Source organism: Oncorhynchus gorbuscha, linkage group LG21, assembly GCF_021184085.1.
Source record: "Oncorhynchus gorbuscha isolate QuinsamMale2020 ecotype Even-year linkage group LG21, OgorEven_v1.0, whole genome shotgun sequence".
Classification (NCBI taxonomy): domain Eukaryota; kingdom Metazoa; phylum Chordata; class Actinopteri; order Salmoniformes; family Salmonidae; genus Oncorhynchus; species Oncorhynchus gorbuscha.
In genome coordinates this window covers 35,573,325-35,712,223 of record NC_060193.1, presented here as the reverse complement: position 1 = coordinate 35,712,223, position 138,899 = coordinate 35,573,325, and the positions used below count along the sequence as shown (strand labels likewise).

The 138,899-nt window shown below is 43.0% G+C and overlaps 2 protein-coding genes across 3 annotated transcripts; one reads left to right on the top strand and one right to left on the bottom strand.

The window, feature by feature from the left end:
- Nucleotides 1–7,040: 7,040 nt before the first annotated feature.
- si:dkey-43k4.5 (potassium voltage-gated channel subfamily S member 2) lies at nt 7,041–9,102 on the top strand. The gene is made up of 2 exons (XM_046318928.1): nt 7,041–8,006; nt 8,536–9,102. Exons 1-2 carry the CDS (start codon nt 7,041–7,043, stop codon nt 9,100–9,102), a joined length of 1,533 nt encoding a protein of 510 aa, XP_046174884.1.
- A 36,440-nt stretch (nt 9,103–45,542) lies between these two features.
- LOC124007736 (serine/threonine-protein kinase 4-like) lies at nt 45,543–114,221 on the bottom strand. 2 transcript variants are annotated; one of them, XM_046318468.1, is made up of 12 exons: nt 113,885–113,903; nt 98,757–98,837; nt 95,850–95,985; nt 85,542–85,670; nt 85,234–85,348; nt 84,749–84,913; nt 83,637–83,804; nt 83,292–83,429; nt 82,455–82,583; nt 72,291–72,489; nt 55,801–55,952; nt 45,543–47,260 (listed from the first exon to the last, which is right to left on the bottom strand). In XM_046318468.1, exons 3-12 carry the CDS (start codon nt 95,852–95,854, stop codon nt 47,102–47,104), a joined length of 1,359 nt encoding a protein of 452 aa, XP_046174424.1. In that variant the 5' UTR covers nt 95,855–95,985; nt 98,757–98,837; nt 113,885–113,903; the 3' UTR covers nt 45,543–47,101. The 2 variants fall into 2 exon arrangements, with proteins under 2 accessions (XP_046174424.1, XP_046174423.1); XM_046318467.1 differs by lacking the exon at nt 95,850–95,985 and having other exon boundaries at nt 113,885–114,221.
- Nucleotides 114,222–138,899: the final 24,678 nt, after the last annotated feature.

Sequence of the window (138,899 nt, the reverse complement as noted above, 5' to 3'; positions counted from 1 at the left end):
ACAAGGCAAGGGTTGCTCACGTCAACATTTGTCATTGGAACCACTCGATATGATTGGTCATAAAAAAACATTGTGACTCAAATGCATAATGAGTTCACTAACTCCCCCTTGTGGTGGTCTGGAGCAATGAAGCCGTGACGCTGGGTACCTCTAAGTCCAGTGGCGCAAACTCGCAACTTTTAAAGGAGGAACCACTGTAGGTGTTCCTCTTGTCCACATAGGAGAGGGCAGTGTGGAGTGTAATAGAGATTGTGTCATCTGTGCATCTGTTGGGGCGGTATGCGAATTGGAGTGGGTCCAGGGTGTCTGGGATGATGGTGTTGATGTGAGTCATGACCAGCCTTTCAAAGGAGTTCATGGCTACAGATGTGAGTGGTGTGGGTGTAACGGATGCGAAACAGCTAGCTAGTTAGCGGTGGTGCGCACTAAATAGCGTTTCAATCGGTGACGTCACTTGCTCTGAGACCGTGAAGTAGTGGTTCTCCTTGCTCTGCAAGGGCCGTGGCTTTTGTGGAGCGATGGGTAACGATGCTTCGTGGGTGACTGTTGTTGATGTGTGCAGTGGGTCCCTGGTTCGCGCTCGGGTATGGGCGAGGGGACGGTCTAAAGTTATATTGATGCTGTTGACCCGGATCACTGGTTGCTGCGGAAAAGGAGGAGGTCAAAAGGGGGGGTGAGTGTAACGGATGTGAAACGGCTAGCTAGTTAGCGGTGGTGCGCACTAAATAGCGTTTCAATCGGTGACGTCACTTGCTCTGAGACCTTGTAGTAGTGGTTCTCCTTGCTCTGCAAGGGCCGTGGCTTTTGTGGAGCGATGGGTAACGATGCTTCGTGGGTGACTGTTGTTGATGAGGGTCCCTGGTTTGCGCCCTGGTATGGGCGAGGGGACGGTTTAAAGTTATACTGTTACAATCGGCGACAATAATTTAGACTTGTTACATTGGTGTTCTTGGGCACAGGGACTAAGGTGGTCTGTTTGTAGATATTACAGACTGGGTCAGGGAGAGGTTGAAAATGTCAGGGAATTAACTTAGTTTGGTAAAAAATGATTTTATTTATCTAAGGAAGGTTTAAAGTTTGGTTTAACAAGATGAATAGATCAACCTTGATTTAAACCACTTTAAGATTTAATCCATGTTAATATAATAATAATATATGCCATTTAGCAGACGCTTTTATCCAAAGCGACTTACAGTCATGTGTGCATACATTCTACGTATTGGTGGTCCCGGGGATCGAACCCACTACCCTGGCGTTACAAGCGCCATGCTCTACCAACTGGTGCAACTCACCCCTAATCTTCTCAGGTTTAGCAGCTGAGCCAATTCAACTGAATAAAACATAATTTACTGTACAGTGCAAGAGGGCGGCAGGTAGCCCAGTGTATGGAGCGTTGGACTAGTAACCGAAAGGTTGCAAGATCAAATCCCCAAGGTAAAAATATGTTGTTCTGCCCCTGAACATGTCAATTAACCCACTGTTCCTAGGCTGTCATTGAAAATGTTCTTAACTGACTTGCCTAGTTAAATAAAGATTATATGGATGGAACTAGCTGGTTTTGCACCAATAATTTTTGTCATCTAAAGGCTGAATTCAGTGTTGAAATAAACTATTCTGTACAGCTATTGTCTTTAGGAAATAAGCCCCTTGACGTTTGGACTGTGGAATAAGCCCCTTGACTTTTTCCAGGCTTTGTTGTGTTACAGCCTGAATGACAGCCTGAATTAAAAAAATAACCTATGTACACACAATACCCCATAATGACAAAGTGAAAACATGTTTTTAGAAATGTTTGCAAATGTTGTGAAAATGAAATACAGCAATATCTCATTTGCATACAGTAAGTATTCACACCCCCGAGTTAAAACATGTTAGAATCACCTTTGGCAGTGATTACAGCTGTGAGTCTTTCTGGATAAGTCTACAAGAGTTTTGCACACCTGGATTGTACAATATTTGCCCATTATTCTTTTCAATATTATTGAAACTGTCAAGCTCTTGTTGTTGATCATTTCTAGACAGCCATTTTCAAGTATTGTCTTAGATTTTCAAGCCAATTTAAGTCTAAACTGTAACTAGGCCACTCAGGAACATTCAATGTCATCTTCATAAGCAACTCCAATGTATAAGCAAGGGCCAGTTTGGATTTGGCATCAAACCAATCAGATCACATCAACAGCAAAATGTCGTTGTCAGAAAAAATTACTTAGCGAGATGGTTCATTGTTGCCCATGCAAGTTAGGCTTGAAAGCATTTTAGCCAGGTAGCCTAGTTTAGGACATCAAAAATGACTGTTTTATCCAACATGAAAAGATGGCATTGCCATTCATCTAGTCTACAAGTAGAGTCAACATGTTTTTTCTACTTTTGTGCTTGTGCATAAATCAGTACAATGGACAGCCACATGATATTTAGCAATGTTGACATGGCTAAATCATTTTTGGTATCTTTAAGTTTGTTTTCACTGTATGAGACTAATCATATATAGCCTAGTTGATTTGATATTTAAGTTGAAATGGTGCCAGAATAGCGGAGGCAGTGCCCCTGTTGTGACTTGCTGTAACTCTCGGTGATTCTAAATCAGTAGTTGTTTATTAAACTGTCGGAAACATTAACTTGCTTTAACTTGTAGGGCATGTAACTGTTTGTTACATGCAATATTTGTTTTGTGGACTTCACCGGACCGATGTTGCTCTCCGGTTTTGAAGTTAAACAAAATGTATGTGTGGTTGAATTTATTCCACCACTGTGTGACTGTTGTCTTTTTGTTGTTTCGGCCTTATTTTATGTCATGGTGGCGTATGAACAAATAGGTTACAGAGGCAACAACGCAATTATCACAACATAGGTTGTAAAATTGATTTTCTTCCTGGCTAAGCTTCCCCAAGTCTAGGTCCAAAATGCTTCTTAACAGCTTTTACCCCCAAGCCATAAGACTGCTGAACAGCTAATCAAATGGCTACCCAGACTATTTGCATTGTTCACCCCCCTTTTTTTACGCTGCTGGTACTCGCTGTTTATTATCTATTATCTATGCATAGTCACTTTACCCCTACCTACATGCACATATTACCTAAATTACCTCAACTAACCTGTACCCCCGCACATTGACCCTGTACCGGTACCCCCTGTATATAGCCTCATTATTGTTATTTTATTGTTGCTCTTTCATTTTTTACTTTAGTTTATTTAGTCAATATTTTTCTTTACTCTTATTTGTCTTAAAACTGCATTGTTGATTAAGTTATTGTAAGCATTTTGTCACCTTTATTTAACCAGGTAGGCTAGTTGAGAACAAATTCTCATTTGCAACTGCGACCAGGCAAAGATAAAGCAAAGCAGTTTGACACATACAACAACACAGAGCTACACATGGAATAAACAGACATACAATCAATAATACAGTAGAAAAATCTATATACAGCATGTGCAAATGAGGTAGGATAAGAGAGGTAAGGCAATACATAGGCCATGGGGGCAAAGTAATTACAATATAGCAATTGAACACTGGAATGGTAGGATGTGCAGAAGATGAATGTGCAAGTTGAGATACTGCGGTACAAAGGAGCAAGATAAATAAATAAATAAATACAGTATGGGAATGAGGTAGAGGTAGATTGGATGGGCTATTTACAGATGAGCTATGTATAGGTGCAGTGATCTGTGAGCTGCTCTGACAGCTGGTGCTTAAAGCTAGTGAGGGAGGTCAGAGTCTCCAGCTTCAGAGATTTTTGCAGTTCGTTCCAGTCATTGGCAGCAGAGAACTGGAAGGAGAGTCGGCCAAAGGAAGAATTGGCTTTGGGGGTGACCAGTGAGATATACCTGCAGGAGTGCGTGCTACGGGTGGATGTTGCTATGGTGACCAGTGAGCTGAGATAAGGCGGAGCTTTACCTAGCAGAGGCTTGTAGATGACATGGAGCCAGTGGGTTTGGCGACTAGAATGAAGCGAGGGTCAGCCAACGAGATCCTACAGGGTTCAATTCTCGGGCCGACTCTCTTCTCTGTATACATCAATGATCTCGCTCTCACTGCTGGTGATTATTTGATCCACCTCTACGCAGACGACACCATTATGTATACTTCTGGCCCTTTGTTGGACACTGTGTTAACTAACCTCCAGATGAGCTTCAATGCCATACAACTCTCCTTCCTTGGCCTCCAACTGCTCTTAAATGCAAGTAAAACTAAATGCATGCTCTTCAACCAATCGCTGCCCTCACCTCACGTCCAGCATCACTACTCTGAACGGTTCTGACTTAGAATATGTGGACAATTGGGTTCCAATTTGGGAACACCCCCCCCCCCCACGTTCAGCTGGAAGGTGGCGCATGGAACGCAAAAATATTCCTAAAAATATTTAACCTCCACACATTAACAAGTCCAATGGCTCAAATGAAAGATAAACACCTTGTTTATCTACCCAGCAAGTCAGATTTCTAAAATGTTTCACGGCGAAAACATAGCACATATTTATGTCAAACCACCACCGAAGACACAGCTAATTTGCATAGCCAAGTTGAAAAAAATATGCAATCATCAAACGCAGGATTAAAAGAAAAATAATGCACTAACCTTTTGAAATCTTCATCAGATGACAGTAATATAACATGTTACACAGTACATTTATGTTTTTTTCAATAATATGCTATATATATCCATAAATCTCTGTTTACAATGATGCATCGTTCAAAAAATGCTACTCAAATGTCCTGAGAAATGACGATAGCTCCGGCAGATAACGTCAACTAACAAGGAATACACATCATAAACTTTGACTAAATATGCATGTTCTACATATATATAGTTAGATACACTTCTTCTGAATGCAATCGCTGTGTAACATTTATTTTTAACGTTACAGGTTTCGTTCACTAGGCTATACTATGAGTCGGCGCTCAAAAAGTAGCATTATGGCTCCTCTATCTTGGAGTCCACAAAACCCAAATTTACCACATAAATATTCCCTTACCTTTGCTATTCTTCCATCAGAAGACCTGGAAGGAATTATACTTACCAAAAACAGCGTTTAGTTTTGCAGTCTGTGTCTTTCGGTTCTCAAACACGACACATTTCGGTTGAAATGTAGCCAAAAGTCAAGTGGATGCGCACCAAAACGTTAAACTTACATATTATATGTCGACTAAACTTATCAAACTAAGTTCATAATCAAGCTTTAACATGTTATAAAGGTGTACAGCAATCGTGAGGACGAACAGAAACGCATGCATTGTATAATCGATCTTGGAAAAAAGACAGGACCGGAGCAGAGCACGCATAAAAGTGACCTGTTTTTTCACGTGACCGAAAGGTGAGCGCGCGATTCTCACAATGAGAAGCCCCATTGAAAGCTGAGATCGCGCTGAAGACAGAGAGACTGTTCCCAGACCTGTAAGTGCTTGGGAAGGGGGGGGCGATGATGTCAAAGTTGGGCCAACTTTTCTGATGACAAGAGAGAGTTTGGGAGAATGACTGCCCTGAGAGTTCTGCTTTACATACAGACATAATTTAAACGGTTTTAGAAGCTTTGGAGTGTTTTCTATTCAATAAAAATTTTATTTGCATATATTAGCAACTTTTGACAAAAAAAAAAGTATGTTTACTATGGGCACACAATTACTCCAGCGGGGGCAGTATACAGCCCTATCCCCAACAGGTTATTAACCAGCAAACAGCGGGACAGGATTGAGGGCGGTGCGCATCATACACTCTATAAAAAAAGGTGCTTTCTAGAACCTAAAAGGGTTCTTCGTTAGCACTGACGGTTATTTATTATTTAACTAGGCAAGCCAGCTAAGGACAAATTCTTATTTACAATGACAGCCTAGGAACAGTGGGTTAACTGCCTTGCTCAGGGGCAAAACGACAGATTTTTACCTTGTCAGCTCAGGGATTTGATCTAGCAACCTTTGTGGTTACTGGCCCAACACTCTAACCACTAGGCTACTTGCAGTCCAAGAAGATATGTATGTTAAAGTTTTTCTAGTTTTTATTGCATTGATGATTTTCTTGTGCAAAGTGTATTTGTGTGAATTGTGTCAAATAATTCCGTATCGGCTGCCATTGATACTGTACTTTGTCATGTCGAATTTGAAATAAACCATTCTATAAGAACACATTTATAGTTACAGTAATCTCAAAATTTTGCAATGGATGTGTTACTCATTTTAATGTTACATTAGTTTGTTAGATAGACTTAGCTTTAGACTATTTATTGTATTTCAAAAGTAAAATTGAATTATTTTAAACTGATATAAGTATGGTTACATTTTAATTGATCTGTCTCTGTTAATTACTTAAATAGCAACAGTGAATCTATTTAGCTTTTAAGTGATCACTCAACAGTCAATCTCATGATAGCACTTTGGTAATAATCAGTGACAAATATCAAAGCTAAACAGGGTTCGGCTTGTTTAAAACCCTGGATGGGCAACCAAAGGGTAGCTGAAGATAGATCAATTCTCACGTAAGAGGTGCTGTCCAGCCTTATAGTTTTTTTTCTGATAGTGGAAAGAAAGTTGAAGATCTGACATAATTTTAATGGCAGATATTGAACATATTTTTATAGAAGGTGTGTCTATGTTTAAATTTGATTACCATGATGACAATCCTGTGGTTGGATTTTCACCCTCAAAAGAACCGTTTAACTTTTTTCAAATTCAATGTATTTTTCATGTAGATTCCTTGTCACAATACACATTGACAAATTACATTGAAACAATGTCGATTCAACCAGTTTTTTCCCAGTGGGATGCTCGATATGAGAATTATTTGAACCAGATTCTTCTGGTCTTTGAGCAAAATATTATCATTTATGGTATTGAAATGGCATTATCGTAATGTTCTGCCACAAACCTCATGTTTTAGTATGGTCTTTGTTATGTAGGTGTTGAAATGTAATTGCAAACCTTTCATAGTCACCACTCTAGTGAACATATATTTTATTGGTAGATGTCAATGTTGTTGATAGTTTAGTAAATAGCCTTCTATTATTTATGGTGAATCTTCATAATGACCTTTTATCTTTTAGTGAGGGGGCAACATGGTAAAAGAGAGTCTCCGAGCCTGGATCCAGGACGCTGAGGATATCCTGGTGCACATCAATGTTGGAGGCCTGAAGCGCAGCCTGTTCTCGAGCACTCTAAGTAATTTCCCCGATACACGTCTGGGACGCCTGCTGGCCTGCGAGTCCGAGGAGGCCATATTGCAAGTTTGCGACGATTACGACGCTCAACAAAAGGAGTTTTACTTTGACCGCAACCCGGGACTCTTCCCTTACGTGCTGCAATTCTATCAGACCGGCAAACTCCACATCATGGATGAACTGTGCATCTTCTCTTTCTGCCAGGAAATTGAATACTGGGGAATCAATGAGTTCTTCCTGGACAGCTGCTGTAGCTACCGTTACCACGATCGCAAACTAGAGAGCCGCCACAAGAGCTGGGATGAGGAGAGTGATGTTAGCAGTGTGGACACTTCTGTGGATGAGATCTCAGACCTGAACAAGGACATCCAGCACTTCCAGGAAATGTGCTGTGGAAACGCCCGGAAGTACCTGTGGCTGACTCTGGAGAACCCGGGCTACTCCATTCCCAGTAAGCTTTTCAGCTTTCTCTCCATAGCTGTGGTTCTGACCTCCATATCCATCATGTGCATTAACAGCCTTCCGGAGTACCAGCACTTTGACGAGGATGGCAAACAAGTGGAGGAGCCGACCCTGCAAGCGCTGGAGTTCTTCTGCATCTGCTGGTTCACCTTTGAGGTAGTGACGCGGATGCTTTTGGCGCCCAACAGGAGAAAGTTCTTCCGCCACCCGCTTAACATAATCGACATTGTGTCTGTGTTGCCCATCTATATCACGCTGCCTATTGACCTGGCGTTGGGCAGTGAATCAGAGCTGGGGAACCTGGGCAAATTGGTGCAGGTGTTCCGCCTCATGAGGATATTCAGGGTTCTGAAGCTGGCCAGACATTCAACAGGCCTCAGGTCTTTGGGAGCAACGCTAAGGGTGAGCCATACCACTACAACTACACTACCCTATTATATGTGAAAGTATCATATCACATTTATCATACATTTTCATACAGAACATGACGTTATAATTGTGAGTCATTCTGTGTTGATAGTGTCAAATTCATAATCACATCGTATCTTTATAAGCAGTTTATCCTACGGTGAAATTTAGAGACTGAAATGTAGCACTCATGCTGTCAATTACATCTGTTTAAGCTGTTGGTTCAGGTTTTTTAGACCTATTTTGTATCACAAATTGCATAATTCAAACTAGAAACTGAACAGGGGTAATCTTGGAAGGCACTGCCTTTATCTCTGATCCATTTGGAGAAGTGTATTACAGGGCATTCAATTCCCAAATCATTCACCACCCAATCCTCACCTGTATTGTCTTACAAAATAAAGTAATAATCTAATATAACATGCAAATGATCACAAATAGAAGAATTTCTGAATTTAATGGAATTTATATCACATACCCACTCTGACATATTGTGTTTATCTGCCACTGTGTGTCTCTGTAGCACAGTTACAGGGAGGTTGGCATCCTGCTGCTGTACCTGGGCGTGGGTGTGTGCGTGTTCTCTGGCTTTGCCTATACTGCAGAGTATGAGGAGGACGTGGGGCTGGATACCATTCCTGCCTGCTGGTGGTGGGGCACCGTCAGCATGACCACCGTGGGCTACGGCGATGTGGTGCCCGTCACGGTGGCCGGCAAGCTGGCGGCCAGTGGCTGCATCCTGGGTGGGACCCTGGTGGTGGCCCTGCCCATCACTATCATCTTCAACAAGTTCTCTCACTTCTACCGCAAGCAGAAGGCCCTGGAAGCCTCGGTGAGAAACAGCAACAAGAAGAAGGTCAAAGTGTGCAGTGACAATGTGCAGGAGGAAGAGGATGAGGATGGGGGTTTGGATAGGGATAGCCAGTGTCTGGAGGAGCTGGATGAGGATGAAGATGATGGAGGAGTGGTAAATTATAGCTATGTGGATCATCCACCGCTGCCTATGGAGAGGTCCAGCCCGTTGGCGAGGAGGAAAGAGTTCTTCAACTCTGAGTGCTTCACCATAAACACAGGACAGATGACAGAATAATTATTACAGGGAAAGTAAACACAGTATATACATGAACTGAAATTAATTATAAGCACCCCATGTTCTCTGTTCTGTTTTGGTGTTACCATAAGGTATTGATTCAGCACTGTGCTGTCTCTGGGTTTGAAGGAACTCTTCCTGAATCCAAAATTGTGACACTAGTTCCTATGGTGTCTTCTGCTTGCCCTGTACAGAACAGAGATTAATTTTGATATGCTCCATAAACACCCCATTCTGAAGTTGTGCAGTGTTCTGTTACTGTATACTTTTAATCACAACTCAATACCAAATTATACCAATGTATTCCTTGTTGGAATGTCTACTTCCTCTTCATATTTGTGAGGGTCTCCTATTACAAAATAGAAAAGAGGGTACACAGAAGCATTGTTAGTGCCCACAGCCACTTAGGAAGTTAGCTGTACATGTATGATTGACAAAAGCAGCTATATTGCAACACTGCACTACGATTTCAGACTGTAGACTGTTGAATGAAGCATATCAGGACAGTCTCATGCCAGTGTTTCCTCGAGCTTGACAAATGTCTTTCTTTACTTTCCATCTTCTCTTATAGTGCTTTGCTTGCATCAGCCCTCCATCCACTCCATGAATCCTAAATCTTAGCCCCATATGTATGTACGGTAACTCCTCCACTGTGCATCAATGCTAACAGGGAGCAAGGCTGTGTGCTTGATGAGTGGAGAATATCCCGATGGTATTGTATACACTTAAACTGTGGCAATGCATGTGTAGGTCCACAGTACTGATGGGTGGGTTTCTTTCCTTTGCAAAGCAATACAGTTGAAATCCTCGCCTCGGTCTATATTCTACCCTATAGGTTGGAACTTGGAAGAGTTAAGCAGTTGTGCACTGACATCACCTAACTGACAGTAGCCAGTGCTGCATTTAGATGAAAGAGGAAAATTATACAACTAAATTGTCTTGCTCAAAACAAATTAATGTATGACACAGCAAACACTTATTATAACATGCAGCTTTAGACAATCCTAACAATTTCCCCTTTTTTAGAGAATGCATACAGTATTGCCACAGCTAGAGCAAGTTTTGAGTGTATAAAGTGTGTAAAAATGTCTGGACACTGCATGTTCTCAAAATCAACATTGTGGGAGGCATTCTCCGCAAGGTCGGCAGAACGCAGATGTTTCCAGGGATCAGGCGTCTTTTTATGCCTGTTATGTTAGGTAAGGTGGGAAGTAATGGCCCTGCTGTACGGTTGAGTGTTGCAATCCACATACAGTGCTGTACCTCCACTAATGCTTTTAGACTGGCCTGCTGGAGTACCCATCTTTCCGGAAAGTTTGTCCTGTGTCGGAATCCATTAAATGTAACACAAGCTTAGCTCCTGGAACATTAAGGGAATCATTCACCTGATTGAAAACAGATCCTTCCCCCACAGCAACCTTGTCGACTCTACTTAAAGACCAACATCTTGTAAGGCAAAGTAGTAGTCTACAGTACTTGTCATTTTGTTTTGCATTATTTTCAATCATTTTGGCAACTATAATTTACCATGTTAAATTTCTATCTTATGATAATGTAATACTTTCAGACATGGCCAGTGACTCTGCTGGAAATATTCATCAATCATTTTGTGAGCTTGACTCCTCATCCAAATTTCTTGCACAACAATGTGCCATAGGACACTATTTGTTGCGTATGTTAATCAATGTCATGCTTCAAGTGTGGCTGCTTCTCCCAGCAGTCAAAATTGGGCACATGACATAATTTTCTTGTTTGGTTGAGATGTCAAAATGACAGAAACATTAACTTGCTTGACCATGCTGAATTTATTCTACCACTGTGTCTTCTTATTGTCTCGGCCTTTAGGCCTATACTGTATATCACGGTCACAAGGCATATGAATTAACAGGTTATAGAACAAACAACGCAATTATCACAAAACATAGGTTGCTGCCAGACAGTCCTGAGTAAATTATTGCTTGAGAAATTGCTCTTTTTAAGAAGCTATTTTTGTTTCTTTTGGACCATTTTAATTGAAAACAATCACAGTAAGGTACTTCATTAATTGAAATGATTTGATATTGAGATAAAACCATATGTATTTTATCTGGTTGCTGAAATGACTTTAACAAAACTTCCTTTTTAAACTAATATACAACATTTCCTGTTGCTTGTCATCTTCTACTGCTCTGTTCATGGTGCAATGCAAGTCATCTATGAGTGGTCATAAGAAAGTGAAGATACTGAAAGCTTTGAAAGTCAATGCATTTCAAATGAATAAATGCAATATAAAACCTGCTGTTGAGCATTGCTCATAAAGGTCGAAATAGTTTTGTACGTAGTTATGTAACTGCAAAAGCATATTAGGAGTAACTTCTACAAACACAGACACACAGACACAGGCTGAAATAGACACCAATGCTCCAGACAGCTTGGAGGAGACAAGGCTCAAATTCAGAGTGACCCTATTAAAAATGCATCTCTGCTATTTTGGCATGTAAAACACAGGACGAAATTACAAGAAATAAAGGATAGGAAACAACCTTCACCTTTTATGTTTATGAAGGATTTTAGGATTCTATTTAAGTACCAGTATTTTTCTCTTAACAAGAAAATTAAATTGGTAGTGTGTACATGAAATCTAAATCAATATTATCAATATATGACATCCCAAACACTCATAAAAGTGCACTGGTTCCAACATTTATTTCACCTTTATTTAACCAGGTAGGCAAGTTGAGAACAAGTTCTCATTTAAATTGCGACCTGGCCAAGATAAAGCAAAGCAGTTCGACACATACAGTAACACAGAGTTACACATGGAGTAAAACAAACATACAGTCAATAATACAGTAGAAAAATAAGTCTATATACAATGTGAGCAAGTGAGGTGAGATAAGGGAGGTAAAGGCAAAAAAAGGCCACGGTGGCAAAGTAAATACAATATAGCAAATATAAACACTTGAATGGTTGATTTGCAGTGGAAGAATGTGCAAAGTAGAAATAGAAATAATGGGGTGCAAAGGAGCAAAATAAATAAATACAGTAGGGAAAGAGGTAGTTGTTTGGGCTACACTATAGATGGGCTATGTACAGGTGCAGTGATCTGTGTGCTGCTCTGATAGCTGGTGCTTAAAGCTAGTGAGGGAGATACGTTTTTCCAGTTTCAGATATTTTTGTAGTTCGTTTCAGTCATTGGCAGCAGAGAACTGGAAGGAGAGGCGGCCAAAGAAAGAATTGGTTTTGGGGGTGACCAGAGAGCTATACCTGCTGGAGCGCGTGCTACAGGTGGGTGCTGCTATGGTGACCAGCGAGCTGAGATAAGGGGGGACTTTACCTAGCAGGGTCTTGTAGATGACCTGGAGCCAGTGGGTTTGGTGACGAGTATGAAGCGAGGGCCAGCCAACGAGATCATACAGGTCGCAGTGGTGGGTAGTATATGAGGCTTTGGTGACAAAACGGATGGCACTGTGATAAACTGCATCCAATTTATTGAGTAGGGTATTGCAGGCTATTTTGTAAATGATCGAGTATCGAGGATTACATTTACATTTACATTTAAGTCATTTAGCAGACGCTCTTATCCAGAGCGACTTACAAATTGGTGCATTCACCTTATGACATCCAGTGGAACAGTCACTTTACAATAGTGCATCTAAATCTTAAAGGGGGGGGTGAGAGGGAATACTTATCCTATCCTAGGTATTCCTTAAAGAGGTGGGGTTTCAGGTGTCTCCGGAAGGTGGTGATTGACTCCGCTGTCCTGGCGTCGTGAGGGAGTTTGTTCCACCATTGGGGGGCCAGAGCAGCGAACAGTTTTGACTGGGCTGAGCAGGAGCTGTACTTCCTCAGTGGTAGGGAGGCGAGCAGGCCAGAGGTGGATGAACGCAGTGCCCTTGTTTGGGTGTAGGGCCTGATCAGAGCCTGGAGGTACTGAGGTGCCGTTCCCCTCACAGCTCCGTAGGCAAGCACCATGTTCTTGTAGCGGATGCGAGCTTCAACTGGAAGCCAGTGGAGAGAACGGAGGAGAGGGGTGACGTGAGAGAACTTGGAAAGGTTGAACACCAGACGGGCTGCGGCGTTCTGGATGAGTTGAAGGGGTTTAATGGCACAGGCATGGAGCCCAGCCAGCAGCGAGTTGCAGTAATCCAGACGGGAGATGACAAGTGCCTGGATTAGGACCTGCGCCGCTTCCTGTGTGAGGCAGGGTCGTACTCTGCGGATGTTGTAGAGCATGAACCTACAGGAACGGGCCACCGCCTTGATGTTGGTTGAGAACGACAGGGTGTTGTCCAGGATCACACCAAGGTTCTTAGCGCTCTGGGAGGAGGACACAATGGAGTTGTCAACCGTGATGGCGAGATCATGGAACGGGCAGTCCTTCCCCGGGAGGAAGAGCAGCTCCGTCTTGCCGAGATTCAGCTTGAGGTGGTGATCCGTCATCCACACTGATATGTCTGCCAGACATGCAGAGATGTGATTCGCCACCTGGTCATCAGAAGGGGGAAAGGAGAAGATTAGTTGTGTGTCGTCTGCATAGCAATGATAGGAGAGACCATGTGAGGTTATGACAGAGCCAAGTGACTTGGTGTATAGCGAGAATAGGAGAGGGCCTAGAACAGAGCCCTGGGGGACACCAGTGGTGAGAGCGCGTGGTGAGGAGACAGATTCTCGCCACGCCACCTGGTAGGCGCGACCTGTCAGGTAGGACGCAATCCAAGCGTGGGCCGCGCCGGAGAGATGCCCAACTCGGAGAGGGTGGAGAGGAGGATCTGATGGTTCACAGTATCGAAGGCAGCCGATAGATCTAGAAGGATGAGAGCAGAGGAGAGAGAGTTAGCTTTAGCAGTGCGGAGCGCCTCCGTGATACAGAGGAGAGCAGTCTCAGTTGAATGACTAGTCTTGAAACCTGACTGATTTGGATCAAGAAGGTCATTCAGAGAGAGATAGCGGGAGAGCTGGCCAAGGACGGCACGTTCAAGAGTTTTGGAGAGAAAAGAAAGAAGGGATACTGGTCTGTAATTGTTGACATCGGAGGGATCGAGTGTAGGTTTTTTCAGAAGGGGTGCAACTCTCGCTCTCTTGAAGACGGAAGGGACGTAGCCAGCGGTCAGGGATGAGTTGATGAGCGAGGTGAGGTAAGGGAGAAGGTCTCCGGAAATGGTCTGGAGAAGAGGGGAGGGGATAGGGTCAAGCGGGCAGGTTGTTGGGCGGCCGGCCGTCACAAGACGCGAGATTTCATCTGGAGAGAGAGGGGAGAAAGAGGTCAGAGCACAGGGTAGGGCAGTGTGAGCAGAACCAGCGGTGTCGTTTGACTTAGCAAACGAGGATCGGATGTCGTCGACCTTCTTTTCAAAATGGTTGACGAAGTCGTCTGCAGAGAGGGAGGGGGGGGAGGAGGATTCAGGAGGGAGGAGAAGGTGGCAAAGAGCTTCCTAGGGTTAGAGGCAGATGCTTGGAATTTAGCGTGGTAGAAAGTGGCTTTAGCAGCAGAGACAGAGGAGGAAAATGTAGAGAGGAGGGAGTGAAAGGATGCCAGGTCCGCAGGGAGGCGAGTTTTCCTCCATTTCCGCTCGGCTGCCCGGAGCCCTGTTCTGTGAGGATTGATAGGATGGTCAGTTTTACAAGGGTATGTTTGGCAGCATGAGTGAAGGATGCTTTGTTGTCAAATAGGAAGTCAATTCTAGATTTAACTTTGGATTGGAGATGTTTGATGTGAGTCTGTAAGGAGAGTTTACAATCTAACCAGACACCTAGGTATTTGTAGTTGTCCACATATTCTAAGTCAGAGCCATCCAGAGTAGTGATGTTGGACAGGTGGGCAGGTGCAGGCAGCGATCGGTTGAAGAGCATGAATTTAGTTTTACTTGTATTTAAGAGCAATTGTAGACCACGGAAGTAGAGTTGTATGACATTGAAGCTCGCCTGGAGGGTTGTTAACACAGTATCCAAAGAAGGGCCAGAAGTATACAGAATGGTGTCGTCTGCGTAGAGGTGGATCAGAGACTCACCAGCAGCAAGAGCGACATCATTGATGTATACAGAGAAGACAGTCGGTCCAAGAATTTGACCCTGTGGCACCCCCATAGAGACTGCAAGAGGCCCGGATAACAGACCTTCCGATTTGACACACTGAACTCTATCAGAGAAGTAGTTGGTGAACCAGGCGAGGCAATCATTTGAGAAACAATACACAAATCAAACACTAATATTTAACACTTCCACTGCATGATTTAAGGAATGAACATTTCAAAACAATTTTCTTGGAATGAATACTAAATTTAAGGACCCGTGGAGACTTTAGAGTACACACCAGTTCTTAATTCATATTACAGTGCTGGAATGCTTTCCAGAGATTACAACTTCAAAGAATGCGTTTCAATATAAGAGACAAAAAAATAGCCTGCCTATAGAACGTTACTTACAAAGAAATGGCTGTAACAATGTGATAAATCTCAAATAAACATAATCATAATAACATAATAGCAGAGCAGGTTTAGACTGAGTTTGATATTTTAAAGGTTTGAAGAGTTGTAGCGGTGTGAAAAAATATTTGCCCCCACTGATTTCTCTATTTTGACACTGAATGTTTTTAGATCTTCAACCAAAACCTAATATTAGATAAAGGGAACCTGAGCAAACAAATAACACAACATTCTGATGGTTATTTCATTTATTTGATAAACAAAGTTATGCAAAACCCAACGCCCCTGTGTGAAAAAGTAATTGCCCCATTTCCAATCAATAACTGGTTTTGCCACGTTTAGCTGCAATGACTCCAACCAAATTTTCAATTTTCTGTAGTTGTTTATCAGTCTCTCACATCACAGTGGAGGAAGTTTTCATTCAGAAATGCTTTAACTCAGAGACATTTTAGGGTTTGTGAGCATGAACTGCTCATTTCAGGTCCTGCCACAACATCTCAAATAGGGTTTAGGTCTGAACTTTGACTAGGCCATTCCAAAACTTTAAATGTGTTGCTTTTCAGACATTCTGTTCTAAACTTGCTTGTGTGTTTTGGATCATTGTTTTGCTGCATGACCCAGTTGTGCTCCAGCTTTTGAATGGATGGCCTGACATTCTCGCTCAGAATTATTGGATACAGGCGAAGAATAGTGCCGGAGGGGATAGCTGCCGTTTTACGGTCTCCTAACCAACTGTGCTATTTTGTTCATTTTTCTGCATTGTTTATAACTTATTTCTTTACTTATTTTGTACATAATGTTGCTGCTACTGTCTCTTATGACCAAAAATAGCTTCTGGACAACAGAACAGCAATTACTCACCTCGAACTGGACCCACATTTTTTTTGACAAGTCCGACACAAAGGATATACTGCTTTTTGAGAACAAGCCCCGTCATTTGCGTGAAGAAAAAACTGAGAAAAGGGGGCAGAGGTCAGCCTGCCTTCTGAGAATTCGTAGATGAGTGAGTAAACCTCCACTATCATCTGTTCTATTGACCAACGTGCAATCATTGGAAAATAAAATGAAATCCTGCAACGGCCTCAGACAAACCATCAAATAGGCAAAGCGTCAATACAGGATTAAGATTTAATCCTACTACACCGGCTCCAATGCTCGTCGGATGTGGCAGGGCTTGAAAACCAATTACGAACTACAAAGGGGAAAAAGCCGCAGGGATCCGGGGATCCGAGCCTACCAGACGACCTAAATGCAGCACCAGCTGTTCCGGACGACTCTGTGACCACGCTCTACGTAGCCGATGCGAGCAAGACCTTTAAACAGATCAACATTCACAAAGCCGCTGGGCCAGATGGATTACCAGGATGTGTACTCAAAGCATGCGCGGACAAACTGGCAAGTGTCTTCATTGACATTACAACCTCTCCCTGACCGAGTCTGTAATACCTACATGTTTCAAGCAGACCACCATAGTCCCTGTGCCCAAGGAAGCGAAGGTAACTTGCCTCAATTATTACCGCCCTGTAGCACTCAAGTCGGTAGACATGAAGTGCTTTGAAAGGCTGGTCATGGCTCACATCCACACCAACATCCTGGAAGCCCTAGACCCACTCCAATTCGCATACCGCCCCAACAGATCTGCAAATCTCAATCGTAACACACACTGCCCTTTCCCACCTGGACAAAAGGAACACCTATGTGAGAATGCCGTTCATTCTCTCTGTATTTAGTGTGGTATACAGCTTATCATTAGATACTCTACCTCAGGCAAGCAAAACCTCAAGAATTACTTAGATATTGTGCACCAGCTGTTGTTTACAAATAAACATAGTCCACCACTTACCAGATGCTGCTGTTCTATCCTGCCGATACAGCATATAACCAGCCAGCTGTATGTTGATAATGTTGTCGTTCAGTCACGACTCCGTGAAGCATAAGATATTACAGTTTTTAATGTCCCATTGGTAGTGTAATCTTACCTCGTAGGTCGTCAATTATTTTTTTGTTGCAATGATTGCATGTTAGCTAGTAGAACGGAAAGCAGTGGGGGTTTATTCGATCCCCTATGAATTCTCAGAAGGCAGCCCGACTTCCGTCCTCTTTTCCCCTGTCTTCTCTTACGCAAAAGACAGGGATTTGGGCCTGTTCCCGGAAAGCAGAATGGCCTTCATGTCAGGCTCGTCGGACTCGTTAAAACCTCCCTGGTATAGGCGGCACGCTTGCGTCCCACCTGGCCAAAAGCCAGGGAAAATGCAGAGCGCCAAATTCAAATAAATTACTATAAAAATCAAACTTTCATTAAATAACACATGCAAGACAGCAACTTAAAGCTACACTTGTTGTGAATCCAGCCAACATGTCAGATTTCAAAAAGGCTTTTCGGCAAAAGCATAAGATGCTATTATCTGATGATAGTACAACAGTAAACAATGAGAGAGTAGCATATTTCAACACTGCAGGCGCGTAACAAAACGCAGAAATAAAAATATAATTTATGCCTTACCTTTGACAAACTTCTTTTGTTGGCACTCCAATATGTCCCATAAACATCACAAATGGTCCTTTTGTTCGATTAATTCCGTCGATATATAACCAAAATGTCAATTTATTTGGCGTGTTTGATCCAAAAAAACATCGCTTCCAAATTGCGCAACGTCACTACAAAATATCTCAAAAGTTACCTGAAACTTTGCCAAAACATTTCAAACTACTTTTTTAATACAACTTTAGGTATTTTTAAACGTTAATAATCGATCAAATTGAAGACGGAATGATCTGTGTTCAATATAGGTGTCACGAGTCCGACCGAGGGTGGTTCCCCTTCCTGGGTGGGTGGCGCTCGGCGGTCGTCATCACCGGCCTATTAGCTGCCAATGATTGTTTTTCCTCCCCCTCCTTGTATGTTTAGTGGTAGCACCTGTTTATGTTTAATTAGTTTGTCTTTATTAGACAGCCGGCCCGCCTGGTTGTTGTGCGGGATTATTTCATTGTAAACCTTCGGCTCTGTTGTAGAGGTACGTGCTTAGTCGTGATTTTTTCTATTTGTACTGTTTCCCCTGTGTTTGGGAACGTTACTTTTGTGTGCACCCTGTGGTGCGTTGGTGCTAGTAAAGACGCACAGCATTGAACTCTGTCTCCTGCATTTGACTCCACACCCACGACACCCGGAGCATTACAGAATCCCGCACCTATCAGATTGATCGAGTCAGCAGGAGCAGCAGCCAACCCTCTCCCATCGATGGAGGAACGGGTTCTCCACCACACCACCGTCCTCCATCGGATCGGATCCGCGATGGATCAGGTGATGGAGAGAATGGAAAGATGGGAGAGGAGTGGTCTCCTCTCTCCACCTTCGGCACCCACGGTTCCGGACTCCCCATCTCCCGACTCCAGCACCCTCCGTCTGACGCTACCGAGGGCTTATGATGGAGCGGTGGCGGGTTGCCAGGGGTTTCTGCTTCAGCTGGAGCTATACCTGGCCACCATCAGACCCACTCCCTCAGGAGCAGAGAGGGTGAGTGTCCTCATCTCCTGCCTCACGGGTCGTGCTCTGGAGTGGGCGAACGCAGTCTGGAATGGCCCAGACTCACCGCGGGAGCACTACACAGAGTTTTCCTGCCGCTTCCGTGCCGTGTTTGATCACCCTCTAGACGGCCGAGCGGTGGGAGAACGACTATTTCATCTCAGGCAGGAGAAGAGGAGCGCCCAGGATTACGCGCTGGAGTTCCGGACCTTGGCAGCCGGATCTGGGTGGAACGACAGGGCCCTTATGGACCACTACAGGTGTAGTCTCCGAGAGGACGTCCGCCGGGAGTTAGCGTGTCGGGACACCACTCTGTCACTGGATCAGCTGATCGACATGTCCATTCGACTGGATAATCTGCTGGCTGCCCGCGGGCGTTCAGAGAGGGTTCTGTGCGTTCCACCACCCAGCCCCTCCGCTCCCATTCCCATGGAGTTGGGAGGGGCTACGCCGAGGGGTACCGGAGGAGGTGGCCTTCCCTGCACCAACTGTGGTCGGAGAGGGCACACGTCTGATCGGTGCTGGGGGGGGTCCGTCTGGGAGTAGAGATGGCAGGCGGAGCGCTTCTCGGTCACCCCAGGTGAGTCAGCATCAAACTCACCCAGAACCCCTTGTTGGCCATATGTTTGTCTTAATCTCTTTCCTTCACTTTTTTCCCTCTTCCCAGCATAGGGCGCTAGTCGATTCAGGCGCAGCTGGGAACTTTATGGATCGCGGACTCGCCCTTAGGTTAGGGGTTCCGCTGGTGCCGATAGATTCTCCTTTCCCCGTGCACTCCCTAGATAGCCAGCCATTAGGGTCAGGGATGATCAGGGAGACCACGGTCCCACTGGACATGGTGACGCAGGGGAATCATAGGGAGCGTATCAGTTTTTTTATTATTGATTCGCCTGCGTTTCCAGTGGTGCTGGGGACTCCCTGGTTGGCCCGGCACAATCCTAAAATTTCATGGAGACAGGGGGTTCTCCAGGGGTGGTCAGAGGAGTGTTCTGGAAGGTGTTTGGGAGTTTCCATCGGTGCCACATTGGTGGAGAGTCCAGACCAGGGTTCCACGGTGTGCATTCCCCCCGAGTATGCCGATTTGGCAATCGCTTTCAGTAAAGTGAAAGCGACTAAATTACCACCTTATCGACCGGGAAGGGATTGTACGATAGATCTCCAGGTGGACGCTGCGCTTCCCAAGAGTCACGTGTACCCGCTGTCCCAGGAGGAAACGTTGGCAATGGAGACATATGTCACGGAGTCGCTGGGACAGGGGTACATTCGGCCCTCCATTTCACCCGTCTCCTCGAGTTTCTTTTTTGTGAGGAAAAAGGAGGGAGGTTTGCGTCCGTGTATCGATTATAGAGGTCTAAACGCCATCACAGTGGGGTATAGTTACCCTCTACCTCTCATCGCTACGGCGGTGGAATCGTTCCACGGAGCGCAGTTCTTCACAAAACTGGACCTCAGGAGCGCGTATAGTCTGGTGCGTATTCGGAAGGGAGACGAGTGGAAAACCGCATTTAGTACTACATCCGGCCACTATGAGTACCTCGTCATGCCGTATGGGTTAAAGAATGCTCCAGCCGTTTTCCAATCCTTTGTAGACGAGATTCTCAGGGACCTGTGCGGGCAGGGAGTGGTTGTTTATATCGATGACATTCTAATCTACTCGGCCACTCACACCGCGCATGTGTCTCTGGTGCGCAAAGTGCTTGGTAGACTGCTGGAGCATGACCTATACGTCAAGGCTGAGAAATGCGTGTTCTCTAAACGAGCCGTCTCTTTTCTGGGATATCGCATTTCCACCTCGGGGGTGGTGATAGAGGGTGACCGCATTAGGGCCGTGCGTAATTGGCCGACTCCAACCACGGTAAAGGAGGTGCAGCGGTTTTTGGGTTTTGCCAACTACTACCGGAGGTTTATCCGGGGTTTTGGCCAGGTAGCGGCTCCCATTACCTCACTGCTGAAGGGGGGCCCAGTGCGGTTGCAGTGGTCAGCAGAGGCGGACAGAGCATTCAACAGGTTGAAGGCGCTGTTCACTGATGCGCCCGTGTTGGCGCATCCGGACCCCTCTCTAGCATTCATAGTGGAGGTGGACGCGTCCGAGGCTGGGGTGGGTGCTGTGCTATCACAGCGCTCGGGTACGCAACCAAAACTCCGCCCCTGCGCTTTCTTCTCAAGGAAGCTCAGCCCAGCGGAGCGTAACTATGATGTGGGGGACCGGGAGTTGCTAGCGGTGGTTAGAGCTCTGAAGGTGTGGAGACACTGGCTTGAGGGGGCTAAGCACCCTTTTCTCATCTGGACCGACCACCAGAATCTGGAGTATATTCGGGCAGCTAGGAGACTTAACCCACGTCAGGCAAGGTGGGCCATGTTCTTCACCCGGTTCCGGTTTACTTTGTCTTATAGACCGGGCTCCCAGAACGTGAAGGCAGACGCACTGTCCCGCCTTTATGACACCGAGGAGGGGTCCACCGAACCTACTCCCATCCTTCCCGCCTCTAAGCTGGTAGCCCCAGTGGTATGGGAGGTGGACTCAGACATCGAGCGGGCGTTACGGGCTGAACCCGCGCCTCCTCAGTGTCCAGCGGGGCGAAGGTACATGCCGCTTGGTGTTCGGGACAAACTGATTCGCTGGGCTCACGTCCTACCCTCCTCGGGTCACCCTGGGGTGACGAGGACAGTGGGGAGCCTTCAGGGGAGGTATTGGTGGCCTACGTTGGTTAAGGATGTTAAGGGTTATGTGTCCTCTTGCTCAGTGTGCGCTCAGAGTAAGGCTCCTAGGCACCTTCCTAGAGGGAAGCTACAACCCCTCCCCGTTCCACAGCGGCCATGGTCACATCTGTCCATAGATTTCCTGACCGATCTCCCGCCGTCACAGGGGAACACCGCGGTTCTAGTGATTGTGGATCGGTTTTCTAAGTCCTGCCGTCTCCTCCCGTTGCCCGGTATCCCTACAGCCCTGCAGACTGCGGAGGCATTATTTACCCATGTCTTTCGGCACTACGGGGTGCCGGAGGACATCGTTTCTGATCGGGGCCCCCAATTCACGTCTCGGGTATGGAGAGCGTTCATGGAACGCTTGGGGGTCTCTGTCAGCCTGACGTCCGGTTATCACCCCGAGAGTAATGGGCAGGTGGAGAGATTGAACCAGGAGGTGGGTAGGTTTCTGCGGTCGTATTGCCAGGATCGGCCAGGGGAGTGGGCACGATACATTCCCTGGGCTGAAATGGCTCAGAACTCACTACGCCACTCCTCTACTAACGTGTCCCCTTTTCAGTGTGTGTTGGGGTACCAGCCGGTCCTGGCACCATGGCATCCGAGCCAGACCGAGGCTCCTGCGGTGGAGGAATGGGTACAGCGCTCCAATGAGACCTGGAGGGCCGTCCAGGAATCTCTACGACAAGCGAGTGGACGGCAGAAGAGGAGTGCTGACCGCCACCGCAGTGAGGCCCCCGTGTTTGTACCGGGGGACAGGGTCTGGCTCTCGACCCGAAACCTACCTCTCCGCTTGCCCTGCCGGAAGCTGGGTCCGCAGTGTGTAGGGCCCTTTAAAGTCCTGAGGAGAATAAACGAGGTATGTTATCGATTACAACTCCCTTCCTATTATCATATTAACCCCTCGTTTCATGTGTCTCTCCTCAGGCCGGTGGTAGCTGGTCCCCTGCAGGACAGTGAGGTACCGGAGGTCCCTCCCCCCTGGACATCGAGGGGACCCCGGCATACACGATCCGGGCCATTCTGGACTCAAGACGCCGGGTGAGGGGCCTGCAGTACCTCGTGGACTGGGAGGGGTAGGGTCCGGAGGAGAGGTGCTGGGTACCGGTGGGGGACATCTTGGATCCATCCATGTTGAGGGATTTCCATCGCCTCCATCCGGATCGCCCTGCACCTCGTCCTCCGGGGCCACCTCGAGGCCGGTGTCGGCGCGCTGCGGGAGCCGCGCGTCAGAGGGGGGGTACTGTCACGAGTCCGACCGAGGGTGATTCCCCTTCCCGGGCGGTTGGCGCTCAGCGGTCGTCATCACCGGCCTATTAGCTGCCACTGATTGTTTTTCCTCCCCCTCCTTTTATGTTTAGTGGTAGCACCTGTTTATGTTTAATTAGTTTGTCTTTATTAGACAGCCGGCCCGCCTGGTTGTTGTGCGGGATTATTTCATTGTAAACCTTCGGCTCTGTTGTAGAGGTACGTGATTAGTCGTGATTTTTTCTATTTGTACTTTTTCCCCTGTGTTTGGGAACGTTACTTTTGTGTGCACCCTGTGGTGCGTTGGTGCTAGTAAAGACGCACAGCATTGAACTCTGTCTCCTGCATTTGACTCCACACCCACGACACCCGGAGCATTACAATAGGAGAAATACAAACTGACGCTACTTTTCTGGTCACGCGCCTCTATCAAAAAGTACACATGAAGTGACTCTCGTTCTGAGCTGTGCTACTTCTTTATTACACAAAGGAAAAACCTCAACCAATTTTTTACAGACTGGTGACATCCAGTGGAAGCGGTAGGAACTGCAGGAAAGTCGATTAGAAATCAGGATTCCCCATGAAATCTCATTGAAAAGACAGTGACCTCAATTTGTTTTAATCTGAATGGTTTGTCATCGGGGTTTCGCCTGCTAAATAAGTTATGTTATACTCACAGACATGATTCAAACATTTTTCGAAACTTCAGATTGTTTTCTTTCCAAATCTACGAATAATATGCATATCTTATATTCTGAGGATGAGAAGCAGGCAGTTGAATTTGGGCACACAATATTATCCTGAAGAAGTTAAAGGAAAAAAAAGCTTATTTCAGTTCATGGTGAGAAATCGCTGTTCTGATGTCCAGAAGTTAGTTTTTGGTTATAAAAGACAGTAGCAACAACATTATGTACAGAATAAGTTTTTTTTAAAGTTACAAACAACGCAAATAAATAATCAAAAAAACACATTTGGTTAGGAGCATGTAAAACGTCAGCCATCTTCTCTGGCGCCATGATATGCCATGATGGTTCCTTCTATTATTAAGGCAAGTCGTCCAGGTCATGGGGCAGCAAAGCATCCCCAAACCATCGCACTACCACCACCATGCTTGACCATTGGTATGAGGTTGTTTCTGTGAAATGCAGTGTTTGGTTTTTGCCAGACATAACGGGACCCTTGTCTTCCAAAAAGTTTCACGTTTGACTCATCTGTCCATAGAACATTCTTCCAAGAGTCTTGACGATCATCCAGGTGCTTCCATGTGCTTTTTTGCAAACTTGAGTCTACTTTTTGGATCTTGTTATGGCATGGGTCGCACAATGTGATAAATCTCAAATAAACATCATCAGATAAATAGAGCAGGGTTAGGTTGGGTCATATATTAAAGGTTTGAGGACTTATACATCTACAGTAATTAAATCATTTGAATTCATTAAAAAACAATTGACATAGATCATTATTATAATTGGAATAATGGTCTATGTAATAATACGTTTGGGCTCCCGAGTAGCGCAGCGATCTAAGGCACTGCTTCTCAGTGCAAGAGGCGTCAGTACAGTCCCTGGTCCGAATCCAGGCTGTATCACATCCGGCTGTGATTGGGAGTCCCATAGGGTGGCGCACAATTGGTTGGGTTTTGGCTGAGGTAGGCCGTCATTGAAAATATGAATTTGTTCTTAACTGACTTGTCTAGTTAAATAAAGGTCACATTTTTGTTTAAGTTGGCAGGATAAGGCAATATTTGCTTTTTGTTGGAACAAGTAATATTTTCAGAGAACTCAATTGTGCTTTTCGGTCATCAAACTGGGTTATTTCGATGAATTTGTTAATTAATGTCCTTATATGGCGGACCATTATTGATGCACATGGGAAAATGTTGGGCATTGTCGTGTCTGGACTATCATTAAATGTGAAGACTGTATGTTATATTATATTATATACTCTCTAGATTGAAATATTACGAGATTAAACTAATCATGTAAACATTAATTAACTAGGAAGTCGGGGCACCATGGGAAAATGCTTAGAGTTACAGTTATAATTTCTTAAATATAACTCTTCAGAAATGTTAATATCTGATCGTTTAGGTCTTATATTAATGAATTATTATTATTACCTCATCAGTTCTGATTACTGAATGTCGCAAACCCTTGGATATCTGCACAAACCCTAGTTTACATAATGAATCAGGAATATACAAATTGGCTTAATTATTTATTTACTAACTAACTAATCACAGAAATACATAACAAACAAACAGTAGATATTGGTTTCTAAAAAATGAAAGAAAAGTCCTTAGTGGGCTAAGCTGATATGACGGCTTGGTAGACAAAGGAAAGGGGTGGTGGTATTTTCATTCTAGATTTACGTAATATCGAAATGCAGACTAGTAATTATACGTCTAAGATTTGCTCTTATTCTGTTGTGATTGATAGTCTCAGAGTTTAACTTCTCTAGGGTAGGGGGCAGCATTCTGGAATTTTGGATGAAAAGCATGCCCTATTTAAACGGCCTGCTTCTCGGGGCCAGAAGATATGATATGCATATAACTAGTAGATTTGGATAGAAAACACGCTAAAGTTTCCAAAGCTGTTAAAACAGTGTCTGAGTATAGCAGAACTGATTTGGCAGGCGAAAACCTGAGAAAAATCCATTCAGGAAGTATTTTGTTTTTGTAGTTTTCTAATCAATGCGATTACCGTATCCATTGACTTTGGACTCAATTTGCAGGTCCTATGCCTTCCACTAGAAGTCAACAGTCTTTAGAAATTGTTTCAGGCTTGTAATTCTTATAAATGAGAGTGTTTTCTATCTAAATCTACAAATTGTATGCATATCCTAGATTCTGGGCCTGAGCAACAGGTTAGTTTACTTTGGGCACGCTTTTCATCCAGAGGTGAAATAGTGCCCCCTACCCTAGTGAGGTTAACCATTTCCAGCCGTGCAGCCAAAACTACAGCTGTATGGCCTCCGATGGCCTATAGAATTGTAACCATTCCAACGTGGGAACTCCGTCCCAGCATTCTCTGACTTAATATATATTTTGTAGGATGGTGTTTTATACTCTGTGGAAGAACAGGCAGTTCTATGACACCTAAATGTGATGTCTGGGCTTACAGAGGTGTGGCCACTGACTAGTTAGTCTTTATATCAAAATCCGTACTCTCATTTAGAAGGTTAACATCACATCACATCTTTTCACAAATATTTTCATGTTTAATCAAATACGTTTCACAATATTTAGATGTAAACCTGACAGCTGGGAAATGTCCACTTTAAGAGATACAGTTATGTGTGTTTCCTATCCCTCACGAGAGCATTAAATGAAACACACTAGTCATAACTGTCCCTTAAGTGTCCAGGGACCATTCTCACATTCTCAAAAGTAGAAATATTGATTAATTCTCCCATTTTGGAGATTAGGAGTTTGGCCAAATCTCTCTTTGTTCTCTCTCCCTCAATACTGCATTTCAAAAGGGGGAGTGGGTCCCTTACAGGAATGTATGACCTGTCATTAAGTCATAAAACTGTGGAGAGCGAGAGGGGGGGCGCCAATGAGACTCCCCCAGAGACAGTCATGACAGAGTGAAAAACCCAGCAGCTTTGCGTGTGGCCCAGTATGTGCACACGAGTGTGTGTCTACACTGTGTGTGTGTGTGACACTATATTCAGAAGGGAAAGCTATTTGAATTTGTCTACCAGTATCTGTTGGAAAGCAGAGTGAAACAGATTTTTCTCTAGGACATTGCCTGTGCTTAGCTCTATTTCGTTTATTTTTTATCCCCCCCCAAAAAAGTCCTAGCCGATGACAAGTATACCCATGTAACGGTTCTCTTGTGGTGAAGGAGAGTCGGACAAAAATGCAGCGTGTAGATTGCATCCATGTTTAATAAACAAACGTAAAACACAAATCAATTACAAACCAAAGAACGTAACAAAAACCAAAACAGCCTATACTTGTGTAAACTAACACAGAGACAGGAACAAGGACACTAAGGACAATCACCCACGAAACACTCAAAGAATATGGCTGCCTAAATATGGTTCCCAATCAGAGACAACGATAAACACCTGCCTCTGATTGAGAACCACTTCAGACAGCCATAGACTTAACTAGAACACCCCACTAAGCTACAATCCCAATACCAACACACCACATACAAAAACCCCATGCCACACCCTGGCCTGACCAAATAAATGAAGATAAACACAAAATACCTCGACCAGGGCGTGACAACCCATAACATGAAGATAACATGAACATGCAGCTACCACCATCCTCTATGATGTGTTGTGTTGGATTTGTCCCAATCATAACGCTTTGTATTCAGGTCACAAAATGTATTTCTTTGCCACATTTTACCTTATTGAAAACAGGATCCATGTACTTTAATAGTTTTACTCTGTAGAGGCTTCCTTCTTTTCACTCTGTCATTTATGTTAGTATTGTGGGGTAACTCAAATGTTGTTGTTCCATTCCCATTTGTCTCCTATCACAGCCATTAAACTCTGTAACTGTTTTAAAGTCACCATTGGCATAGTGAAATCCCTGAGTGGTTTCGTTCCTCTGTATCTTTGTAATCACTTGGTGTATTGATACACCATCCAGAGTGTAATTAAGAACTTCACCATGCTCAATGACATATTAAATGTCTGCTTCTTTCAATTTTACCCATCTACCAATAGGTGAGCTTCTTTGCGAGGCATTGGAAAACCTCCTTGGTCTCTCTGCTTGAATTTGTGCTTGAAATTCACTGCTCGACTGAGGTACCTTACAGATGATTGAATATGTGGGGTACAGATATGAGGTAGTCATTCAAAAATAGTGTTAAACACTATTATTGCACACAGTGAATCCATGCAACTTATTATGTGACTTGTTAAGCACAATTTTACTCCTGAACTTATTTAGACTTGCCTTCGCAAAGAGGTTGAATAGTTATTGACTCAAGACATTTCAGCTATACATTTTTATAATGTGTACCATAAAAAAAAACATAACTCCACTTTGACATTATGGGATATTGTGTGTAAAACAGTGACAAAAAATCTACATTTTACGCATTTTCAATTTAGGCTGTAATACAACAAAATGTGGAAAAAGTCAAGGGTTGTGAATACTTATAAAGGCAATGTATAACAAATAACTGTCACGTATGTATACTAAAAATGTGAATGTAAAAAAAACAAGTACAAGCTGCTCTATGGAATGTTGACGATGAGTTATGAACAAAAATAGAGAAGTAACTGTACAGTGAATAACAACAAACAAAGTGCACCGTAGTTTCCCTTACATTTTTCAAACATATTTTAACCGATTATGCATTGTACCTTTTTGTCCATTTTCTGATATAATAATTCAGGACCAAATCCCAGATATATGCATGCAATTTGACGTTTTGTTGAAATCAGCTAATCATGTATCTGAAGTTAGAATTTGGCCGTTAGTGAGGCACAAAAGTACATTTAACAAAGACTGAGGTACTATTTCTTTAATCACATTTTAATGAAATGAAGGTTCTACTGGGGCATATAAAATTATACAGTGTATGGTATAAAAGTGAGTACCAACAGTGGAAGATAATAAAATTGTACCACATGAGTGAAGAAATAGGTAGCGCTGGCAGATCTCCTTGATCTCCTGCTCCATCTGGGGGTCCAGGGAGGCCAGCTCCTCCACGCTCTATGTTCGCATAAAAGGGGTCCCCTTTATTACCGCATGCTATTTACCCTGAAATTTGACACTGGTTCAAGCATAGCATGGAATGTTCACGCAAAGTCATCAATTATATTAAGTTTGTACTTGAGCTGAAAGATTTATAAGAATCCCAGGTTCAAGCCATGCACAAAAACCACCAATACTATTACAACAAAAAAAAAACATTTAGATCCTTACAAAATCCTCAAATACAGGCTCTCGGTAACAATTGATAAGAGATTGACAAGATGGGTGAGCATTAAGGCTCATACACATTGCACCGAATGTGGATGTAGCGTCCGTCTGCCATCTGACTGACAATATTTTCACGATTCCACATGTAAAATCAGTGCGCATTCGCATTGGACATTAAAGCCAGCACTCAAATCAAATCAAATGTTATTTGTCACATACTTCGGAAAAACAACAGGTGTGGACTAACATTGAAATGCTTACTTACAGGCACTTCCCAACAATGCAGAGAGAAAGAAAATTGAGAAAGTGGCGCTAAGTGCTCTCGGCCAGCAAATGCTATTGGTGTGTGTGAATCTTTATAATAATATAATAATAATATATATGCCATTTAGCAGACGCTTTTATCCAAAGTGACTTACAGTCATGTGTGCATACATTCTACGTATGGGTGGTCCCGGGGATCGAACCCACTACCCTGGCGTTACAAGCGCCATGCTCTACCAACTGAGCTACAGAAGGACCACACCAGTGGTTAGGCTATATACCAGATTATGATCTCATGTCTGGCTATGTTTCCCCTTGGGATTCCCCCTGAGCTTTTACGAGCAATCTAAAGCTAATTATATCCCCCACCACCACCTCCACCAATCAATAGAGTAAAAATAACAGTGGTGTCTTCATCATAGGCAGAGAGCCTTGAGAAGCCCCTGACAGTAGGTGAACAAGTTAACTCTAGGTTCTTCTCGCCGGCTCAGCTGTTGTTGCAGGAGTTATATGGTTGTCTGCTGTGCCGTGATCAATTGTTGCAGTAGGGCGTTGTCCATTGGTCTTGAATGGTTCCTTCGGGTCTACTGGAAGAATCTTGATTTACTCACTTATCCTTGTGTTACTCGTCCACCTAATGCCCGCATTCTCCACCAATGTGAGCGGACCAAGTAATTGGGCGTCACTCTAAAGCGGAAAGGTAGAATAAACTAAGTCGCTCTGGATAAGAGCGTCTGCTAAATGACTTAAATTAAATGTAAATGTAAACGAGTCAGGAGTAGGTTTTCTTGATTGAAAACAGTTCTCTATTGAGGGCATTTGGTCAACACAAACATATTCAATGAAAATCTCCCAAGGAAAAAGATACATCTTCTTCTCCAGATGAAACAGGAACACAATACGATTATCTTTAAACTACAACAAAAGTCACAAGATTGTCACGTCTTAGTGGTTCTTCATGGATAGCTCCTCTGTCTCGGTGGCCATCTTCGAGAGATAGTTTCCCCTCCTCTCTGCTGGTTCCATACTCTCTCTTATAGGGGAAGGAGAATATGTCATTAGTACCGTCAGCTGTGCTTAATTGCCTCTGGTTACCTTGTCTCCCATGCCTTGTTGGGCTACTATCCGTGAGCCCAGCCTGCCCTCTGGTAGTCCTTCCACAATACATAACTATAAACATTGGTGAGCATCCACACCAGCGGACAGTTTATCATTCTGCAGTACACTTCTCAATCAACTGATCAATACATCCTACTATACACTGTGTGACATACACTCTGAATTACCTAAAATGACCAATCCCTCTTTCAGAGTCAGGCCAACCCAAGCTGTCCTGTGCAAGTGGGCTAATAGTAGGCCTACCATTAAAACAGAGCGGCAGGTAGCCTAGCGGTTAGAGCATTGGTCCAATAACTGAACGGTTGCTGGTTTGAATCTCAGAGCCAAGTGAAAAAAAATCTGCCAAAGTGCCCTTGAGCAAACCGCGTAACCCTAATTGCTCCTATAAGTCACTCTGGATAAGCGTGTCTGCTAAATGACTAAAATGAATAAATGTAAAAGGTTTAAGATTTTTCTAACAATTTTCAGGTTTTCACTCTCAAAGTCACACTTTAACAGAAAAACAACATGTTCTAAGTCCACAACAATGCTTACACCACACGAGGAGACCACTTTTGAGGTCTGGAAAAATCTAAGAAATGTAGTGTAATTATTACCCTTTAATACAAGTGGGCAGGCACCTAGCAGTGTTGTTTAGTTAGCAGTGTTTCTGTAGCACATGAGTTGGAGTTTGGAAAAATCTTGGGGAAGCCTTTACATATACCAGAAGATGGTTAGGCCTCTCATTAGTATTGCTATAGTTTTTACATTCCTTAATTGTTTGAAACCTGGACGTTTTACTTCACAACATGAGGCATATCTTACCTTACTTGAAAGTAGCCTATAGCGAAATCCCAGCATAGAAACGTGGAGGCAATAAAACGTGGCGACTTACTCATATGCGTTCACCTGTTCTATTGACCTTCTTGCAATTTTCTTTTAGTGCCTACCAGCCAAAGGCATTATTCTAGTCATATAAGCAAACCATGATAGTTGTTGCATATTTAAATCGTTCTAAATTTCTAATGGATATTTCCATCTCTGTCCATGAAAACGCTCGCATGTGAAGTGCACATTGTTTTCCCTCATCAATCTACACACAATACCCATAATGACAAAGCAAACACAGTTTTTTAGAAATCTTTGCAAATGTATTACACATAAAAAACAAAATACTTATTTATATAAGTATTCAGACCCTTTGCTAGGAGATTCGAAATTGAGCTCAGGTGCATCCTGCTTCCATTGATAATTTACCTGTGGTAAATTGATTGGACATGTTTTGGAAAGGCACACACCTATCTACAGTATATAAGGACCCACAGTTGACAGTGCATGTCAGAGCAAAAACCAAACCATGTGGTTGAAGGAATTGTCCGTAGAGCTCCGGCACAGATCTAGAGAAGGGTATCAAAACATGTCTGCATCATTGAAGGTCCCCAAGAACACAGGAGACTCCATCATTCTTAAATGGAAGAAGTTTGGAACCCCAAAGATTCTTCCTAGAGCTGGCCACCCGGCCAAACTGAGCAGTCGGGAGAGAAGGGAGGAGACCAAAAACCCGATGGTCACTCTGACAGAGCTCCAGAGTTCCTCAGTGGAGATGGGAGAACCTTTCAGAAGGACAACCATCTCTGCAGCACTCCACCAATAAGGACTTTATGGTAGTGTGAACAGACGGAAGCCACTCTTCAGTAAACAGCCCGCTTGGAGTTTGCCAAAAGGCACCTAAAGACTCTCAGACCATGAGAAACAAAATTCTCTGGTCTGATTAAACCATGATTGAGCTCTTTGGCCTGAATGCCAAGCAACAATTCTGAAGGAAACCTGACACCATCCCTACGGTGAAGCTTGGTGGTGGCAGGATGATGTTGTGGGGATGTGTTCCAGCATCAGGGACTGGATGACTAGTCAAGATTAAGACAAAGATGAACGGAGCAAAGTACAAAGAGATCCTTGATGAAAACCTGCTCCAGAGCGCTCAGGACCTCAGACTGGGGAAAATGTTCACCTTCCAACAGGACAACAACTCTAAGCACCCAGCTAAGACAGCGCAGGAGTGGCTTCGGGACATGTCTCAATGTCCTTGAGTGGCCCAGCCAGAGCCTCGACTTGAACCCAATCGAACATCTCTGAAGAGAAGTGAAAATATCTGTGCTTCAACGCTCCCCATTCAACCTGACAGAGCTGGAGAGGATCTGTGGACACGCCCCCCTCAGAGAGAGAGAGAGACAGATGAAGAATGCAAAAACCTGTCCAACCAAAAACACAGAGACCTGGAAAATCTGAGTCTTCGCCTTCACTGTGGTGAATCACTAAAACAATATAGAAATACACTACGGAAAAAGAAGGAACAGCACGTCAGAAATCAGCTCAATGTAATTGGAGAATCCATATACTCTAACCACTTCTGGGAAAATTGGAAAAACACTAAACTGACAACAACACGAAGACTTATCTATCCAAAATGGAGATGTATTGTAAGGTCCTGGGTGTCATGAGGGTGAAATCACGCGCAGAAAAGCAGAGTTCAATAAAGTGCTTTTTATTTTAATGCACACACGATGAACTACGGTCACCCCACTTACGGGTGCTCAAACCAAATGCCCCAGACACAGGGAAACGAAAACAGTCTAGCACTAAATACACAAACATGTACATCTAATGCAAACACCAGGGTTACAATAATCAATCCCGCACAAAGAACCAGGCGGGCCGGCTGACTAATAAAGCCTCACTATTATAACCAACTCAAAACAGGTGTACTCAATAAACACATATGGAGGGGGAGAAAATAGTCAGTGGCAGCTAGTAGGCCGGTGACGACGACCGCCGAGCGCCACCCGAACGGGAAGGGGAGCCACCTTCGGTCGGAGTCGTGACATGTATGGGTAACCACTTCTCCAATATTTTTGGCTCTATAACAAAGAACAAAGAGCAAAAACATATACATGATCAAATACAAATCTTAGAATCAACTATTAAAGACTACCAGAACCCACTGGATTCTCCAATTACCTTGAATGAGCTACAGGACAAAATGAAAAACCCTCCAACCCAAAAAATCCTGTGGTGTTGATGGTATTCTCAATGAAATTATCAAATATACACACAACAAATTCCAATTGGCTATACTAAAGCTCAGATAGGGGGCAGTATTTAGACTCAAAATCTGTCCTAAATTGCTAATATATGCATATTATTATTAATATTGGATAGAAAACACACAGTTTCTAAAACCGTTTGAATTATGTCTGTGAGTAACAGAACTCACAGGGCAGGCAATCTTCCAAACAAGTTTTGAAATCCTGAAAGTTGGGGCAAATTTGACGTCATCGCCCCCTCCCTTCGCAACAAGTTATGGATCTGGAAACACTTCCTACGTCTTCCAATGGATGTCCTCATTCAGTAGAAAGTGTAATGGAGCATTTGCTGTGAACTTTGACCTAATGGGAAGGAAAGTAGTTGGTGTCGCAAAAGGATTCCATTTTGTTGAGGCGCGTTTGTCTCTGAGTGCTTCGGCTGTTCCAATCAGCCCCAGATTAAAACGAATGATCCGGTTGGAATGCTATTGGATATATTTACATTTACATTTAAGTCATTTAGCAGACGCTCTTATCCAGAGCGACTATGATTATAACATCCTGAAGATTGATTCTGCACTTAGTTTGACCAGTTTCTTCGACCTGTAATATGTCATTTGGAAGTTTTGATGCAAAGTTATCCTGGACCAGAAGTCATTTTTTGGGCATTTGAGCTGAAAGTGGTAGCAAATGCTGCTACTTGGACACTAGAATTGAACATTATGAAACAAAACTATTTATTGTTGAACTAGGACTCCTTGCACTACATTCTGATGAAAGATCATCAAAGGTAAGGGAATATTTATGTTGTAATTTTGTATATCTGTTGACTCCAACATGGCGGAGAAATATTGTTACGTCTTAGCGCCGTCTCAGATTATTGCAATGTTAGCCTTTTTCCATAACGTCAAAAAAATGTGACACAGCGGTTGTATTAAGAACCAGTGTATCTTTAATTATATGTAGAACATGTATCTTTAGTCAAGGTTTATGAAGAGTATTTCTGTTATCTGGCGTTGCTTTCTATAATTCCTCCAGATATTTTGGAGGATGTTCTGAACATGGCGTCAATGTAAACCGAGATTTATGGATATAAAATGCATATTTTCGAACAAAACATAAATGTACTGTGTAACATGTCATATGACTGTCATCTGATGAAGATTTTCAAGAGGTTAGTGATTGATTTTTTTTAAAATCCTGCTATTGTGATTTTTATCTTTTGCTGGAAAAAATGGATTAGCTTTTTCTTTGGTTTGGTGGTGGTCTAACATAAATATATGTTGTGTTTTCGCCATAAAACATTTAAAAAATCTGACACGCTGGGTAGATGAACAAGGTGTTTATCTTTCATTTGAGGTATTGGACTTGTTAATGTGTGGAGGTTAAATATTTCAAAATAATATTTTTGCATACCCTGCGCCACCTTTTCAGCTGAATGGGGGGGTGGAGTTCCTGTAGGGGAACCGATCTCCTTAACAAGTTTTAATATCATCCTTAGCTCTGGCATCTTCCCCAATATTTGGAACCAAGGACTGATCACCCCAATCGGAGACAAATTTGGAGACAAATTTGAACCCAATAACTACCGTGGGATATGCGTCAACAGCAACCTTGGGAAAATCCTCTGCATTACCATTAACAGCAAAAATAATGTACTGAGTAAATGTCAAAATGGCTTTTTACCAAATTACCGTACAACGATCTGAGAGACAAGGCAAGAAGGGCATTCTATGCCATCAAATGGAACATAAAATTCAACATACCAATTAGGATCTGGCTAAAAATACTTGAATCAGTTATAGAACCCATTGCCCTTTATGGTTGTGAGGTCTGGGGTCCACTCACCAAACAAGAATTCACAAAATGGGACAAACACCAAATTGAGACCGTATGCAGAATTCTGCAAAAATATTTTCTGTGTACAACGTAGAACACCAAATAATGCATGCAGAGCAGAATTAGGCCGATACCCGCTGATTATCAAAATCCAGAAAAGAGACGTTAAATTCTACAACCACCTAAAATGAAGCGATTCCCAAACCTTCCATAAACAAAGCCATCACCTACAGAGAGATGAACCTGGAAAAGAGTCCCCTAAGCAAGCTGGTCCTGGGGCTGTGTTCACAAACACAAACACACCCCACAGAGCCCCAGGACAGCAACACAATTAAACCAAATCTTGAGAAAACAAAACCATAATTACTTGACACATTGGAAGGAATTAACAAAAAACAGAGCGAACTAGAATGCCATCTGGCCCTAAACCGAGAGTACACAGTGGCAGAATACCTGACCACTGTGACTGACCCAAACTTAAGGAAAGCTTTGACTATGTACAGACTCATTGAGCATAGCCTTGCTATTGAGAAAGGCCGCCGTAGGCAGACATGGCTCTCAAAAGAAGACAGACTATGTGCACACTGCCCACAAAATGAGGTGGAAACTGAGCTGCACTTCCTAACCTCCTGCCCAATGTATGACCATATTAGAGACACATATTTCTCTCAGATTACACAGATCCACAAATAATTAGAAAACAAACCCAATTTTGATAAACTCCCATATCTACTGGGTGCAATACCACAGTGTACCATCACCGCAGCAAGATGTGTGACCTGTTGCCACAAGAAAAGGTCAACCAGTGATGAACAAACACCATTGTAAATACAACCCATATTTATGCTTCTTTATTTTCCCTTTTGTACATGAACCATTTAAACATTGTTAAAACACTGTATACAGTGCCTTGCGAAAGGATTTGGCCCCCTTGAACTTTGCTACCTTTTGCCACATTTCAGGCTTCAAACATAAAGATATAAAACTGCATTTTTTTGTGAAGAATCAACAACAAGTGGGACACAATCATGAAGTGGAACGACATTTATTGGATATTTCAAACTTTTGTAACAAATCAAAAACTGAAAAATTGGGCGTGCAAAATTATTCAGCCCCTTTACTGTCAGTGCAGCAAACTCTCTCCAGAAGTTCAGTGAGGATCTCTGAATGATCCAATGTTGACCTAAATGACTAATGATGATAAATACAATCCACCTGAACACACCAGGCAGGTCCGAGATACTGTTGTGAAGAAGTTTAAAGCCGGATTTGGATACAAAAAGATTTCCCAAGCTTTAAACATCCCAAGGAGCACTGTGCAAGCGATAATATTGAAATGGAAGGAGTATCAGACCACTGCAAATCTACCAAGACCTGGCCGTCCCTCTAAACTTTCAGCTCATACAAGGAGAAGACTGATCAGAGATGCAGCCAAGAGGCCCATGATCACTCTGGATGAACTGCAGAGATCTACAGCTGAGGTGGGAGACTCTGTCCATAGGACAACAATCAGTCGTATATTGCACAAATCTGGCCTTTATGGAAGAGTGGCAAGAAGAAAGCCATTTCTTAAAGATATCCATAAAAAGTGTCGTTTAAAGAAGGTGCTCTGGTCAGATGAAACCAAAATTTAACTTTTTGGCAACAATGCAAAACGTTATGTTTGACGTAAAAGCAACACAGCTCATCACCCTGAACACACCATCCCCACTGTCAAACATGGTGGTGGCAGCATCATGGTTTGGGCCTGCTTTTCTTCAGCAGGGACAGGGAAGATGGTTAAAATTGATGGGAAGATGGATGGAGCCAAATACAGGACCATTCTGGAAGAAAACCTGATGGAGTCTGCAAAAGACCTGAGACTGGGACGGAGATTTGTCTTCCAACAAGACAATTATCCAAAACATAAAGCAAAATCTACAATGGAATGGTTCAAAAATAAACATATCCAGGTGATAGAATGGCCAAGTCAAAGTCCAGACCTGAATCCAATCGAGAATCTGTGGAAAGAACTGAAAACTGCTGTTCACAAATGCTCTCCATCCAACCTCACTGAGCTCGAGCTGTTTTGCAAGGAGGAATGTGAAAAAATATCAGCCTCTCGATGTGCAAAACTGATAGACATACCCCAAGCGACTTACAGCTGTAATCGCAGCAAAGGTGGCGCTACAAAGTATTAACATAAGGGGGCTGAATAATTTTGCACGCCCAATTTTTCCGTTTTTGATTTGTTAAAAAAGTTTGAAATATCCAATAAATGTCGTTCCACTTCATGATTGTGTCCCACTTGTTGATTCTTCACAAAAATACACTTTTATATCTTTATGTTTGAAGCCTGAAATGTGGCAAAAGGTCGCAAAGTTCAAGGGGGCCGAATACTTTCGCAAGGCACTGTATATACATGACATTTGTAATGTCTTAATTATATAGAAACTTCTATGTGTAATGCTTACTGTTAATTTTTATTGTTTATTTCACTTTTTTTATATTATCTACATCACTTGCTTTGGCAATGTTAACATATGTTTCCCATGACAATAAAGTCCCTTGAATTGATTTTTTTTTACAAAAGGATAGATTTGGAGTTAGATAAATGTGGATTTTTCGACAGGTACATATACAGGTTGCTACTCTCCACAGCATGGCGTTCGCTCCAGATCAAAACTCCAAACCTACAATCTAATTTTTACCAACGTTAACTGGAGAGATTACTGCTTCCAATGTTTTATTTTTCCAATCTATATGGAGGGTGCTCTAGCAAACAAACAGCAGAGACCTAAGGACACCATCCAACCTGGAATTGAGCTGCCAGGCCTGAAAGGACAGATCAGATACAAATTCAATTAGCACTAAGGTGTGAAGTAAAAGGGCTTTTGGCCCAACAAGTGTCAGGACTATTTGAAGTGTCCTCTGAAGCTCCCTCCTGCTGTTCAAAGACCATTCACTGGCATTTTCTACAAGTAAGCTGCCTCCAGAAATAAAAGCTTTGTCCAAGTGGCTGTGACACTCACCTACTCCCATTGCCTCCTACACTACTGCTTGGATTCCACCTGGCGATCTGCTCAGCGTCTGCCCTGGCCTGTCTTCACCTGTCTGGTACAGGTACCTACACCACACACACCCCCTCTCTCTCTCTCGCCTCCAGCACACACGCACTGTTGGGGCGAGTGACTCTGAACTTACAATGGCTAGCCCCAAGTCGTTATATATAAAAAAAAATCTTGTGCATTTTGCCTCAAGACTGTTGCCTCAATGATCTTGTTGCCACCTGATGCACATTGATGTCAAATCAGCACTGCAGAGCTCTCCCTGTACTATGCAGTGCCTTAATTATACTATCTGGAAATATGCATGTACACCCTGGCCAATCTACTGTTGCTAGCCCCAATTCTGACTCGTGCTCTGATAACTGCTTCACTGATTTCTGCTATCGTAAAGGCCTCGTGTGTATGTTAACACTAGAAGCTTATTACATAAAAAAATATCAATTGAAAGTGTGGGTTCACAGCTCCAATCCAGATGTGTTGGTCGTTACTGAGACGTGGTTAACCTTAACCTGGTTATAACCTTTTTCAGCAAGACAGATCTTCCAAAGGTGGGGGAGTGGCAATCTTCACCAAGGTTCACCTTCGGTGTTCGATTGTCTCCACCAAGTCTGTCCCCAAACAATTTGATTTGCTGGTAATTAAGCATTACACTTTCCAATAGCTCTTTGTTGACTGTTGCTGGGTGCTATTGTCCTCCATCAGCACCGGCCTGTACCCTACTTGCACTAAGCTCTCTCCTTGCCCCTTACACTAAGTCTATATTTTTCCTGCTAGGTGACCTAAACTGAGACATGCTTAAACCACCTGACAAAGTCCTATAGCAATGGGACTCCCTAAATCTTTCTCAGATTATCACCAATCCCACAATGTATGACTCCAAACACACAGAAAAGGCTACTCTCCTCGATGTTATCCTGACAGGTATGTCTGGTGTTTTCTGTAATGGCCTTAGTGATCAATTTTAGTCTGTGTTCGTAATGGCTGCTCAGCCTGTGTCCTGATTTGTCAGACGCTTGCTAAAAAACTTTAATGAGCAAACCTTCCTTCATGAACTGGCCTACACCAAGTGAAATATATAGTACCAGTCAAAAGTTTGGACACACTGTTATGCAGGTGAGTGAGGACCCAAAAGCGATATAACAGAAACAGAGTCTTTTAATGTCCAAACAGGGAAAACATAAATCCTCAATCTTTACAGGAGAGTCCCCCTTCTAGTAGTTGAGGAGAATTGCAGGGCTAGCGGCAACAGACTGCAGGTCCCTTCGGGTAGGCGCGGGCCGTAGAGGATAGAGACCCCTGCTCACACGCAGTATCTGATGAAGAGGCAGATTACAACAGGACGGAACAAGGGCAAAGCAAACAAGAATCCGACAAGGACAGAAGCAGAAACAGAGAGAAATAGAGACTTAATCAGAGGGCAAAGAGGGAACAGGTGTGAGAGAGTAAACGAGGTCGTTAGGAGAATGAGGAACAGCTGGGGGCAGGAACGGAACGATAGAGAGAGATAGAGAAAGTAACCTAATACGACCAGCAGGGGGAAACGAAGAGAAGAGAAAGCACAGGGACAAGACATGACAATACATGACAGTACCCCCCCACTCACCGAGCGCCTCCTGGCGCACTCGAGGAGGAAACCTGGCGGCAACGGAGGAAATCATCGATCAACGAACGGTCCAGCACGTCCCGAGATGGAACCCAACTCCTTTCCTCAGGACCGTGCCGGGAAACGATGAAGAGGGAATCATAGTGCTATTATATTTATAATGAGACACGGGTAGAGAACTGTAAGAGTTTGAGCTATCAGGACCAAACAGGCCAGGAGAGTGACAACTTGGGACAGACTGAGACACAGCAAGGCTAAGACCAGGACCAGAAGAGAGGCGGTGGCTGAGGACAGACTGAGACACAGCAAGGCCAGGAGCAGGACCAGGAGAGATGCGGTGGCTGGGGACAGACTTAGACACAGCAAGGCCAGGAGCAGGAGCAGGAAGAGAGTTACCGGACTTAGTCTGCGCGCAGTCCGAACAAGCAGCCACGAAACGACGCGTGTCACGCTCCTGAGTGGGCCACCAAAAACGCTGGCGAATAGAAGCAAGCGTACCCCGAACGCCGGGGTGGCCGGCTAACTTGGCAGAGTGAGCCCACTGAAGAACGGCCAGACGAGTAGGAACGGGAACGAAAAGAAGGTTCCTAGGACAAGCGCGCGGAGACGGAGTGTGAGTGAGTGCTTGCTTTACCTGCCTCTCAATTCCCCAGACAGTCAACCCGACAACACGCCCCTCAGGGAGAATCCCCTCGGGGTCGGTGGAGGCTACTGAAGAACTGAAGAGACGGGATAAAGCATCAGGCTTGGTGTTCTTTGAGCCCGGACGATAAGAAATAACGAACTCGAAACGAGCGAAAAACAGCGCCCAACGAGCCTGACGCGCATTAAGTCGTTTGGCAGAACGGATGTACTCAAGGTTCTTATGGTCAGTCCAAACGACAAAAGGAACGGTCGCCCCCTCCAACCACTGTCGCCATTCGCCTAGGGCTAAGCGGATGGCGAGCAGTTCGCGGTTACCCACATCATAGTTACGTTCTGACGGCGACAGGCGATGAGAAAAATACGCGCAAGGGTGGACCTTATCGTCAGAATGGGAGCGCTGGGACAGAATGGCTCCCACGCCCACCTCTGACGCGTCAACCTCGACAATGAACTGTCTAGAGACGTCAGGTGTAACAAGGATAGGAGCGGATGTAAAACGCTTCTTGAGGAGATCAAAAGCTCCCTGGGCGGAAACGGACCACTTAAAGCACGCCTTGACAGAAGTAAGGGCTGTGAGAGGAGCTGCCACCTGACCGAAATTACGAATGAAACGACGATAGAAATTCGCGAAACCGAGAAAGCGCTGCAGCTCGACACGTGACTTAGGAACGGGCCAATCGCTGACAGCTTGGACCTTAGCGGGATCCATCTGAATGCCTTCAGCGGAAATAACAGAACCGAGAAATGTGACGGAGGAGACATGAAAAGCGCACTTCTCAGCCTTCACATAAAGACAATTCTCTAAAAGGCGCTGGAGGACACGTCGAACGTGCTGAACATGAATCTGGAGTGACGGTGAAAAAAATCAGGATATCGTCAAGGTAAACGAAAACAAAGATGTTCAGCATGTCTCTCAGTACATCATTCACTAATGCCTGAAAGATAGCTGGAGCGTTAGCGAGACCGAACGGCAGAACCCGGTATTCAAAGTGCCCTTTGGGAGTGTTAAACGCCGTTTTCCACTCGTCCCCCTCCCTGATGCGCCCGAGATGGTAAGCGTTACGAAGGTCCAACTTAGTGAAAAACCTGGCTCCCTGCAGGATCTCGAAAGCTGAAGACATAAGGGGAAGCGGATAACGATTCTTAACCGTTATGTCATTCAGCCCTGGATAATCCACGCAGGGGCGCAGGGTCCCGTCCTTTTTCTTAACAAAAAAGAACCCCGCTCCGGCGGGAGAGGAGGAAGGGACTACGGTACCGGCGTCGAGAGCTACAGACAAATAATCTTCGAGAGCCTTACGTTCGGGAGCCGACAGAGAGTATAGTCTACCCCGGGGGGGAGTGGTACCCGGAAGGAGATCAATACTACAATCATACGACCGGTGAGGAGGAAGGGAGGTGGCCCTGGACCGACTGAAGACCGTGCACAGATCATGATATTCCTCCGGCACCCCTGTCAAATCACCAGGCTCCTCCTGTGAAGAGGGGGCAGAAGAAACAGGAGGGATAGCAGACATTAAACACTTAACATGACAAGAGACGTTCCAGGAGAGGATAGAATTACTAGACCAATTAATAGAAGGATTATGACACACTAGCCAGGGATGGCCCAAAACAACAGGTGTAAAAGGTGAACGAAAAATAAAAAAAGAAATGGTTTCGCTATGATTACCAGAGACAGTGAGGGTTAAAGGTAGCGTTTCACGCTGAATCCTGGGGAGAAGACTACCATCCAAGGCGAACATAGCCGTGGGCTCCCCTAACTGTCTGAGAGGAATGTCATGTTCCCGAGCCCAGGCTTCATCCATAAAACAACCCTCAGCCCCAGAGTCTATCAAGGCACTGCATGTAGCACCCGAACCGGTCCAGCGTAGATGGACCGACAAGGTAGTACAGGATCTTGACGGAGAGACCTGAGTAGTAGCGCTCACCAGTAGCCCTCCGCTTACTGATGAGCTCTGGCCTTTTACTGGACATGAAATGACAAAATGACCAGCGGAACCGCAATAGAGACAGAGGTGGTTGGTGATTCTCCGTTCCCTCTCCTTAGTCGAGATGCGAATACACCCCAGCTGCATGGGCTCAGCACCTGAGCCAGTGGAGGAAGATGGTAGTGATGCGGAGAGGGGGGAAACGGATAACGCGAGCTCTCTTCCACGAGCTCGATGACGAAGATCTACCCGTCGTTCTATGCGAATAGCGAGTTCAATCAAAGAATCCACGCTGGAAGGAACCTCCCGGGAGAGAATCTCATCCTTTACCTCCGAGTGGAGACCCTCCAGAAAACGAGCGAGCAACGCCGGCTTGTTCCAGTCACTGGAGGCAGCAAGAGTGCGAAACTCTATAGAGTAATCCGTTATGGATCGATTACCTTGACATAGGGAAGACAGGGCCCTGGAAGCTTCTTTCCCAAAAACTGAACGATCAAAAACCTGTATCATCTCCTCCTTAAAGTTCTGATACTGGTTAGTACACTCAGCCCTTGCCTCCCAGATTGCCGTGCCCCACTCACGAGCCCGTCCATTAAGGAAAGATATGACGTAGGCGATACGAGCTGTACCCCTGGAGTACGTGTTGGGCTGGAGAGAGAACACAATATCACACTGGGTGAGGAACGAGCGGCATTCAGTGGGCTCCCCAGAGTAACACGGTGGGTTATTAATTCTGGGCTCCGGAGACTCGGAAGCCCTGGAAGTAGCCGGTGGATCGAGACGGAGATTGTGAATATGTTTCGAGAGGTCGGAGACTTGGGCGGCCAGGGTCTCAACGGCATGTCGAGCAGCAGACAATTCCTGCTCGTGTCTGCCTAGCATCGCTCCCTGGAACTCGACGGCTGAGTAGAGAGGATCCGAAGTCGCTGGGTCCATTCTTGGTCGGATTCTTCTGTTATGCAGGTGAGTGAGGACCCAAAAGCGATATAACAGAAACAGAGTCTTTTAATGTCCAATCAGGAAAAACATAAATCCTCAATCTTAACAGGAGAGTCCCCCTTCTAGTAGTTGAGGAGAATTGCAGGGCTAGCGGCAACAGACTGCAGGTCCCTTCGGGTAGGCGCGGGCCGTCGAGGATAGAGACACCTGCTCACACGCAGTATCTGATGAAGAGGCAGATTACAACAGGACGGAACAAGGGCAAAGCAAACAAGAATCCGACAAGGACAGAAGCAGAAACAGAGAGAGAAATAGACTTAATCAGAGGGCAAAAGAGGGAACAGGTGTGAGAGAGTAAACGAGGTCGTTAGGAGAATGAGGAACAGCTGGGGGCAGGAACGGAAGATAGAGAGAGACAATACATGACACACACCTACTCATTCAAGGGTTTTTCTATATTTTTACCATTTTCTACATTGTAGAGTAATAGAGAAGACTTCAAAACTATGAAATAACACATATAAAGTGTTAAACAAATCAAAATGTGTTATATTTGAGATTCTTCAAAGTAGCCACCCGTGGCTTTGATGGCAGCTTTGCACAATCTTGGCATTCTCAATTTCACAGCGACAGACTTTTGTCCATATCTCCAAAAATCAGCAACTACCCAGTATAGATCATCTACAGCCAAGCAAGTACCCCAAAATAGTGTCCAGTGGGGAATGGGGTGCAGTGTGAAAACCCCTGACGTTGGTAAACAGCCCTTACCTTCCGTTACTTGGTGTGTTCAGAGTAGAGGAGCTTTTGGAGACAAAAACGTGGTAATTCATAATCTCTCTCGTGCATAATGCAGACAAATGCTATCCCCCAGCTGTTCTAGCACACATTCATCCAGAGTTGCAATTTAAGGTAGCAGCATGGCCACCTGTTCTACAACCATAATTTCATAAGGCAGAAAGTACTTCCATAAAGCATTCTGCCCAGACTGTCTGTAGTGACATTTAGGTCAGTGTTTCCCAACTATTTCCTTGAGGTCCACCAATCATCAGATATTTGTTGTAGCCCTGGGCTAGCACATCAGATTCAACTACTGAATATAAACCGCACCCACTGAATTATAAAAAAATATGTATTTTGTACATAAATACGCCGCACATGTCTATAAGCCGCAGGTGCCTACCGGTACATTGAAACAAATGAACTTGGTCACTATCTTCCTCCTCCTGTGCACTGAAACCACTGAAGTCATCTCCTTCGGTGTCAGAGATGAATAGCCTCAGAATTGCTTCATCCGATGTTGGATCGTTTTCATTGTCACTCTCGTCACTTTTTCATCCGGAGGCAAATACCCCGCAGAGCTCATGCTGCCCCTTCAACACGCAGCAGTCCAGCCTTTCGAAACCCGTTGATGATAGTGGATTTTTTGTCAATGCTCCACGCTGTCAGGACCCACTGGCAGACTTGACCATAAGTTGCTCTTCACATGCAGCCCGTTTTAGTGAAGGATTTCTCCCCACTTGTCATCCAAGCCTCCCACTGAACACGGAGCGCCATCTTAAATGCACGATTTACACTGATGTCGAGTGGCTGCAAATACTTTGGGGCCATCTGCTTTTCTTCCCTCTGAAAGCCTTTGTTGTCTTTTTGCACTGAGTCAGTTCCTCACGCTGCTGTTTCCAACGTCTTATCATCGACTCATTAAGGCCAAGCTCCCGTGCAGCAGCTCTCTTTCCTTTCCCAACAGCCAGATCGATCGCCTTCAACTTGAAAGCTGCATCATATGCATTTCTCCGTGTCTTTGCCATGATGAGGGTGACAAAATTACTACCGTAATCAGAATGATGGGAAGACGGTGCTCAGTTTTTTGGCGGCATGAATCTTGTGAAAGCGGGAAAAATCCATAAATTAGCTGCGTCATTGTATAAACCGCAAGGTTCAAAGCGTGGGAATAAAGTAGCAGCTTATAGTCCAGCAATTACGGTAGGTAAAGGCTTGATTTTCTTTTGTGTACTAGTTGAATGAGGTGTGCTTTATCAGAGTTGCAACAAATATGTTAAAAAGCTAGTGGTTTCCGTCTTTGGGAAACACTGATCTAGGCCTAGACATGTTACCTTGCCTGAAATGTCATTGCAAAGCCAAAATACTCAATGGTTCCAAAACACTTATTCCAACATCAGTAACTTCAAATGGGGAGAGAAAACATATGGAACAAATAAACACATTCCTTAAACTGGTTTTAATAGGCAAGCAAAAAATACACAAATCAAACACATGCATGACTTTCATTGCATAATTTAAGGGATCAACATTTGAAAACCATTTTCTTGGAATGAATACTAAATTTAAGGACAAGTGGAGACTTGAGTACACACCAGTTCTTCATTCATATTACAGGGCTGAAATGCTTTCCAGTGATTTCTACTTCAATGAATGCCTTTCAATATAACATAAAAACATAGACCGCCTTACTCAGAAACAATGGTTGTAAGTAACAATGTGAAATCTCAAATAAATAATCAGATCAAAAGAGGTTTAGATTGAGTGATATGTCAAAGGTTTGAGGAGTTATAAACCTACAGTAATTAAATAACTGTAATTCTTTTTTTTAACTAGTAAATTGACAGGTGATTATTACAATTATAAAGCAGAAAAACAAATAAGTAGGCAGTATAAGGCAATTAAATACATTCCCTTTTTGCTTGTAACAAGTAATATTTTCAGATAACTAAATTGTGCTTATTGGTCATCAAACTGGGTTATTTCGTTTAATTTCTATTTTACTGTCCTTGTATACGAACCTGAGAATATCTGACCTGAGAGGCTAGTTTGCACACGGATGCAAATTTCTGTAGCACAACAAATACAAAATGTATCTTCCTCGTAAGGATATAACTGCCTAAACTATATATACAAAATGATTGCCCATACGTATACCAAAAGTTTGAATGTTAAAAAAATAAGTACAACCTGCTCTATGGAATGTTGACGATGAGTTATGAACAAAAATAGAGAAGTAACTGTACAGTGAACAACAATGAACGAATTGCACCATGGTTCAACACAAAAAACAAGGTTTCACTTACATTTTTCAAACATCTTTTAACCAAACCTCATTGTAATATCTCTAAAATTACATAATTCAGAAAAAAAATCCAAATATGTGCATGAAACTTGACGTTTTCTTGAAATCAAGCATTAACATCAGCTATGCACGTATCTGAAGTTTGAATTTGTTTTTTATTGTGGCACATGCATTCAACTCTGGCTGAGGTACTATCTATTGAATTTAAATTCAGGTTCTCCTGGGTCATATACCCATGAAGTAAATTGAACTTCCCTTTGGCAGGATATTGTACTGTGCTGAAAAATGAATAGAATGGAGAACCTAAATACAAATTAAGGAATAAGTACCATATTACATAAGTGGTAAAACACACAAAATGATACAGTGTATGGTATAAAAGTATTTTCCAATTACCAATGCAGCAGTTGTTTCAAGAGTACCAACAGTGTAAGATACTACAATTGTACCACATGAGTGAAAAAAAAGAATACTTGAGGTCTCAAGTGCCCTAAACAAAAAAATTAAAATAACTTAAAAGACAAAAAAAATGGATGCTTGGCGGCATTAAGTGGTTTTCCTATAAAGAAAAAGACAAGAACAGCAATGAAGGAGTCCAAAGCAATGAACAGAAGTAATCTGTCCGTGTCATTGTCCAGTGTGAATGACCAAGAGTCCACTTAAAGACGTTTGAGTATGGGCATGTCAAAGTGCCTCAGAGGTTCTGCTGGCGTCGCTTCTTGGCCTCGATGGCGTCCAGGATGGGCTGGCGCTTGGCCAGGTAGCGCTGGCGGATCTCCCTGATTTCCTGCTCCATCTGGGGGTCCAGGGAGGCCAGTCGTAACCTCAGCTCCTCCACGCTCCATGTTCGCATCTAAAAAGCATACATGTTCACGCAAAGTCATCAATTATACTAAGCTTGAACTTGAGCTGAAAGACATGTAAGAATCCCACCTTCAAACCATGCCGACACAACCAATATACAGTGGGGCAAAAGAGTATTTAGTCAGCCACCAATTGTGCAAGTTCTCCCACTTAAAAAGATGAGAGGCCTGTAATTTATCATAGGTACACTTCAACAATGACAGACAAAATGAGAAAAAAAAATCCAGAAAATCACATTGTAGGATTTTTAATGAATTTATTTGCAAATTATGGTGGAAAATAAGTATTTGGTCAACTACAAACAAGCAAGATTTCTGGCTCTCACAGACCTGTAACTTCTTTAAGAGGCTCCTCTGTCCTCCACTCGTTACCTGTATTAATGGCACCTGTTTGAACTTGTTATCAGTATAAAAGACACCTGTCCACAACATCAAACAGTCACACTCCAAACTCCACTATGGCCAAGGCCAAAGAGCTGTCAAAGGACACCAGAAACAAAATTGTAGACCTGCACCAGGCTGGGAAGACTAAATCTGCAATAGGTAAGCAGCTTAGTTTGAAGAAATCAACTGTGGGAGCAATTATTAGGAAATGGAAGACATACAAGACTACTGATAATCTCCCTCGATCTGGGGCTCCATGGAAGATCTCACCTTGTGGGGTCAAAATGATCACAAGAACGGTGAGCAAAAATCCCAGAACCACACGGGGGGACCAAGTGAATGACCTGCAGAGAGCTGGGACCAAAGTAACAAAGCCTACCATCAGTAACACACTACGCCGCCAGGGACTCAAATCCTGCAGTGCCAGACGTGTCCCCCTGCTTAAGCCAGTACATGTCCAGGCCCGTCGGAAGTTGCTAGAGAGCATTTGGATGATCCAGAAGAAGATTGGGAGAATGTCATATGGTCAGATGGAACCAAAATAGAACTTGTCGTGTTTGGAGGACAAAGAATGCTGAGTTGCATCCAAAGAACACCATACCTACTGTGAAGCATGGGGTGGAAACATCATGATTTGGGGCTGTTTTTCTGAAAAGGGACCAGGACGACTGATCCGTGTAAAGGAAAGAATGGGCCATGTATCGTGAGATTTTGAGTGAAAACCTCCTTCCATCAGCAAGGGCATTGAAGATGAAACGTGGCTGGGTCTTTCAACATGACAATGAATCCAAACACACCGCCCAGGTAAAGAAGGAGTGGCTTCGTAAGAAGCATTTCAAGGTCCTGTAGTGGCCTAGCCAGTCTCCAGATCTCAACCCCATAGAAAATATTTGGAGGGAGTTGAAAGTTCGTGTTGCCCAGCAACAGCCCCAAAACATCACTGCTCTAGAGGAGATCTGCATGGAGGAATGGGCCAAAATACCAGCAACAGTGTGTGAAAACCTTGTGAAGACTAACAGAAAACGTTTGACCTCTGTCATTGCCAACAAAGGGTATATAACAAAGTATTGAGATAAACTTTTGTTATTGACCAAATACTTATTTTCCACCATAATTTGCAAATAAAGTCATTAAAAGTCCTACAATGTGATTTTCTGGATTTTTTTCTCATTTTGTCTGTCATAGTTGAAGTGTACCTATGATGAAAATTACAGGCCTCTCATCTTTTTAAGTGGAAGAACTTGCACAATTGGTGGCTGACTAAACACTTTTTTGCCCCACTGTAATTACAAAAAACATGGTCTAAACATTGCATACTAAACCATGGTGTCCTCAGAAGTACTTAGTGCTTTCAGATTGCATAATGTTGAAGTTCATCCTAAGAACTCTTTACCAATGAATGTTAAGATCCTTACAAAATCCCAAAATACAGGCTCTCGCTAATGATAGATAAGGCACATGAGCATTAACGCTTTCGCACATTGCACCGAATGTTGATCTATTGTTCTGCTGCTGACATTTTCAAACGATTCTACATGTAAAATCGGTGCGCACTCAGTTCGCAAATTACGGCCGGCACTCTATTCAGAGGTGCTAAGTATTCTCGGCCAGCAAACGCTATTGGTATGACTGAGCCTTTGTACTGGTTAGGCTATATGCCAGATTAGGATGTCATGCCTGGTTTGGGTGGCAGTTAAGGGCATTGGTCCAGTAACCAAAAGGTTGTTGGTTTGAATCCCGAGCTGATTAGGGGTAGGTAGGAAATTACCCCAAATAACCAAAATACCAATGTAACCCTTTAAATATATGAATCTGGGACCGATGCCTATCGGTGAACCGTTACATCCCTAATAGCCACATAGGCTGATGGATTAATCTATCAGTAAATGTAGGCTAATGTCCTACAACAGCCTACTTCGGTTGCAAAGTGATGCCATGAGCTCAATATTAAGAGGTGAAAAATCTATGATGTAGAAAGTATTCAGACTTATTAATTTTTCCCACATTTTGTTATGCTTCAGCTTTATTCTAAAATGGATTAAATACATGTTTTCCCGCCGAAACACACACACACACACACACACACACACACACACACACACACACACACACACACACACACACACACACACACACACACACACACACACACACACACACACACACACACACACACACACACACACACACACACACACACACACATAACGACAAAGCAAAAACAGGGTTTTAGAAATGTTAGTAAATGTATTAAAAATATAAAAGAGAAATGTTTAATTGACAATTTGGAGTGCCAACAGAAGAAGATCTTCAAAGGCTAAGACATTAATTATATCGTTATTTCGGATTTTTGTGTAGCACCTGCCTGGTTGAACTCTGATTTTCATGTGCTGGTATGCTGGGCGCTGTCCTCAGATAATCGCATGGTCTGCGTTCGCCGTAAAGCCTTTTTGAAATCTGACACTGTGGCTGGATTAACAAGAAGTTCATCTTTAAACCGATGTATAACACTTATATGTTTTATGAATTCTTATGAGTGGTTCTGGTTTTGAATTTGGCGCGCTGCAATTTCACTGGGTGTTGTCAAATCGCTCCCACGAAAGGGATTGGCACGCGAAGGGATCCATAAGAAGTTAAGGCCTCAGCAAGCTTCAGTTCGGCTGGTGCCTAGCCGAACTCGGCTAGCTGAACTGAACGAGTGTGCTCTCATACTCCCTTAAAAGACGTTCACTTGAAAAAAAGCTGCAATTGTAGTGTTTGTCCATTTTGAGATGGCGTACCCAGAAGATACCTCGTTAAAATAGTTAGAATTTATCTAAGCTCAAGAAATCTGTCATTAATTTTGCCAAATAGATCTTAGTCGCGTAAATTTACATTAAGAGGTTTGGTGCAATATCTTTCAATTAAAAAATGTCTTGTTGAATGACAACAAAGACTATTGAAGAATCACTGCTGTTGACCAATCACCGACAAAGGGGCTTAAAGGCTCCGAACGTCAGCTTGCCTCCAGAAGAAATGTGTGGCCGAACAGGTGAAAAAACCCTCACCGAAGTCCAAAACTACACAAAATGTCATAATATATGCACAAACTCTACCGAACTGTTTCGGCTGGGAAGCAGGCAAAAACCTTTACACTTGTTTTGTCATGGGATGTTAATGCAATCCTTGGCCTATCCAGATAGATGGTCCATCCAAGATACTTTGGGCAACATGTTTTGTCATATTGAGATGGTAATGTAATTATTGGCCTGTCCAGACAGATCTATTTGAACAAAAGGACAGGTAGACTAATTTCCCCTCCAGGATAGTTTGGTTGACTTGGGGAAAGTGGGGTTTCTTTGGGGGATAGTGCTCCCTTTCATGTGTGCTCAGAGGCACCCTTTTCTAGTGTGGGGCCTGACTATATCCACTAAATCAGGGATGGGCAAAAGTGTGACACCAATCAGGACCCCGAGGACTGCAGTTGCCCATCCCTGCACTACAATAATATTATCAACTGCATCCAACCTAAGTGCAATATGGCATACCAAGAAGTGTCCCATATTACCTTTTTATATGGATGTCAACATCCTTTTGCTTTTCTTCTCTTTTCTCACAGACACGCCAAGATTAAACATTGTCTACCCAAAACAATCAAAACAGTGGATTGCACGGCCAATATATCAGCCCACCACTGATATAGTGGTTCATTCAGGAATGACCTAATGGAGCACAGACAAACACTGGGAGACCAAATCCTGTTGAAAAGGCCTTCCCAAAACCCATCAAGGAGGTCATTGCAGGCCATATAAGATTCAAGGACACTTGGGGGCTATTCTGACACCGCCAATTCACCCAGTATTCATGGACATGGTCCTCTTTGCACGACAACCTAATACAAACACACTAACAATTTGTTAGCCTCTGGTCATTATCACTCTGCATCTTTAGTGTAGAAAAAAAAACATTCACTGTAGGCTACTACTGTACAGTCGTGGCCAATGACACAAATATTAATTTCCACCAAGTTTGCCGCTTCAGTGTCTTTAAATATTTTTGTCGGATGTTACTATACTGAAGTATAATTACAAGCATTTTATAAGTGTCAAAGTCTTTTATTGACAATTACATGAAGTTGATGATGCAAAGAGTCAATATATGCAGTGTTGCCCCTTCTGTTTCAAGACCTCTGCAATCCGCCCTGGCATGCTGTCAATGAACGGAAGTTTACGTAAACTAGATTTAATGACTCCAACCTAAGTGTTTCAACCACTCCACACATTTCTTGTTAAAACTATAGTTTTGGCAAGTCGGATAGGACATCTACGTTGTGCATGACAAGTAATTTTTCCAACAATTGTTTACAGACTATTTTACTTATAATTCACTGTATCACAATTCCAGTCGGTCAGAAGTTTAAATGCACTCATTTGATTGTGCCTTAAACCTGTTGAGTGTAGGGGCAGTATTTTGATGTTTGGATGAAAAACCGACCCAAATGAAACTGCCTATTTCTTAGGCCCAGAATCTAGAATATGCATATAATTGTCAGATTAGTATAGAAAACACTCTAAAGTTTCCCAAAAACTTTGAGTATAACAGAACTGACATTGCAGGCAAAAAATTCACCACGGAAGTGCTTTTTTCCCTGAAGGCTCTCTGTTCCATAGCCTGCCTTCGCTCCATTTAAAGGGATATCAACCAGATTCCTTTTCCTATGGCTTCCACATCGTGTGAACAGTCTTTAGACATAGTTTCAGGCTTTTATTCTGAAAAATGAGCGAGAACGATCACATCATGTCAGTGGATGGCTGGGTGCCAGCAGAGTTTTGCATGCGCAACAGCTTCGAGCAGACATTTTCTCTCTCTCTCTCCTATTGAAAAAGCTACGGTCCGATTTAAATATTATCAATTATTTATTGTAAAAACAACCTGAGGATTGATTATAAAAACATCTGACATGTTTCTACGAACTTTACGGATACTATTTGGAATTTTTGTCTGCCTGCATGTGGATTTCTGAACAAAAACACAGCAACCAAATGGAGGTTTTTGGATATAAAAATAATCTATCGAAAAAAGGAACATTTATTGTGTAACTGGGAGTCCCGTGAGTGCAAACATCCGAAGATCAAAGGTAAGTGATTCATTTCATTGCTTTCCTGACCAATCTACTTTGCTGCTAGCAGTTTGTAATGTTTTGTCTGCTGAGAGAGATGTCCTAACATAAACACTTGGATAGCTTTTGCTGTAAAGCTTTTTTGAAATTGACACACCAGGTGGATTAACAACAAGCTAAGCTGTGTTTTGCTATATTGCACTTGTGATTTCATGAAAATAAAATATTTTTAGTAATTTCATTTGAATTTGGAGCTCTGAAATTCAGTGGATGTTGACAAAAATGATCCCGCTTAACTTCTTGCGTCGAGCCATCCCGGATCTGGGATCATGAATACAGCCTCAAGCTAATTACCATAACACAACTTTAACTATTAATGAAAATCGCAAATGAAATTAAATAAATATGCTAGCTCTCAAGCTTAGCCTTTTGTTAACAACACGGCCATCTCAGATTTTAAAAAATATGCTTCTCAACCATAGCAAAACAAGCATTTGTGTAACAGCATTTAGCGTTAGCATAGCATTTAGCGTTAGCATTCAGCAGGCAACATTTTCACAAAAACTCACAGATAATATCTTCAAAACTGCCATAAAAAAGTCAGACTACGGTTTGCAACTGCACATGCGGATTGTACTTTTTGGAGAAATGTCCTCTGGTCTGATGAAACAAAAATAGAACTGTTGGCCATAATGACCATCGATATGTTTAGAGGGAAAAGGGGGATGCTGGCAAGCCGAAGAACATCATCCTAACCATGAAGCACGGGGGTGGCAGCATCGTGTTGTGGAGGTGCTTTGCTGCAGGAGGGACTGGTGCGCTTCACAAAATAGATGGCTCATGAGTAAAATGATGTAGATATATTGACGCAACATCTCAAGACATCAGTCAGGAAGTTAAAGCTTGGTTGCAAATGGGTCTTCCAAATGGACAATGACCCCAAGCATACTTCCAAAGTTGTGGCAAAATGGCTTAAGGACAGCAAAGTCAAGGTTTTGGAGTCGCCATCACAAAGCCCTAACCTCAATCCTATAGAACATTTGTGGGCAGAACTGAAAAAGCGTGTGCAAGAAAGGAGACCTACAAACCTGACTCAGTTACACCAGCTTTGTCAAGAGGAATGGGCCAGAATTCACCCAATTTATTGTGGGAAGAATGTGGAAGGCTACCCAAAACATTTGACCCAAGTTAAACAGTTTAAAGGCAATGCTACCAAATACTAATTGAGTGTATGTAAACTTCTGACCCACTGGGAATGTGAAAGCTGAAATAAATCAATCACTCTCTACCATGATTCTGACATTTCACATTCTTAAAATAAGTGGTGATCCTAACTGACCCAAGACAGGTACTTTTTACGAGGATTAAATATCACACAAGTACCTGTCTTTATTTTTACTTTGTAAAATAATAGTGAAGACATCACAACTATGAAATAAAACATTTGGAATCATGCAGTAACCAAAAAAAGTGTTGAACAAATTAAAAATATTTTATATTTGAGATTCTTCAAATAGCCACCCTTTGCCTTGATGACAGCTTTGCACATTCTTGGCATTCTCTCAACCAGCTTCACCTGGAATGCAGCTAAATGTTATCCCTCGGCTGTTCTAGCACACATTCATCCATTGGTGCAACTTAAGCTAAAAGCATGGCCACACTCTGTACCTGTTCTGCTTCCTAGTGAGTTAACCACCATAATTTCAAAAAGCAGACTGCCCACAGACTAAGTCTGTAGCGACATCATGGCCAGTGTTTCCCAACCATCTCCTCAAGGACCACCAGCCGTCAGATATTTGCTGTAGCACAGATCTTCCACATCAAATTCAACTAGTTAATGGCTTGATGTCTTTGGTGGACTAGTTGAATTAAGTAAATCAGGGCTGCAACAAACATTTTAAAAGGTCGGTGGTCTTGGAAGAGAAGGTTGATATAGGCCTACACAATTTTTATTGCAAAAGCCCTCTCTTGAACCACATGGTCCCTTAAAAGTAGTCTAGATATTCTGTCTCCCTCATGCAATGTGGAAAACACCAAAGTCCACTGTGACGTCTTAACCGTCAGACATTAACGTATTGAAGCCACGCAAACAAAATCAAGGCAATACAGGCAAAAATAGTTTGTATGACAGGTCTATATTCAGATCCAGTGCAAATTAGGCTAGCTTCAGCTAGCCTATAGTAAAGACCCCAGTCTTCATGACACTTCAACGAACGACCAAGCTGGACTGATCAAACCAAAATGCTGCATATTGCATCCTCATCTCCAAGTCTAATTTGCAGCTACTGACCCAATTCTGTTGAGTTTTGAAACAAATGTGATGTTTGTATTGTCCAATTGAAGATATTGCCGCTGCTCGTGCTGCCAGTGTAAGTGACTTCTGGAGTCACTAGACAGTTGTTTGTCAGTCTGTTTTAACATAACAAAACAAGAACAAGAAATATGTCTAGCGTGACACGGCAAGAGAGCAAAACTGCTGACTCAAGGATGCCACAACAGGTCTCATCTTTTCACTGCTGAGATGTTTCATACCCATCATCTGTGTGGCGAGCGCACTTAAACTAAACAGAATGTGTAGGCAAGGGATGGAGTTGTAAAAAATAAGATTTACCCTGCACTACATCCTTGGTGTAGGCTTAATCCAACTGTTGATGCTAAACATTGTACCTTATATTTTTGTTTTAAGTCATGGGATTCAATAAGTGAACTCATTGGACAGTTTCCCAGAATGATTAAGCCTAGTACTGGAATAAAAAGCATTTAAGGAAATTCTCAGCTGAGCATGTTTTCAGTCCAGGAATAGGCTTAATCTGTGTCTGAGAAACCAGCCAATAGGGTTTATTCTAATTCTAGCTCATCAGGGGATTTAGTTAATTGGAAGAAATGTCAACACTTAGTTGACCGTTAAGCACACCATGACTTGCATGACTCCATCACGTTGTAATTAATTTTGAGGTACTGAGCCACGTAGGTTAAAACAATGACAGTTCTATAGGAAGTAGAATAACTACTTTACTAGAGGCATCGTCATCATGTCACTTAACTTACCACCTCTAGGTCCCCCTCCGCAGGCAGTTTGCGGTTGTCAGCGTTGTGTCCTGGGTCTTCTCCACTGTCGTCGTGACAGTTGGCCTCCTTCTCTTTCTGCTCAAAGTACTCCAGGAAGGACGGCTTGGCGGGCTGCATGGTCTCATCTCTCCCTAGACATGCACCGAAACAAAAAGGGCATTGAAGAAGACTGTTCACGTTCATATTTCATACAGTTTCATAAGGGAGAATTCTATAGATATAAAGGGCTGTTTTCATGCAACCAAACATAATATTTGCATTGAAATGGTTTGAATCCCCATGGACCTGTATTGATGAAAGGGAAGATATTGGTGATCAAAGAGACATTTTGAAGAGAGGAAAGTATTGAGTAAGATGGTATTACTCACTCCTATAGGAATCATTGTAGTGACCATTAAAACCCCCAGGACTACAATCACACGAACCAGCTTACAGAAGAAAAATACCTTTAACTAAATGCTATGGCTAGTGTTAAGAAATTGTCTTTATCTATATGGCCATATGATGCCTGTACCCCGCTTCCACTGGCGTATCATTAATTCAGCCATTTCCCTGGTCTCTTACAATAGCAGATTTGGTCCATTTGTACAGGAAGAAGAGACAAGCTCCCCACCGTAGCGAAACATTTTGCAACAAAAAGCTAAAACAAAGCATTTCTTATTGGACAGGTTTAAGCTGGCCAAAACAGGAAGGGACTGTTTTCTTCACGCTGCGTTTTCTGCCTTTTCTTGCCTACTGAACATAACCCAGCACACTACATCCAGTTTGAATAAACTACCATTGGTAGAGTATGGAATATTGTATGACCAAACTGTGTCCCTGTGGCTCGTTTGACAGGGTTGTACTGTATGCTACATTACAATTACATCCACCCCAAAATAATAGTGAAGAAATCAAAACTATGATATTAAACATTTGGAATCATGCAGTAATCAAAAAAACAAATCAAAATATACTTTATATTTGAGTTTCTTCAAATAGCCACCCTTTGTCTTGATGACAGCTTTGCACATTCTTGGCATTCTCTCAACCAGCTTCATGAGTTAGTCACCTGGAATGCATTTCAATTAACAGGTGTGCCTTGTTAAAAGTCAATTTGTGGAATCTCTTTCCTTCTTAATGCATTTGAGCCAATCAGTTGTGTTGTGACAAGGTAGGGGTGGTATACAGAAGATAGTCTTATTTGGTAAAAGACCAAGTCCATATTATGGCAAGAACAGCTCAAATAAGCAAAGAGAAATGACAGTCCATCATTACCTGAAGACATAAAGGTCAGTCAAAATGGAACATTTCAAGAACTTCGAAAATGCAGTCGCAAAAAACATCAAGAGCTATATTGAAACTGGCTCTCATGAGGACCGCCACAGGAATGGAAGACCCCGAGTTACCTCTGCTGCAGAGGATAGGTTCATTAACTTCTTTGGGATAGGTGGCAGCATTTTCACTTTTGGATGAATAGCGTGCCACCTAGATGTCAACAGTCTTTAGAACGTTGTTTCAGGATTCTACTGTGATGTGGGATTGGATGGGAGCTCTTTGAGTCAGTGGTTTGCCTACAGCCTCGTTCTCAGTCATGCGCTTTCACTTGAGAGGTAGCTGTCGTTCCATTGCTTTTCTACAGACAATGGAATTCTCTGGTTGAAACATTATTGAACTTTTATGATAAAAACAACCTAAAGATTGATTCAATACTTAGTTTGACAAGTTTCTTCGACCTGTAATATAACTTTTTCAACGTTTTGTCCGAATGGACCAGATCGCGCATTTGGATTTGTTTACCAAACGCCCTAACAAAAGAAGCTATTGGACATAAATGTACATAAATGGACATTATCGAACAAAACAAGCATTTATTGTGGAACTGCGATTCCTGGGAGTGCATTCTGATGATGATCATCAAAGGTAAGTGAATATTTATAATGCTATTTATGAATAATGTTGACTACCCAACATGGCGGATATTTCTCTGGCTGGTTTGGGCTCTGAGCTCTGTTCTCAGATTCCGTTTAATTTTTTAAATATTTTTTATCTGACACAGCGGTTTCATTAAGGAGAGTATATCTAAATTTCCATGCATAACACTTGAATTTTCATCTACATTTATAATGAGTATTTATGTGAATTCATGTGGCTCTCTGCAATATCACTGCATGTTTTGGAACTACTGAACGTTACACGCAAATGTAAAATAAGATCTTTGGATATAAATATGAACTTTACCGAACAAAACATACATGTATTGTGTAACATAAAGTCCTATGAGTGTCATCTGATGAAGATCATCAAAAGGTTAGTGATCAGGTTAGTGATCCTCTCTTTGGCTGGGTTTTTCTGTGAGTTGGTGGTGACCTAACAGGTGACCTAACAATCGTTTGTGGAGCATTCGCTGTCAAATATTTTTGAAATCAGACACTGTGGCAGGATTAACAAGAATTTTATCTTTAACCTGTTGAGTGTAGGGGACAGTATTTTGATGTTTGGATAAAAAACGTACCCAAATGACACTGCCCATTTCTCAGGCCCAGAATCTAAAATATGCATTTAATATAATATATGCCATTTAATTGTCAGATTAGGATAGAAAACACTCCAAAGTTTCCAAAACTGTCAAAATATTGTCTGAGCATAACAGAACTGATATTGCAGGCGAAAACCTGAGGAAAATCCAACTCGGAATAACTTTTTTTCCTGAAAGCTCTCTGTTCCATAGCCTGCCTTCGCTCCATTTAAAGAGGTATCAACAAGATTCCTATGGCTTCCACATGGTGTGAACAGTCTTTAGACATAGTTTCAGGCTTTTATTTTGAAAAATTAGCGAGAAAGATCATATCGCGTCATTGGATGGCTGGGTGCCAGCAGAGTGTTGCATGTGTAACAGCTTGGAGCAGACATTTTCTCTCGCTCTCTCTCCTATTGAAGAAGCTACAGTCACGGTTGAAATATTATCGATTATATATTGTAAAAACAACCTGGGGATTGATTATAAAAAACATTTGACATGTTTCTACTAACTTTACGGATACTATTTGGAATTTTCTTCTGCCCAGTCTTGACCGCTCGAGCCTGTGGATTTCTGAACATAACGCGCCAACCAAATGGAGGTATTTTGGATAAAAAAATAATCTTTATGGAACAACAGGAACATTTATTGTGTAACTGGGAGTCTCGTGAGTGTAAACATCCTAAGATAAGCAATAAACTGAATCGCTCACCTTTAATTTTCTGACTTTCGTGACCAATCTACTTGGCTGATAGCTGTTTGTAATATTTTGTCTACTGAGAGAGATGTCCTTACATAAACGCTTGGTATGCTTTCGCCGAAAAGCTTTTTTGAAATCTGACATGCCAGGTGGATTAACAACAAGCTAAGCTGTTTTGCTATATTGCACTTGTAATTTCATGAAAATGTTATACTTTTAGTAATTTAATTTGAATTTGGCGCTCTGCAATTCAGCGGATGTTGACGAAAATGATTCCGGTAACGGGATGGGTGCATCAAGAAGTTAAAATGGTGCCTAGTACTTGTATGTTTGAGAAATTTGATATATGAGATTTCTGTTGATATGTATTTGGCGCCCTGCAATTTCATTGGCTGTTGGTGAGGGGTTCCACCAGTCCTAGACAGGTTAAAGTTACTAGTCTCAGAAATTGCAGCCCAAATAATTGCTTCAGAGTTTAACCTCTTAACTTCTTGCGTCGAGCCATGCCGGATGCGGTAGCGTAATCATAGCCTCAAGCTCAATACCATAACGCAACGTTAACTATTCATGAAAATCGCAAATCAACTGAAATTAATATGCTAGCTCTCAAGCTTAGCCTTTTGTTAACAACACTGTCATCTCAGATTTTCCAAAATATGCTTCTCTACCATAGCAAACTAGCATTTAGCATTAGCATTTAGCGTTAGCTTTAGCAGGCATCATTTTCACAAAAACCAGCAAAAACTTTCAATAAATCATTTACCTTTGAAGAACTTCGGATGTTTTCAATGAGGAGACTCAGTTAGATAGCAAATGTTTTTCCTGAAATATTTTTTGTGCAGGAGAAATCGGTCCGTGTGGTGCGTCACGTTTGGCCACCAAAAAAAACGAAGATTCAGTTATCCAAACGCCAAACTTTTTTTCCAAATTAACTCCATAATATCGACTGAAACATGGCAAACGTTGTTTAGAACCAATCCTCAAGGTGTTTTTCACATATCTCTTCAATGATGTATTGTTCCTGGAAGTATGAGTCTCCTTCTGTATCGCATGGTACAAGGACTGCCACTGAGAATACGCACCGACTTAGACAAAGGACACCGGACGGCCCCCTGGCAAATGTAGACTCTTATGGCCAATCTTCCAATGATATCCCTACAAATACATCACAATGCTGCAGACATCTTGGACGAACGGCAGAGCGCATAAGCTCGTTCACAGCATATTCACAGCCATATAAGGAGAAGTTAGTAGAACAGAGCGTCAAAAATCCTGATCATTTCCTGTTTGAAGTTTCATCTTGGTTTCGCCTGTAAGATCAGTTCTGGGGTACTCACAGATAATATCTTTGCAGTTTTGAAAACGTCACAGTGTTTTCTTTCCAACGCTGGCAATTATATGCATAGTCGAGCATCTTTTCGTGACAAAATATTGTGCTTAAAACGGGCACGTTTTTTTTATCCAATAATGAAATAGCGCCCCCATAGCTTCAAGAGGTTAAGCCCACCTGACACGCAAATGCCCCATCTAGCCATCTGGAAATGCAAATGCGCTATGCTAAATGCTAATAGCACTCGTTAAAACTCAAACGTTCATTAAAACACACATGCAGGGTACTGAATTAAAGCTACATTCGTGAATCCAGCCAACAAGTCAGATTTTTAAAATGCTTTTCGGCGAAAGCATGAGAAGCTATTATCTGATAGCATGCAACACCCCGAAATACCTGAAGGGGACGTAAACAAAATAATTAGCATAGCCGGCGCTACACAAAATGCAGGAATAAAATATAAAACATTCATTACCTTTGACGAGCTTCTTTGTTGGCACTCCTAGATGTCCCATAAACATCACTATTGGTTCTTTTTTTCAATTAAATCGGTCCATATATAGCCTAGATAACGATCTATGAAAAGTGTGTGATCCAGGAAAAAACAGTTTTAAAACGCAACGTCATTTTTTTAAATTAAAAAAGTCTACAATAAACTTTCACAAAACACTTCGAATACTTTTGTAATCGTCATTGAAAATAAGAATGTGTTCTTAACTGACTTGCCTGGTTAAATAAAGGTAAAAAAATAAATACAAAATAAATAAAAAATCCAACTTTAGGTATTAGTAAACGTTAATAATCTATCAAATTGATCACGGGGCGATGTGTATTCAATAGCTCCACGTCTTCAAATCATGGTCGGAAATTTCTCTTCCAAAACATCCTGTCGGAGACCGGAAGGAATGGGCTCTCTCTTACTCGTTTGACCAAGAAACAAAGCCTAGGCAATTGACAAGACTGGCGACATCGTGTGGAAGCTGTAGGACTTGCAATCTCAGCCCCATGTAATTTGCTTTCCCATAGACAATACATGCAAGTGGCGCATTTTTTTTCCAGTTTTCAGAGATCAGTTTTTCTTGCGCTTTTCGATGAAACACACGTTCTGTTATAGTCACAGCCGTGATTTAACCAGTTTTAGAAACGGCAGAGTGTTTTCTATCCACATATACTAATCATATGCATATACTATATTCCTGGCATGAGTAGCAGGATTCTGAAATTTTGCGCAATTTTTAACAGAATGTTCGAAAAAGGGGTAAGCTTAAGAGGTTTTAAGTAAGAGACACATCTCAACATCAACTGTTCAGAGGATACTGTGAAATCAGGCCTTCGTGGTCAAATTGCAGGGAAAAAAACACTACTAAAAGGTCACCAATAAGAAGAGACCTGCTTGGGCCAAGAAACATGAGCAATGGACCAGTGGAAATGTGTCCTTTGGTCTGGAGTCCAAATTGAAGATTTTTGGTTTTAACTGGCATGTCTTTGTGAGACGCGGTGTGGGTGAACATCTCTGCATGTGTATTTCCCACTGTAAAGCATGGAAGAGGTGGTGTTATGGCGTGGGAGTGCTTTGCTGGTGACACTGTCAGTGATTTAAGGCACACTTAACCAGCCTGGCTACCACAGCATTCTGCAGCGACACGCCATAACATCTGATTTGGGCTTATTGGGACTATCATTTGTTTTTCAACAGGACAATGACCCAACACACCTCCAGGCTGTGTAAGGGCTATTTTTACCAAGAAGGAGAATGATGGAGTGTTGCATCAGATGATCTGGCCTCCACAATCTCCCAACCTAAACCAAATTGAGATGGCTTGCAATGAGTTGGACTGCAGAGTGAAAGAAAAGCAGCCAACAAGTGATCAGAATGTGTGGGAACTCCTTCAAGACTGTTGGAAAAGCATTACAGGTGAAGCTGGTTGAGAGAATGCCAAGAGTGTGCAAAGCTGTCATCAAGGCAGCAGGTAGGCTAGTGGTTAGAGCATTGGACTAGTAAATCGAAAGGTTGCAAGATCGAATTTCCAAGCTGACAAGGTAAAAATCTGACGTTCTGCCCCTGAACAAGGCAGTTAACCCATTATTCCTAGGCAGTCATTGAAAATAAGAATTTGTTCTTAACTGACTTGCCTAGTTAAATAAAGGTAAAATACATACATTGTATTTATTTTTATTTTACCTTTATTTAACCAGGCAAGTCAGTTAAGAACACATTCTTATTTTCAATGACAGCCTGGGAATAATGGGTTAACTGCCTGTTCAGGGGCAGAATGTCAGATTTTTACCTTGTCAGCTCGGGGATTTGAACTCACAACCTTCTGGTTACTAGTCAAACGCTCTAACCACTAGGCTACGTTGCCGCCCCAAATAAATAAAGGCAAAGGGTGGCTAATTGAAGAATCTCAAATATAAAATATATTGTTATTTGTTTAACAATTTTCTGGTTACTACAAATTCCATATGTGTTATTTCATAGTTTGATGTCTTCACTATTAATTCAACAATGTTGAAGACTGTTCAGATTCCAGCATCTAAGCCAACATTGCTTATTGTTCGCCATGCACAGAAATTATATCCTACATACACACATCACTACTTGAGAAGAAACATACTGGAAGTGTCATTTTGGATTCATGTATTCATCAGTAATCATAGCCAATCTATTAAAAATGTGTGTCACTGAAGAACTTTTTAAAAAGTATTGGAAAGTTCTGAGATGAAGCAATTCGAAAGTAATTGATTTAACACACCAAAATGTTTAAATGTAATTAATGAGTGGGAGAAAGTAGTTACTCAAACAATTACTCATATTTGACGAGTGATTTTGAATTTTGTAGCTTGCGAGTCCATCGCAGGACCATGACGGTGTAAAAGGAATAGCCTTCTCATTCCTACAGCCCCATTACGGAAAATCAATAGTCCTAACTTATTCTGGGCAGCTGACTCCAAGACCAAAGACTTACATGGGGTAAGAGATCCGGATTGGAGAGGGACTTCCATTTTGGTGGATAAAGGTCATTCTTACACGTTAATTTGTTAATGTCGCTTTAACAGCTCCGAGGAGAAATCTATACAAACTGGATTCTTTTCCATTAGGGAAGAGAAGGAGAATGTGAGCAGGCCAAGGATTAGTGGATTGATCGCTTATCTGAAACCAGAGATACCAGGGCTGGTACTCTAAAGGCCATCTGCACAGGGCATTAGGTCCTGATCTGTTTTTTGGGTTATGTTACAGATTCTTTTTGGGGGGGGGGACTTACCGACATCCAGTACCAGTCCAAATTTTGAGGACCACCAGCAGTCAGATATTTGTTGTAGCTCTGATCTTCCACATTAGATTCAACTAGTTAATGGCTTGATTTCTTTGGTGGACTAGATGAATGAAGTATATCAGGGCTAGAGGTCGACCGATTATGAATTTTCAAAGCCGATACCGATTATTGGAGGCCCAAAACAGCCGATACAGATTAATCGGCCAATTTGAATTTTTTATTTATTTATTTGTAATAATGACAATTACAACAATACTGAATGAACACTTATTTTAACTTAATATAATACATCAATAAAATCAATTTAGCCTCAAGTAAATAATGAAACATGTTTAAATAATGCAAAAATAAAGTGTTGGAGAAGAAAGTAAAACTGCAATATGTGCTATGTAAGAAAGCTAACGTTTCAGTTCCTTGCTCAGAACATGAGAACATATGAAAGCTGGTGGTTCCTTTTAACAGGAGTCTTCAATATTCCCAGGTAAGAAGTTTTAGGTTGTAGTTATTATAGGAATTATAGGACTATTTCCCTCTATACCATTTGTATTTCATTAACCTTCGACTATTAGATGTTCTTATAGGCACTTTAGTATTGCCAGTGTAACAGTATAGCTTCCGTCCCTCTCCTCGCTCCTCCCTGGGCTCGAACCAGCAACACAACAACAACAGCCACCATCGAAGCAGCGTTACCCATGCAGAGCAAGGGGAACAACTACTAGGAGGCTCAGAGCGAGTGACGTTTGAAACGCTATTAGCACGCGCTAACTAGCTAGCCATTTCACTTCGGTTGCACTAGCCTCATCTCGGGAGTTGATAGGCTTGAAGTCAAACAGCGCCATGCTTGACGCACAACGAAGAGCTGCTGGCAAAATGCACGAAAGTGCTGTGAATGAATGTTTACGCGCCTGCTTCTGCCTACCACCACTCAGTCAGATACTTGTATGCTCAGTCAGTTTATATGCAACCCAGGACATGCTAGATAATATCTAGTAATATCATCAACCACGTGTAGTTAACTAGTGATTATGATTGATTCTTTTTTATAAGATAAGTTTAATGCCAGCTAGCAACTTACCTTGGCTTACTGCACTCGCCTAACAGGCAGTCTCCTTGTGGAGTGCAACGTGAGAGAGGCAGGTCGGTATTGCTTTGGACTAGTTAACTGTAAGGTTGCAAGATTGGATCCCCCGAGCTGACAAGGTGAAAATCTGTCTTTCTGCCCCTGAACGAGGCAGTTAACCCACCGTTCCTAGGCCGTCCTTGAAAATAATAATGTGTTAACTGACTTGCCTTGTTAAATAAAAGGTATATATATATATACATTTTTTTTAATCGGCGCCCAAAAACACTGATTTCCGATTGTTATGAGAACTTGAAATCGGCCCCGATTAAATCGGCCATTCCCATTAATCGGCCGACCTCTAATCTGGGCAGCAACAAACATTTTAAAAGGCCGGTGGTCTTGGAAGGTTGATATAGGCCTACACATGTTACCTTGCCTGAATTTTTATTGCAAAAGCCCTCTCTTGAACCACATGGTCCCTTAAAAGTAGTCTAGATATTCTGTCTCCCTCATGCAATGTGGAAAACACCAAAGTCCACTGTGACGTCTTAACCGTCAGACATTAACGTATTGAAGCCACGCAAACAAAATCAAGGCAATACAGGCAAAAATAGTTTGTATGACAGGTCTATATTCAGATCTAGTGCAAATTAGGCTAGCTTCATCTAGCCTATAGTGAAGACCCCAGTCATCATGACACTTCAAAGAACGACCAGGCTGGACTGATCAAACCAAAATGCTGCATATTGCATCCTCATCTCCAAGTCTAATTTGCAGCTACTGACCCAATTCTGTTGGGTTTTGAAACAAATGTGATGTTTGTATTGTCCAATTGAAGATATTGCCGCTTATTGTGCTGTTGGACTAGTTAACTGTAAGGTTGCAAGATTGGATCTACCGAGCTGACAAGGTGAAAATCTGTCGTAAGTGACTTCTGGAGTCACTAGACGGTCGTCTGTCAGTCTGTTTTAACATAACAAAACGAGAACAACAAATACGTCTAGCATGACACGGCAAGAGAGCAAAACTACTGACTCAAGGATGCCACAACAGGTCTCATCTTTTCACTGCTGAGATGTTCCATACCCCTCATCTGTGTGGCCAGCGCACTTAAACTAAACTAAACAGAATATGTAGGCAAGGTATGGAGTTGTAAAAAATAAGAAAAGCAGCCAACAAGTGGTCAGCATTTGTGGGAACTCCTTCAAGACTGTTGGAAAAGCATTCCAGGTGAAGATGGTTGAGAGAATGCCAAGAGTCTGCAAAGCTGTCATCAAGGCGGCAGGTAGGCTAGTGGTTAGAGCGTTAGACTAGTAAATCGAAAGGTTGCAAGATCGAATTTCCAAGCGGACAAGGTAAAAATCTGACGTTATGCCCCTGAACAAGGAAAGGCAGTTAACCCATTGTTCCTAGGCCATAATTGAAAATAAGAATGTTTTTAACTGACTTGCATAGTTAAATAAAGGTAAAATACATAAGGGTGGCTATTTGAAGAATCTCAAATATATTGTTATTTGTTAAACACTTTTTTGGTAACTACAAATTCCATATGTGTTATTTCATAGTTTTGAAGTCTTCACTATTAATTCAACAATGTAGAAAATAGTAAAAACAAACAAAAAAAACACTGTTTTCTAAAACTTTTGACTGGTAGTGTTGATACCAGGCACCACTAAAGTCCAGCAGTGGGACATCTTCAGTGGGGATAATATAAATTATTTAACCCATTTTAAGATAAAACAGGGAGATGTGTCTGTTTATTATATATATTATATATAATATATATATATTATAAATAATATATATATATTATAATTAAGTTCTCATTTGCAACTGCGACCTGTCCAAAATAAAGCAAAGCAGTTCGACACACACAACACAAAGTTACACATGGAATAAACAAACATACAATCACATGCACAAATGAGGTAGGATAAGAGCGGTAAGGCAATAAATAGGCCATGATGGCAAAGTAATTACAATATAGTAATTAAACACTGGAATGGTAGTGTGTGCAGAAGATGAATGTGAAAGTCGAGATACTGGGGTGCAAAGGAGCAAGATAAATAAATAAATGCAGTATGGTGATGACGTAGATTGGATGGGCTATTTACAGATGAGCTATGTACAGGTGCAGTGATCTGTGAGCTGCTCTGACAGCTAGTGAGGGAGGTAAGAGTCTCCAGCTTCAGAGATTTTTGCAGTTCGTTCCAGTCATTGCCAGCAGAGAATTGGAAGGAGAGGCGGCCAAAGGAAGAATTGGCTTTGGGGATGACCAGTGAGATATCCCTGCTGGAGCGCGTGCTATTGGTGGGTGCTGCTATGGTGACCAGTGAGCTGAGATAAGGCGGGGCTTTACCTAGCAGGGACTTGTAGATGACCTGTAGCAAGTGGGTTTGGCGACGAGTATGAAGCGAGGGCCAGCCAACGAGATCATACAGGTCGCAGTTACTTGAACTCTGTGAAGCATTTATTTGAGTTGCAATCTAAGGTGCAATCTAATTAATCCTCTGCAGCAGAGGTAACTGGGTCTTCCTTCCCTGTGGTGGTCCTCATGAGAGCCAGTTTCATCATAGCGCTTGATGGTTTTTGAGACTGCATTTGAAGAAACTTCCAAAGTTTTTGAAATTTTCCAGATTGACTGACATTCATGTGTTAAAGTAATTATGGACTGTCGTTTGTCTTTGATAATTTGAGCTGTTCTTGCCATAATATGGACTTGGGCTTTTACCAAATAGGGCCATCTTCTGTATACCACCCCTACCTTGTCACAACACAACTGATTGGCTCAAACGCATTAAGAAGGAAATAAATTAGACAAGTTAACTTTTTACAAGGCACACCTGTTAACTGAAATGCATTCCAGGTGACAACCTCATGAAGCTAGTTGAGAGAATGCCAAGACTATGCAAAGCTGTCATCAAAGCAAAGGGTGGCTACTTTGAAGAATCTCAAATATAAAATATTTGTATTTATTTATTTAACACTTTTTTGGTTACTACATGATTCCATATGTGTTATTTCATAGTTTTGATGTCTTCACTATTATTATACTCTGTAGAAAATAGTAAAAATAAAGAAAAACCCTTAAATTAGTAGGTGTATCCAAACTTTAGGCTGGTACTGCATCTGCCAATATACAGTTTTACAGCAGGGACAAAGTGTAATTTTTCCACACTGAAATCTCTTGCCATCCAAAACAGTAATTGTCCAATAACTTTGCTTCAAATGTTGATTTCATATACTTTGCCATCAGAAATTTTTACAAATTAATAAAAATACAAAGCTGCAATGTCTTCAGTCAATAAGTATTCAACCCCTTTGTTATGGCATGGCTAAATAAATTAAGGAGTAAGCATTTGCTTAACAAGTCACATAATAAGTTGCATGGACTCACTGTGTGCAATAATTGTGTTGAACATGATTATTGAATGACTACCTCATATCTGTACCCCACGCATACAATTATTGGTATGGTCCCTCAGTCAAGCAGCGAATTTCAAACACAGATACAACCATAAAGACCAGGGAGGTTTTCCAATGCCTCACAAAGAGCACCGATTGGTAGGTGAAAATAAATAAATAAATAAGTGGATGGAGAGGAAGGAAACAGTTCGGGGATTTCATCATGAGGCAAATGGTGACATTAAAAGTCCTACAGAGTTGAATGACTGTGATAGGAGGGGCTACAGTACATTACAGTACATTACGGATTATAAAGAAAGATCCAACCGTGATCTGCCCAACGATGACACTACCAGACGAACTCAATCCATTTTATGCACACTTTGAGAACATTGTGACGGGTGTGAGGACCGTCACCGACCCAGAGGATTGGGTGATCTCGGTCTCAGAATGGTAATTTGCAACGTCTCATTGTCCCAATCTGTAATCCACACATGTTTTAAAATGACCACCATCATTCCTGTCCAAGAACTCTAAGGCTTCATGCCACAATGACTACCCCCTGTAGCACTAACTTCTGCAATCGTGAAGTGCTTTGAGAGGCTGGTTATGGCACACATTAACTCCACCATCCCAGACCCACTCCAATTTGCATACCCCCCCAACAGATCCATAGATGGCACTCTCTCACCCACCTAGACAAGATGAACACCTATGTGAGAATGCTGTTCATTGACTACAGCTCAGCGTTCAACACCATTGTCCCCTCCAAGCTCGTCACTAAGCTTAGGACTCTGGGTCTGAACACCTCCCTCTGTAATTGGATCCTGATGGGCCGACAACGTCACCTCCACCACACTGACCCTCAACACATGGGCACCCACAGGGGTGTGTGCTTAGTTCCCTCCTGTACTTCCTGTTCACCCACACACAACACACAACTTCCTGTTCACCCACACACAACTCCAATACCAAGTATGCTAACGACACGACGGTGGTAGGCCTGATCACCGGTGACGATGAGTCAACCTACAGGGAGGTGCTCCCTCAACCTACAGGGAGGTGGACTACATGAAACGGGGGGACGAGCAGTTCAACATCTTCAAGTTCCTCAGTGTACAAATCATTAGACTTAAAGTGCACCATACACACGCACAGTCATGAAGGTGGTGCGACATCACCTCTACCCCCCTCATGAGGTTGAAAAAGTTCTACATCTGTATGGTATGGCAATAGCACCGTCATCGATCTCATGGCGCAACCGAGGGTGGTGCGGAGAGCCCAGTAAATCACTGGGGTCGACCTCCCTGCCATCCAGGACATCTATATCAGGCGGTGTGGATGGAACGCCCTGAAAATTGTTAAAGGTGCCAACCACCTAAGCTATAGACAATTCCCTCTGATTCTGCACGGCAAGTGCATCAAGTCTGGCACAGACAGGCTCTTAAACAAATCTCCTATCACCAAGTAATAAGACTGACAAATAGCTTACAAAATAGCTACACAGCCTCTCTTTATTGACCTTTTATTTACCCCTATACATATCTATCTCCGTCACTCCAGTATCACTGCACATTGTAAATAGGGTATTGGAACTGACCCTGTATATCGTATGCTTACTTATTGTGATCTTCATATTCCTTGTGGATTTTTTTCTAGTATTACATTGTTATTGATTATTGAATTGTTAGGTTTTGAGTTTGCAAGAAAGGCATTTCACTGTACCTATGCATGTGACATTAAAACTAGAAACTATAGAAAGTTACTGAGTACCACAATAATACATTGACATTTAGAAGACATAGACAAACAAATAGGCAACACCCAAATGCAAATAGTCCCTTCCTCTCCAATACCTTTTTCTGCCTGAGCCCCATAGAAAAAGACGGGGAATTTGGCCCCTGGTGACGGGAGCTGAGCCCCGTCTCTGCCACTTTCTAGTCTGTGCCCCTCTACTTGTGACTACTTCCCTCTCCACCTTCCCACTGCTCTTTCAATAAAAATAAAATACCTTAGTTAGAATACATCTCTGATCTCTTACACCATTAATCTGAAACATAATATAATTAACTTAAAATGATCATGTTACATGTCTGTGCATAACTAACGTGTGCGGTAGAATGGAATGGCACAGTAGTGATTTAGTTATTTAAGTCCCCACACACTTCAACCAGTCTTTTTACTCAAAGGGAAAGCTGACAGGAAGGTTAAAAGATAGTCGTCTGTTAAACACATCCAAAGAGTCACATACAATATGTGTCTTTGATTGGCATCAGGAGTAGGATTGAAAAATAACAAATCACTCAGAGAACTCACCATTGTCCAATCACTAGACATCAATTTTGGACAAAAACATATTTTACATATTATAACCCATGAGATGTTTTCTTTGGGAACTCTACATTCCCATTCATTCGCCCCCAACTCCACCCGCTTGGCATTCTCCAGATGAGGGTAATATGGTCATCTCGAATTTTGTTCAATTTTTTCCTCTCTAAATAATAGTTGTACAGTTAAAAGGTCACAAGCACTTTGCTACACTCGCATTAACATCTGCTAACAAATCAAATTTGATTTGATTTAATGAACAGTCCACAATAATTGTATTAATTCAGTGCTTACAAAATTATACTTAGGCTAAATAAGCCTTCCACAACCATAACAACCACAAAAAAATGACATTTGATGAAAATAGTTTAACCTATTCTGCAATAATCACTGATCTGACTTAAGTCTACGAAAATGACCCCTTTGTTACAAATATAACAAGAACCATGCACAACTGCACACCCACTAATAATTACTTCTTGTAGTAGGTGAATGCATTATAGCAAAAAAGGCTAGCTAGCGAGCGAGGTAGAACAGTTAAACCGTTATGAACACACCCTTCGGTCTGTCTCCACCTGTTTTAATTAAGAGCACGTATCCTTATTTCTCAGAATGAGGACGAGTTGCCAATTCCTTATTAATTAGTATTTGTAAATGTATTAAAAAAACAGACTAGCCACAGCTTGATATGTGCTAGCTGTCTAAAATGCTGCTAACGGTACATAGTACGGCAATGTCATGTACTGAAACTGAGGATTTGCCCAGGATTAACATTCATTGATACTACCGTTTTAGTAAGGTCTGCTGTGAGGTCAATTTTAGGTGCTTTCGTAGAAAGATTAAATTCCCCTCTGTTACAGTAAAATATTGTCTCACTGTGTTTTGGTGTCCACGTGACTGATTATGTTGGACCAAACTTAAAATACAAATAGCGAGTTAGTACTGCTTACTGTCAGAGAGGAAGAAGCGATCTATAATCTTTGTCGTCGTGAGTGACGGGGAGGGCTCAGTGTGTGAGTGGGAAAGTGCTGCACAGCAGTCAAAACGAGCGAGGGAGACGAGACAAAAAGGCAACATTGGAACAAGTAGACATAAATGCTCATAAGAAAAGAAATACTGCAATACAGGCATTTTCAATTTTGCGCATTCTTTTTTTATTTGAATGAACTCGATATATCACCCAGCTCTACAGTAAACCCTCTTTATTCTCTGGAACGTCACACCTTTGGTATTAGTCTGAGCGGCCATCAGCACTATGCAGCAAGGGAAACAATCTACCCCTTCAGCCCAGTGAAATCATGCCATCTAGTGGGCCTTGGAGAGAAATCAGCTCAAGCTGTCAGTCCTATATACCATGGGCAGCCACTCTAGGGTCACACGGTCCACTGGTTCAATGTGTGTCTCCAAGCTTAATGAAGTAACCACAATCTCACTATATGCATAACAGTGGTTTTAAAATGGAAGCATTCTAGCAACAACAAAAAATTGGACGGATCACATCTGGACTTGCGTACAGCACTTTTAATTATAGAGACTAACTTTGTTGAATTGTATTTGTTAAATTTATTTAAATGTGGTTTCACATTTACTTAAAGTTATTTAACCAGGTAACTTGACAGGGAACACTAATTTACAACATGTTTCAGGTGAGATGAAAGGGTTTGAATGAGCTAATTTGATGCTGGGCGTGATGAATGAACCATACCGTGATAGAATCATGTGACATCTTTTTGTGTAATACTTTGACAACTCATTATCTTTTGACACCAAAAGTCTCCAGTGATCACGTAACGGCTCGAAATGACATTCACAGTAACTCCAACAGGGAATTATAAATCTACAATGACATTGTGGCGTCTGTAGCTTACGTTTCATGGTGCCGGCCTCCTCGTCCTCGTCATCGTCTGAGTTGATCACCATGGTGCCCAGCTGAGACTCCATGGTGCCCATGTCGCTCTGCTCGATCATGGTCCTCGCCGTGCCCCCTAGCGAACCGGCCTCCCGGATGGTGCCCATGTCGCTAGTGCCCGCCCTCACCATCGTTCCCTGGTCTACCTCGTCCTCGTCCTGATTGAACAAAACATCATCTCAAGTCAAGACTGTTCCTAGGCCGACATTGAAAATAAGAATTTGTTCTGCAACTGAACCACACATTCACTCAAACAAAGTTACATGGAAATACATTTGACACAGTGATTTTGAAAAATCATGTGACATCATGCAGTTGGTAAGTTTTTTTGTAAAGAGGCAGTTCGATGTTTCAAGTGTATAATATCAGGGCAGAGCAATAGCAGTATGCCAACGAAGCACAAGCTACAACTTTCTGCCGGTCATTTCAATCACTAGCTGTGTTTCCATTAAATTGAGAAAGTTTACAAAGAAAATATATTGATATTTACTAAATAAACTAAAGTAAAAAAAATAAAATAAAAGTAACAATAACAAGCCAATATACAGGGGGTACCGGTACCAAATCAATGTGCGGGGTACAGATTAGTCGAGGTAATTTGTACATGTAGGTAGCGGTAAAGTGACTATGCATAGATAATAAACAGTGAGTAGCAGCAGTGTAAAATCAAAGGGGGCCGGGGGTGTCAATGTAAATAGTCAGGGTGGCCATTTGATCAATTGTTCAGCAGTCTTACGGATTGGGGGTAGAAGCTGTTAAGGAGCCTTTTGGACCTAGACTTGGCGCTCCGGTACCGCTTGCAGTGCGGTAGCAGAGAAAACAGTCTATGAATTGGGTGACACATTTTTGGGCCTTCCTCTGACACCGCCTAGTATATAGGTCCTGGATGGCAGGAAGCTTGGCCCCAGTAATGTACTGGGCCGTACGCACTACCCTCTGTAGCACCTTACGGTCAGATGCCGAGCAGTTGCCATAGCAGGCAGTCATGCAACCGGTCATGATGCTCTCGATGGTGCAGCTGTAAAACTTTTTCAGGATCTGGGGAACCATTACAAATCTTTTCAGTATCCTGAGGGGAAAAGGTGTTGTTGTGCCCCCCTCACAACTGTGTTGGTATGTTTGGACCAGGATAGTTTGTTGGCGATGTGGACACCAAGGAACTTGAAACTCTCAACCCACTCCACTACAGCCCCGTCAATGTGAATGGGGGCCTGTTCGTCCCTCCTTTTTCTGTAGTCCACGATCAGCTCCTTTGTCTTGCTCACATTGAGGGAGAGGATGTTGTCCTGGCACAACACTGCCAGGTCTCTGACCTGCTCCCTATAGGCTGTCTGTCAGTGATCAGGTCTACCACTGTTGTGTCGTCAGCAAACTTAATGCTGTTGGAGTTGTGCTTGGCCACGCAGTCGTGGGTGAACAGGGAGTACAGGTGGGGACAAAGCAAGCACCCCTGAGGGGCCCCAGTGTTGAGGATTAGTATGGCAGATGTGTTGTTGACTACCCTTACCACCTGAGGGAGCCCCATCAGGAAGTCCAAGATCCAGTTGCAGAGGGAGGTGTTTAGTCCCAGGGTCCTTAGCTTAGTGATGAGCTTTGTGGGCACTTTGGTGTTGAACACTGAGCTGAAGTCAATGAACAGCATTCTCACATAGGTGGGAAAGGACAGTGTGGAGTGCGATTGAGATTGCGTCATCTGTGGATCTGTTGGGGCAGTATGCAAATTGCAGTGGGTCTAGGGTTTCTGGTATGATGGTGTTGATGTGGGTCATGACCAGCTTTTCAAAGCACTTCATTCAAATTTGGAAAACGGAACCTCAACTTCTGTCAACAAAAATTCTAGCTAAAAATTACTACACTTCCATCAAACACCAAGCTGAAAAATGTCAAGCAGGTATTTTCTGGGACTGAGGAGGAGAAATAGCACTATCTGCTGAAATGACTTGATGTGCCAGGGTTACCGGACCCTATGGACGCCGCTGTGAGAAATGAACAATTCTAACTGACCTCCCTGATGTCAGTCAGCTAAATATCTTTTGAGTATCTTGTTGAAAGGCAATGTTATTACACCCGAGAATCCTTAAGTACATATCGAAGCCTAGATGGGTACAAGTACTTTCAGGCTGAAAAGGTCAAAGTGTGCTACCTATAGTGTAGAGCATGTCAGTTGTTACTGTGAGATAGAGGCTAAGCAGATGCTGTCTAAATAATACTCTGCCTGGGTCATTGTCCGCAAAAACAAAGAGAACCAAAGTGGACACTGAACATTCTTTGCAGGGTAAGAGCCAATTTATGCTCGATCTGTTTGGATAGCAGACTCCGTTTGAAAGAGGTGACGCAATAGCGGAACCTCCAAAGGCACGCAGAGTCCAAATTAAGCTCCGTACCGCATTGCTGTGCGCCTCCCAAATGTTGTAACAATGCAGAGGGCTCCAAATAGCTTTGCATTGACGTGATTGGTTGATGGTAGGTGGGTGCAGGAGATCCTGTATAAACACAAAGTCACTTATTTGACAACTTTCCTCACAACAGCTCTGCGCTGCTCCCCAAAGTGCAAGAAGAATGAATGCCCTGACCTGGTTAACTGCCTGTTCAGGGGCAGAACGACAGATTTGTACCTTGTCAGCTCTGGGATTCGAACTTGCAACCTTTCGGTTACTAGTCCAACGCTCTCGAACCACTAGGCTACCCTGCCGCCCCAATACAGACGAAGGATCAACCACTCAGCGCCTTTAAGTACATATTCGTCGCCAGACCCACTGGCTTCAGGTCACGATGGCAACACCCACCCGTAGCACGCGCTCCAGCAGGTGTATCTCACTGATCATCCCTAAAGCCAACACCTCATTTGGCCGCCTTTCGTTCCAGTTCTCTGCTGCCTGTGACTGGAACGAATTGCAAAAATCGCTGAAGTTGGAGACTTTTATCTCCCTCACCAACTTCAAAACATCTGCTATCTGAGCAGCTAACCGATCGCTGCAGCTGTACATAGTCTATCGGTAAATAGCCCACCCAATTTTACCTATCTCTTCCCCATACTGTTTATATTTATTTACTTTTCTGCTCTTTTGCACACCAATATCTCTACCTGTACATGACCATCTGATCATTTATCACTCCAGTGTTAATCTGCAAAATTGTAATTATTCGCCTACCTCCTCATGCCTTTTGCACACAATGTATATAGACTCTTTTTTTCTACTGTGTTATTGACTTGTTAATTGTTTACTCCATGTGTAACTCTGTGTTGTTGTCTGTTCACACTGCTATGCTTTATCTTGGCCAGGTCGCAGTTGCAAATGATAACTTGTTCTCAACTAGCCTACCTGGTTAAATAAAGGTGAAATATATATATATTTTTTAAGTAGCGTTACTTAGCAAAGTTTTAAGTGGGCATCCTATTAGAGCTCACGTGAAACTCACCATCTAATAAAATAAATAAAGTCACATACTCTGATGCTAGCTCGATATTTCATGCACTGGCTAAACTCAGAACTGACTCACATTGTCATTTGGATCACATTGTGGACAGTCAAGAATGAATAATCAATCAACAACTCCAATCTGAACTGATAATAAAGCTAGAATGAATCATCTTAATAAACTCCTGTTCATGCCGAAACTATTATGTGTATGAAGTTACAAATTTAGTCAGTCACAGTCACTGAATAAAATGTAGTTCCAAGGGAACATCGCAGCAAAGCATTGGAGAGAAAATTAGTCACTTGCTTTTCAGCACATGCAACAAGTGGTGGGATATGCCAATGAACGCAAAGAGCAAGTGGTGTGCATTGAAGATCCATGTGTGGCAGCAAGACCTGATGGCATTTTAGACAAAACCGCAATGCTAAACTGTCCAGTGACCCCCCCCCCACCCACAACACCCCCTCAAGGAAGCTCTCACAGCCAAAAACCCTGACATTAAAGTGCAGGATGGACTGTATGTAGTGCACCCAAAGGAGCCCAGAGGTTACAAGTACAGATGGCCATGTATTGCCTGGGGCTGCATTCAGCACAATCAGAGCACATTGAATTGGAGGTTCCATTTGACAAGGTCTTTGTCAACACCCACATCAGGAGGCTCAGAAGCTTCTAAACTCAGCAAAAAAAGAAATGTCCCTTTTTCAGGACCTTGTCTATCAAGGATAAATGGTAAAAATCCAAATAACTACACTGTAAAGGGTTTAAACACAGTTTCCCATGCATGTTCAATGAACCATAAACAATGAATGAACATGCACCTGTGGAAGGAAAACTTAGGACACTAAAGAGGCCTTTCTACTGACTCTGAAAAACACCAAAAGAAAAATGCCCAGGGTCCCTGCTCATCTGAGTGAATGTGCCTTAGGCATGCTGCAAGGAGGCATGAGGACTGCAGATGTGGTCAGGGCAATAAATTGCACTGTCCATACTGTGAGACACCTAAGACAGTGCTACAGGGACACAGGAGGTTCAGGATGGCAACAACAACTGCCCGAGTTACACCAGGAACACACAATCACTCCATCAGTGCTCAGACTGTGCTCCAATATGCTCAGAGAGGCTGGACTGAAGACTTGTAGGCCTGTTGTAAGGCAGGTCCTCAACAGACATCACCGGCAACAACGTCACCTGTGGGCACAAACCCACCGTCGCTGGACCAGACAGGACTGGCAAAAAGTGCTCTTCACTGACGAGTAGCGGTTTTGTCTCACCAGGGGTGATGGTCGGATTCACGTTTATTGCCGAAGGAATGAGCGTTACACCGAGGTCTGTACTCTGGAGCGGGATTGATTTGTAGGTGGAGGGTCCGTCATGGTCTGGGGTGGTGTGTCACAGCATCATCGGACTAAGCTTGTTGTCATTGCAGGCAATCTCAATGCTGTGCGTTACAGGGAAGACATCCTCCTCCCTCATGTGGTACCCTGCCTGCAGTCTCATCCTGACATGACCCTCCAGCATGACAATGCCACCAGCCATACTGCTCGTTCTGTGCGTGATTTCCTGCAAGACAGGAATGTCCGTGTTCTGCCATGGCCAGCGAAGAGCCTGGATCTCAATCCCATTGAGCACATCTGGGACCTGTTGGATCGGCGGGAGGGTGAGGGCTAGGGCCAATCCTCCAAAAAATGTCTGGGAACTTGTAGGAAGAGTGGGGTAACATCTCACAGCAAGAACTGGCAAATCTGGTCCAGTCCAAGAGGAGATGCACTGCAGTACTTAATGTAGCTGGTGGCCATACCAGAAACCAACTGTTACTTTAAATATATATATATATTTTACCCCCTTTTCTCCTCAATTTCGTAGTATCCAATTGTTAGTAGTTACTATATTGTCTCATCGCTACAACTCCCGTACGGGCTCGGGAGAGACGAAGGTCAAAAGCCATGCGTCCTCCAACCCAACCAAGCCACACTGCTTCTTAACACAGCGCGCATCCAACCCGGAAGCCAGCCGCACCAATGTGTCGGAGGAAACACTGTGCACCTGGTGACTTGGTTAGCGTGCACTGCGCCCGGCCTGCCACAGGAGTCACTAGTGTGCGATGAGACAAGGATATCCCTACCGGCCAAACCCTCCTTAACCCGGACGATGCTAGGCCAAATGGGCCTCCTGGTCGCACTGTGATGCAGTGCCCTAGACCACTGCGCCACCCAGGAGGCCCCCCGACTGTTACTTTTGACCACCCCTTTGTTCAGGGACACATTATTGCATTTCTGTTAGTCACATGCCTGTTGAACTTGTTCAGTTTACGTCTCAGTTATTGAATCTTGGTATGTTAATACAAATATTTACACGTTAAATCAACGCAGTTGACAGTGAGAGAATGTTTCTTTATTTGCTGAGTTTACTTTCAACATATGCTGCCAAAGTTGGTACATGACTTTATGAAGTGAAGGCTGCAGGTATTCAACGGACACCTGGACATTGCTCACAGGCATTAAATAGAAGTGCAATGAACAGAAGCGAGGCAATTCCTAACTGTAGATGTCAGAGAGGAATGTGTGTTCTATGTTATATTTCAATGATCTGTATGGTTTTTTTTCCAACATATACTTATGAGCAGTACTCATAAAATCATATCTCAATGCACTTAATAATTCAGTCAAATATTCAAACAATTTATTAAAAATGTATCTAACTTCTAAAAACATTCTGTACAGTAATTGAAGTCCTGACTGATTAATATTTACATTCTCCCTCCCTCTCTCTCAGCATGGGCGCATGAGCCCATGCTGTTGTAAGGTATGTCACTAGGGTAAAAAAAAGAATGACAGAGGGAAGACTGGCGTAGAATCTGGTGGCATCTTCATTGTTCAAAACACGTTCTGATTGCAATCTTTTTCGCTTCTTCTTGTACATTTCTTTTGAGCACCATCAGTGGTGTGGTGATGGCTCACCTAAAACAGAATAATGAAAGCATAAACATCTTTGAATATGCCTAACTCCAAAAAGTTGTAGTCATTCCAAATTGCAGATGAATTTAAACCTCTACTGTCTTTACTTTGTGGATCTCCCAGACTCCTCATTATCTAGGACGTAAAAATTGATAGTGCAAGTTCCTACATGCATTTCATATACATTGAATCTACAGATAGCTGCTGTACACTGTTATTTGCCAAATATTTTAATCTGAACAAACAATGAACACAAACATTACACATAGTAATGGCAGTTTTCATCCTAAACCATATTTGGTAATGGGGTAAAATAGGTTAAGTGCTTCATATGCGTAACCCTGCTTAGTTACTACAAATTAGTTAATCTAGCTAACTAATGTTGGATGCTAAAAAACAACATTAGCTTGTCTAGCTAAGTTATCTAGCAAGCTAGCAAACTGTATTGAATAGATTTGTCATATTTCAGACGTTGCTAATAATGCTCGTCTTTCAAGCTAGGTATATTTTAAATTAATTGTGTACTAGTGAACTTACCTGAAATGAAGTGAGTGCTGCAGACCTGCTATGATTTTTTGACTCCCAAGCCTCCATTCAGACTGCAGTGACCGAAGCTCATCGCGATCCTCGTTTTTTGGAAATCTGACCATTTGAATCTTTGATAAGGCATTTTTGCCTGATATCACAACACAACTAACAGAACAGCAACTACCAAAGTTGGTCTGATCATTTCACTTGTTTGGTTGTGATGGATACTGAGTTATAAACTTGAAATATCCTTAAATCAAGTCATTAATCAAGAGGGGAGAATGCAGAACATTTACATTCTGTCAGAACATGTTATTGTTAGACATCGGGTATCCTATGAAAAGGAGAAGGGCCACAGTCTGGTACAAGTCAACAGGTCAGAAGTGAGAAAGAACAAACATCACTAAAGTCCTGTCTAGCAACAGATGTATTGGCTGTTCAGATGTGTAAGAAGGAGACTCCACATAGGAGGTAGGTTTAAATACCAGTGCTTATGTGAATATGTTTTTGTCTCTTCAGCTGATTGACCCATTGGGTGAATAAACTTTTATTCACCCAATGAATATTACAATAAACCTAGTTGTCCGTTTGTTTACTTAGAACCCGAGTAAAAACGAACAGTTGGAAGAGAGGCAGGCTAGTAATAAGAAGAACAACAAGTTTCCGGAGAGGAAGTCATCAGGGGTCCCACAATTATTTAGAACGTAAGTGTGCATTCCATGATAACAGTATATAGCTGCCGTTTCCATTACACGTCGCAATGTGTTTTTTTTGCGACATTGTGTTTGTTGAATAAACCTGAGTGAGTGGAAACCTGCCTAATGATAACTCATTGCATTTGTTATTGAATATAAGTTATACATGCCTTATGAGCTTAATCCCATATCTAAGGCTGTGTTACTCCATTGTGTATGTATTTGTTGTAATTTGTAAACAAATGTAAGGCTCCAAAATATGATGTACAGTGGGGAGAACAAGTATTTGATACACTGCCGATTTTGAGTTTTCCTACTTACAAAGCATGTAGAGATCTATAATGTTTTATCATAGGTACACTTCAACTGTGAGAGACGGAGTCTAAAGATCCAGAAAATCACATTGTATGATTTTTAAGGAACGCATTTGCATTTTATTGCATGACATAAGTATTTGATCACCTACCAACCAGTAAGAATTCCAGCTCTCACAGACCTGTTCGTTTTTCTTTAAGAAGCCCTCCTGTTCTCCACTCATTACCTGTATTAACTGCACCTGTTTGAACTCGTTACCTCTATAAAAAGACACCTGTCCACACACTCAATCAAACAGACTCCAACCTCTCCACAATGGCCAAGACCAGAGAACTGTGTAAGGACATCAGGGATAAAGTTGTAGACCTGCACAAGGCTGGGATGGGCTACAGGACAATAGGCAAGCAGCTTGGTGAGAAGGCATCAACTGTTGGGGCAATTATTAGAAAATGGAAGAAGTTCAAGATGACGGTCAATCACCCTCAGTCTGGGGCTCCATGCAAGATCTCACCTCGTGGGGCATCAATGATCATGAGGAAGGTGTGGGATCAGCCCAGAACTACACGGCAGGACCTGCTCAATGACCTGAACAGAGCTGGGACCACAGTCTCAAAGAAAACCATTAGTAACACACTACGCAGTCATGGATTAAAATCCTGCAGCGCACGCAAGGTCCCCCTGCTCATGCCAGCGCATGTCCAGGCCCGTCTGAAGTTTGCCAATGACCATCTGGATGATCCAGAGGAGGAATGGGGAGAAGGTCATGTGGTCTGAGGAGACAAAAATAGAGCTTTTTGGTCTAAACTCCACTCGCCGTGCTTGGAGGAAGAAGAAGGATGAGTACAACCCCAAGAACACCACTCCAACCGTGAAGCATGGAGGTGGAAACATCATTCTTTGGGGATGCTTTTCTGCAAAGGGGACAGGACGACTGCACCGTATTGAGGGGAGGACGGATGGGGCCATGTATCGCGAGATCTTGGCCAACAACCTCCTTCCCTCAGTAAGAGCATTGAAGATGGGTCGTGACTGGGTCTTCCAGCATGACAACGACCCGAAAACACACAGCCAGGGCAACTAAGGAGTGGCTCCGTAAGAAGCATCTCAAGGTCCTGGAGCGGCCTAGCCAGTCTCCAGACCTGAACCCAATAGAAAATCTTTGGAAGGAGCTGAAAGTCCGTATTGCCCAGCGACAGCCCCGAATCCCGAAGGATCTGGAGAAGGTCTGTATGGAGGAGTGGGACAAAATCCCTGCTGCAGTGTGTGCAAACCTGGTCAAGAACTACAGGAAACGTATGATCTCTATAATTGCAAGCAAAGGAAACCTACAAAATAATAGCAAGAACCCCCTCTGCAGTTTAGAAAATGCTGTCATAATGCTGTGCTGATAAACATTTGCAAAACATGAAGGATCTGGAGAAGGTCTGTATGGAGGAGTGGGACAAAATCCCTGCTGCAGTGTGTGCAAACCTGGTCAAGAACTACAGGAAACGTATGATCTCTATAATTGCAAGCAAAGGAAACCTACAAAATAATAGCAAGAACCCCCTCTGCAGTTTAGAAAATGCTGTCATAATGCTGTGCTGATAAACATTTGCAATACATGTTTACCCCAAAAGTTTCGCATTGTGGGTAGTGCAGTGCATTTGCAATACATGTTTACCCCAAAAGTTTCGCATTGTGGGTAGTGCAGTGCGCACCAAATATTAAGTTCTGCTTTTCTGATGTATCAAATACTTATGTCATGCAATAAAATGCTAATTAATTACTTAAAAATCATACCATGTGATGTTCTGTATTTTTGTTTTAGATTCCGTCTCTCACAGTTGAAGTGTACCTATGATAAAAATTACAGACCTCTACATGCTTCGTAAGTAGGAAAACCTGCAAAATCGGCAGTGTATCAAATACTTGTTCTCTCCACTGTATGTCGATCTCATTGATTTTCAGTCCTGCATCCATAGCCCCATCTATGAATAGATCTACAGTATTTGAGAGTGGTTACATTTCCCCAGCCCAATTATTCAGCTTACAAAATAAAGTGGGAGAGTAATGCTGTTCATAGTCTGCTGTCTGTTGTGACGTAGGCATGCGTGTTGATAAAAAAAACATTAAATGAGGCTCATAAATAGCTGATAAATGGGCCAGTGGACTGTCATGGCCATGCAGCCTAAGCTTTAGTGGGGTTTGTGCGTGTGGGTCTGTGTTTACCGAGTTGTCTTCGTCCTCTTGGTCCTGTTCTCTCTGCTCGGCCTCCACTTTCTTCAGTTTAATTTCCATGGCATCTGTGATCAAAGCTCTGAGGATGCTGCTGGGCTTAGCAGCCTTAATGAATGGATGCTGCAGGAGGACAAACACACAATGTACAAACACACAATTGAGCCAACATCCAGTGTTTACCCCAAAGTTTCGCATTGTGGGTAGTGCAGTGCGCAGCAACGAGTCTTTGAATTAATCTCGCCATGAAATCAACTAGAAAAAATAAATAATAATACATCGATACCATCCAGGTGATCTATCGTAACAAACACGTGTTTAGAAGAACAGGGGCAAGAATGTTGCTCTTGCAAAAAAAAAACAGTTTGGGGGAGCAAAGTAGCCATTACATTTTTCAAAAGTGATTTGTTTCATTTTTTTTCCCTCCGATGTCCATGGAAAAGAGGCATTTATAATCTTTAACCCGAGTTTAAAGCAATGCAACCGCGAGTTGCAGTTTTACTCGGTAATGGCCTCATAATGTGCTATCCCATGTAAAATATTAACGGTTAGTTGCAAAATTTAATCCAGAGAGAAATTATGGTAGGACAAATAGGAAATTAACAGACAGAAAGCGAGAAAAAGAGGAAGAGAGAGAGAAGGGAGAGACTGACGTAGTAGGCTGAGTAAGGTAGTTTTGGTATGGGTGCCAGAGGGGACAGTGGCTTTGCCCCATATGGCATCATATTCTCTAAATTGTGCACTACGTTTGGCTGTCAAAAGTAATGCACTATATAGGGAAAAGGGAGGCATTTGAGATGCAGACAGTGTCGGTGAGATGGGGTCTTCTACCTGTAGAAGCTGTGTGGCAGTGGCTCTGTTCTCTGGGTTCTTCACCAGACACTGGGAGACAAATTCTTGGAACAGCTCCGACCACAAGTCTGGGTTTCGGAACGTCGGTGGAGGATTGGTAGGAATCATAAATATGGCCTATAAACAAAGCAATGTAACAGACAGAACAGAAACAAAGTCACATACGGGGACAATTTAACAACACAAAATCACATTTCAAGTCGTCTCTGTTTTCACCACTATACTCAGATTGGTTTTAGAGGGGTTGAAGCCTGAGACTGAGAAGTCTTGGACAAGTTCAATCACTAACGAAATCAGATCTGTACACATTAACAATAGACTCACCCTCATAGGGTGGATGTCTGCATAGGGAGGCTTTCCCTCTGCCATTTCTATGGCTGTGATGCCCAGGGACCAAATGTCTGCCACACAGTTATAACCAATCTCCTGGATCACCTCAGGGGCCATCCAGAATGGAGTGCCAATCACTGTGTTCCGCTTGGCCATGGTATCCTGAAAAACAGACAAGTAGTAGACATGATTTACTAATTATATTTGCACATGATATACAGAGAACATTATGAAAAATATACACCTCATGGCATCCTGGTCAGTCCTGGATTGCTTGAGCATGATTTTCGTCTATCCACAAACAATTTAGCTATATTAACTAAAATGCAGGATGTTAAAAAGGGACTACAGTATGGCACAGAAGACCAAAACTCCCATTTTAAAGGTAAATAAAAAAAGTTAGTTGACGGGAAGCATCTTTTGGTTGGGCCCAGTCCAGATCAAAAAGGTTTCAACTGATGAGACTACTAGACAAGACTAGCCAGCTTTCAGCACATTCAAGCAAGATGACGAATAAATGTAAAACTATTTCCATTGGTTGAGCAGATAAGTCTTGTTTCTGAACCTCTTCCCAAGATTTTACATAGTGAATCTTGGGAGACAAAAACAGTCAATGTTGCAGTTGTAATTTGATAGTTCAGATCAATCAAACCAAGGAATTAAATCAACATTCTTGATCAGTGGTATCAAACATAATTCCTGGAGAGCCCTGGGTCTGCTGGTTTTTTGATATTTCCATTTAATTAACCTACAATTAAGACCTAGACAACCAGGTGAAGGGAGTTCCTACCTAATTAATTAACTTAATTGATCAATCAAGTTCAAGGGAGGAGCAAAACCCAGATACTCAGCCCTCCAGGAATTGAGTTTGACACCCCTGTCCTAGTTCAAACATTCATCTCATTAACGTATGACTCAATGGCTGCGTTTAGACATACTGACAAGTTCTGATATTTTTTTCACTAATTGGTGTTTTAATCAATCAGATCAGTTCTGAAAAAGTTGTGATTGGTCAAAACACCACAGTGGAAAAAAGATCGGAATTGGGTTGCTTGTGTAAACGCAGCCCATGATCTGCACCAGCTATCTTCTGATGAATTCCTTACAGTCAGCTGTCCCGCCACCCCAAAGTCAGCCAGCTTGGCCTGGCCCTCTGCGTTTAGCAGGATATTCCCTGCCTTGATGTCTCTGTGGATCTTCCTCATAAAGTGCAGGTACTCCAGTCCCTTCAGTGTGGACTGCACTATGGTGGCGATCTCATCCTCTGTTAGCTACAACAGACACGTGAGGCAAGAGACACTATAAGACATAATTCTACTTATTTTAGGGCAACGATATCCACAACTGATTGCATATGCCCAGCACTCAAAATAAATATTTTAAAATGTACAGCAAGCAGAAATGAATCAAAAACAATTAATACATTTTTGTAATGTTAACTTAAAATCTGTATAAATAATGTTGACATTGTTAAAATAGTCAGGTCTAAAATAATTGGCACCATCAATAAAGATCAGCAAAAACACAATTGTTTGCAAAAACATATAGACGATATTCAGTCAGATTGGACATGTTGGATGTAGCATGTTACCGTTTTGTTGCGCAGGCGAATGATGTCGGAGACAGAGCCAGCTCCGCAGTACTCCATTACGATCCACAGGTCACTGTTCTTAAAGTAACTTCCGTAGTATCTCACAACATGGGGACTGAGGATGCAAAAGAGCCTAATGAGTTTGCCTATTTCTGGTACCTTGTCTATTTTACACTAATCATATAAACCATATGTTCCACTCTTCTTCTGTTCACAAATAATGTTACCAACACAGCAACAGATTATTCGATCTGACGACACAGAAGCAAGTCAGGCAAGCAGAGGAGGTAGAGTGGAGGGTGCCTCACCTGTTACACTGCTGCATGATGGAAATCTCTTTGATGATCTCCTGCAGGTCAGACTCCACAGGGACCTGCTTGATGGCCACAATCTCCCCAGTCTCTTTATAGTTGGCCTTAAATACACTGCCATAGGACCTGCATATAAAACAGGTGTGAAAACATTATTTAATATTTTTTTTTTATCTTGGCTACTACTGAATGAGTCAACTCGTGACATGCTCCTCAAATAGTATACCTTCAGCGAAGTGTGGTCATAGGGTCGACATGATAAGTGGTTTGTTTGAGAGGTAAATAGATTAATGAATGTGGTCTTATTCTAGCACAGTGGGTTCATTTTATAAATTCTTGATATAGGCACATCAGTGTTGGGTTATGAAAATATGAAATATAATTATTCATGTCACTGAGGGAGGTCTTAGGTATAGAGGGTCTACACCAGAAGTTAATGGTTATCTGTAGGAGGAAGGTATATAGTGGGTGCAATTAAGCTTGGAATGTGCTGAGCGCAGGGACGAGATCACATGCGGCAGGCATTGATAAGGGCAGAGAGCCATGGATTAGTGATGAAGGGGGTCGAGGCCGGGTCAGGTTAAGGGAGAAAGAAAAGTTTATAGCCGTATTACTTAGTTTCATGCCTAGAAGTAAAGATAATGTTTGTTCAGATGGGTAGGAGGAGACTCAGCCTAGGAGAAAAGGTTAAATATCAGTGCTTGTGTGAAAATGTTTGTCTAATGCAGCTGTATTGATCATCTTGGAAGAATAAACTTGGGTGAGCTTTCACAGTGTCCGTAGAGTTTTTATTCTGAAAATTAGAACCTAACAGTTGGTGCTACGAGCAGGGTTCACCACGAGTTGTTGTCAAACCAGAGAGTCCTGATCAGTAGAGCTGGCAACAAACAAGGTAGACAGTTCCTACACCTGTTTCCACTCATTTTGACATCTTGGGGAGATGAGAATCGTAGGCTGAAAAATTCTAGGATACGGACCTAGAAAGAGTTTATTCAGTCGGTCCATTGTGTAACGACCGGTCGTAAATATCTGGTGTAGGGTAGGTTCCATAAAGATAGGTCCCGAGTGGAGGTTTTCCACTGCGAGATTCATGAGTGACAATACAGTATAGGGTAGGTTCCGTTTAGGATAGGTCCCTAGTGCTGAACTTCGGCAAGACGGAGCTGCTCTTCCTCCCGGGGAAGGACTGCCCGTTCCATGATCTCGCCATCACGGTTGACAACTCCATTGTGTCCTCCTCCCAGAGCGCTAAGAACCTTGGCGTGATCCTGGACAACAAACTGTCGTTCTCAACTAACATCAAGGCGGTGGCCCGTTCCTGTAGGTTCATGCTCTACAACATCCGCAGAGTACGACCCTGCCTCACACAGGAAGCGGCGCAGGTCCTAATCCAGGCACTTGTCATCTCCCGTCTGGATTACTGCAACTCGCTGTTGGCTGGGCTCCCTGCCTGTGCCATTAAACCCCTACAACTCATCCAGAACGCCGCAGCCCGTCTAGTGTTCAACCTTCCCAAGTTCTTCACGTCACCCCGCTCCTCCGCTCTCTCCACTGGCTTCCAGTTGAAGCTCGCATCCGCTACAAGACCATGGTACGGAGCTGTGAGGGGAACGGCACCTCAGTACCTCCAGGCTCTGTTCAGGCCCTACACCCAAATAAGGGCACTGCGTTCATCCACCTCTGGCCTGCTCGCCTCCCTACCACTGAGGATACAGTTCCCGCTCAGCTCAGTCAAAACTGTTCGCTGCTCTGGCTCCCCAATGGTGGAACAAACTCCCTCACGACGCCAGGACAGCGGAGTCAATCACCACCTTCCGGAGACACTTGAAACCCCACCTCTTTAAGGAATACCTAGGATAGGATAAAGTAATCCTTCTCACCCCCCCCCCTTAAAATATTTAGATGCACTATTGTAAAGTGGTTGTTCCACTGGATGTCATAAGGTGAATGCACCAATTTGTAAGTCGCTCTGGATAAGAGCGTCTGCTAAATGACTTAAATGTAATGTAAATGTAGTGGGGGTATTACCCTGCGAGATCTGTAAGAGGGACAAAACTCCCAGCTGCAGTGACAGTGAGTTTTAGGAAGATGAGAGTTCTAGCAGCTAGTGAGTAAAAAAAAAGAGGAAAAATAAGATATTCGAACACTGTTTGAGTTACGTGTAGTAGCAATACAGAGAGAGGTTGGTTTATGCCCTATGGGGAAGGGGAACCACAAAAGATTGTGTGGATAATAGGAAGAAAAGTGTGAATAATTTTGGTAATGTGGGTTAACAACAACAGTGATATTTGAGGCGCAATACTGGAATAAGACATGAAGTAATCCGTATTCTCCAGTAATACATTTGCAGACGCCATAGTATTGGTTCTAATACAAGGTATTAAGTGCCGTGACCAATTAATAGGCACAAATACCATACTACTCTCCGGGGATGTGGGTAGCGCTACCTTGGAAAATAGTTAATAGAAGGTGTTTTATAGACAGGAGTGAAGAAATCTAAAACACCCTGAAAACAGTCAGGAGAGGTTTGGGAGTAATTACTATTGATATGGCGACAGACGGCCACAATTTTCCCTGTAAAGAGAGCTAGAGGATTTGAATAAAGCCATGGAGGCGGTGAAAGAAGCGCACAAGTATTCTACCAATTCGGCTAAAACATGGGAAAATTTAGCTAACTGGATAAGATTGGTCAGCATTTCCCGACTGACAGAAAATTTGAATCTGATAGAAAATTCAGGGAGGCAATTATGACTTGGCATAATAACATAAAAACAGAATCAAAAGCTCAATATACCAGCGTGTTTATGTCAGCATTCTATCAACAAAAAATACAAACCAGTAAACACGGAATAAGGAGAAGTACTCAGCCACAGAAAGACTGGGTATGTGAGTACGTTGACCTGTGATCAAAACGGCTTTTGCGGGGGTTGTGGATGAAATAGAGCAAGATGCTTTGAGAGTGGAGTATAACTTTGCAGACGTGCGAGGGGTTAATACGGCCACAGGGAAAGTCACTAACTATAGTTTCAATGGCCAAGGTAAGACAAAGAAACGTAGCGGGATGTGGGAGACAGTTCTGTTTAAGGTGTACATACTCAGTTGGTCTTTGGAAAAGGGAGTGTAAAGTGGGAATGGAGCCTGCTGCATTCGGGGGAAATGCTGCCATGCAAGTGTTTGGATCTTTTTCAAAAGAGCAACAATGAATTCTCCAGAAAGTAGCAGGACAGGAACTTTAGTGTATGTGTATAGTGTATGGCTCGGTTCGATCGATAGTGGTTCATAGAGATTCCAGTTTCTATGTAAAGGAAGACGTATGAGATCACATCTTACCCAACTTTTTAATAGATGTCAGGGAACAAATATTGCAGATTCCTTAGGATGACAAATTGGCTAAATTTGCCACGGGAAAAATTATTTGTGGTTGAAGAATCTAGGCAAAATGCCAGAGGAATGGATTCTAAAGAGGTAACAAATGTATCATAAATGTAAGAGTTCTAAACTTCCTTAATAAGCAAGTCTCGAGTCAAAGCCAAATTGGATTTATACCAAAACATCGCACAACTGATCATATTCACACCCTACACAAAATATACTCTTGCTTTATCGACCTCCAAAAAGCATTTGATTCTATTTGGCATACAGGACTGTTCTACAAAGTTATTGAAAGTGGTGTATGGGGTAAAACATATGGCATAATTAAATCAAATGTATACTGGCAATACGTGCAGCATTAAAATTGGCAAGAACATAACTGAATTCTTTAAGCAGGAGCGGGGCCTTCATCAGGGTTGCAATCTGAGCCATGCACTCTTCAATATTTACATCAACGAATTGGCCACTATTCTAGAAAAATCCTCAGCCCCTGGTGTTAGTCTCCACAATTCAGAAGTTAAATGCCTAATCTTTGCAGATGACCTATGCATTCTGTCACCCACAGCACATGACCTGCTAGAGCAGGACTGCCAGACCTGGACCCTGGCAGTAAACCCCCAAAAATACTAAAATAATGATTTTCCAGAGAAGATCCAGATCAGGGAATTAGACCAAAGTTCTCAATTGGTACAAAATATATAGAGTACTGCACACACTACAATTACTTAGGTTTAAAAATAAGCTCAACTGGACACCTTAATGATGCAGTGAATGAACAGAGAAAGCACACAGGGCATTCTATGCCATTAAAAAGCTAATTCAAATTGAAATACCTATTAAAATTTGGCTAAAACTAATTGAATCTGTCATTGAACCAAAACCAATTGCACTTTATGGCAGCGAGGTGTGGGTTCCACCTGCAAAACAAGATTTCATCAAATGGTACAAACACCCCATTGAAACCCTGCTGCATGCAGAGTTCTGTAAGATTCTCCTACAAGTCCAGCGGAAAACTACAAACAATGCATGCAGGGCAGAATTAGTCCAATATCCACTAATAACAAAAACTCAAGATAGAACAATTAAGTTTTGGAAACATCTAAAATACAGTGACCCCCTCTCATATCATTACCAAGCCCTGCAATGCCAAGAGCTGAGCAAAGAAAAGAGTACCCTCATCCAGCTGGTCCTGGGGCTGAGTTCACAAACCTGTTCTACTAACACACTGAAGCCTCAGGACCTGAACATCCAATCAATCAGAATAAACCAAATTACAACACAGTCAAAACAAAACTACATTGCTTATTGGGGAAACACAAGCACAAAGCAAAATGCAGTGCTATCTGGCCCTAAATCGACAGTACATCGTGGCTAAATATTTGACCATGGTTACTGATCAAAACCTTAGAAAAACCTTGACAAAGTACAGGCTCAGTGAGCACAGCCTTGCCATTGAGAAGGGTAGACACAGGGAAACCTGGCTCCCTGTAGTGGAAAGACTGTGCAACCACTACACAACAGCAGAACCGGAGACGGAGCTGCATTTCCAGACAAAATGTAAAAAATATAAAACAATTAGAGAGTGTCATTTCCCCAAATTTGAAACCCTTATTCAAGGTTTCAAAGACCTCTCTGTTGAGAGGAGGCTACCCGTACTGTTGGGGGAGGACGCAGAGAGCTGTGGGTTGGCAGCGCACTACATTGCTGCCTGCCATAAGTTGGGGGACAGTGTCTGACAGACCAATCAACCTGCACATGTACTCTAGTGTATGCTTTATTGTTATTGTTGAATGTATGGTTATTTTGACCCTTGGTTATTGTTGTCCAGTTGACCATTTTTATTCTCTTTTTTTGTAAATATCCAAAATAATCTTTGGCAATATGTACAGTGGGGCAAAAAAGTATTTAGTCAAAATACCAGCAACAGTGTGTGGAAACCTTGTGAAGACTTACAGAAAACGTTTGACCTCTGTCATTGCCAACAAAGGGTATATAACAAAGTATTGAGATAAACTTTTGTGGACCAAATACTTATTTTCCACCATAATTTGCAAATAAATTCATAAATTGCAAATAAATTCATAAATTGCAAATAAATTCAATTTCTGGATTTTTTTTTCTCATTTTGTCTGTCATAGTTGAAGTGTACCTATGATGAAAATGACAGGCCTTTCTCATATTTTTAAGTGGGAGAACTTGCACAATTGATGGCTGACTAAATACTTTTTTGCCCCACTGTAAGTGGCTCGGGGAACAAAACATCAATATTTTGGGTCCATGGCCAGGAAACTCCCCAGACCTTAATCTTATTGAGAACTTGTGGTCAATCCTCAAGAGGCCAGTGGACAAACAAAAACCCACAAATTCTGACAAACTCCAAGCATTGATTATGCAAGAATTGACTGCCATCAGTCAGGATGTGGCCCAGAAGTTAATTGACAACATGCCAGGCCGGATTTCAGAGGTTGAAAAAGAAAGGTCAACACTGCAAATATTGACTTTTTGCATCAACTTCAGTGTGTGTTTGTGGCCAACGGGTGACAAAGGCGTTCAATGCGACAGTGATTTTTAACACCGAGTCCGAGCCATTAACCTGGGTACCGGCAGCAGGAGTGCAGCAGTCCTAAGACCACGCATGTTGAGTGAGCGTGGAGAGAAATATCATACACATTTCTCTCTTGTTCCTGGGTGCTGGTGGGAGAAATGGACCAGAGAGGATGGTGATAGCGGCTCAGCTGAGAGACTCGTGTACGTGGGAAAAACGGATGTATCTATTTGGATATTGAAATCGGGACAGTATCAAAGGCCATCAAATGTGACAGGCAAGAGTTACATGTGCCGTTGGGAAGATGAACTGTGTCGCTATCTGAAGAAAACTGTCTAGAATGATAAGTGAGGGAGAAGGGGGGGGGGGGGTCTACACACTGCGAACAATTTAGACTAAGTATGCACTGAGATACCGATCTTTCATTAACAGTGTTGGATTCGGGGTAAACTTTGAACATTGAGATATTAAAGACATGATAGATCAGACGCATAGAATATAAAGTAGTGAGAAGTTAATGGTTCTCTGTAGTAAGACAGATTGGCTGTGGAATGTGCTGGGTGGACGGGAGGGAGTCATGGGAATGCGATAGGTGATACGAGAGGCCATCTGTGGATTAGGCGAAGGAGGGGTTGAGGTAAGGAGGTCAGGTCAGATCCCCTGAAGGGGGATTTATTATCCTGTTACCCTCTTCCTGTCGAACCATAAGATACAAGGTTTGGAGAGGAGGGGTGTTGAAAGTAGAGTATATATACACTTGTGATGATGGGAACATGTCTTTGTCTGAATTACAGCTGTAACGACCCTTTGGGAAGAATTAAACTTGGTTAAGCTTCTCTAGTGTCCTTGAGTTATTTACTCTGAAAAATTAGAACCTAACTCCAGGCCACTTGCGACAGGAAAACAGGGAGAAAGGGGAGCTGTAATGAGAAGAGTTCTTACCGGGCAAAAAAAGATTCTGTTTATAAATGTACATTCTAACAGAGATGATGTGTGCTAAGTTGAGGAGCTTGAAAATCGAGTCATAAAGTCGAAGTAAGCACTAAGGACTGTCATTCAGAATTTGGGTTGGATAATTTATAAAATATTTTAGTTATAATTTGGATACATCAAGAGAGTTGCTTTCAAATGGTGAGGTGTGGGGGGGCATTGCTCAAATTTATTAGGCCTAGGGAGGATCTAGAAACCATATCTTTAAGTATCCTCTGGCAGGGAGGTTATTAGAGAATTTACTGGATGATAGCTTGGGTCAACCATGAAGGTTTTCTCATTTTCTTTTGTTTTCCCATGTCATCATAATTTTAATGTTAAATCACATCAATACATATAGATTGCTGGATGATTCGGTTCAAGGCTCATAGTCTGTTTGCGATAACACCCAAGGATGAAAATGAAGGAGAGGGGATGGCGACCAGCATCACATGGGTATAGAACGTAACGGTGGACGGTTCTTTCCCTAGTTTTAGTCACATCAAGAGAGGGGGGGGGATTATGAAACATGCTTTTTTCCCCCTCTTTCCTTTTTAAGTCAACATGTTTTTAGGTTTTGTGGAACATAAGAGTGATCATTGTTCTAGAGGATGGACTGATGTATATTGACTAATTATTTGAGAATGCTTTAGTAGGTTTATAACTTTATAAGTACATTAGGAGTAGAGACCATTGTGTTATGGGTTAGGTAGAATAGTATCTGAGGTAGAAGGCGAGGTACACATGAGGCCTGTGGTTGAGACTAAATGTTTACATAGGGCTGTTAAGTGGGATGGAATGTGTTTGTGGTGATCTGATGGGGCTCATAAATTAAGGTTGTGGTGATAGAGGGGTATCATTCCCAGAGACTATGTATATTGTTACAGGAAATAGCTCATAGGAGGGAGGACAGCTAACTGTGCAATATTGGGACTATGAAGTTAAATTACATTTACATTTACATTTAAGTCATTTAGCAGACGCTCTTATCCAGAGCGACTTACAAATTGGTGCATTCACCTTATGACATCCAGTGGAACAGTCACTTTACAATAGTGCATCTAAATCTTAAAGGGGGGGGGGATTACTTATCCTATCCTAAGTATTCCTTAAAGAGGTGGGGTTTCAGGTGTCTCCGGAAGGTGGTGATTGACTCCGCTGTCCTGGCGTCGTGAGGGAGTTTGTTCCACCATTGGGGGGCCAGAGCAGCGAACTGTACTGTACGGTCCATCCAGAAACACTCCCTTCACCCTGCTAAGGGACATTTAACTGTACTGTAGGGTCCATCCAGAAACACTCCCTTCACCCTGCTACGGGACATTTAACTGTACTGTAGGGTCCATCCAGAAACACTCCCTTCACCCTGCTAAGGGACATTTAACTGTACTGTAGGGTCCATCCAGAAACACTCCCTTCACCCTGCTAAGGGACATTTAACTGTACTGTAGGGTCCATCCAGAAACACTCCCTTCACCCTGCTACGGGACATTTAACTGTACTGTAGGGTCCATCCAGAAACACTCCCTTCACCCTGCTAAGGGACATTTAACTGTACTGTAGGGTCCATCCAGAAACACTCCCTTCACCCTGCTAAGGGACATTTAACTGTACTGTAGGGTCCATCCAGAAACACTCCCTTCACCCTGCTACGGGACATTTAATTGAAAGTTAAATTGAACACATACCCAGATCATGGTGAGAGTAGAAGAGATAGTTGGCATTTCAGACACCATGGTAAACTTTCAAGAAACCTGTGACTCAAGAGTTTTGTTAGATTGGATATACTTCCAACTCATTAAAATCGCTTTCCCAATTTCGAACAGCCGGCGAACACTTGACAGATTACATGCATCAGGTATTCTCACAGCAGTCACTGTAGGGACAGTAATTGAAAGAGGCTATAGTCATGGGCCATGTTAGTAGTAGTAGGGGTTACTTTTGTTGGGTTCTGAGGATATGAAATACACTTTTGTCAGAGGGAGTGCTGAGGTTTAGAGGGTCTTCACCAGAAGTTAAGAGTTATAGGAGGAAGGTATATAGTGGGTGCAACTAAGCTTGGAATGTGTTGAGTGCAGGGAAGTAATTACACGTGGCAGGCATTGATAAGGGGAGAGAGCCATGGATTAGTGATGGAGGGGGATTGAGGTCAGGTCGCCTTAAGGGAGAAATAAAAACATTTATGGTCTGTATCACTTAGTGTCCTGCCTAGCAGTAAAGAACAATGTTTGTACAGATGTGTAGGAGGAGCCTATGAGAAATGGTTAAATATCAGCGCTTGTGTGAAAATGTCTTTGTCTGATGCAGCCGTATTGAATAAACTTGGTTAAGCTTTCATAGTGTCCGTAGAAGAACACTTTAGTAGCATTGTTGGGATATCAGTTTATGAGGACTCATGCCACATGGAATTGGTAGCTGGTAATTGGGAGACCAATGAGTGATTTGGCCATAAGGGGGGAGTCTATGTATGTTGTCAGGACGTAACCCATGCATCGCAGTGTGTATATCCTCAGGTGAAAGCAGCACATGAGGAGCAGGAGATAACCGAGGGCACGGGCTGAATTCTGGAGATTGATTGTACATCAAGATACACCAGGTGGGGGTGTTGGGACAGCGTTGGTCTGGTCCACACACAGTACTCCTTATAGCACCTGCAGCGGTGAAGATCGTCATGTCTCTCCTCAGTGGATGCATAGTTCTCACGAGATGTAAGGTTCAGCTGAATAATGGGTGAGCTTGAAAACGCCATGAGAGGAAGCGGAGCTAAAGAGAGAGAGACTAGAGACTAGCTACGTTAAACATCGTAGTTGGGTTAGCTGCTGTATTGGTTAATGCATCACATGAAAAGGATAGATGTTGGGATAATCGTACTCTAAACAACATTTTGAAGGCATAGATGTGAAAGTCGGCAGGGTAGCCTAGTGGTTAGAGCATTGGACTAGTAACCGAAAGGTTGCAAGTTTGAATCGCAGAGCTGACAAGGTACAAATCTGTTGTTCTGCCCCTGAACAGGCAGTTAACCCACTGTTTCTAGGCAGTCATTGAAAATAAGAATTTGTTCTTAACTGACTTGCCTAATTAAATAAAGGTCAAATAAAAAAAAAGTCTATACAGTGCCGAGTTACCTGAAGAGGATGTAGCGTTGATTAGAGTTAAGCACTTGTCTCAGGTAAGGTGCCTATCAGGTGGCAAAGAAGGAGGTGGGGAGCAAAGTGAGAATAACTTGGCTTGGGAACACCTCTTGGATCCAGTGGTCTAACGGGGAAGACTGGGCCAAAGCATAAGGCGGCTTTTTAGGGCTTTCATTTTTGCCGAACTCAGCAGAAAAGTATTCTGAAGGCATAGTCAGGTGAATAGAGAATGAGAATTGTCATGTTATTAAACTTTGGGTTTGCATGCATATATAATTATGCATAGCTTACCACATTGTTAATACCGTTATGTTTTGTGTTTCTCGTTGCGTTGCAAGTCTTGTGCTATAACTCTCTTAGGAACCAGAAGGAGAATGTTGAACTGGGAGAAGTCAACGGATCCAGTGGACACGTTATTATCAGTGTTCTATGAGAGATGGAAATAAGATTGTGTGATCATAGAACAGAGGCCATAAGTCTCTGAGAATTTGAACCTCACTGTGAATGTTGTTCATTTTGTGTTCATGTTTTATTATCATTGTTTGTCCATTTACAAGTAATTTACAAGTTTATTTACAGTTGAAGTCAGAAGTGTACATACATTTAAACTATTTGGCTAACGTCTGTAAAGCATATATTATTATTATTATATTTTTCACATTTAAACTATTTGGCTAACGTGTAAGTTTTTCACAATTCGTGACATTTAAAATTCCCTGTCTTATGTCAGTTATGATCACCACTTTATTTTAAGAATGTGAAATATCAGAATAATAGTAGAGAGAATTATTTATTTCAGCTTTTATTTATTTCACCACATTCCCTGTGGGTCAGAAGTTTACATACTACACTCAATTAGTATTTGGTAGCATTGCCTTTAAACTGTTTAACTTGGGTCAAACGTTTTTGGGTAGCCTTCCACAAGCTTCCCACAATAAGTTTGGTGAATTTTGGCCCATTCCTCCTGACAGAGCTGGTGCAACTGAGTCAGGTTTGTAGACCTCCTTGCTCGCACAAGCTTTTTCAGTTCTGCGCACAAATGTTCTATAGGATTGAGGTCTGGGCTTTGTGATGGCCACTCCAATACCTTGACTTTGCTGTCCTTAAGCCATTTTGCCAAAACTTTGAAAGTATGCTTGGGGTCATTGTCCATTTGGAAGACCCATTCGCAACCAAGTTTTAACTTCCTGACTGTTGTCTTGAGATGTTGGTTCAATATATCCACAATTTTACTCCCTCATGATGCCATCTATTTTGTGAAGTGCACCAGTCCCTCCTGCAGCAATGCACCCCCACAACATGACGCTACCACTCCCGTACTTCACGGTTGGGATGGTGTTCTTCGGCTTGCAAGCCTCCCCCTTTTTCCACCAAACATAACAATGTTTATTATGGCCAAACAGTTCTATTTTAGTTTCATCACACCCAAGGACATTTCTCAAAAAAGTATGATCTTTGTCCCCATGTGCAGTTGCAAACCGTAGTCTGGCTTGTTTTGGAGCAGTGGCTTCTTCCTTGCTGAGCAGCCTTTCAGGTTACGTCAATACAGGACTCGTTTTACTGTGGATATAGATACTATTGTACCCGTTTCCTTCAGCATCTTCACAAGGTTATTTTCTGTTGTTCTGGGATTGATTTGTACTATTTGCAACAAAGAACACATCTCCTTCCTGAGCGGTATGACGGCTGTGTGGTCCCATGGTGTTTATATTTGCATACTATTGTTTCTACAGATGAACATGGTACCTTCAGGCATTTGGAAATTGCTCCCAATGAAGAACCAGACTTGTGGAGGTCTACAATGTTTTTTTCTGAAGTCTTGGCTGATTTCTTTTAATTTTCCAATCATGTCAAGCAAAGAGGAACTGAGTTTGAAGGTAGGCCTTGAAATACATCCACAGGTACACCTCCAATTGACTCACAATCATGTCAATTAGCCTTTTAGAAGCTTCTAAATCCATGACGTCATTTTATGGAATTTTCCAACCTGTTTAAAGGCACAGTCAACTTATTGTATGTAAACTTCTGACCCACTGGAATTGTGATACAGTGAATTATAAGTGAAATAATCTGTCTGAAAACAATTGTTGGAAAAATTACTTGTGTCAGGCACAAAGTAATATAATAATAATATATGGCATTTAGCAGACGCTTTTATCCAAAGCGACTTACAGTCATGTGTGCATACATTCTACGTATGGGTGGTCCCGGGAATCGAACCCACTACCCTGGCGTTACAAGCGCCATGCTCTACCAACTGAGCTACAGAAGGACCACAAGTCTGTACTAACAGACTTGCAAGTCTGTACTAACAGACTTGCAAAAAACTATAGTTTGTTAACAAGAAATTTGTGGATTGGTTGAAAAACGAGTTTTAATAACTCTAACCTCGGTGTATGTAAACTTCCGACTTCAACTGTAAGTTGAACAGTAGGAAGGTATTGTTCAAGAGGGACTGTTGGGTTCTGAGAATATGAAATATACATATTCATGTCACTGAGGGAGAGCTTAGGTTTAGAGGGTCGACACCAGAAGTTAATGGTTATCTGTAGGAGGAAGGCATATAGTGTGTGAAATTAAACTTGGAATGTGCTGAGTGCAGGGAAGCGATCACGTGGCGGGCATTAATAAGGGCAGAAAGCCATGGATTAGTGATGAAGGGGGTCGAGGCCAGGTCACATTAAGGGAGAAAGAAAAGTTTATGGCCGTATTACTTAGTTTCATGCCTAGTAGTAAAGATACCAGATGTTCAGATGGGCAGGAGGAGACTCAACCTAGGAGAGAGGGTTAAATATCAATGTTTGTAGGAAAATGTTTGTCTAATGCAGGTGTTTTGATCCTATTGGAAGAATAAACTTGGTTGCGCTTTCACAGTGTCCGTAGAGTTTTTACTCTGAAAATTAGAACCTAACATCAGTAAGGAGCAGTACAGTGACTCGTGCAGCACAACTTACTCATACACCGATCAGCTGTCATTTATGACGCAACACAAGAGGGCATGTTAATCACAGACACTAACAAAGTTGAGTAACAGGAAACAAGGAAGCGGCTTAATGCATGAGTGACACGTATGACGTGGTGTTATGTTGCTCTTCTTCCTTGAGTCTAATGTAAGTCAGAGAGATAGCGGTGCTTCCCAGAACTGAAACATGGCATTTTAGCCCCAACTGTCCATAACAAAACACGTCCAGGACTCACCCTTCGCCAAGTTTCTCTAGCACATCAAAGACTTCCTCTGGCTGCTTGGTTAAACTGTCTTCACTGAGCTTCTTTAGCTGCCTGTAGGGTGGAGAAAGTTTCAAATTGTTATTAGTCATATGTACAGGATACACATGGTGTTGCAATTAAATGCTTACTTGCAGGTTCCTCGACAAAGCAACAAGAAATAAAAAGATGCAAAGTAAATGGCTCAGTATAAATAGATTAAACATTTTATCATAAGTATAATACCGGAAGGAACAATTCATTTACATATGTTTTTGGTAAGGGGGGGATTGGAGGGAAAGTGTTAATTTTGCAATCATAATAAGAGTCCGGTAGCAGCAGCTGTGATGGGTGTGTTGCCTGAATGTGTGTGTGTGTGTGTGTGTGTGTGTGTGTGTGTGTGTGTGTGTGTGTGTGTGTGTGTGTGTGTGTGTGTGTGTGTGTGTGTGTGTGTGTGTGTGTGTGTGTGTGTGTGTGTGTGTGTGTGTGTGTGTGTGTGTGTGTGTGTGTGTGTGTGTGTGTGTGTGTGTGTGTAAACTCAGCAAAAAAAAGAAACATCCCTTTTTAGGACCCTGTCTTTCAAAGACAATTTGTAAAAATCCAAATAACTTCACAGCTCTTCATTGTAAAGGGTTTAAACACCGTTTCCCATGCTTCCTCAATGAACCATAAAACATGCATGAACATGCACCTGTGGAACGAAAGTTAACATTTACATTTAAGTCATTTAGCAGACGCTCTTATCCAGAGCGACTTACAAATTGGTGCATTCACCTTATGACATCCAGTGGAACAGCCACTTTACAATAGTGCATCTAAATCTTTTAAGGGGGGGGGGTAGAAGGATTACTTTATCCTATCCTAGGTATTCCTTAAAGAGGTTCCTTAAAGAGGTGGGGTTACTGTTGGTAAGACTAACAGCTTACCAACAGGTAGGCAATTAAGGTCACAGTTATGAAAACTTAGGACACTAAAGAAGCCTTTCTATTGACTCACCAAAAGAAAGATGCCCAGGGTCCCTGCTCCTCTGCGTGAACGTGCCTTAGGCATGCTGCAAGGAGGCATGAGGACTGCAGATGTGGCCAGGGCAATAAATTGCAATGTCCATACTGTGAGATGCCTAAGACAGCACTACAAGGAGGCAAGACGGACAGCTGATCATCCTCGCAGTGGCAGACCACGCTTAACACCTGCACAGGATAGGTACATCCAAACATCACACCTGTGGGACAGGTACATGACGGCAATAATAACTGCCTGAGTTACACAAAAAACGCACAATCCCTCCATCAGTGCTCAGACTGTCCGCAACAGGCTGAGAGAGGCTGGACTGAGGGCTTGTAGGCCTGTTGTACAGGTCCTCACCATACATCACCGGCAACAACATCGCCTATGGGCAAAATCCCACCGTCGCTGGACCAGACAGGACTGGCAAAAAGTGCTCTTCAATGACAAGTCGCAGTTTAGTCCCACCAGGGGTGATGGTCGGACTCGTGTTTATCGTCGAAGGAATGAGCATTACATCGAGGCCTGTACTCTAGAGCGGGACCGTCATGGTCTGGGGTGGTGTGTCACACGCTGTGCGTTACAGGGAAGACATCCTCCTCCCTCATGTGGTACCCTTCCTGCAGGCTCATCCTGACATGACCCTCCAGCATGACAATGCCACCAGCAATACTGCTCGGTTCTGTGCGTGATTTCCTGCAAAACAGGAATGTTAGTGTTCTGCCATGGCCAGCGAAGAGCCCGGATCTCAATCCCATTTAGCACATCTGGGACCGTTTGGATCGGAGGGAGGACACACCACTGTGGGGCCCCTATGTTAAGAGTCAGTGGGGAGGAGGTGTTGTTGCCAATCCTCACAGCCTGTGGTCTGCCCGTCAGGAAGTCCAGGATCGTTATAGAGGTCGGTGTCCAGACCAAGGGTTCTGAGCTTGGAGGGAACAACCATGTTGAATACTGAACAGTAGTAAATGAACAGCATTCTCACATAGGTGTTCCTCATGTCCGGATGTGTTATGGCAGTGTGAACAGCGATAAAAATGGCATCTTCCATGGACCTGTTGGAGCGACAGGCAAATTATAGCAGGTCCAGTTTGCCTGGCATGCTGGACTTGATGTGGGAAATGACCAGCCTCTCAAAGCTCTTCATTATGACTGGGGTGAGTGAGAAGGGGCAATGGTCATTTGGGCATGTCATCTTGTTTTTCATTGGTGGTTTCCTTGAAGCAGGTGTGGACTACAGCCTAGGACAGGGAAAGGTTGAAGATGTCCAAGAAGACGTCAGCCAGCTGGTCAGCACACACACTGAGGACGCGTCAGGGATGCTATCTGGGCCAGCGGCTTTGTGAGTTTTCAATTAAAAGTTTTCTGGAACATGCCCAGGCGTTGTAGGGAGGTCATACAGGCACGTGGAGGCCACACACACTACTGAGCCTCATTTTGACTTGTTTTAAGGACATTACATCAAAGTTGGATCAGCCTGTAGTGTGGTTTTCCACTTTAATTTTGAGCGCGACTCCACATCCAGACCTCCATGGGTTGATAAATTTGATTTCCATTGATCATTTTTGTGTGATTTTGTTGTCAGCACATTCAACTATGTAAAGAAAAAAGTATTTAAGAATATTTAATTCTTTCAGATCTAGGATATGTTATTTTAGTGTTCCCTTTATTTTTTTGAGCTGTGTATTTTACCTCTTGGTGATGTAATTCGGAAAGATAATGTTAACTTTCACTGCTATGCGGATGACACACAGCTGTACATTTCAATGAAACACAAAATTGCCCTCGCTGGAAGCCTGTGTTTCAGACATAAGGAAGTGGATGGCTGCAAATGTTCTACTTTTAAACTTGGACAAAACAGAGATGCTAGTTGTAGGTCCAAAGAAACAAATAGATCTTCTGTTGAATCTGACAATTAATCTTGATAGTTGTACAGTCGTCTCAAATAAAACGGTGAAGGACCTCGGCGATCTCTCTTTTGACGAACATATCAAGACTGTTTCAAGAACAGCTTTTTCCATCTACATAACATTGCAAAAATCAGAAACTTTCTGTCCAAAAATGATGCAGAAAAATTCATCCATGCTTTTGTCACCTCTAGGTTAGACTACTGCAATGCTCTGCTTTCCGGCTACCTGGATAAAGCACTAAATAAACTTCAGTTAGTGCTAAACACGGCTGCTAGAATCTTGACTAGAACCAAAAATGATGATCATATTACTCCAGTGCTAGCCTCTCTACACTGACTTTCTGTTGAGGCAAGGCCTGATTTCAAGGTTTTACTGCTAACCTACAAAGCATTACATGGGCTTGCTCCTACCGATCATTCCAATTTGGTCCTGCCGTACATACCTACACGTACGCTCGTCACAAGACTCAGGCCTCCTAATTGTCCCTAGAATTTCTAAGCAAACAGCTGGAGGCAGGGCTTTCTCCTATAGAGCTCCATTTTTATGGAATGGTCTGCCTACCCATGAGATGGACGCAGACTCGGTCTCAACCTTTAAATCTTTATTGAAGACTCATCTCTTCAGTAGGTCCTATGATTGAGTGTAGTCTGGCCCAGAAGTGTGACGGTGAATGGAAAGGCACTGAAGCAACGAACCGCCCTTGCGGTCTCTGCCTGGCTGGTTCCACTGTCTTTCACTGGGATTCTCTACCTCTAACCCTATTACAGGGGCTGAGTCACTGGCTTACTGGTGCTCTTCCATGCTGTCCCTAGGAGGGATGCGTTACTTTATTGGGTTAAGTCACTGACGTGATCTTCATGTCTAGGTTGGCCCCCCCTTGGGTTGTTCCGTGGCGGAGATCTTTGTGTACTCTGCCTCGTCTCAGGATGGTAAGTTGGTGGTTGAAGATATCCCTTTAGTGGTGTGGAGGCTGTGTTTTGGAAAAGTGGGTGGGATTATATCCTGCCTGTTTGGCCCTGTCTGGGGGTATCGTCGGATGGGGCCACAGTGTCTCCCGACCCCTCCTGTCTCAGTCTCCAGTATTTATGCTGCAGTAGTTTGTGTAGGGGGGTAGGGTCAGTCTGTTATATTTGTATTTCTCCTGTCTTATCCGGTGTCCTGTGTCCTGTGTGAATTTAAATATGCTCTCGCTAATTCTCTTTCTTTCTTTCTCTTGGAGGACCATGCCTCAGGACTACCTGGCCTGATGACTCCTTGCTGTCCCCTGTCCATGCTGCTGCTCCAGTTTAAACTGTTCTGTCTGCGGCTATGGAACCCTGACCTGTTCACCGGACGTGCTGCCTGTCCCAGACCTGCTGTTTTCAACTCTCTCGAGACCGCAAGAGCGGTAGAGATACTCTGAATGATCCGCTATGATCCACTCCTGAGGTGCTGACCTGTTGCACCCTCAACAACCACTGTGATTATTATTATTTGACCCTGCTGGTCATCTATGAACATTTGAACATCTTGGCCATATTTTGTTATAATCTCCACCTGGCACAGTCAGAAGAGGACTGCCCACCCTTCATAGCCTGGTTCCTCTCTAGGTTTCTTCTTAGGTTCTGGCCTTTCTAGGGGAGTTTTTCCTAGCCACTGTGCTTCTAGACCTGCATTGCTTGCTGTTTGGGGTTTTAGGCTGGGTTTCTGTACAGCACTTTGAGATATCAGCTGATGTAAGAAGGGCTTTATAAAAAAAATAATCTGTCTCGAATCGAGCATAGAATGTGTTGAGCTCGTCTGGGAGGGAGGCGTCGGTAGGCACCAGACAGCTGGATTTGCATTTGCCCATGATAATCTGTAGTCCTTGCAACATGCCGAGTCAGTTGTCGAACATCAACTCAAGTTTGAGTCGGAGGTCTTTTTGCATCCCTAATGGGTTTGCAGAGCTCGTTCCTGCTTGCCTTGTACACATCGTGCGCTACTGAGTCAGAGTTCTTTCTGATGACATTGAATGCTACAGTACGGGCTCTCGGCATGGTACGGATATCTCCGCTCATCCCATAGACATTAAAACTAGTAGATAGTGATAGGAATACGTGGATGACGTGAGCGCAGTCTTAAACTCCAGATGGTGCATGAAGCCGTAAGTATTTGAATTTGAAGCACGCCATATTACTGAATGGGGCTGAATGGCACCAACAATGTTTTTGCTAAGGATCATGGTGAAAGTGGCCGTAACTAGCAAAGGATCACGGTCGATGCAGTCGTTTTCATTCTGCCTGAGAAAGTCAACCTTGTTTTAATGTCTATGAACCAGATGCTAGCCAACTGTTAAGCTTTTGCAGCAGAAGGTTCATTTCAAAGCTCAGCCTTACCAGGTCAACATTGTAATACAACACGGAATGTAAATATTAAGCATGACAAATCAGAATTACAACTGACTACCAGAAAAAAAATCAAGATTAGACTCCCTATCTATCTACTCTAGACATCATATGACCATGATCCTTCCACCTGAAAATAAAAAGTTAATGGGCTACCATCACAACAACTGATCACAACTCAGTTTGGCTAGATTGAATTACCTCAGAATAAAGTGGACTAGCATATATATAAATAACAATTATTTAATCTCAATTCTATATTTCTTTATGATTTTAGTATATCATTTGTGAAACTGCAACGTAATCATAAATAAATTGAATTCTAAATGGATTACATTTTAATCGCATACTAAATAGATATTTCAAAAACAGTGAGAGCCCATTACGTCGCCATTCTCCGCACTGTCATCCTCCGTCAGCTCATAGACATTAAAACCATGTCAGCCCCATAGACATTGGTTCAGCCCATAAATCTCCACTTGACAGGCTCGTTGACGCAGCACTTGACAGGCTCGTTGACAACACACCACACCCCCTTAGGTGCACTTGCAAAGAGCGTGCACAAGGGCGAGTCTCCTTGTAGCCTGCCGGCCCGTGATCGGTCTGTGTGATGATAATTGTACTAGTCAAAATGGATCACTATAATTACACGTCTCGATTTGTAGCAAACTTTAAAATAATAACTCACCGTGGGGATTGAACTTGATTATAAACACATTTTTGAGCACATTCTTTTTTTTATGGGGGCGGGTTGGCCATTCTGGCTATCGTAATTTACATAAGCATTCTAGTACAGACCAGGGCTTTTGGCAACACTAAGTTGCTAGCACAGTAGCCGACAAGCATAGCTCATGGCTTTGAGCTGGCTTCAAGTTCCAGACCGGACACTGGAGGCCTGGTTCATCCAGGGATTTTGGTTGGGGTATGTCCAGATTGTTGTGCCCACAATAACATCAACACATTTCCTAATGAAGCCTGTGACTGAAGATGTTGATGAATGAGTGGATGAATCTTTGAACATATTCCAATCAGTATTTTCTAAACAATCCCACAGCACCAAGTCTGCCTCCTCTACCCAGCACCTCGCTATTCTCTGTGTTGGTTGCTCCCTTTTGAGTTGCTGCTTGTAGGGCGGGAGTAGGAACACAGACGTGATCTGATTGGCCAAAGTGGGGATGCTTTGTACGCATCACAGATGTTTGTATATACTGTACATGATCCAGCATGACGGTACCTCGTGGGCCAGGATATATGTTGGTAATATTTTTGGAAAAATGTGCTTTCAACGTGCTTGGTTAAAGTCATCCACGACAATAGACTGCTTCCGGGTGAGAGGATTCTTGCTGGCTAACGATCTTGTTCAGTTTGTTGAGTGCCGCCTCTGTGTTTGCTTTTGCAGGTATGTACACAGCTGTGATAAAAACACACATGAATGAACTCGGCATACAGTATAGTCGGGTCGGCATTTTTGCATCAGAAACTCCAGGTCGGGAGGACAAGAGCTTGAGATATTTTCAACTTTGGTACAGCAGGAATTGTTGATGAGGAAACATACCTCGACCTCCCAGTCTTACCAGAATCCACCGTTTGATCCATACGTCAAATGAAAAAGCAGTCTGGTAGAATAGCATAATTGAGCGTTTCGTCCGTAAGATCTGTCTCTGTAAAAACAAAGACATAGCATTCCCTGATGTCCTTCATCGATTGAAGACTTTCTCAGAGTTCAAAGTTTATTTTCCAGTGATTGAACATTAGACATCAGGATACTAGGAAGAGGAGACAATGCTTACAGCCTAGCTTGGAGTCCCCCTTCCCTTCCTCTTTTTGTCACCTACGTTGCCTTCTGTCTTCTTGTTCAGCAGCAAATGGTACATCTGCAGTATCTACAAGGTTTTCACACACTGTTGCTGGTATTTTGGCCCATTCCTCCATGCAGACCTCCTCTAGAGCAGTGAAGTTTTGGGGCTGTTGGGAAACACGGACTTTCAACTCCCTCCAAAGATTTCTATGGGGTTGAGATCTGGAGACTGGCTAGGCCACTCCAGGACCTTGAAATGCTTCTTACGAAGCCACTCCGTTGCCCGGGCGGTGTGTTTGGGATCATTGTCATGCTGAAAGACCCAGCCACGTTTCATCTTCAATGCCCTTGCTGATGGTAGGCTTTGTTACTTTGGTCCCAGCACTCTGCAGGTCATTCACTAGGTCCCCCCTGTGGTTCTGGGATTTTTGCTCACCGTTCTTGTGATCATTTTGACCCCACGGGGCGAGATCTTGGGTGGAGCCCCAGATCGAGGGAGATTATCAATGGTCTTGTATGTCTTCCATTTCCTAATAATTGCTCCCACAGTTGATTTCTTCAAACCAGGCTGCTTACCTATTGCAGATTCCGTCTTCCCAGCCTGGTGCAAGTCTACAATTTTTTTCTGGTGTCCTTTGACAGCTCTTTGGTCTTGGCCATAGTGGAGTTTGGAGTGTGACTCTTTGAGGTTGTGGACAGGTGTCTTTTATACTGATAACAAGTTCCAACATGTGCCATTGATACAGGTAACGAGTGGAGGACAGAGGAGTCTCTTAACCTGTTAAGCCTAACCCTGTTTACTGCCCCTTCTGGAGGAATTGGGTACCCATATAAAACAGGATAATTTTTTGTCAAAAGTTGCTAATATATGCATATAAAAAATATTATCGAATAGAAAACACTCTAAAGCTTCTAAAACCGTTTAAATTTTGTCTATGTAAAGCAGAAGTGTCAGGGCATGCATTCTCCCAAAGTCTCTCGTCATGGAAAACGTTGGCCCAACTTTGACGTCATCGTATACGCCTTCCCAAACAACTACCGCTCTGGGAACAGTCTGTACGTGTTCAGCGCGAAGCCTGCTTTCAATGGGGCTTCTCATTGTGAGAATCGCGCGCTCGAAAGGTCTCGGTCACTCGAAAAAGAAGTGTACGATTAGGCGCGCTCTGCTCCGGTGAAGTCTTTTCTTCAGGATCGATTAAAAGACGTGTGTGTTACGCTTCGTCCTCACAATTGCTGTACACCTTTATAACATGTTAAAGCTTAATTATGAACATAGTTTGACAAGTTTACTCGACATATAATATATATTTTCGACGTTTTGGTGCGCATCCACTTGAATTTTGCCTACATTTCGAAAGAATTTTGCATACATTTGGAAAGAAATGTGGCTATTTTGAGAAACCGAAAGACGCAGACTTGAAAACTAAACGCTGTTTTGGTAAGTATAATCCCTTCCAGGTCTTTTGATAGAAGAACAGCAAAGGTAAGGGAATATTTATGTGTTAATTTTGGGTTTCTGTCGACTCCAAGATAGAGGAGGCATAATGATACATTTGGAGTGCCGACTCCTAGTATAGCCTAGTGAACGCAACCTGTAACGTTAAAAATAAATGTAACACAGCGATTGCATTTAGAAGAAGTGTATCTTCCTATACATATGTAAAACATGCATATTTAGTCAAAGTTTATGATGTGTATTCCTTGTTAGCTGACGTTATCTGCCGGAGCTATTTCATTTCTCCTGACATTTTAGTAGCATTTTTTGAACGATGCGTCATTGTAAACAGAGATTTATGGATATATATTGCAGATTATTGTAAAAAAATGAATGTACTGTGTAACATGTTATATTACTGTCATTTGATGAATATTTCAAAAGGTTAGTGAAATGATTTTTTTTTAATCCTGCGTTTGTTGATTGCATATTTTTTCCTACTTGGCTATGCTAATGAGCTATGTCTGCGGTGGTGGTATGACATAAATATGTGCTATGTTTTCGCCGTAAAACATTTTAGAAATCTGACTTGTTGCCTGTATTCACAACGAGTGTAGCTTTAATTCAATACCCTGCATGTGTATTTTAATGAACGTTTGAGTTTTAACTAATACTATTAGCATTTAGCGTAGCGCATTTGCATTTCCAGAGCTCTAGATGGGACGCCTGCGTGCCAGGTAGGACAAGAGGTTAAAGAAGAAGGTACAGGTCTGTGAGAGCCAGAAATCTTGCTTGTTTGTAGGTGGCCAAATACTTATTTTCCACCATAATTTGCAAATAAATTCATTAAAAATCTTACAATGTGATTTTCTGGATTTTTTTCTCATTTTGTCTGTCATAGTTTAAGTGTACCTATGATGAAAGTTTCAGGCCTCTCTCATCTTTTTAAGTGGGAGAACTTGCACAATTGGTGGCTGACCAAATACTTTTTTGCCCCACTGTATATATAAAGTCTGATTTGATAGAGCCGTCAGACTGAGCAGCAGCAGGCCCGTAATCACCATTCAAACAGCACTTTAGTGCATTTTGCCAGCAGCTCTTCGCAAGCACAGCGCTGTTTATGACTTCAAGCCTATCAGCCTAATGGCTGGTGTAACCAACGTGAAATGGCTAGCTAGTTAGCTGGGTGTGCGCTAATACCTTTTCAAACGTCACTCGCGTTTAGATTTAGAGTAGTTATTCCCCTTGCGCTGCAAGGGCCGTGGATTTTGTGGAGCGATTGGTAACGCTGCTTCGAGTGGGGCTGTTGTTGATGTGTTCCTGGTTCGAGCCCAGGTAGGGGCGAGGAGAGGGACAGAAGCTATACTGTTACACTGGCAATACTATAGTGTCTACAAGAACATCCAATAGTCAAAGGTATATGAAATACAAATGGTAGAGAGAGAAATAGTACTATCAATACACTGCTAAAAGGGACACTAAAATAACACATCCGAGATCTGAATGAATGAAATATTCTTATTAAATACTTTTTTCTTTACATAGTTGAATGTGCTGACAACAAAATCACACAAAAATTATCAATGGAAATCAAATTTATCAACCCATGGAGGTCTGGATTTGGAGTCACACTCAAAATTAAACTATAGGCTGATCCAACTTTGATGTAATGTCCTTAAAACAAGTCAAAACGAGGCTCAGTAGTGTGTGTGGCCTCCACGTGCCTGTATGACCTGACTAACAACCCCTGGGCATGCTCCTGATGAGGTGGCGGATGGTCTCTTGAGGGATCTCCTCCCAGACCTGGACATGATGTCCCAGATGTGATCAATTGGATTCAGGTCTGGGGAACGGACAGGCCAGTCCATAGCATCAATGCCTTCCTCTTGCAGGAACTGCTGACACACTCCAGCCACATGAGGTCTAGCATTGTCTTGCATTAGGAAGAACCCAGGGCCAACCGCACCAGCATATGGTCTCACAAGGGGTCTGAGGATCTCATCTCGGTACCTAATGGCAGTCAGGCTACCTCTGGCGAGCACATGGAGGGCTGTGCGGCCCCCCAAAGAAATGCCACCCCACACCATGACTGATCCACCGCCAAATTCTGGAGGATGTTGCAGGCAGCAGAACGTTCTCCACGACATCTCCAGACTCTGTCACGTGCTCAGTGTGAACCTGCTATCATCTGTGAAGAGCCAGTGGCGAATTTGCCAATCTTGGTGTTCTCTGGCAAATGCCAAACGTCCTGCACAGTGTTGGGCTGTAAGCACAAACCCCACCTGTGGACGTCGGGCCCTCATACCACCCTCATGGAGTCTGTTTCTGACCGTTTGAGCAGACACATGCACATTTGTGTCCTGCTGGAGGTCATTTTGCAGGGCTCTGGCAGTGCTCCTCCTGCTCCTCCTTGCACAAAGGTGGAGGTCCTGCTGCTGGGTTGTTGCCCTCCTACGGCCTCCTCCACGTCTCCTGATGTACTGGCCTATCTCCTGGTAGCGCCTCCATGCTCTGGACACTATGCTGACAGACACAGCAAACCGTCTTGCCACAGCTCGCATTGATGTTCCATCCTGGATGAGCTGCACTACCTGAGCTACTTGTGTGGGTTGTAGACTCCGCCTCATGCTACCACTAGAGTGAAAGCACCGCCAGCATTCAAAAGTGACCAAAACATCAGCCAGGAAACATAGGAACTGAGAAGTGGTCTGTGGTTACCACCTGCAGGACCACTCCTTTATTGGGGGTGTCTTGCTAATTGCCTATAATTTCCACCTGTTGTCTAATCCACTTGCACAACAGCATGTGTAATGTATTGTCAATCAGTGTTGCTTCCTAAGTGGACAGTTTGATTTCACAGAAGTGTGATTGACTTGGAGTTACATTGTGTTGTTTAAGTGTACTATATTAACTACCTAAAAACCTCTTACCTTGGAATATTGAAGTCTCATGTTAAAAGGAACCACCAACTTTCGTATGTTCTGAGCAAGGAACTTAAACGTTAGCTTTTTTACATGGCACATATTTTACATGGCACACGTTTTTACATGGCAAATACATGGCACATATTGCATATTGCAACATATTCCTTTCTTCAACACTTTTTTGCATTATTTCAACCAAATTGCAATGTATTTGAGGCTAAATTCATTTTATTTATGTATTAATTTAAGTTAAAATAAGTGTTCATTCAGTACTGTTGTAATTGTCATTATTACAAATAAATAAATAGGCCGATTAATCGGAATCGGCTTTTTTGGTCCTCCAATAATCGGTATCGGCGTTGAAAAATCATAATCGGTCGACCTCTACTCTGGAGAGACCTGAAAATAGCTGTGCAGCAAAGCTCCCCATCCAACCTGACAGAGCTTGAGAGTTTCTGCAGAGACGAGTGGGAGAAACTCCCCAGATACATTTATGCCAAGCTTGTAGCGTCATACCCAAGAAGACTCGAGGCTGTAATCAACAGGACAGCAACATCAGAATCCATTACCTTGCAAAGAAGAACAGAGGAGTATTGGCGCCAGAGGAGACGGCTGCTGTTTTACGATGCCCTAACCACCAATTGTGCTACTGTGTGTGTGTTTTTGAGTTATTTGTAACTTATTTTGTACATAATGTTTCTGCCACCATGTTTTATGACCGAAAAGAGCCTCTAGATATCAGGACAGCGATTACTCATCCCATACTGGAGGAATACTTTTCTTTTAACGAGTCTGACGGGTGGCGGTATATGTACCCGCAAAACACCAGTCTCACTGTCAACAGTGAAGAGGTGACTCTGGGATGCTGGTGTAACTGATGTGAAACGGCTAGATTAGTTAGTGGTGCACGCTCAATAGCGTTTCAATCGGTGACGTCACTTGCTCTGAGACCTTGAAGTAGTAGTTCCCCTTGCTCCGCAAGGGCCACGGCTTTTGTGAGGCGATGGGTAACGATGCTTCGAGGGTGACTGTTGTTGATGTGTACAGAGGGCCCTGGTTCGCGCCCGGGTATGGGCGAGGGGACGGTCTAAAGTTATACTGTTACACTGGCCTTCTAGGCAGCATTGCAAAGAAAAAAACATATCTCAGACTGGCTAATAAAAATAAAAGATTAAGATGGGCAAAAGAACAGACACTGGACAGAGAAACTCTGCCTTGAAGGGCAGCATCCCGGAGTCACTTCTTTACTGTTGACATTGAGATTGGTGTTTTGCGGGTACTATTTAATGAAGCTGGCAGTTGAGGACTTGTGAGGTGTCTGTTTCTCAAACTAGACAGTCTACTGTACTTGTCCTCTTGCTCATTTGTGCACCGGGGCCTCCCACTCCTCTTTCTATTATGGTTAGAGACAGTTTGCGCTGTTCTGTGAAGGGAGTAGTACACAGCATTGTACAAGATATTCAGTTTCTTGACAATTTCTCACATGGAATAGCCTTCATTTCTCAGAACAAGAATAGACTGACGAGTTTTAGAAGAAAGTTATTTGTTTCTGGCCATTTTGAACCTGTAATCAAACCCACAAATGCTGATGTTCCAGATCCTCAACTTGTCTAAAGAAGGTCAGTTCTATTGGTTCTTTATTCAGGACAACAGTTTCCAGCTGTGCTAACAATTGCAAAAGGGTTTTCTAATGATCAATTAGCCTTTTAAAAATATAAACTTGGATTAGCTAACACAACATGCCATTGGAACACAGGAGTGATCGTTGCTGATAAAGTGCCTCTGTACGCCTATGTAGATATTCCATCAAAAATAAAAAAATCTGCCGTTTCCAGCTACAATGGTCATTTACAACATTTACGATGTCTACACTGTATTTCTGATCAATTTTAGCGGACAAAACATGTGCTTTTCTTTCAAAAACAAGAACATTTCTAAGTGACCCCAAACATTTGAACGGTAGTGTACATATGAGATGAGTAATGTAAGATATTAAAGTGACTAGTGATCTATATATTAAGTGGCCAATGATTCGAGTCAGTATATAGGCAGCAGCCTCTCTGTGTCAGTAACGGCCTTGAAATATACACTGTTTTTCAGTCTCTCGGTCCCATCTTTTGACCTCGCCTTCTGGATGGTAAGCGGGGTGAACAGGCAGTGGCTCGGATCGTTGTCCTTGATGATCTTTTTGGCCTTCTTGTGACATCAGATGCTGTAGGTGTCCTGGAGGACAGGTAGTTTGCCCCCAGTGATTCGTTGTGCAGACTGCACCACCCTCTGGAGAGCCTTGCAGTACAGGATGCTCTCAATTGTGATTCTAACATCTACCAACACAGGGGCGTGAATACTTATATATATATTTTTTTATTTTATTTAACTAGGCAAGTCAGTTAGAACACATTTTTAATTACAATGACGGCCTACCCCGGCCAATTGTGTGTAGCCCCATCCCAATCACGACCGGATGTAATAGGGCCTGGATTCGAACCAGGGACTCTAGTGACACCTCTTTCACTGAGATACAGTGCCTTAAGACTGCTGCGCCACTCAGGAGCCCCATATATAAATTACATTTCTGTATTTAATTTTCAGTAAATTTGCTAACATTTGTTTTTACTTTGTCATTATTGGGTAATGTGTGTAGATGGGTGAGAGAAAAAAATCGATTTAATCAATTTTGAATTCAGGCTGTAACGCAAATTTATTTTGGAATAAGTCAAGGGGTATGAATACTTTCTGAAGGCACTGTATATCGTCAGTTATGTGTCCAATAATGTTGGCCTATGTTGTTGTGTCCTTTGTCACTCCTGCTACATTACAGCAGTGATCCACTAAATGGATAGGCAAGCTAATGTCGCCCTCATGTCGGTACTAGCAAGAACGCTATGTAGTGTTAAGTATCAACAGTCAATCTAGTAGGTACTGGAAACTGGTCCTTCTGTAGCTCAGTTGGTAGAGCATGGCGCTTGTAACGCCAGGGTAGTGGGTATCAACGTAGAATGTCACATGACTGTAAGTCGCTTTGGATAAAAGCGTCTGCTAAAATGGCATATATTTAACTATAGTGAGCTTCCATTGGTCAATAGCAACGCGATGTCGCGGTGAACAACGTTGGTCCTCTCTTTCGCCCATGCTTGCATCGCCCAATGGTTTCCGCCCACGCCCCTTCTTTAAATTGAATCGGACTCCGTGGTTTCATAGCCCCCAGCGTGCCAAATCAAATGCTAGATGCTTTTCTGCTGTTAGGTTAGTCGCTTGTCAACATTGTATAGGCATTAGCTAGCTTATGTACAGTAGGTAGTTAACACCATGTTCAGTTGACAGTAGGCATCAGGGAAAAGCAACTGTTGACCCAACCATAGGTGCGGAATGATAGGAGTTGGCAAGACGACACAATCAGATCTGGAGCCAGGCAATTTTGTGCCATTTCAAACTATCTTCCTACAAATATATCTATGTGGTGCAATAACAGGTATGTTACACTAGCAGTGACAGCTAACTACCAAGCATGTAGACAGTTAGTTGATAACGTTGGAGCTTGGTAGTGTCTCTCCGCTGTAAAATGCTAGCTAGCTATGTTTCCCTTAGCTAGCTTATATTAACCCAAACACGATCAGGCTAATATTCAAACTGGAGAAACAAACTTTCTGCAGCCAATTTAACTAGGTTGTACGGATTCATTACCTGCGTGGGTGTGTCCTCATTTGTACTTTGTCCTTGTTCTCCATTGTTTTCTTCAAGATAGTTCACTTCTGTAAAGCTAGCCAGCGGCTCTTGCTGCGATGATACGCTTTTCTGAATGTTTTACAGTTGCTTCTCATTCGTGTTTCATTGTGTAAAGCCAAGTTTCTAAAATCTGAATTTTTCCTTAAACTACTGGAATCTCATTCGTTGCTCCATCCTCCTCTGACTAGGCTGCTTTTGACTTTTTTGACAATTTGTAGCCAAGTGTCTTGACATTCAGTTAAAACCAGGAAGAGCGTTTTGAGACTGGGCGCGGAATGAGGGGGGCCAAAGAGAATAGCCTACCACAGCATGAATCATAATACCCATAAAACCCAACGTTCAAACACGGAAATGGTTATAATCGTTTTTCCACCATTCATTTTATCCCGGCATTGTAGATTTTAGAAACACTTCAAATAAGTTTTTCGCGTATGCTTACGTTTTAATAACCATGTAAATGTCTATCGTTAAAGGTGACGTTTATCAATATATTCGCCTGTATTTAGCCCCCCAAAAATGAAAAGCTAATTTGCTGCTAATGTGGCTATCATACAGAACTACAAATGCCTGTCTCAAGCGTCATGTCACTCATCAAGGTCATGATAATCTGGATGTGTCTGCCGAATATAGGCAAAAAGTAAGAATCTCTGGATTAACTATCTAATGTTAGCTAAATTGGCTAAAGTTATTTAAATGGACAATTATGTGAATTACATTTCTTATATAACTAGCTAACATTAGCTTTCTATTTGTCTAGCCATTTAAATTAATAAGAAATTAATAAAAACAAGTTACGTTTTATTTGGCTTTTATAAACCACCAGTCTTACTTGCTAGGTAACTAGGGCTACGTGTTCTTGATGGCTAGGTGTATTTTAGTCTGTTTTTTTAGATTTCAGGGATTGATTTTTATTGATTTTATTTAACCTTTTATTTAACTAGGCAAGTCAGTTAAGAACACATTCTTATTTACGATGACGGTCTAACCTGGGCGACGCTGGGCCAAAAGTGCGCTGCCCTATGGGATTCCAAATTACGGCCGGTTGTGATACAGCCTGAAATCAAACCAGTGTCAGTAGTGACGCCTCGAGCACTGAGATGCAGCGCCAGACAGCTGCACCACTCGGGACAATTGATACGTTTGCTGTTACCCTCTGGACAGCAGATCATTAGCCTTCACTTGTAACTATACTATACTATGTAAACTGATTTAGTCCTACATGGTATGGTGGGTTGTAAAATTGGTATTCACACTTGTTATTGATGCCTAATTGCAAACCTTATTTGAACATTCTCTATTCCAGAACCAATGGGTGTGCCTGAGTCTTATCACCTTTCAACTAGGTTAGCTGTTTCAACCTGGAACACTATTCTCCTGCTTTGGTCAGTTGTCATTGCAGGAAGTCCTGAAGAGCATGAGTGTGTGTTAAACGTTTTGTTCCAGCCCAGCTCTAACACCTGACTTAAACAATCAACCTGCCGAATTACGACAATAGGCTATGATTACAAGCTTATACACACTCATCCCAAGGGTCCCATTATATATACACACTCAAGTCTCCAATGGTCCCAGTACTGGTTGATGTGAAGGCCTAGGTGACCACACACAAACGGATCTACAGCTGGGATAAGATTATTCTATCATTCACACACTGTAGACAGTGTAAAACACAATTTCAACAATGCTTAAGTTGTATTGTCTATGGCTCAATTTGTGGAAATGCTGTCATAACTCATCGTCTTTAATGTTGTGATTTACAGACATGATTTGAACACCGCAACTGAGATGGACTGATGTTGACGGACACACGCTGAGACCACGAGTATGACTGGACATGGGATGGATATTTGTGAAGACCTAAAAGGGGTGCAAAAGCACACCAACTTATTTTTTATTCCATGGCCAACCATCTCGGGCTGAAAGCCTCAACCTCACAGGTTAGGGTATATATTCCATGTCAGACTTTTCAATGCCACCCTGAAGGTTGCCAGGCAAGCTGTTTCTTGTACATACATTCAATTGTAAAATGCACAAACATTTTAGTAAAATGAGTATTCTTGAGTGAATAACATAAAATCCCACTTTTGTATATGTCCAATAGGTTATGAAAAGCATCAACAATTTAACATGACCTTATGGTGAGTGACCTTTAATGAAGTGAGATGACTGCATTATTATTTACAATCAAGTTCTCTCTGTACACATACAATTGCTTGAAAAATCAACCCCAATATGAATGAAGAAAAGATCCATGGAAGGGTGATCCAAAGGGGGTTGGTTGTATCTACACAAACATATATTTGGCTTTCTATTCGTGCATATCTATTCCGCGCTCTTAAACTGAGCTCATCTCCCCCATGGTTCTTAACTTAAATAGATAAAGTTTTGACCAATTCAAATCCAGGGTGAAACTCCCCATAAAAGAGTCTTTATCAACAGGATCATATTGCCCTCTCAGGTTAGAATAATGTTTAAACAAGAGTAAAACTGGGTTAAATGAGACCTATTCTTAGTTTGAAGAACAGCACTTCATGTAAGTCCATCTCTCGTGAAGTATTAGCTGCATTATCTGCTATATGGAAACTATTCCACAATGGGTGGTACCACATACACTGAACAAAAATATAAACACAACATGTGTTGGTCCCATGTTTCATGAGCTGAAATAAAAGATCTCATAAATTGTCCATGCGCAGAAAGCTTATTTCTCTCAAATGTTGTGCACAGCATTTCTCCTTTGCCAAGATTATCTGACTGATTTCCTCACATGAACTGTAACTCGGTAAAATCTTTGAAATGGTTGCGTTTATATTTTTGTTCAGTATAGTTCTGCAGTAGACTTGTCATGCTATAAAAACATCTGTTGCCAGTCAACATGCATGAGAACCTGTCTGCCTGTCATCTGATCATGCAGGTAACATCAGTGGCTCAGTCCTATGTTGTGAACAGGAAAGGATAATAACGATTATAAAAATCATGTACAGAAACACAGAGATGGGGGGGGGGGAAGCAGAGGTACATTTTTAAAAGCATGAGTAAAACACTTTACAAGCTTTGTCCCACTCTCAAAATAATATCACCCAGGAATGCAGTGGGTACATACAATAGCTCTCCTTTTCTTTGTAACAACAGCTCTGTGTTCTGGGCCAGACTGGGGAGTTTCTCTGGACTCCACAGGTATATCGTGGGAGAGTCATTGGTTGGCAACACCCTTTGTGTCCGGGGGAACAGATGCAGCTGGTTGCAGGTTAGCGGTGGGTACAGGGGGTCTTGATCTGATCCGCACTCTGGGAGCAGCCCCCCTCAGCTGGAGGCAAACAGATAGGGATCAAGTCTCTTTACTAAAACTTTACTAGTTTCACTAAAACTTTACTAGTTTTAGTGAGTGAGAATTATCACAGTATTAGTAAGTGACACTTGTTTTGTTATTCTACTACAATAACAGCCGGTGTCTTCTACATGGGCCAGACAGGGTGGTCTGGCTGAGTGGCTCGTGACTGGTTCCCAGCTGGAGAAGCTTTGTGACGGACCACCGCTGTGGCATAAATACTTGGTGTAGGACCACATTACCATCAGAGATTTACACGTTTATAAATTATTCATTAACCATTACTAATTATAAACCCCTTGTAAATAGACCCTTATTGTAACATGCCATTTTGCACAAAAAGCTATCAAAATATTACAGTTATAATAGTTGATAGCAGGAGAGTGCAGTAAGAGAAGTAGCGGTGCGTGGGTAAAATCACAGGGGAAGCCAAGTCAGGGAAAAAACTCCATATTACAACCTGTGTGTTGTGTTAATAGTGTTGTTTGCTCTATAACTTGTTAGGCCTTTATATCACAGTTGCAAGGCATATTAACTAAGGCCGAGACAAGAAAGACTGGCAGAATAAATTCAACCACACCTTTGTTTCATCACAAAAGTCCACAAAGCATATTGTATGTAACAAACAGTTACATGACATTTTCGGACTAATTAACAACTACTGATTTAGAACCACAGAGAGTTTCCGCAACTTGCAAAGACAGTACCATTTCAACTTTAACACTTCAATATTATCAAATCACCTATGCTTAGTCTAATACAGTGACAACTAAAAGATACCAAAAACAATTTAGTCCTATCAACATAAGATAAATATGATGTGGCTGTTCATGGTTCTGATTTCTCTCTGTGTGTGTGGCGGTGCAAGTAGAAAAAACATTGACTCACCTTACTTGCCATCTTCCTCTATTTCATGTTGATGAAACGGTCTATGACTATCATGTAGTACACACATTTTTTGTTGTCCTAGGCTACCTGGCTAAAATGCTTGCCCGCTTGCCTAACTTCCTTTCATGGGCAACGTTAGCTAGTTAACAGCCTTCTACATCTAGCTACATATTGAACTTCCATCCTCTCAGGCCAGGGGCACAATGTATGAATTTATGGTTGGATCAGAATCGTCGTCATAATCATTGGCCAGTACGGAGAATTAAGCAAAACCACGTCCAAATCCTTGTCTCCATCCATGGCTAATTTAGGAAAGGGACAGTTTTACCTAGCTAGCCACTGGTGGACAACAAGACAAGGAGATGCAAGAATTCAAGTAGTCAGTGTCAGTGACGTATTGCTCTTGATTTGATTGGAGTGAAGCCATATCCAAAATGGCTTCCCTTGACACTTTTTTGTTGTTCAGCCAGGACCATTCACAGTTTAGCTCACTTAGTTTAGCTCAACGCTGATTGTCATACTTTTTTTTAATCAAGGGAGGCCAAATGCCCGCTGGCTTCCCTTGCATTCAATGCTACTTGCAGCAACAACGTCATACTCTTTTTTTACCAATACGGTATCAGATAGATGGCCTACACATAATGAGACAGAAGTCTGGCTTCCCTTGGCATCCATGAATACACGCCACTAAGGAAGAGTAACCCACCTTCCATTAGCTCTTGGTAAAGTTCTTCTTGATCTGGGCACTGACAGACTCATGGATGTTCTTATCATGGGCTGTGTCTCCAGGGCACTGTAAATCCCAGTCAGGATGGGAAGGAAGAAGATATGACCGTCTTGTGGTAGTTAGATGTGCATTCTGCCACCTACTTTGCGGGAGGATAACAAGGATCCCAAAAAGGAAAATATTTTGGTAAAAATAAATATAATATTAAATAAACAAAATCAACCTGCTTTTCTGTAAAAACCTCATTCGAATCAGGTCTCAACACAGGCTCAGAAACCTCCTGTGAGGACGGGACATTTCCTAGCAACAACAGTCCTTGTAGTGCTTCTGCTGGTTGCAGATATAATGATATCCAGCTTCTTGAACTTCTTAGACACTTGTGCTGTGCAATTAGTAACTGTGGCTATAAATGCCACAAAATCCACCTTCTTCACAATGAGTGTATCCAGATCACCCGATTGACTTGAAACACTAGCAACGGGTTGCAATGCATCCACCGCCATATCTTCAACAATGTTGCCTCTTGCCCCTTTGACTCTCTTCACCAGCCTCCACATAGGAGATCCGCTGTGCAACCCTGACCCTTGACACCTCAACCTCCTTCGCCCTAATAGGACACTCAAGGAAGTCCGGAGTATGATCCCCACCACAAATGCAACATTTTCCATTCACAGATTCAATATCATACTTCTCCTGTCTGCAAACATTTGATACGTGACCATATCCTTTACAATTTCCACATTGTAATGGTTTGGACACAAATGCTCTGACCGCATACCTCACATATCCAGTCTCCTCAAAGAACAACAATATCAACAGGCTTTTCTCCTTCCTTCCATTCACCATACAGGTCAAGTGAAGTGCACTGACCACTCCTGAGATTTTCTGACTAAGGTACTCATCATCTGTATCCAACGAGACTCCAGCTATAACTCCTTTGGTAGGCGCCCTGCTCCGAAGATCAAAACATGTTACCTCTGGCATAGACAATTTTGCCAGATCCAGTGCACACTTCTTCTGTTCTTCATCAACAGAATGAACTAAAACAAGGCCGCTTCTAGTCACCTTGATTGAATCCACTTTTCCCACTAGTTCCTTCACAGTCCTCGATATTACAAATGGATTTCCCAAATGAATCTCCTTGTCCAATAAGAAATACATTATTGGTCCAGTCCTTGTCTTCCACTACAATCTTTGCTCGTTTTGTTCCATTCTTTGATTAAACTATTTTCCACTCATTATCACACGTCACTTGCTGCATTTTCAGATTCAAGCACAGTCACCATTTCTTTCTCGACTTCCTCATGCAAAAAAAATAAACAATCTTCTGTGGATTTATATGGCGGTTGGCAACCAACCTTAAGGTGTATTACCGCCACCAACTGGACTGGAGTGTGGACCAGAGACCTACCCAATATTCTTATCTCCTTAATTAACAAAATACATAATTAAATACTACATCCATAAACAAATCGCTAGGAGAATATAGCTACTGAGATTGGACGTCACACACACACATCCATATATGGCAAGTGTGGTGTTTTGAGAAATGTATTATGTGTTATTGAGTTTAGATGTAAAATGGTTGCAAATAGCCAATGGGATTTGTATGCAGGGGTTAAGTTATTTGAATTAACAAATGATAATGGGGTTTCCGTTCTTGCTTTGAAGTGATTGGAATACAAGATGCAAGGTCGATAAAAGTTCAATGATGTATTGGAGATTCGGGCTGAAGATACTGTAGAGAGTAGTTGACTGTAATGTGTTAAGGAGAACATTAAATAAATCTGTTCTGTTTATTATAAGTATGCTTCGTAGTCTTCAGTAAAATAACCCAGCTTCTTCGGATGCAACAGCAAGAGATATTAGAAAATGGAGGAGATAGGAAACCCATTAGGCAGTGAATGGAGGAGCGGTCAGTAGCAGTCAAAAATTTCGACACACTCATTCAAGTGTTTTTCTTTATTTTCTACATTGTAAAAAAAATTGAGAATAAATCAAAACTATGAAATAACACATATGGAATCATGTAGTAACCAAAACATTGTTAAACAAATCAAAACAGATTTTAGATTTTAGATTCTTCAAAGTAGCCACCCTTTGCTTTGATGACAGCTTTGCACGTCCCTGGAACTTGGACCATGTTAAAGGCGGCTAAATGCTCCACTCCATTGATCTATGTGGGTGAAGTCTGTTTTTTTGGGGTGTGGACTCTGTTGGTTGCATTCCACCCAGAGAGGAAGTCAGTCTTGTATAGTGTATATCCACTAGAGGGCTTGGGGAGTCAGACTAGCATACCAAGCAGGAGGGACCAAAGCACACATTTTGACTCTAGCGAGTGACAACATTTGAACTTCCGGATCCGGTGTCGTATGCCTGTCAGGCTAGTCTGGTCTTCTATGCTTTACAAATCTACTTTTTAGTCACAGAAGCAAACATCTCTTTTTGAATTGCAATTGCTAGAGCTTTAACGGCAAGAGCGTGAACTGCTCTTTGTCATGTTCTGACCTTTAGTTCCTTTGTTTTGTATTTATTTAGTATGGTCAGGGCGTGAGTTGGGGTGGGCAGTCTATGTTTGTTTTTCTTTGATTTGGGGATTTGTATGTTTCGGCCTAGTATGGTTCTCAATCAGAAGCAGGTGTCATTAGTTGTCTCTGATTGAGAATCATACTTAGGTAGCCTGGGATTCACTGTTTGTTTGTGGGTGATTGTCTATGTTGATTGCTTGTGTCAGCACAGTTCTCATTAGCTTCACGGTCGTTATTTCGTTTATTGGTCGCCCCAGGTGGTGAGGGTAGGCAACAACATCTCCACCCCGCTGATCCTCAACACTGGGGCCCCACATGGGTGCGTTCTGAGCCCTCTCCTGTACTCCCTGTTCACCCACGACTGCGTGGCCACGCACGCCTCCAACTCAATCATCAAGTTTGCGGACGACACAACAGTGGTAGGCTTGATTACCAACAACGACGAGACGGCCTACAGGGAGGAGGTGAGGGCCCTCGGAGTGTGGTGTCAGGAAAATAACCTCACACTCAACGTCAACAAAACTAAGGAGATGATTGTGGACTTCAGGAAACAGCAGAGGGAACACCCCCCTATCCACATCGATGGAACAGTAGTGGAGAGGGTAGCAAGTTTTAAATTCCTCGGCATACACATCACAGACAAACTGAATTGGTCCACTCACACTGACAGCATCGCGAAGAAGGCGCTGCAGCGCCTCTTCAACCTCAGGAGGCTGAAGAAATTCGGCTTGTCACCAAAAGCACTCACAAACTTCTACAGATGCAGAATCGAGAGCATCCTGGCGGGCTGTATCACCGTCTGGTACGGCAACTGCTCCGCCCTCAACCGTAAGGCTCTCCAGAGGGTAGTGAGGTCTGCACAACGCATCACCGGGGGTAAACTACCTGCCCTCCAGGACACCTACACCACCCGATGTTACAGGAAGGCCATAAAGATCATCAAGGACATCAACCACCCGAGCCACTGCCTGTTCACCCCGCTATCATCCAGAAGGCGAGGTCAGTACAGGTGCATCAAAGCTGGGACCGAGAGACTGAAAAACAGCTTCTATCTCAAGGCTATCAGACTGTTAAACAGCCACCACTAACATTGAGTGGCTGCTGCCAACACACTGACTCAACTCCAGCCACTTTAATAATGGGAATTGTTGGGAAATGATGTAAAATATATCACTAGCCACTTTAAACAATGCTACTTAATATAATGTTTACATACCCTACATTATTCATCTCATATGTATACGTAAATTCTGTACTCTATATCATCTACTGCATCTTTATGTAATACATGTATCACTAGCCACTTTAACTATGCCACTTTGTTTACATACTCATCTCATATGTATATACTGTACTCGATACCATCTACTGTATTTTGCCTATGCCGCTCTGTACCATCACTCATTCATATATCTTTATGTACATATTCTTTACACTTGTGTGTATAAGACAGTAGTTTTGGAATTGTTAGTTAGATTACTTGTTGGTTATTTCTGCATTGTCGGAACTAGAAGCACAAGCATTTCGCTACACTCGCATTAACATCTGCTAACCATGTGTATGTGACAAATAAAATTTGATTTAATTTGATTTATAGTGTGTTTCAGTGTTCTCTTTATTAAATTTCATCATGAACACATACCACGCTGCATTTTGGTCCTCCGATCCTTCTCGCCTCTCCTCTTCAGATGAAGAGGAGGACGCCCGTGACACTCTTATTACTCAGGAGAATAAGAAGCAGAAGAAACTGATAAAATGGAGAGTTCATCCACTGAACACTACAAGAGGGGAATACGGAGAATACACATCTCTTGTCCATTTCTTGTGAAGCATTGACAAGGAAACACATTTTCAATACTTTCGGATGTCCGTTTCCAGATTTGACAACTTGCTTCAGCAGCTTGCCCCTCACATTTCGCACGAGAGAACTCACAGCTTTACAATAATTGCTGCGGGAAGGCTGTCTGTGACCATTTGGTTTTTGGCGAGTGGTAGCACACAGCAAAGTATTGCTGCGAGTTATAAGTGAGGAATCTCAACAGTTTGTGCTATCATCCCAGAAGTATGCTGGCATATCCTAAAGGGGGATTTTGTTGGGCTTCACCGTGATCAACGTGGGTACATAGTTGGGAGCAAGTTTGGCTCCCAACTCATTGCAGGCCAGCTGCCGCTACCAAGGCCAGAGCGCTTGCCGAGGGACCCAAGCACCGAGCACATACAGTATGTCTTCGTGGGAGATTAGGCATTCCCTCTGATGCGACGATATCCAGGTAAGATACGCAAAATAAATGTCATGTGAAAATTCTACCAATGTTGCCATTATAATTATATGCCTCACATAAAAGTCTTCTGGCATCCCAGTAAGAGGATAAGGGCATATGTCCAAAGCATAGGCTACACAGTTGTTACAGTACACATTTGATAGCCTTCATGTTCCTGTTCAATAACAATGGAAACACTTATTTTATTCAAAAGGTTGTCGTGACGTGACAATCATTAATCTGATGACTGTTATTTATTTTATCAACTAACTATGTTTAATTGTTACTCGATTGAATTAATCGTGTAAGAATGAACTCATTAAGAATTTGGGACACAAAGTTGTAATGAGTTACTATCTCCCGACTTAAACTCTAAAGACATATAGATATCCTTTACATCAATAACAGTCACATATTAATCATCATTACCTCGTATCAGTCTCAGAAGAACCCTAACCTTATTGATGAATCAGCAATACACAAATTGGCTTAATTATGTATTTACTTACTAAGAAAATAATAACACAGAATACCTAAACACAGGTTATTGATTACTAACGTAATACAATGAAAACAGGTTCCTAGTGGACAAAAGTGTTTGGTTATAAAAGATGGAGGGATGGAAAAAGAGGAAAAGGATGAGACAATGAGAGTCAACTATCGTTGTTACATTTGGAAGCTACGGAAATACAAATACTTAGCACCCTAACCACCGCTCATTCGGATTAGAAAGGCAACATATATTTACACAAAGCTGTCTTTCTCTGTTGAACTCGATGGGTCCTTTGGGGAAGTTGTCGAGGGATGTAAGACTGGTTTGTCCACCAGAGTTCACAATGTCCTTTGTAGAGCTTCTCTGGTAGTGGATTGGTTGTTAGAACATATACTTCAGATGTTCCAATGGTTGTCTGAGAGGAATCTGTTCTTCCCACTCGTGTTTTTGGTCAAATGTCAACTTTACAACTTTACTGTTATGCAGGTGAATGAGGACCCAAAAGCGACTTGGCGAAAACAGAGTCTTTATTCCAGTAAAGGATATAAGCAATACTCCTGGACAATCAGAGCAGAAAACAAAACATAAAAAACTTAATTCCACTCGTAGTGACGAGGACAGACTGGAGACTCGACCATTAACTGTAGGTTGCCTCGGGAAGGCACCGACCGTAGCAGACTCAGACACCTGCTCACACGCAGCATCTGAGGGAAACAAGACACGACAGGGCGAGACAAAGACACAGCACGGCGAACATCATACAAGGATCCGACAGGACAGAAACGGAAAACAAGGGGAGAAATAGGGACTCTAATCAGAGGACAAGATAGGGAACAGGTGTGAAAAGACTAGATGATTGAGTAGGAGAATAGGAACAGCTGGGAGCAGGAACGGAACGATAGAGAGAGGAGAGAGAGGGAGGGAGAGAGAAAAAGGGAACGAACCTAATAAGACCAGCAGGGGTAAACGAACAGAAGGGAAAGCATAATGACAAGACAATATAAGACAAAACATGACAGTACCCCCCCACTCACCGAGCGCCTCCTGGCGCACTCGAGGAGGAATCCTGGCGGCAACGGAGGAAATCATCAATCAGCGAACGGTCCAGCACGTCCCGAGATGGAACCCAACTCCTCTCCTCAGGACCGTAACCCTCCCAATCCACTAAGTATTGGTGACCCCGTCCCCGAGAACGCATGTCCATGATCCTACGTACCTTGTAAATAGGTGCGCCCTCGACAAGGACGGGGGGAGACGAACGGGGGTGCGAAGAAAGGGCTTGACACAGGAGACATGGAAGACAGGATGGACGCGACGAAGATGTCGCGGAAGAAGCAGTCGCACAGCGCAGGATTGACGACCTGGGAGACACGGAACGGACCAATGAACCGCGGAGTCAACTTACGAGAAGCTGTCGTAAGGGGAAGGTTACGAGTGGAAAGCCACACTCTCTGGCCGCAACAATACCTAGGACTCTTAATCCTACGTTTATTGGCGGCTCTCACAGTCTGTGCCCTGTAACGGCAAAGTGCAGACCTCACCCTCCTCCAGGTGCGCTCACAACGTTGGACAAACGCTTGAGCGGAGGGAATGCTGGACTCGGCAAGCTGGGACGAGAACAGAGGAGGCTGGTAACCCAGACTACTCTGAAACGGAGATAACCCGGTAGCAGACGAAGGAAGCGAGTTGTGAGCGTATTCTGCCCAGGGGAGCTGTTCTGCCCAAGACGCAGGGTTTCTAAAAGAAAGGCTGCGTAGTATGCGACCAATCGTCTGATTGGCCCTTTCTGCTTGACCGTTAGACTGGGGATGAAACCTGGAAGAGAGACTGACGGACGCACCAATCAAACGACAGAACTCCCTCCAAAACTGTGACGTGAATTGCGGACCTCTGTCTGAAACGGCGTCTAACGGGAGGCCATGAATTCTGAACACATTCTCGATGATGATTTGTGCCGTCTCCTTAGCGGAAGGAAGCTTAGCGAGGGGAATGAAATGTGCCGCCTTAGAGAACCTATCGACAACCGTAAGAATCACAGTCTTCCCCGCAGACAAAGGCAGACCGGTAATGAAGTCTAAGGCGATGTGAGACCATGGTCGAGAAGGAATGGGAAGCGGTCTGAGACGACCGGCAGGAGGAGAGTTACCTGACTTAGTCTGCGCGCAGTCCGAACAAGCAGCCACGAAACGGCGCGTGTCACGCTCCTGAGTAGGCCACCAAAAGCGCTGGCGAATAGAAGCAAGAGTACCTCGAACGCCGGGATGACCAGCTAACTTGGCAGAGTGAGCCCACTGAAGAACAGCCAGACGAGTAGAAACAGGAACGAAAAGAAGGTTACTAGGACAAGCGCGCGGCGACGCAGTGTGAGTGAGTGCTTGCTTAACCTGTCTTTCAATTCCCCAGACTGTCAACCCGACAACACGCCCATAAGGAAGAATCCCCTCGGGATCAGTAGAAGCCACAGAAGAACTAAAGAGACGGGATAAGGCATCAGGCTTGGTGTTCTTATTACCCGGACGGTAAGAAATCACAAACTCGAAACGAGCGAAAAACAACGCCCAACGAGCTTGACGTGCATTAAGTCGTTTGGCAGAACGGATGTACTCAAGGTTCTTATGGTCAGTCCAAACGACAAAAGGAACGGTCGCCCCCTCCAACCACTGTCGCCATTCGCCTAGGGCTAAGCGGATGGCGAGCAGTTCGCGGTTACCCACATCATAGTTGCGTTCCGATGGCGACAGGCGATGAGAAAAATAAGCGCAAGGATGAACCTTATCGTCAGACTGGAAGCGCTGGGATAGAATGGCTCCCACGCCTACCTCTGAAGCGTCAACTTCGACAATGAATTGTTTAGTGACGTCAGGAGTAACGAGGATAGGAGCGGACGTAAAACGTTTCTTGAGGAGATCAAAAGCTCCCTGGGCGGAACCGGACCACTTAAAGCACGTCTTGACAGAAGTAAGAGCTGTGAGAGGGGCAGCAACTTGACCGAAATTACGAATGAAACGCCGATAGAAATTAGCGAAACCTAGAAAGCGCTGCAACTCGACACGTGACCTTGGAACGGGCCAATCACTGACAGCCTGGACCTTAGCGGGATCCATCTGAATGCCTTCAGCGGAAATAACAGAACCGAGAAAAGTGACGGAGGAGACATGAAAGGAGCACTTCTCAGCCTTCACGTAGAGACAATTCTCTAAAAGGCGCTGGAGTACACGTCGAACGTGCTGAACATGAATCTCGAGTGACGGTGAAAAAATCAGGATATCGTCAAGGTAGACAAAAACAAAGATGTTCAGCATGTCTCTCAGAACATCATTAACTAATGCCTGAAAAACAGCTGGAGCATTAGCAAGACCAAACGGCAGAACCCGGTACTCAAAATGCCCTAACGGAGTGTTAAACGCCGTTTTCCACTCGTCCCCCTCTCTTATGCGCACGAGATGGTAAGCGTTACGAAAGTCCAACTTAGTAAAGAACCTGGCTCCCTGCAGAATCTCGAAGGCTGATGACATAAGGGGAAGCGGATAACGATTCTTAACCGTTATGTCATTCAGCCCTCGATAATCCACGCAGGGGCGCAGAGTACCGTCTTTCTTCTTAACAAAAAAAAACCCCGCCCCGGCAGGGGAGGAAGAAGGCACTACGGTGCCGGCGTCAAGAGACACAGACAAATAATCCTCGAGAGCCTTACGTTCGGGAGCCGACAGAGAGTATAGTCTACCCCGAGGAGGAGTGGTCCCCGGAAGGAGATCAATACTACAATCATACGACCGGTGAGGAGGAAGGGAGTTGGCTCTGGACCGACTGAAGACCGTGCGCAGATCATGATATTCCTCCGGCACTCCTGTCAAATCACCAGGTTCCTCCTGAGAAGAGGGGACAGAAGAAACAGGAGGGATAGCAGACATTAAACACTTCACATGACAAGAAACGTTCCAGGATAGGATAGAATTACTAGACCAATTAATAGAAGGATTATGACATACTAGCCAGGGATGACCCAAAACAACAGGTGTAAAAGGTGAACCAAAAATCAAAAAGGAAATAGTCTCACTGTGGTTACCAGATACTGTGAGGGTTAAAGGTAGTGTCTCATATCTGATACTGGGGAGATGACTACCATCTAAGGCGAACATGGGCGTAGGCTTCCCTAACTGTCTGAGAGGAATGTCATGTTTCCGAGCCCATGCTTCGTCCATAAAACAACCCTCAGCCCCAGAGTCTATCAAGGCACTGCATGTAGCACCCGAACCGGTCCAGCGTAGATGGACCGACATAGTAGTACAGGATCTTGATGGAGAGACCTGAGTAGTAGCGCTCACCAGTAGTCCTCCGCTTACTGATGAGCTCTGGCTTTTACTGGACATGAATTGACAAAATGTCCAGCAAGTCCACAATAGAGGCACAGGCGGTTGGTGATCCTCCGTTCCCTCTCCTTAGTCGAGATGCGAATACCTCCCAGCTGCATGGGCTCAGTCTCTGAGCCAGAGAAGGGAGATGGTTGCGATACGGAGAGGGGAAACACCGTTAACGCGAGCTCTCTTCCACGAGCTTGGTGACGAAGATCTACCCGTCGTTCTATGCGGATGGCGAGTGCAATCAAAGAGTCCACACTGGAAGGAACCTCCCGGGAGAGAATCTCATCTTTAACCTCTGCGTGGAGTCCCTCCAGAAAACGAGCGAGCAGCGCCGGCTCGTTCCAGTCACTAGAGGCAGCAAGAGTGCGAAACTCTATAGAGTAATCCGTTATGGATCGATCACCTTGACATAGGGAAGCCAGGGCCCTAGAAGCCTCCCTACCAAAAACTGAACGATCAAAAACCCGAATCATCTCCTCTTTAAAGTTCAGGTAATTGTTAGAACAATCAGCCCTTGCCTCCCAGATAGCTGTGCCCCACTCTCGAGCCCGGCCAGTAAGGAGTGATATGACGTAAGCAACCCGAGCTCTCTCTCTAGAGTATGTGTTGGGTTGGAGAGAGAACACAATATCACACTGGGTGAGAAAGGAGCGGCACTCCGTGGGCTGCCCGGAGTAACAAGGTGGGTTATTAACCCTAGGTTCCGGAGACTCGGCAGACCAGGAAGTAGCAGGTGGCACGAGACGAAGACTCTGGAACTGTCCAGAGAGGTCGGAAACCTGAGCGGCCAGGTTCTCAACGGCATGACGAGCAGCAGACAATTCCTGCTCGTGTCTGCCGAGCATGGCTCCTTGGATCTCGACGGCAGTGTTACGAGAATCAGTAGTCGCTGGGTCCATTCTTGGTCGGATCCTTCTGTTATGCAGGTGAATGAGGACCCAAAAGCGACTTGGCGAAAACAGAGTCTTTATTCCAGTAAAGGATATAAGCAATACTCCTGGACAATCAGAGTAGAAAACAAAACATAAAAAACTTAATTCCACTCGTAGTGACGAGGACAGACTGGAGACTCGACCATTAACTGTAGGTTGCCTCGGGAAGGCACCGACCGTAGCAGACTCAGACACCTGCTCACACGCAGCATCTGAGGGAAACAAGACACGACAGGGCGAGACAAAGACACAGCACGGCGAACATCATACAAGGATCCGACAGGACAGAAACGGAAAACAAGGGGAGAAATAGGGACTCTAATCAGAGGACAAGATAGGGAACAGGTGTGAAAAGACTAGATGATTGAGTAGGAGAATAGGAACAGCTGGGAGCAGGAACGGAACGATAGAGAGAGGAGAGAGAGGGAGGGAGAGAGAAAAAGGGAACGAACCTAATAAGACCAGCAGGGGGAAACGAACAGAAGGGAAAGCATAATGACAAGACAATATAAGACAAAACATGACATTTACATGCCAGCTGCAGACTGGTAAATGCTACGGTCTAGTGAGTTTCTTCTTCTTGTGTAGAGATTGAGGGTTTCAGAGTTTCACCATTTCAAACGTATGGACTACCGTCTCATGTTTTCTGCTCTGTAAAATTTAAACCATTTGTCACGTTCAGCTCGCGCTGTACGTTGGCTGGTCTCGTAGTGGTCTCAAGGTTGATTATTCAGGTTCAGGCTCCCGACCACTTTACACGCCAGCAGCATGTCACGTCCTGACCTCAGTTCCTTTTTTTATGTCTCCATTTTAGGTTGGTCAGGGCGTGAGTTGGGATGGGCATGCTGTGTTTTGTTCTATGTTTGTATTTCTATGTGTTTGGCCTGGTATGGTTCAATCAGAGGCAGCTATCAATCGTTGGCTCTGAATGAGAACCATACTTAAGCAGCCTGGTTTCGCCCTTGAGTTGTGGGTAGTAGTTTTCTTTCTCTGTGTCTGCACCAGACAGAACTGTTTCGTGTTGGTCTATTTTTGTTATTTTGGTCTTAGTGTTCTGAGTTAAAATAAATATGAGCATGGACACTTATCACGCTGCATATTGGTCCGATCCTTCCTACTCCTCCTCAGACAAAGAGGACAGCCGTTACAGAACTACCCACCACAAAAGGACCAAGCAGAGTGGTAAGAAGGAGGAATGGACATGGGAGGACATTCTGGACGGGAAGGGATCCTACACATGGGAGGAGATGGAGGCAGCCAGGAGAGCGGAGGCAGCAGGAGAGTTGAACCAGCGGTACGAGGGAACACGGCTGGCAAGGAAGCCCGAGAGGCAGCCCCAACATTTATTGGGGGGTGGCACACGGGGGGATTGGCAAAGTCAGGTAGGAGACCTGAGCCAACTCCCAGTGCTTACCGTGGAGCGAGAGTGACCGGGCAGGCACCGTGTTAAGTGCACGGTGTCCCCAGTGCGCATACATAGCCCGGTGCGCTACATTGCAGCTCCTCATATCGCCCGGACTAGAGTGGGCATCGAGCCAGGAGGGATGAAGCCGGCTCAGCGCATCTGGTCTCCAGTCCGTCTCCTCGGTCCGTGTTATATGACACCAGCCCTACGCACTGTGTCTCCCATGGGTCTGCACACCCCAGGGCGTCCTGTGCCTGCGACCCGCAAGTCCCAGGCTAAAATCAACATCCAGCCAGGACGGGTTGTTCAGGCCCTTGGTTCGAGACCTCCAGTGCACCTCCACGGACCGGTATATCCTGTGCCTCCTCCAAGGACCAGGCCTCCAATAGATCTCTCCAGCCTGGTGAGTACTGTGCCTGTTCTAAGAACCAAGTCTCCTGTGTGTCCCTCCAGTATGGATCTGCCAGAGCCTCCCTCCAGTCAGGAGCTGCCAGAGCCACCCGTCACTCCGGAGCTGCCAGAGCCGCCCGTCACTCCGGTGCTGCCAGAGCCACCCGTCACTCCGGCGCTGCCAGAGCCGCCCGTCACTCCGGCGCTGCCAGAGCCGCCCGTCACTCCGGCGCTGCCAGAGCCGCCTGTCACTCTGGCGCCTCCAGAGTCGCCCGTCACTCCGGCGCGGTATTAGGTGAACAATAGTTAAGAAATAAAAAACAACAGTAAAAAGACTGTGAAAAATAACAGTAGCGAGGCTATATGCAGTAGCGTGGCTATATACAGACACCGTTTAGTCAGGCTAATTGAGGTAGTATGTAGGTATGGTTAAAGTGACTATGCATCTATGATAAACAGAGAGTAGCAGCAGCATAAAAGAGGGGTTGGTGGGTGGCAGGACACAATGCAGATAGTCCGGGTAGCCAATGTGCGGGGTCACCGGTTAGTCGGGCTAATTGAGGTAGTATGTATATGAATATATAGTTAAAGTGACTATGCATATACGATAAACAGAGAGTAGTAGCGTAAAAGAGGGGTTGGGGTTGCGAGAGAGGGGGATCCACACAATGCAAATAGTCTGGGTAGAAGCTGTTGAGAAGCCTTTTGGTCCGAGACTTGTCGCTCCAGTACCACTTGCCATGCGGTAGTAGAGAGAACAGTCTGTGGGTGGGGTCTGTCATGACGTGGCCCTTTCTGGGTATAGAGCGTGGCATCCCCCTCTCTCTCCCTCCTACACCCAGGTTCTGTTATTTCAGGTCGTAAATTCCTGGAGGAGACTCTCTCCTCCTGGCCATGCAGTATAGAGAGAGTTTCACCGTAGAACAAAGGAACTTCTTCTACATCACAGAACTTGAGAACTGAACAATATCCATGTTTTGGAGAATGTGTAAACAGTCAGTTGGAGAAGCCAGCTATGACCCAGTCCATTTGGTTTCATGTTTGTGACCTCATGAAAGACAATTCAGCCACATTACCATAACTCTGTTTACACAGGTGCCCCCATTATGAGATTTCCGTCTAATTATTGTATACAATTAATGAGCAAAGATTAAGCTATTTGTGAAGCCTACAGTGGCGCATCCTTGGCTATGATGTTATTGTGAGAGAATTGTATTCCCTTTAAAGTTTAACTAAGTCATTGGCCCGCCCCCATGAGCACAGACATGATCTGGCATCATGGAACAGTACTTTTCTGCTGTTATGAATAAAAATCCCACCTGAAGAAATCCTCTTCAGACCATGCATACCTCGGTCAGCTGAGGGGGCAAAGGTTTGAGTAGAGACCACAAGAACCTCAGTCTAAGATAAGGTTTAATTGTTGTTGAATTCCTAACCATACCACGTGGAGCATTGGCTACACAGCGGGAAATGGTTAAACTCTGAGACTATCGATCCCGACAGAATAAGAGCAAATCTTAGATACTAATTACTAGTCTGCAGCTAGAAATTATGTCAACCTGAGATGCGAAGACAGACAACCGCCAAACCATCTATTCTATAAGAACATTTCTGAATGGTACTCTGAAGTATCCATTCTAACCATAAAAGACTTATATGAGTGAGCGTTCATGTGCAAAGGTTTAGCATTTCAATTAATATAATTATCAATTGTGTAGTGACTTTTTGTCTTTCCCGCCCTTCTCAGTCCACACCCACTTCCCTTTGTCCACCAAGCCGTCATATCGGCTTAGCCCACAAGGGAACCTCCCGTATCATTTCCTTGTAACCATATCTACTGTTTTGTTTGTTTATGCATTTCTGTGATTATTTAGTTAGTTAGTAAATAAACGATTAAGACAATTGATGTATTGATGATTCGTAGTAAAGGCTGGGTTCATGCAGATAACCAACAAATTATGATGTTTGGAATGAGACTAACGTGAGGTAAACAATAATTAATTAATTAGAAGACTAATTGATCAGATATTAAAATATCTAAAGAGTTAAATTAAGAAAATTATAACTTTGTAATGTGAAGATTTTTCTTGGTGCCCCAACTTCCTAGTTACTTACATTCACATGATTAGTTTAATCACATATTAATAATTACAGAGAATTTATTTCATAAAATAACAGTCTTCAATTTAATGATGCCAAAGACACGACAGGTCTTTTAACATTTTTAGGGCCTTCCTCTGACACCGCCTGGTCCTGGATGGCAGGAAGCTTAGCCCAAGTGATGTACTGGGCCGTACGCACTACCCTCTGTAGTGCCTTGCGGTCGGAGGCTGAGCAGTTGCCGTACCAGGCAGTGATGCAACCAGTCAATATGCTCTCGATGTTGCAGCTGATTTAGACTAAAGCCAAATCTTTTTAGTTTTCCTGAGGGGGAATAGGCTTTGTCGTTCTCTCTTCACGACTGTCTTGGTGTGTTTGGACCATTCTAGGTTGTTGGTGATGTGGAAACCAAGGAACTTGAAGCTCTCAACTTGCTCCACTACAGCCCCGTCGATGAGAATGGGGGTCCTCCTTTTCCTGTAGCCCACAATCATCTCCTTAGTCTTGGTTACGTTAAGAGATAGGTTGTTATTCTGACACCACCCGGTCAGGTCTCTGACCTCCTCCCTATTGGCTGTCTCGTCATTGTCAGTGATCAGGCCTACCACTGTTGTGTTATCTGCAAACTTAATGATGGTGTTGGAGTCGTGTCTGAACAGGGAGTACAGGAGGGGACTGAGCACGCATCCTTGAGGGATTCCAGTGTTGAGGATCAGCATGGCAGATGTGTTGCTACCTACCCTCACCACCTGAGGGCGGCCCGTCAGGAACTCCACGGTCCAGTTGCAGAGGGAGGTGTTTAGTTCCAGGATCCTTAGCTTAATGATGAACTTAGAGGGTACTATGGTGTTGAATGCTGAGCTGTAGTCAATGAATAGCATTCTCACATAGGTGTTCCTTTTGTCCAGATGGCAAAGGGCAGTGTGGAGTGCAATAGATATTGCATCATCTGTGGATCTGTTTGGGCAGTATGCAAATTGGAGTGGGTCTAGGGTTTCTGGGATAATGGTGTTGATGTGAGCCATTACCAGCCTTTCAAAGCACTTCATGGCTACGGACGTAGCCATTTAGGAAGGTTGCCTTACTGTTCTTGGGCACAGGGATTACGGTGGTCTGCATGAAACATGTTGGTATTAAAGACTCAATCAGGGACATGTTGAAAATGACGAGCGTCGGAGCCGCTCGTCTTTTATAGGACTAGAGAAATAGTCCTATAATAACTACAACCTAAAACTTGTTACCTGGGAATATTGAAGACTCCTGTTAAAAGGAACCACCAGCTTTCATATGTTCTCATGTTCTAAGTAAGGAACTTAAATGTTAGCTTTATTATATGGCACATAATGCACTTTTACTTTCTTCTCCAACACTTTGTTTTTGCATTATTTAAACCAAATTGAACATGTTTCATTTTATTTGAGGATAAATTGATTTTATTTATGTATTATATTAAGTTAAAATAAGTGTACAGTCAGTATTGTTGTAATTGTCATTATTACAAATACTTTATTCTTTTTAAATCGGTCGATTAATCGGTATCGGCATTGGAAAAATCATAATCGGTCGACCTCTACTCTTGATAGCTCCATTCTGGCCGAGACCACCATGCTTTAGCCTTCTGTTGGCAGCTGACCCTGAGGCTCGACCTACTCTTTCAAGCTGGGGGGAACACTGTGGATCAGGAACTTCAACGTCTCCAGCTTGGCTGCTGTCCTCATGCCTAAGGCACATTCCCACATATGTATTTGATTTAACCTTTATTTATCTAGGCAAGTCAGTTAAGAACAGATTCTTATTTTCAATGAAGGCCTAGGAACAGTGGGTTAACTGCCTGTTCAGGGGCAGAATGACAGATTTGTACCTTGTCAGCTCGGGGATTTGAACTTGCAACCTTTCCGTTACTAGTCCAACGCTCTAACCACTAGGTTACCCTAGTACCCTAGGCTACCATGCCGCCCCACACATAATGTGTGAACACGTTGCGGAGCCCCATGGTTTCTTCTACCAGTGCGTCATATCAAATGTGGTTGAGCATATTCTGTACCTGGTGTGAGTGTCATATGTGCAAACGGTTTTATATTTTTCGCATTCACTGCTCGACGCAGGCTGAGTGGCATCCACATTGAGAGTGTATTTCCAAGAGGGACCCATGAGTGGCTACCCATTGTTCTCCAAATTTATGAAGGTAGTTCGATGTCTGTTTCTAGCAATGGCCCGCTCAGTGCCAGAACCTTGACGTGGGGCAGTCAGCGCTTGCTAAGCCGCCTCGAGCCCCTAGAGACGATGACTTTGAAGCACCTATCTATGAAGGTGGCATTCCTGTTGGCTATTACCTCCACTGAGAGGGTGAGTGAAGTTAATTTTACAGTGAGCACTGAATGTTTTTCCGAATGGGTCCAGACAAGGAGTGCCACCCTCTGTCTTAACCCCTCATTCTTGCCAAAGGTCCTGTCTGATAGACATGTGAACCGGCCTTTACATCTGTCCACATGCCCCTTCTGTGGCTGCGGGTGAGCTGGTTGTTTTTTTCCCAAGTGTGCTGTGCCCGTGTCCAAGGCACTTACATTACACACACACATGCAATACGACAGTCTGATCAGCTATTAGTTTGCTATGGTGAGAGAGTTCTCGGCCGGATCCTATCAATACAAAGACTCTCACATTGTATTGTGGACATTATTACTACAGCATATCGGCTGGCCAGCCAGCCTCTGCTGTCTGGCGGATAGAGAGACGTTTATTATGTTCAACATAGGAGGGCCAAGCGCAGGAAGCAGCTCTTTCAGTAGTTTAGTTGGAATAGGGTCCAGTATGCAGCTTAAAGGTTTAGAGGCCATGATTATTGTCATCATTGTGTCAAGAGATATAGTACCAAAACACTTGAGCGTCTCTCTTGATCCTAGGTCCTGGCAGAGTTGTGCAGACTCAGGACAACTGAGCTTTGAAGGGATACGCAGATTTAAAGAGGAGTCCGTAATTTGCTTTCTAATAATCATGATCTTTTCCTCAAAGAAGTTCATGAATTTATTACTTCTGAAGTGAAAGCCATCCTCTCTTGGGGAATGCTGCTTTTTAGTTAGCTTTGCGACAGTATCAAAAAGGAATTCCGGATTGTTCTTATTTTCCTAAATTAAGTTGGAAAAATAGGATGATCGAGCAGCAGTAAGGGCTCTTTGATACTGCACGGCACTGTCTTTCCAAGCTAGTCGGAAGACTTCCAGTTTGGTGTGGCGCCATTTCCGTTGCAATTTTCTGGAAGCTTGCTTCAGAGCTCGGGTATTTTCTGTGTACCAGGGAGCTAGTTTCTTATGAGAAATGTTTTTAGTTTTTAGGGGTGCAACTGCATCTCGGGTATTGCGCAAGGTTAAATTGAGTTCCTCAGTTAGGTGGTTAACTGATTTTTGTCCTCTGGCGTCCTTGGGTAGACAGAGGGAGTCTGGAAGGACATCAAGGAATCTTTGTGTTGTCTGTGAATTTATAGCACGACTTTTGATGTTCCTTGGTTGGGGTCTGAGCAGATTATTTGTTGCAATTGCAAACATAATAAAATGGTGGTCCGATAGTCCAGGATTATGAGGAAAAACATTAAGATCCACAACATTTATTCCATGGGACAAAACTAGGTCCAGAGTATGACTGTGACAGTGAGTGGGTCCAGAGACATGTTGGACAAAACCCACTATGTCGATGATGGCTCTGAAAGCCTTTTGGAGTGGGTCTGTGGACTTTTCCATGTGAATATTAAAGTCACCAAAGATTAGAATATTATCTGCTATAACTACAAGGTCCGATAGGAATTCAGGGAACTCAATGAGGAACGCTGTATATGGCCCAGGAGGCCTGTAAACAGTAGCTATAAAAAGTGATTGAGTAGGCTGCATAGATTTCATGACTAGAAGCTCAAAAGACGAAAACGTGATTTTTTTCTTTGGTAAATTGAAATTTGCTATAGTAAATGTTAGCAACACCTCCGCCTTTGCGGGATGCATGGGGGATATGGTCACTAGTGTAGCCAGGAGGTGAGGCCTCATTTAAACACAGTAAATTCATCAGGCTTAAGTCATGTTTCAGTCAGGCCAATCACATCAAGATTACGATCAGTGATTAGTTCATTGACTATAATTGCCTTTGAAGTAAGGGATCTAACATTAAGTAGCCCTATTTTGAGATGTGAGGTATCATGATCTCTATCAATAATGACAGGAATGGAGGAGGTCTTTATCCTAGTGAGACTAAGGCGAACACCGCCATGTTTAGTTTTACCCAACCTAGGTCGAGGCACAGACACGGTCTCAATGGGGATAGCTGAGCTGACTACACTGACTGTGCTAGTGGCAGACTCCACTATGCTGGCAGGCTGGCTAACAGCCTGCTGCCTGGCATGCACCCTATTTCATTGAATTCATTTGCAAAAATGTCTAAAACCTGTTTTCGCTTTGTCATTATGGGGTATTGTGGGTAGATTGAGGTATTTAATCCATTTTAGAATAAGGCTGATACGTAACAAAATGTGGAAAAAGTCAAGGGTTCCGAATACTTTCTGAATGCACTGTAAATGACCAAGAATGGTAGTAAAAAGCTTTGGAGCACCTTAAATGAAATTTGGGGCAAAAAGGCAAACTCAGCTACATCATTCATTGAACCAGATGGCTCATTCATCACAAATCCCGCTTATATTGCCAACTACTTTAATTATTTTTCCATTCGCAAGATCACCAAACTTAGGCATGACATGCCAGCAACAAATGCTGATACTACACACCCAAGTATAACTGATCAAATTATGAAAAGAGACACTTTGTAATTTTGAATTCTGTGAAAAGAGTGTTGAAGAAGTGAAAAATGAAGTGAAAAATGTTTGTCTATCATCAATGACAAGCACCCAGGGTCTGACAACTTGGATGGAAAATTACTAAGGATAATAGTGGACAATATTGCCACTCCTATTTGCCTTAACTTCAATCTAAGCCTACTAGAAAGTGTGCACCCTCAGGCCTTGAGGGAAACTAAAGTAATTATGCTACCCAAGAGTAGTAAAGCCCCCTTTACTGGTTCAAATAGCAACCAATCAGCCTGTTACCAACACTTAGTAAACTTTTGGAAAAAATGTGTTTGACCAGATACAATGCTATTTTACAGTAAACAAATTGAGAACAGACTTCCAGCACGCGTATAGGGAAGGACATTCAACAAGCACAGCACTCACACAAATTACTGACGATTGGCTGAGAGATGATAAAAATATTCAGAGAGCTGTTTTGTTGGACTTCAATGTGGCTTTTGATATTTTTGACCATAATCTGCTGATGGAAAAACATATGTAATGGATTTAGACCCCGTGCTAAATCGTGGATAAAGAGTTACCTGTCTAACAGAACAAAAGGGCTTGTAAGGGCTTACTTACAAGCCCTTAACCAACAATGCAGTTCAAGAAAGAGTTAAGAAAATATTTATCAAATAAACTAAAGTAAAAAAATATTTTAATAAGTAACACACTAAAATAACAATAATGAGGCTATAATACAGGGGGTACCGTTACCGAGTCAATGTGCGGGGGTAC

Bases quoted from the DNA above. Each gene is read 5' to 3' on its own strand.
- LOC124007736 (XM_046318467.1), bottom strand. From the start codon at position 113,928: ATGGAGAACAAGGACAAAGTACAAATGAGGACACACCCACGCAG. The intron at 84,914-85,233 runs GTAACATGCTAC...TGTCTGTTGTAG, and splicing joins TTCGCCTGCGCAACAAAACG to CTAACAGAGGATGAGATCGC. The intron at 82,584-83,291 runs GTAGAAGACCCC...GTCCTCCTGCAG, and splicing joins CTGCCACACAGCTTCTACAG to CATCCATTCATTAAGGCTGC.
- si:dkey-43k4.5 (XM_046318928.1), top strand. From the start codon at position 7,041: ATGGTAAAAGAGAGTCTCCGAGCCTGGATCCAGGACGCTGAGGATATC. The intron at 8,007-8,535 runs GTGAGCCATACC...GTGTCTCTGTAG, and splicing joins CTTTGGGAGCAACGCTAAGG to CACAGTTACAGGGAGGTTGG.